The 144,179-nt window shown below is 40.7% G+C and overlaps 2 protein-coding genes and 1 non-coding gene across 3 annotated transcripts; 2 read left to right on the forward strand and 1 right to left on the reverse strand.

Moving 5' to 3' along the window:
• The first annotated feature begins 11,678 nt into the window (after positions 1–11,678).
• Positions 11,679–81,859, forward strand: ghrhrb (growth hormone releasing hormone receptor b). Its single transcript, XM_085375356.1, has 13 exons — positions 11,679–11,780; positions 26,806–26,914; positions 57,247–57,357; positions 62,038–62,138; positions 65,194–65,291; positions 65,417–65,549; positions 72,447–72,600; positions 72,733–72,793; positions 74,307–74,376; positions 79,460–79,551; positions 79,667–79,796; positions 79,899–79,940; positions 81,653–81,859. The coding sequence occupies exons 1-13, from the start codon at positions 11,679–11,681 to the stop codon at positions 81,857–81,859; spliced, it is 1,410 nt and encodes a 469-aa protein (XP_085231482.1).
• LOC146614741 (5S ribosomal RNA) lies at positions 32,832–32,950 on the forward strand. The gene has a single exon (XR_014907030.1). It is a non-coding gene; the product is annotated as a 5S ribosomal RNA (ribosomal RNA).
• Positions 81,860–90,464: 8,605 nt separating the features above from the next.
• adcyap1r1b (adenylate cyclase activating polypeptide 1b (pituitary) receptor type I) lies at positions 90,465–104,128 on the reverse strand. The gene is made up of 13 exons (XM_085376687.1): positions 104,072–104,128; positions 98,703–98,799; positions 95,767–95,880; positions 95,552–95,655; positions 95,354–95,451; positions 94,456–94,588; positions 94,184–94,337; positions 94,042–94,102; positions 93,886–93,955; positions 93,711–93,802; positions 92,636–92,765; positions 91,893–91,934; positions 90,465–90,857 (listed from the first exon to the last, which is right to left on the reverse strand). Exons 1-13 carry the CDS (start codon positions 104,126–104,128, stop codon positions 90,465–90,467), a joined length of 1,545 nt encoding a protein of 514 aa, XP_085232813.1.
• Positions 104,129–144,179: the final 40,051 nt, after the last annotated feature.

The raw sequence follows: 144,179 nt of genomic DNA on the forward strand, positions 1-144,179 counted from the left end.
ACAGTAATCCTGCACATAGATAGGAATGTAGGGAGAACTTTAGCTGAGTAAACCTGCTTTTTGCTCAGGAAGTGGACCTAAAGCCATAATGAGCCCAGATCAGAGATTGTGAACCTTTTCCACTAAGTCCCCTGCACGCACAAGAAGAACATGCAAACTCTACATATAACACACAGTAACATAGGGACAGATGGACTTCTTCATGTCTTTTATTTATGAAACACCCCAAACAATCAGTTAAAGAGCAGGACAGTGGACAACTTAACACTAACAACCCATATCAAATGTTTCCTATAGTTGTTTGTAGGACTGATGTATTTATTGTTATTAGATGTATTCATGTCAAAGTTTTTAAAGGTTCCCTTAATCCTATCCCTCATACCATGCAGCATCTGAACTAATTTAATGTCAAAACTCTGACATTCACAAAACTTATTTTTTGGCTATTAGTTTACTTGTGTGCTTGGGTGCAATTGCATTACTCATCTTAGTTTCAGATCAAGAGCAGCAGCCCCGATATTTCATTTCTAAAATTTCTTGATATAATTTTTAATTTGTAAATGCAAGGCTTCCATTCTATGCCTCCCCTGTCTACCACATGTGCATCCATGTGTGTTTTCCCCAGCTATCTTTCTCTCACCCGTCTGTGTCCCTGGCTCTCTCACCCTCCCTATCTCCTCAGTCTTTTTGTCCCCATGTCTGTTCTTACCCCAGTCCCAGTGTCAAGCCCATATGTCTTAGTCTGCATTTTTCCTGTGTTATTTTGGCAGTCTCTCCTCCTGTGTTTAGTTTTGCTTCACCTGTGTTATTATGTCAATTCATTCCAGCTGTGTTCTCCATGTGTTCCCACTTCCCTCGTCATCTCTCTGTATATATTGTGTCAGTGTCCCTTTGTTTTTTGTCAGGTAGTCTGTTCACCATGCACCATGTTCCTGTTATCATGTTCTGTGTTCTCTGTGTTTAGTGTATAATTTGGTTTAGTTTAGCTTCTCCCAGTTTAGTTATAGTTTAGCTCCCTCCCATTTTTTTCTTTACTGTTCATTGCAGCCTAAGTAAAACACCATCCCTTTTGGTTTCACGCCTCGTTTTGTATCTGCATTTGGGTCCACACCCTGCACCAGCCTTCCAGCCCTGACAGACACTTAAGAAAAAAAGAAAAGTTTGAATTTCATTGTTTAAAATTATGTTTAAAAACAAACAAAATGTGCAAATCTTTTAAGACAGAACTCTCACTTGAGTGCCCTAAATTTTCACATTTCCATTCATATTTCTTAAGGCCAACAACCCTTGTCTTCAGTGTTAGTAAATGGATGGATTTTTACATATTTTCTCTTTTTTCATTTTTGTTCTGTCCTTTTTCTTCTCTTCTTTTTTTTTTTTTTTTTGTTTTACCTGCACTTCAGTTTTTGTGATTCATTGTGACTGCTGACCTCAGTCTAATGAAAAACAAGAAAACAGAGTTTTCATTCTGAAGGGTTACTCTCAGTCAGTGGGGACAGCTGCTGTTGTTGCTGTCGGTCCTTGTGAAAATAATGCTGATCATGTTTCTTTTTAATGATGTTTTTGTTGTGAGAGCAGTTCCAATGTGGTTAGGGTTAGGGCTTTGAGAAGAGGTACTGATACTGGAGAGTGCTGCAGTTCTTATCAGTGATACACAAAAGTATTAAGCTTTTCATTGTTACTGAGACAAGTGATCCTGACCAAATCAAAATAATACGTTTTTTTCAGTTTGCTGTCTTAAACAGATTTGTAGCCAGTTAAAAAAATAGTGGGTATGTTACTACACCACATTAAGGGTCACAGCTGGTACCTTTTTAATCTGATGCTTGGATTGACTGTGAGATGTTGTGATTGAGACCACAGTGTGAGTCACTACACCCTCAGGTGTTGCTGCTCAGGCAGAAAAACGCTAAAACATTGATTTTATCTTCTCATTCACTGGCAGCTGCAGAAGCTGATTGAGACAGACTGTAGTGGTGATTATGACTGAGGCCAGGGGATCTCGCTGTACCAGTTAATGTGGCTAGAACACATTAGTTTAAAATGAAACTACATGCAGCAGCTGTGTGAGTGCACTGACGCTAATGTGTTGGCAGAGAGTTTTATTGGAGCTTTAATACTCATGAACTTCTGTGACATGTTGTTAATTCATCTGTAACATGATAGGTACACAACTCATATTAACACAGTGAGATTTGTTAATGCTAACACACACAACTTTAGCCAAGGAAATAGTTGTAATACAATATATCAGAAATACACTCACTGGCCACTTCATTAGGCAAAAGTTCAAGTGCTTGTTAACCATCTCTATGGTTTACATAGAATGATCTGAAAAAGATAAGTTATTCATTGAGCTGCAGTTCTCTGAGCAAAAATGGTTTGTTGCTGTTGCCATCTTATGCCAGAGGTCACAGGAGAATGATAAGTAAGTCAGTAACAAGCTAAGTCAAATGTGTGTGTGTGTGTGTGTGTGTGTGTGTGTGTGTGTGTGTGTGTGTGTGTGTGTGTGCGTGCGTACATACAAAAATTCAAGCATAAAAAGGCACTCAACTCAAGGCATGAACCAGTGTTGTGTCACATAAAACGTGAAAGGGAAAGGCATTGAATAGCCTGCCCAAGATTAGTGAAACAGAGCGGCATCATCTTGACAGAGAATGGAACAAAAAAGTAAGACAAGATCTTAAGGAGAGCTTTGGAATGTCCTTAAAGTAGTCTGGCGAACTATTCCTGACTACTTAAAGGAATTACAAGAAATCTTGCCTAAGAGAGTACCGACTGTGAAGAATAAAAGTGGTCCTGCTAAATAATGACTTTCAAGCAGTAATAAAGAAAATCAGTTTTTGCACTATATATTGTATTAACATGTATGCTTCTACATGTTTGAATAAATTGCTCCCCTCTTTTCCCATTTTCCTATCGAATTATAAAAATATGAAGGGCATCTCAAATCGTTTACACAGTGCTGTTTAAAGTAGCAGAAAATGGTCACTTTTTAGCCTTCAGTTCAATTTCTAGTGACAAACAGCACACAAAACTAATAGAGAATAATGTGATTTTCAGATAAACCATTGCATTATTATTCCTCTGGTGTAAATGTGTTGCACCTCTCTTCCTGCAAATCAGCCTTGCAACCACTTTACCCTCTTTAACATCTTTAAATGTGTTTCTAGCTGGACACCTCTCTCAGCAGTACAATTAAATCCAGCCTTCAAATAGCTCTGTGAAATCATTTGTAAAACACTCCACATATCAGCTGAACATCTAAACCCCAACTCAATTGAACACAAATTTGGAGTGAGCACACTCCTCCACATTGACGGTACCTTGCTATGTTTGGGGCGAGCCTTACTCACATGTGTGCACACTCACACACGCACAATTGTTTAATGTGGGGGAAATGTCAGTAAATGTCAGTAGCTGTCTTTATTTTTGTCAGTATCTGTTCATTTACAACATATTTTTATTTGATATTAATAACAGTGCTTCAGAAATCGTTGAAAGCACTTTTAACTGATTAGGAGGCATCAGTGGAGTAAAACAGTAAAACATGAAGACAGGAATTAAATATCGGGCAACATAAGGATGAAAAGGCAAAAATTAGAGCAGTGCCTTCCAGCAAAGCCTGTCTGGTCTAACAGCAATAATAAAATAAATACTTTGTCTCCGTTTCAACCCTTAAATCACCTTATCGTGGCTCAAGAGTTGGGAGTTCGCCTTGTAATCGGAAGGTTGCCGGTTCGAGCCCCGGCTCGGACAGTCTCGGTCGTTGTGTCCTTGGGCAAGACACTTCACCCGTTGCCTACTGGTGGTGGTCAGAGGGCCCGGTGGCGCCAGTGTCCGGCAGCCTCGCCTCTGTCAGTGCGCCCCAGGGTGGCTGTGGCTACAATGTAGCTTGCCATCACCAGTGTGTGAATGGGTGGATGACTGGATATGTAAAGCGCTTTGGGGTCCTTAGGGACTAGTAAAAGCGCTATATAAATACAGGCCATTTACCATTTACCATTTACTTATCTTCATAAAACCTTCCCCCGCATATGGGTCGACATCATCCTGAGGTTTTTATTTTGAACTTTAGGAGGAAGTAAGTGTCACATATGGGCGACGATGAAGTCCTGAGGTGATGAGCGGATACGTGACACATCTGAATGAGCTAGTCCCATCAGTTTCCGTTCAGGGTTCACAGCCTTGTAGTGTCTCTTTGAGCTGCATGCCCCCATGCAGCTGCAAACAGCATGTGTCTAGCAATGAAAACACACACTGTACACAGGAAGGTTGTTTGAAAGTCACCACCAGTACACAAAGGAACAAATCTGGACAAACAGAAAAGAGGTCAGCCCTAAGCTAAAGGTTAAAGAACATTTTTTTGTACACACCAAATGAACTGCTGAAATCTGGCAGTAATATAGGCACTAACCTTCTGGGTGGGATTCACACACAGTTCAGATCCTAGCTAACATTCATTAGTAATCCAAAATGTAATTATGGTAGTTTTTGTCACATGAATGTTGTTTTTCACATACTGTTGATATAGCTATTACTTTGTACAGTGCAAGCCAACTGGGATTCTACTCAACAGGCAGACTGAGAAAACAGAAAATGACTCATCTGTACTTCAGGATGAGTGCATTAGAAAGATGTGTGTGCACACGTGTGTATGTGTTTGAGCTTCATATATGTGCTTCTTATGTACACAGAGTCCCTGGTGGTTTAGTGTTAAAAAAATGAACTTTGTGTGTTTTACAGAGATGAACTGGGACATCATATGTAAAACATGACTGAAACTATATGTACAAGAACACCTTATTGATTTGCATTCATAATGACTCTGGGGGTCATCGAGGCTCCGTGTTCTGCTTGTCTCGGCATCTACAAGAGGACACATGTATAACCACAGGGAATTTCGTGAAATTTTAGAAATTTGGTGGCAGACACTTTTGGGTTGCGAAGAGAATAAAATGGGTTGTGGCTAATGTTTTTTGTGGCAAAATATAACAAATGGGAATGACATTGAAGACAGCCACAAGTACTTGGGAATGACAGCAACATCAGGAAGAGGGAACACGAGAAGCTGGAGAAATACCAAGGGCTCAGAGAAGAGCTCAAGAAGATGTGGAGGGTGAAGGCAACATTAGTCCCAGTGGTAATTGGAGCACTAGATGCAGTGACCCCCAAGCTAGGCGATTGGTTCCAGCAGATCCGAGGAACAACATCCCAGATCCCTGTTCAGAAGAGCGCAGTCCTAGGAACAGCAAAGATACTGCACAGGACCCTCAAGCTCCCAGGCCTCTGGTAGAGGACCCGAGCTTGAAGGATACACTGCCCATATGGGTGAGAGGGGAAGTTGTTTTGAGATATTACATATATAATATAATATAATATAATATTATAATAAACAGGATTGTATCAAATATATATATTAGTAAACTCTTCACAGTCTATGTATGAATATTGATGCTTGTGCATTAAAGAAAGATTTTTGGTCCCATGGCTTCCAAAAGTCTTGACTTTATCAGTAATTTTAGATCTGAAGATCCTCATTCCAAAATCAAGCCTACTTGATGTTCTCTTGTCAATGTTTCTGTAGCAGTTTGGGTTTTACGGTTTTATGTGTAGTTGCTAGCCCTATGTGCACCTGCGGCTCCTTTCTTATCAGGGCTTGGGATCACCCACGGCAGAGTTTTGTTCACAGATACCCAGGTATTTTTATTTTATTTTAAGATTAGTTCATTCATAAAGTCACATTTTCAGTAGCCAGAAGCTGCAGTGGTTATTATTGTACAAGTATTGTGTCTAATGAAGCTCCCCATAACAATGATTAAGGGTAAGTGATCTAATCATTAAAATAATGACAAAAGGTTGATGCCAGGTAGCATCATAACAAGGAGTCATTGTGTTTTTGCCTATGAGCACCAAAAGCTAGAGCTAGAGTGTAATTAGAGAGGTGGCGTCCAAAATGTTCATTTGAAGTACTTTTGATACAGTTAGAATGTCTGTTATGTTTCTTTGAAATTAACTGTTTTGCTAGTTGAAATTGCTTACTTGTGAGTTCTGGTCAGATTTTTGTCTTGACAATGCATCAAAGACATAGCACACATCTACTAAAAACAGTACAAAATCACATTACCTTGAGCTTTGTTCTGGCTCCATGATATAACTCATTGAATGTACACTTAACAATTGTTCTCCTACTGTACTGTAAACTCATATGTACAGCCTAATCCCTGTATAAGAACCCTCAGGCACTCTTCTCCTTGTCACAGGTGCCGCAGACAGCAGCACCTGTGAGAAGGTGGTCTGGTGACAAAGCCAAAAGCACCGTCTGTCACCCGCCGACCTATATGCAAGGTGCCTCCAACGCACACACTCGCGCACATACAAACACACAGACACGGCGCTGCTGTCAACCTGCACTGTTTAACTTTACTAGAATTGTTTATATAAAGTTTCCAGAGCAGCAAAACATTTTTGAAAAGGCACTCTTACTGTGCTCCTGGAACACAGCATGTATAGACACTGCCGGGAACGTCAAATCTATCATAAACCACTTCCTGTTATAAGTAAATGTACAGTGTACATGAGAAACAGATACTATCTGTTGTATTATATTATTTTTTCACAAGCATTTCATGTGACTGCTCAAAAGTAAACAAAAAGCACTGAATATAACCTGACAGTTAAAACAAGGCTTTTAGCTTTGCTAATCTGGTCTTTGCAGCAGCCTTAGGCTTATGGGTATGGCTGTAGTGGCACGGTACTGTGTATACCTACAGAGAAGACACAGAGAAGAGACATTTGTGGATTGATTTTTGTGTCAGGTGACCCTGAATCTTTTATTAGTTATGCTGCAATAATCCTAGCCTGCTAGGGGCTTCCCAGGATACCCGTGTTTCTTCTTCACTCACTTTTTTTCACTCATTATTTGGTCTTTTCCACTAGTCCCTACTCAGCTTGACTCAATGTGACTCAACTCTGTGAGTGTAGGGTCATTATAGCAATGTGACCGAAAGTCCCGAGGCTTCATTTGTATGTGACTTGAACACTACAACAATGGTGGACACCGAAACGATGGTGTAACTGCTGCATGGTGTTTTGCTTTTTGTCAGACTCTGGGATCATGGTGTCAGTTTTTATGTAGCCATTTCCCTTGTTGCTGGGTTTGACAGTGACAGTGATTGACAATGGTTTTTATTTTCGTCAAGCAGTCTGTCTCATGACTCATCAAGTAATGCCACTGATTAGCCAATCAGTAGAATGCAATCTGTTGTTGCCCAATTTTCAGATCACTTAGATCACTGGAACCCTGGCTGAGTAGGCACTAAAAAAGTAGCTGGTATCAGGTACTACCACCTAATTGAAAACCCGAAAAACAGAGACCCGCGTAGGTACTAGTGGAAAAGGGCTATGTGTGTTTATGCCACACTGCATTTAATCATATTGATTAAACTGCTTGAGCTTCCATTCAGTCATTGCTTTGAATACACAATGACGGTCCACATGAGAAGTCGACAAGTCCACATTAACATGCTGTGGGAGCAATATGCGCACTTATTTGCTTTCAAACTGTATTTTGAAAATTTGTCATGAAAATTCACTTTCAATTTTTCAGTTTTTAGCTTTGGAATTGCAAGAATATTCTGATAAAAATTAATAAGACAAGTTTATTTCTCCCATATTTCGTAACTGATTTTGTCAGGGTCCTGGTTGTTTGACACAGGGTTTTTAGTTTTGTTCTGGAGTTGTGTTATGCTACCAACTGGATTCATTGTGCAGTGATGAAGGACAACATAAGACTCAATTACAACATGTAGAAACCAAAATACAATTTAAAAATAAATATATAAAATACAAATAGTGTCTCAGTCAAGAGAGATTCAGTCCTCCTTGATTCTCTGAGTGTCCATCCCAGTGAGTTAAACACCATTCTTCCAATGATGTTGGAGACAACAATCTAACCAGTCCCTTTTATATTTTTGTTTTAGCTGTGAGATCTAGATTCTGAAGGCTACTATATATGATTTGCATTATGTTTGCACTTATCAAACCACTGAGTTGCCTCATGTGCTCTCCACATCAATGCAGACCAGTGCCTGTTCTTTTTACATCACTGAACTCTCAAATGTGCATTCATCTTTGCAAAGAAGGCTTTGTGCACTGGAACTCTGTTAAAATCTCCTTTCAGTTGACATTCTGAATCAACGAAGAACAAGTTGTTTTTCTCTTTTTCTTTCATTGACTTATTCACACATTTATCAAAAGCCATTTAGACTGTGGTAGTTCAATAAAAAGTCACTAAGAAACCTGCAGAAAAGGATCACATTACCCTGCTCCTTAAGACATCGCCCAGTCTACTCACATCTCTCAGAATGAATTTTAGCACTCTTTGATTTGCATATAGAGTTTTAAACAACTTAAAACAAAACAAAACAGTGAGACTCTTATTTTTTGCTGCTGTCAGATCACTGAAGTCCTTCAGAGCTTTTGTTTTCTGTTTCTGTTCCACTGGAGTTCCAGGAAGGTGGGTTTCATTTTTAAGCCCTTAAACAATCGGAAAACAGGCCTTAAAGCAAAACAAAACAACACCCAAATTAAATAAAAGGCAACATTCATTTAGGTAATGACTGCAGGTAAATGACTGTAATCGGTCTGCGCTGCTGGTTAACTTGATTCCAAAAGAGGCCACACCTCTTATGGCTGTCATGGCTGACAAAAACTTTGGCCCAGTCATTTTTTCATTTAGTAATGCAGGTCTATATGACAGATATTATAATTTACTGTAAAAAGGTCTGCCTTGACTCTGTATATAACTCAGGAGTTGTGATGTATTCTGCGTGGGTGCCAACATGTTGTGATTTATGACAGTCAAAATAAAGATGGACATGCAAAAGGTAATCAGGAGGAAAACAACAAAAAATTAACAAAATTGTTGTTCCACATAAATGCTTCATATTTAAACATTTCAAGATCTGCAGTCACAGGGGGAAAGAAAGCAAAGTACTTCCATAGGAAGTGATCGGATGAAGAAGATGGAGATGGATAAGACAAGTCAAGAAACAAGGCAACAACATTACCAGACAAGTCCTAACATAGAACCTGAAAGAAAGGAGTAAAATAGAAAGGCCAAAGAATGCATGGTGAAGATGCCCCCAAAAGGGATACCGAGCAACTGTGATACACCTTGCATGAGACCGAATGGCTCAAGACAGAGGCTTTGGGAGGGCCCTTGTTTACAGCCGGTACCCCAGGAGGCATAAATAAATAAGCTTCTCACCATTTTCTCAAAAACCTGTTGAGCAATCAAACCTGAGTCTACTGCAGGAAAAAGTACCAGCACTATGGAAGACAAAGAAAGCCACCTCTTCTGGCCTTAATGACTTCAGACCAGTTGCTTTGAAGTCACATGTCATGAAGGTGCTGGGGAGACTGTTTATTGCTTGACCTAGCTCGCAAATGAAGTCTTCAGTTTGCCTGCCAGTCTCTTGTGGGGGTAGGTGATACTGTTATATACCTGTTGCAGCATGCTCACTCTTCACCTGGTATTGGTGGCATTGTGAGAATCACATTCTTCTATTTCTTTTTCCAAGATCCTAAACAGATTTTTGTATTATACCTTAATGCAGGTGTTGTTATGTACTAGTAGACTGTACATTTTTTCTCTTTATCATGCTGCTGTACCACATTTTTGCTTGTGGGATCAATAAAGATTCTAGCTATCTAGCTATCTATGAATTATACAACTAACAATGCAAGCTGGACAGGAAGCCAGGACTAAGAAACTAGGAAACTACAGGGAAAAAAATCAGAAATTAGAAACAAAAAGGAAAAAAAAAAACTCAGGATATAGGAACACACAGTATATAGGTATGAAGGAAAACACATCAAAGGACAAAGGGAGACTGAGACACATACATACAGGTAACAAGGGAAGAGGAAACAGGTGGGAGCTCAGCTGACACTAACCGCAGGGGCGAGACAATGGTAGTTAAACTGAAAACAGTGCACACAGTATGAGGGACTATTAAAATAATACAGAAAACTGAGACAGAGACTGAGCCATACAAACTTGATATAGACAAAAAAGAAAACAGACATGACTGACAGAGGAAACAGAAAACACATGACTGAATGAGAAAGTATGGTGAACTTAACAGATGAGAACAGGAGGACTAGACAAGGGAAATGGGAGACAGACAAGTATGGATGAGATTAAGACATCAGGGAACACAGAAGAGAACAAATCAGGGAAGATGAGACAGAGGGACAAATGACAACAGAAAATAACAGAAGCCAGACCCATGGCTGAACTTGAGGGAAATAGAAACACAGACTAAACATCAAAAGGTAAACACACACAAGACTGACTACACACATGAGACTACAGGACAAAACAGATGAGACAAGGACAGATACGGAAACATAAGGGAAGCAAGAATACAAGGGGACATAAGGAATAAACTGAAACCAGGAACAGACTGAATAAGAAACTAGATCTCTGCAAAATAATGAAACCGATAAATTAAAAAAAAAAGACGAAAAAAACTATCCAAACACTGATACATGCAAACATTTTTTGCATCTCATACTCTGCAAAGACACTTTGTATATATTCTGTTTTACTTAATATTTAATATTGTACTGTAATTTTTTGTCTTCAGGTCTGTATTTCAGATGGAATCCAGACATGATCACCGTTCCATTTCACAAGCTAAAGCAAAAAACCAAAACACAAACAAAATAAAAGCAGTGAGATTTTGGCAGTCTGTAACAGTTTGATATGCACAGAAGCACTTTTGCAGGCAGACTGGAGCATCCAGGGCTGGAACCCCCATCAGTCCAGTTAGAAAACAACCTGCTGTACTTCTAGAGGCACGGTTGTATACAGTGCTTCCCCGTTTGATTGAAATATGTTAGAACATTCTATGTTCTAACATGGATAAAATATGGGTTTATGAGATTTACAGATCATTGTATTGCGTTTTTATTTACATTCCACACAGCCTGAACTACCTTTTTGGAATGGGGATTGTAAAGTGATACGCACAATACTCAAAAAGCAACTATGATTCAGTAATATTATGGATATGATTCTGTAGAACTTTTATTTTGGGTATTTGGAGTACAATTTGATGCAAAACCTTTGTACTATTTGGGTATTTAAACAGAACCATAATTTAAATCTTAACAACTCTAAATACATGTTTATCCCTTCCTAAAACAGGTATTCAGTGCAAAATGAGGTTTAAACTTTTGTGCATACATTTTTCAGGAGCTACATCTGCATGGCAGTACGGAGCCTGAAAGTTATCCTGTGTTATCCGTTTATGCAATTAGAGTACAAACCTCGAACCTATAAACACACCGTTTTCCCTGCTCGTGAAGACTCCACTCGCTGTTTTCCCTCTTGTCAGCGCGCATCTGCGTCTGTGTGTTCTGCTCCATTTCAGGGAGGAGCGCAAACTGTTTGGCTCTGTCCAGCACCGGCTCCTCTCTGCGTGTAAATGCGCACTGTCTCACTCACCGGACACTGGAGAGAGACCGGGCGGCATTAATACCGGCGAACTGTCAGCCGGCTGCTCAGTTCATTGGGTGTTGACAGTCGTGGAAATTTAAGGAGGAAATAGTTTGTTGTAATCTGTTTTTTTCTACTTTTCTACATGCACTTTGCAAAGCGAGCATAGATGTCATCGCAGAGCATGCTTATCACTGGAAGCTCACGATTGAAATGGACGGACGCATTTCTTTACTTGGGTCTGTTCATGCAGTCGGCGGTTTGGGAAACGGTGAGTCCAAACGCACAGCTTAACCTCATCTGTCTTATCACAAGGAGAGTTGGAACATGAAGTAATGTGTCTGTGTGGGTGATTTTAACACGATTTCAGTCACATTGTTTTTATACTGACATGACTTAAAAGATTTGAAAATTATTTTTCAATCAAATAAGATCAATTCTTTTACTTTTTTTTAATTAACTTTTACTTTTATTCACTTTGTACATTTATGAATTATTTCATTGTAGTAGTGGGACTGTACATTGGGTTTATCATGAGTGTAGCCTTTGTTTGAGCATTGAGGAAAGGGAATTAGGGATCTTTGCCCCTTTAAATTAGAAGTTACAGACTAACAGACATTTTGTGTGTGTAAAGCTTAGAATACAAATACAATATGAACAATAAAAAACCCCAAAAACGATAGTAACTGTACAATCTATATTTGTGACATTTTAAGATTCTCTTGTTCAGCTTCAGTCTGGGAGTTTAAAAGAAACATAACACATTTTAGTCTTATTATTATAGGCAGGCAGGATTGATAAGGTTTGCTGCCTAATGGTTTTTATTATTAGCAATTAGCCATTAGTCACTACCTCAATGAAAACAGATGGCTGATATATCTATTGAGTAAGTGCTAATAGTTAAATAGTTAAATGCTGTTGAAATGGGAGCTTTACTTGCTACACCATCATATACGTTACTCTCCCCAAATGTTACCTGAGCAGATTCCTCCATATTTTGTTGTAAACAAATTCATTTTACATTAGATGGACTTTTGTGCAAATGGTGAGTTATACATGACGCTGGCATTTTTGTAAAGAGCTAAACTAAACATCTAAATTGTAAAATATATATATATTTTTAAATCAAACTGCACTGTATACATTTGCATCAATATTCTAACATCAAACATTTATTTTGTCATAAATAGAAAAGCATGTTTTAAACAATTTTATAAATTAAAGTGTTATAATAATTTTCTGCTTCCAACGTAATCATGATCTTATGTGAAAATCACTAATATTTGCATGAGTATTTCTAAAAATTTAAGGTGGAAACATCGCATCCATCATAATCACAGAATGTGTAGATTAGGAGTTGTTTTCTGATATTGACCTGCTGCGTTCATGTTTGTCTGGCACATCTGATTCGAACTAGGATGATAATTACTTGCTAGATGACTAATTTGTCTCCAGTGGTGACAAATCGCCACGGATCATGTGACTTAAGAACCAATACATGCATGCATTGCATGTCTGTCTGACTTTTGTTTTTCTGCTTTGATTTTTCTTTCCTTTATAACGAAAAAGTAGAATTTGAGATGTACCTCAGCCATCAAGAGGAGGACTGGATTTCAAAGAACAAACTCGTATAGCTCAAATAAATATTGAATAAATAGTATCTCCTGTGACTCCATTAACCCTCATTGCTCACTTGAGTCTTCTCTGCTTTTGGCTTCAAAAATTTTTTTCAGTAATGAGAACGTAGAAATATTTTCTCCCTTTTCCCCCATTTCTACTATGCATGTGGGGTTTGAAATTCAAATGGCGTAAACAATTTAGTGTGAAGCACATTTCTTTTGCATTTTGTCCTTATATGAATTTTGATTCAAAACCATTGTGGAGTTTCTTCTTTTGGTGCTATGGAGTGATTTGTGTCTTTTCCCTGATCCCGAATGCTCATAATAATCCTGTGTTGCCTCTTCATTTATTAGCTCTTTGCTCCAGATGAAAAGATCAGATTGTCATGGACTCAAGATGCCTTTAACCCCTTTTTCCTTATAGATGGCAGCAGATCAGTATCTTTTGTGAGTTACTGATCAGCTGGAAAACTTTATTCAACAGAAAATGACTGCCTTTTATTACTTTATTGCTGATGTTTTCAGTGTAAGGTACAGTAACAGTCTTTACTTAAAACCCTGGGTTTTTCATATTTCTCTTTCAAAATCACTGCCATCCATATCTGACTCAAAGGCTTTTGTCGAAAAACATTTGACCACATGGAAACACTTGATCTTGATTTAGTCTGCAAACATGAGATGGCGCCTGCATCCGATTGAGATTATATAGCTAGTCGAGCGCCTTCCAGACCTGCACATTCGTAAGTGCAGTCACAAGAATGTATTCTGTGTCTCCCAGTACAATCTCAAGTGTGTGGAGGAAATATCGGAAAACTGGTCATAACACTAGGGGAGCTGGACAGGGCTGTAGAAGGGCATCAGTCAAGCAGCAGAATTGTACCAGGAAAAACAGGAGGAGCATTGCCACTTGCACTGACCTACAAAAACTCCAGTAGGCTACGTGTGCATGTTTCTGACCAGACAGAAACAGTCTCAGAGAGGTTGCCATGAGGTCCTGAGGTGGCATGTCTTTGAAGGACATAAACCTCCATAGGCTAGCCAATAAATACTCTAAATGCTGTTAGGTATGGAGATATAATGCTCAGACCCATTGTCAGAACTTGTACTGTTGCAGCTGTTCCTGGATTCCAAACACTGTCTATACACATTACTGAGCCATATGATGCAATTAAAAAATGAAAAGAAAAATTAATAACATAAAATCCAGAGAAAATTGTAACTTGTACATTAGCAAGTTGAGTGCACTCAAGCACAAGTCTAAATGGTTTTAGCATCATGCAAGGTGTTACCATGAACCATAACCAGTACATATGCACCAGGCAATAGCTTTTAGGTGAAGAGGTGTTCTGGTGTAAGTCCAATATTGATTCTTCTGTCATCCAGCAAGTCTGTCTCTATAACAGATGAAAATTTTAGCCAGAGATTTTTATGAGAATGCTGACTGAACCAAAATGGGAATAATGTGGACTAAAAAGTAAATCATAAAGATATCCCAGTGCAGAATAAGGTAATTGTTCCTAGTTTGTTTGATAATAGGAGGCACACATACAGTACAGTACAGTGTAGTACAGCTTTGAAATGTTAGTTTTTGATCTCCATGAAGTTGTTTTTCAGTACTACATTCCCATTTTGAGTGCATGTGCACACCAGTGAGGCCACAGACATCCCTACTAATGGCTTTACACGGTTCCTCTGATCTACAAGCACTACATAACAAGGAAGGGAGTTATACAACTACAGCTGTCTTCTTCTTCCCTGTTGTGGGTGAAAACATGAACGTAAATAATGAAGGTTTAAAATTACCAAGAAAATTCAACACTGCATTTAACTGATGGAGAAGAAAGCTGCTATATTAGAATGATATGTATCAGCCAAGTTCATAAAGGTGGGTTCAATAAATTCTTAGGTTATTTAATATAAAAAGTAGTGCTGTCAGCGTTAATCTAGTTAAAATGACATTAACGCCATAACCGCATTAACGCGGAAAATCTCCGTTAACGAGTTAGCATGGATCGCCCCGTGCTTGGGGCTGCACGGCGTTAACGAGCTAACTGCACTAACGCATTGATGCTGTGCAGCCCCATGCATGGGCCAATCTGCACTAACTCGCTAACAGAGATTTGCCGCATTAATGCGGTTATGGCGTTAATGTCATTTTAATGAGATTAACGCTGACAACACAAAAAAAAAGTATAATGTGTTCATAAATATGCATAGATTACTGTGTAATTATGTCTGTTATATCAAGAAATTGATGCACTCTGACAAACTTATTGTCAATCCATTGAAAAAACATAGGAGCAGGTTTTTGGTTTGTGGAAGCCTCCATATTTAATATTTACAGTGGTCAGGAAGGACATTTTTCTTCAGATGAATTCTGCATTTTTTGGATGTGGCTAGAGACAGGCCACATACAAACACTAAAGACCAAGGAGGGGAGAAGTGGTGTTTGCATGCCATGGAGGGAGATTTCAATTCATTTTTTTTCTATTTGAAAAATACAAATAGAACTACCTTTAATATCCTAATAGCAGGTCTTGAGTAACAAGTTATAGATTGTAACGTTCCTATCGCCTGCAGAAGCCTCTCCCATTAGACATCAAATAACCTGTTACCCTCTGTCTGCAGCCCAAGGCAAGCTCTACCTTAAAAAACAAGCTGTAAAATGCTAAAATCAATTCTAAAGGCCACATGTAACCAGTGCAGAGAAGCCAACATGAGGAAATGTGCCATCATCCTGTTAGTGCCCTTCTGATGGCTGCGTTTTTTTTTTTTGAAACCGAAGGCAGTCAATTGATTTTTGGGGGCAAATAATGAGTGACATTAACTCAGTTGCTGAAAAGACAGGAAGGACTTTTGTGCCTTGAAATGAAAAGATTGACTTCACAGTTGATTTTCAGCATACAGATGGTTCACTCTTTTATATCTTATAAGAAAGTCTGATTTTAGAGAAAGTATATAAATAAAGTATATAACGCCAGCAATTTAGATAATTTAAAAATGTAAAAAGTATAAAAATATTTTTTAAAATTTGATTTAATCCTTGCACTCCTCTGGAACCTACAGTAAGATAAACATGTGTCCTTTTCAAGTTTTTTTATTTGACCTTAACAACGGAGTAAAATATAACTCACATTAATCAAAATACCATCACAGAGGTAAGGAAGCACCTCGACTTTCTTTCATCAACTACAAGTGCATGGATAGAGCTGGAGTTCTTTAAGTATTTCCCAAAGCCTTAGATCACAATTTTAGCAAAAGGTTTCTATCAAAATATTACAGATCTTAAACAAACTACAAAGTGTTAAAGTGAAAATGACAAGGGCTGGTCTCTGGATCTATGGGTTAGCTTTAGATGAAGCTGGGTTTGCTGTTTCATTTACAGTCTTTGTGCTAACATGAGCAAATTAACTGCTGTACAGACATGAATATGAACCCTTAGTAATAAGGCAAACATGCATGTTTACCAACATGTGAGACATTTAACAAAGAGGACAGACAGACAGACTCAGGGACCAGTGTATGTTAAAAAAAAAGGAATGCTAACAAGTGGAACTGACTAAAAATTGGCTGGAGGTGCCTGCAATAACGACCTGTTTTAGACAGTGATTGGATTTAAATGACACCACAGCCGCATAAACTGCTGCCAGATAGGATGGAGAGTTACAATAATTAAAGTGCTGCTCAAATGGCACTCACGCTCTTCTCTCTGAGTGAGTCTATTATTCGGCATCTGTTAAAGGAGAGAAACCATCAGCAAGCTTGTGTTGCTCATATGAGCTATTCCAGGTTCACTGCGCATCACTACATTCGAAAGTGACACCCCGTGCTGCTCCATCAGACAGTATGTCATGTTACGATCTTGCTTGTATAAAAGAGGCTTGTTCTATAAGCCTACAGGGTAGATAAGAAAGCACTGTCTTGTGTCACAGTGAGGCTGTGCTGCCAGATCAAGTCTTCAGCCACGCGCACTCACGTGTTACTCCCGGACATTTGAACTATTAATGATGTAGGAGTTAACAGGCCACCCAGATGGAAAACGTTATGGGAATATTTAATATTTTCACTGTAAATTCTCCTCCCTCGTGTACAGTAATATGTTTAAAGGGCTGATAGAAACAGTACTTAAAATAGAAAATAGCTGGTGGAAAGATGGCCTTCTATGTTTATTAATGACGGAATATAACAAGAAGGTTTTTATACAAGGATTGTAGTCTGACATCTAAGGGAGCTCACGCCAGAGCACCAGTTTACTTTCAAGCATGTGTCCTGACACACGTTACCTTCAACCTGCACAATCGAGCAATTCTTATATACACAATCGTGTAAGCTTCTGTTGTTGACTGGTTTGTACTGTATATTTGTAAATGTGTAAACTGGTGCCATCAAAGGAATATGTCCCGTTGTAAATCATTAACTCACCAGTCATCATGCATTAGCTGAATTCTAGCAATTTCTGGGTAAAATAAAACTTTTTTTATGGCAAAAACAACAATTTATATAGCGCTTTTCAAGAACCTCAAAGCGCTGTACAATTCCACTATTCATTCACTCTCACATTCACACTGGTGGAGGCAAGCTACAGTTGTAGCCACAGCTGCCCTGGGGCAGACTGACAGAAGCGAGGCTGCCATATCGCGCCATCGGCCCCTCTGGCCATCACCAGTAGGCGGTAGGTGAACGACCAAGACTGTCCGAGCCGGGGCTCGAACCATTTACTTGTATTCATCGAGAACTATCATGTAACCAACCCAACCTATTGCCATCTGGTGGCCTTAAAATGTAGATTTTTAAACACTTGTAAAATAATAAGTAGGCTGGTTCTTCTTATAGTGCTTTTCTCTTTACACACTTGAAACACTTTATATAGCATATCTCATTCACACAAGTACTTTCCCCCCTACATCTTAGTATTTTCTATATGGTAAATGGACTAGTTCTTATATAGCATTGTTTTACTCCAACCCCTCAAAGCACTTACAGAACTATAAAGCATTTTCTATGCTTGGTTTCTCCTCTACATAAGTGCTTTTTATCAAACAATCATACTCTGATGGATGCATTCGAGAGCAGCTTGGCGTTAGTATCTTGCCCAAGGATTTTTGCTATGCAAACTAGAGAAAAAAAAGGAAAAAATTTAGGTCACTGGGTTGCTGTGAGAGCACTAGGTTAAATGTCACACTCCCCTGCAGTGTCACCATCTGATCTACAGGCAGGTGTTCCACTAGAGCTTCTTCACACAGTTTGAATCAAACACATCCGAAGAAATCAATTGCATGCCAAAAATAACAAACAAAACACACACACACACACACACACACACACACACACACACACACACACACACACACACACACACACACACACACACACACACACACATTCAAATAACAAACAAACAAACAAAAAAAAATTATTCACTTGATAGCAAAGTATGACACAAATTTAACCACAGGTTCCAGATGCTGTTGGAATCTACATTTTTGGCACATGTTACTATAATCTCAGATTTTTTTTAGATCTAAGCTTCTGACGTCCTCCTGTTCACATTCCTGAGAAGGCGTGAATATAAGTAAAAATAGAGAAGCCTTGACAGCAAATGTCAACGCTTTGAGAGGACGTCAAACACCCACATTTTTTGCTGTCATGGGTGCTCATTACAGTTCATCCCAGGGGTTCATTTCAAGACTCCAACCTCTGAATGCCTCATCCAAAATAAAAAAGGACTTCCGGCTCGTGGCGCTTCCACGAGCAGGCAGCGGCTGATAGCGCTTTGGCAAATTCAGTGTTTTTTTTAATGGTGTATTCTTTTTTGACCCCTCACACCCCTGACAGGACTTTTGTCCCTCTTCCCATCTGGCAGATGCTATCACAGCATCAGGGCCCGATAATCCAGACTGCGAGATAGCTTTTTCCCAAAAGCCATCAGAGTCCTGAACTCACTACCGGCTCAGCCACTCCCCCCCACCACACATATCCACACAAACCATTAACGGACTCTATTGCACTCCACATACCACTGCCTTTGTAAATACAGATGCTGCTCTATGGACAATCCTACACTTAGGAATATTGTTCATGTTGGTCACTTTATTTCACTCAAGGTCACTTTAAATCACTCATACTGTAAACTGTAACGCTGCCACGTTGGTCACTTTAAACCACTTCAAGGCTAGTGTAAATTTACAATTGTAAATTGTAAAGTTAGACTGTTATTGATCCTTTTTAGCTTAAAGTGTATATTTACTCCCCTTACCTTAGTCTTAAAGTGTATATTTATTTCTTACTCTTCCTATGGAACTGGAGCCTAGTCGTCTCGTCTCTCTATATCCTGTACTGTATATAGCAGCGATGACAATAAAGTTTCACTTTGACTTTGACTTTGAATAGTAGATTCTCTAAGCCGTCACAGGGAGAATGAAGTAAATATGTGCACTGGGAAGAAGAATGTTGAAACCATGTCAAAAGATAAATTGACACTTCATTTTGTCACCAAAATCTCAAAAAACAAAATCTGACTAAATCTGCTGGTGAGATATTCATTAAATCTTCTAGCTTGACCTCAGGGCTGGACTAGAGACCGGCCCACCAGGTATTCTAGGAAAAGCCATAAAGCCTTTGAATGAAAACAAACACTGTTGTGACAGTGGTGTACACAGTCTTGTTGGTATATGTATGATTTCTATACATTTTAGGTCATAATAAAAATTTGGTTGTAAGATTCAGATAATTATTTAATAACAGCTAGACATTTTAAATGAGAATAAGAAAGAAAAGTATTTCCTTGTGCCCACCTCTCCTTGTTAATGCCCTACCTGGCCCCATGGCAAAACTTTGCTAGACCCGCCCCCACACAGTTACCAGCTGTTAGCTACATAGAAAATGATATTGGTGTTATTTATCTCTCAGAAACAGTTCATAACTTCCCTTCAACTCATTCATGTCACCTAAAAGGTAAACGTGTTTCTCCATCACCTGTTCAGCTCTGATGATTCAGTAAGGACATCTCCTGGTTTCATCTTCATGTTTCCCTCTCACCACATATCGAAACCGATATCATGACCAGCAGGTTTACAGCTGTGGCTCCAGCAAACATCAGCTGATACTAGAAATTAATATTAAATAAATTCTAACAACAGCTGATCAAGCTTAAACGTGCTGCTGTTGTTTAGCATCCGCTGGTTTCCTCTTTTTGGCGCAAAGTGGGTGATAAACAAACAAGAGAGACAGGACTTGCGTCAGAAAAGCCGATCAGCTGATCATTGATCAGTTTCATGATTGAAGTAGCAACAGGAGAGGGAGGGGGAGAGAATGAGAGAAGAAGAGGCATCTGACAGCATAACGACAGAATAAATCCAGCTTTGTGTCTTTTTCCATCCTAGCTGTGTTCCTTCTCAGCTCAATATTAAACGCACAATATTTTCTCTGAATACCAGATGATTCCATTTTGTACGGGACGGTTGGCAACTCTACTAACTAACCTTATGACTAAAATAAAGTTCACTATCAGTAACATCATAGCACCCACCCAGCTGTATAGAAACTCCATCATGCTAGCTAGTACGCAGTGCGAGTTATTGTAACTGACTGTAAAAAGTCAGCACAACGAAAAAAAAAACTACACCTAAACTTGGTTTATATCTGACCCAGATAGACTGCAGGTCACAACTTCTTACCTGAAGTTCAGTTCACCTGACACTCGGACCGGCGGCCGCCTCGAGTCTCTCCTCCACCTGCCTCCCCTTTCCCTCATCCACCTGCTGGCCTCTGTGGAAGCTCCGCCATAGCCACCACCAAACAACTGAGTTATTTTTACACATCGGCCAGCATCTGGCCAATCCACCACCCTTCATTGTTTATACGTTTACAAAAAAAAAAAAAAATCATCGGCCCATAAAAACGAAAAATCAAAGCCAGCCCAGTTATGTTTGACCTCATGAAAAAGTCACACAATCAAGTATCAGTAGTTTTCCCTTAGGAACCTTGCCTCATCCAAAATAAAAAACATACAAATTAAAATGTATAAAAGTGAAAGCAATCCCTTCCTTCTCTTTCTATAATTTTTTTTGCCTTTTTTCCACCCATCCTTTGTGTCACTGCCATCTTGTATCTGCAGTTGGCTATTGTCACTGGAAGCATGCTTGGCTTGGATCCCATTGGAAACTGCAGCTTGTCTCCATTTCACCGGTGTGTCTATGTCCCATTAACAATGGCCTGAACTTATCAGGCTGAATGGCTAGCAGCCTTTTCTGGTTCCACTTGCACATTGAGGATAAACCTCTGGTCTTTGCATGTTCCACGTTAAATTTAGGCTGGCAGAGACAGGATTAACCATTGGGCCAATCACAAAAGGCCCTATAAATTAGGACTCAGTTTCCTGGAATCAGTCTGGACCAGGACATACCTCGTGGTGAGCCACACCTTTTGTCCAGGCTTGTAGGGAGGTGCAGGATTCCGACATTGGTCCGCCAGGTTTGTCTTCCAAAGATGGCGGCACCGGGAGAGATAGTGTTGAACTGAAGGAACTTCATGCTCACCATCGACTGCTGGAAAGAGCCGTGGTTGATAAGCCAGCTACGCTTCAAAAGAAGATAACCCAGTCGCCGAGGAGGTGAGGCTGTTGTGGACATACTCGACCCAGGCGAGTTGGGCGCTCATTGTGGTTGGAGTGGAGCAGCACAGTCCTGGGGTCTGGTTCTGAACAAAAACCTACTTGACCTCCCAAGAGATCGCCCTGATGGTGCAGGAGGCTGGAAGGATCAGAGAATCCTCTGGAGCTCCTTCTAAGGAGGAGAATTGCCAGGACAGAGCTTCGGGCTAGATGTTGTGTGACCTGGTGCTATAGGTGATTGTTTTTTACTCATTTCCATTTTTCCGAGTCCACCTGGCTTGCCAGGCGTTTAACCATTTAGGAGTTTGAAGGTAGGCAAAATTCTTGTAATCCGTCCAGACGATAAAGCCAGTGCTGGTACTCCTCCAAGGCGAGTTTGACTGCCAGGAGCAATCTGTCCCCTACATCATAGTTCCATTCTTTGGGGAAGAGATGATGAGAGAAGTAGGCACAAAGATGAAGCTTACCTTCATACTGTTGGACAGCTGCCACTCCCGAGTCCAAAGCCTCCACTTTTACAATAAACTGGTTAGAGACAGGTGAAGACAGGATAGGAGGTGAGGCAAAGCATTGCTCAACGTTACTGAAAATGGTTTGAGCAGCCTAGTCCCACTGAAAAGCACCTTAGAAGAATTTAGGTGTGTGAGAGGTGAAGCGATCTGGCTAAAGTTTCGGATGAAACAACAGTAGAAACTAATGAAGCCCAGAAAACACTGGAGCTGTTTCCAGTCAGAGGGTTCTGGCCAGTCCACCACCGCTTGGACCATGTCTGGGCCAGGTTTGAGGTTGCCCTGCTTAATGATACAGCCCAGGATAGACACTGTTGTCACATGCAATTCACATTTCTCCGTCTTGACAAATAATCTGTTACCATTCTCTCTCAGACCTATTTAAGGTATAAAGCTGCTATAAAGGATTCCTCAAAAAACTATGGTTTGCCATAAAACTGTACAACAGTTCTTTTTGTGACAAATACATACAATAATCACTATATAAGATGTCATAAACATTTCCGCATCAAACTGAATCCTTTGCATTATAATGCGCTATTTTTGATCAACTACTTTTGCTATTTTATTACTGTGCTATGTTTATTTAACAATGTTGTTTTTATATTGTATCATCAAGATGTTTTCTGGCAAAACAGAGACGAGCCTTTGTGTTCATTTTGCTTGGCAGTGGTTTTTGTCTTGTAACTGTGCGATGCAGGCCCTTCTAAACATTGACCTTAATTGAGGCATGTGAGGATGTGTTGTTCTGGGGTCTTTTGTGACCTCTTGGATGAGTCGTTGCTGCGCTCATGGGCTAATTTTGGTTGGCTGGGAAAGTTCGCAATTGTTCCACGTTTTTGCCATCTGTGGATAATGGCTCTCACTGTTGTTTCCTGGAGTCCCACAGCTTTAGAAACAGCTTTATAACCTGAGAAATCTCAGTTACTTTGTTCCTCATTTGTTCCTAAATTTCCTTGGATTGCTGCATGATATCTGGCTTTTGTGAATCTTACTCCACTTTGTCCGGCAGGTCCTATTCAAGTGGTTTCTTGAGAGCAGGTGTGGCAGTGATCCATCACATGGTGCTGTTACAGTGAGGAGAGACCTTGTCTTCTTCTTCCAGATTCCATCTGGACCAAAGGCCAACTATGTACCAAAGAGTCAAAGGAGCTTGCAAAGAAAAGCGTCTGGAGTTCTTTAAGTTGCTTGAAGACGTTTCACCTCTCATCCGAGAAGCTTCTTCAGTTCTAAGGTCAAATGGTGTACCAAAGAGACTGGGCATGGTATACTTGGCTCCTTTTAATGTTGAGAAGCAGAGGCTCTACTCTGAGCCACTCTCAGATGGCTGAACTTCTCACCCTATCTCTGAGGGAGATGTCAGCCACCCTTCGGAGGAAGGTCATTTCTGCCGCTTGTATCGTGATCATGTTTTTTTGATCCACAGTTCGTGACCATAGCTGAGGATAGCGACATAGATCGACCGGTAAATTGAGAATGTCACTTTTACACTCAGCTCTCTCTTGACCACAATGGACTGGAACAGCGTCCGCTTGACTGCTGCTGTGGCACCAATCCATCTGTCGATCTCCCGCTCCCTTCTGCTGTCACTTGCGAACAAGACAACTCTTCTACTGGGGACAGGAACTCATCCCTGACCTGGTATGAACACTCCTCCTGCTGAGGACCATGGCCTCAAATTTGGAGGTGATGATTCTCATTCCCACCACTTCATCCTCGGCTGCAAACCATTTCAGTGCGAGCTGGAAGCCATCACACAATGAAGCCAACAGAACCACATCATCTGCGAAAGGCAGAGCTGAGATTCTGAGACCAACCAAGTGAAAGCTTTCCACCACTTAGCTATGCCTAGAAATTTTGTCTTTTTACAAACAGAATTGGTGACAAACAACAACCCTGGCGAAGTTCATCACCCACTTGAAACGAGTCTGACTTATTGTTGACTATGCGGACCAAGTTCTTTCAATGGTTGTATAAGGATCAAATGGCCTGTAGCAATAGGCCAGACACCCCATAATCCCCAAGGACCTCCCACAGGACATTCAGAGGGACATGGTCAAATGCCTTCTCCAAGTCCACAAAACACATGTAGACTGGTTGGGCAAACTCCCATGCACCCTTAAGTATCCTCGAGCGAGTAAAGAGCTGGTCCAGTGTTCCATGACACAATGAAAACCGCGTTGTTCCTCCTGTATCAGAGGTTTGACTACCGGACCAACTCTCCTTTGCAGCAGCCTGTCATAGACTTTCCTGGGAAGGCTGAGAAGTATGATGCCCCTTCTTAAAGATGGGAACCACCACCCCGGTATGCCAATCCACAGGTACCGCCCCTGATACACGCAACTTGTAGAGCAGTGTCAACCAATGTTCCCTCTAATTTTTCATGTGTCTGAGCGAACACACAAACTCCCTGAGCGGTCCCTTGGACCACTGTGAGCGACATCAGACGTGTGCACTGTGGTCACGCCAGCATTGAATCCATCCAAGTTACATGGTTTATTAAAATAAGCAAATTACAGCATTTACATTTATGTTAGACTACTTTTAATTAACTGCTTTGGCACACTTACAATGAAAATTAAAAAAAAATCTTGTTCATGATCTGTGTAGTATGTTAACACTATTGGAAGTAAAAAATAACTTGAACTCCAATTTTGAAAACACAACTTTCTTTTTTTTCTTTTTTTATATAAAGCTCTGACTTGTATTATGAGTCTGTGGTCTGGGAGAGAGTCTGTAACTCTTTGTCTGCAAAATACAGTATATAATGACCAATGTTGGGCAATTAATTATATAGTTACTTCTTCAAAAAAGTAACTGAGTTATGCAAACAATGAAGTTTTTTGCAGCTGTTTACCTAAAAATGCAGCCAATGCAGTTTTTTAAATAAACATTTCAACAATCAGCTGTTCTGCATCAAATTTGATGCCACACAAATTATTTGTGCCACTCCAAAAAATAATTTCTGTCCACTATGAGATAAAGGAGAACAACAGCCTGATACCTGCAGGCCTGACAACAGGAGATGTATCACTCCTGTAACACCTGTAACATTCAGAAGTTGCCTCATTGTTCTGACACACACAACAAAACTATTGACTACACTACACACTAACTACACAAGATTTGCGCAAATCTCTCACATCTCAAAACACCGCCGTCACTCCTAAAACGTCCCCCTTTCTAAACAACTAAATGCCATGTTGCCATATCATTTTTTTGACTGGTCGACATGGTACATTGTTCCACCAATAGGAAAGGGTGGGGGTTTTTTTGTTTTTGTTTTTGACCACAGGCGTTTTCGAGCGTTTTCCTTATAAAATGTATTTACTGTTTCTTCCCGCAGTAAATATAAACAACGATAGTATTCAGAAAGAAAACCAAACATTGCAGATAATTTTATCATAAGTCTGGGTTTACGTGGCTTATCAACACAATAAAAACTAATAAAAACATTATTATTGGCTGGACTATGGGATAAGGTGGCATTGTTCTAATCCCATATGGGAGCAGCCAGTCACTTACTGACTAACAGTGCAAAACAGAATTGTTAAAGTATTAGTTTTAATTTCAATTCAGGTTAGATTTCTTTTTTGCGCGCAACACAGATTTTCTGTGCGCAGAGACCGTGCCAGCAGGGTTAGGGAACATTGGTGTCAACCAAGACAGCCCTGCAACATACAGAGCCTTCAGGAACTCAGGGTGAACCTCATCCACCCCAGGGGCCCTGCCACCAAGGAGTTGTTTAACTGCCTCAGTGACCTCACCCCCAGAGATAGACAGGTTGTCCCCCTCCTCCGAAGACCCTGAAGAAAACTGAAGAAAACCATGAATCATCATATGAACATTACCTGATTGAAGCAGTGCAAAGTTACAGAGGTTTTATTTGAGTCACAGCTAAGAGTTTTGCAATTTGTCATAATTTTAAAAAGTTTACATTTCTTCGGTACTGAGGCTTTCTTGTCTGTACGCAATGGTAGACTGGTGTGTAAAAAGCAAGTGAATAATGTAGAAAACAGAGATTTTTAAATGGGAAACTGTTCTTGAAGTACATTGAGAGGGGAAGAGAGCTGTGCAGGAAGTGCGATTTTGTGTTTGGTGGTTGTTGAAATAATTTGTGAGGTTTAAGCTGAGATTCTAGCGTTTCTGGCAAAATACAATATATATATATATATATATATATATATATATATATATATATATATATATATATATATATATATATATATATATATATATATATATATATATATATATATATATATCAAAGAATTGTTCTATGTGGTGAATATTACATTACAATGTGTCTTATTAAAGCCTTTAATAAAAATAAGTAATACTTTTGGGAGAGGCCAACAACAGGTTCCATATGATATTTCTTTAATATATGGTCAATAGTATAACAAAGTCCAAAACACAACCACTACTGAACTACTGATTAATAACATTATCTTTGCCATTATCATGTCATGTAAAAGAAAATTATGGTATTTCTGCACTTCTGTGTGTCTTTCTGTGTTACTGGACTGTGATGAAAGCTTTTTTTCTCGCCTTCAGACAGAGGCCATCCACCCAGATTGCGCTCTGGTTGTTCAGCACATGAAGGCTGAGGAAGAATGTTATCAGATCCTCAAGCAGGAGGAGAACAACCACTCTGCTAAGACAGGTCAGCCCGTGTTTTAATCTCACAATGGGAACAGATATTTTCATGGTAGAAAGCATTTCACACTGGGGACAAATATACAGTCTCAACGAGGTCTAACACTTACTATAGTGTTACATTAGAATGGTATTCTTTAGATTTCATATAAGGCAGATAAGCCATATGTTGTGATGCTTCCAAACTTTTCAGAAGAATAACCAAAACACCTTTTTAGTTATATTTTATAATACTGCTACATTTTCAAAATTTCACACGACACAGTATGCTCTAATGTTTTATAGAGTTACACCTAAACCATGAGCTGTTCCACACCTTCACATTTTTTTCTAGCCATTATTCTGGTATAGGTTGCGCTTGATTTCATCTGTCCAAAGAATGTTTTTTCTGAATTTTGGTGGATTTTTTTTGTTGTTGTTAGCATCCATAATTTCTATTCTTGAGGCTTGTCACTTGCATCTTGCAGTGAACCCTCTGCATTTACTTTCATGCTGTCTTCTCTCTATGGTAGACTTGGATATGGATGCCGACTTCCTTCAGAGTGGTCACTTGGTTGGCTGTTGTTAAGGGGTTTCTCTTCACCATGCAAATACTGTTGTCTTCTGTGGACTTCCAGGTCTTTCTTCATTGCTGAGTTGCTTTCTTTCATTCTCACAATTGACCAAATCAACTCCTTCTCTCCAAAACCAATGCCTTTTATCTGCTTAGTTGATTAAGATATAACAAAAGAACTGCCCACATCCATGCATAAAATTGCCTTTGAGTCAATCGTTCAATCACTTTTGGTTGACTTTTGGTTTTTAAAGAGGGTGTAACATGCACAGGTTAAGGAGCTGAAACTCCTAAACTTGTCACGGCTGGGGCAGCAGTCGTGTAGTGTATTGAGAAAAGGATCCAAAATGCAGGTACTGGCTGGGGTGCGAGTGAGTGTTTATTTACAGAAGTGACAAAGTGGCAAAAACAGGAAGAGCAGAGCGGGGAGCTAACAAACCTAAACTGGGGAAAACTAAAGAACTAACCTGAAACCAAACACTCACGGGAGGAGGAGAAAGATGGCAGAGAGCCGCAGAATGAACACCGGGTTACACAGAGTAATGCAGACTGACACGGAGTAACACAGACGACGCAACAGAGAGCACAGGAAAACACAGGGCTTCTATACACAGGGCGGTAATCAGGGAATGGGAAACAGGAGGGAGCCACAGCTGGGAGAAACTAGGCTAACGAGGGGAAAAGTAAAACTGAACACATTGACATCAGGCATGAACATGAACCTTCAAAGTAAAACAAGAAAAACGACTTTACTAAGACACGGACTAGACAGAGTGAGACAGACTTGACACGGAACTAAACCTGCAATAATAATAACCATAATCAAAACAGTATCACTAAATAATCAGAACATAAATCATAATCAGAAAAACACCAACACATAAGAAACAGAAAAAGCTGGGTCAAAATGACCCAGAACCATGACAAAACTTCCCTCAAATGAAAGTTGAGACACATTATGTCCATATATAACTATAACTGTACAACTATAATTGGATGTTTCAGTAAACAGGTAAAAAAACAAAAACAAAGCTTGTGTCAGTGACCAAATATATATGTGGCTAACTGTATGTAAACCATTTACAACAACAGCACTCTGAGCGCTCGACAGCCCCCCCACAATGTTTTTATTACCGTTTGCTGACGTCAGCCTGCTTTTATAACAACATGCTGATGTCTGACTTTTGACCAATGACTGTGAAGCATTACATACTAAAATGGTATTTTGTTATCTTTACCCACATGATTAAAGCAGAACTGGCTAAAATAATTGGCCAAAATCATTACATGAGAATTTTGAGCTTTTAAGCATTCACGCAGTGTGTATTTTTGTGATCATTCTAATGTCATAGAATTTTGTACTGAAAAAAATAAAAAGTGTGTTGTAGAGCTCTCTCCATGCCCTTTCATATGATACATTACTAAATATGGGTTCTTGGAGATTTTTTTCCAAGGTCAGCTTTGATCTTGGTAACCTACGATGAAGGTCAAGGTCAAATGCTTAGCCAACCTAGGTACTCATGTCCCCCAACACCTAGCATATTGTTGTAAAGTTTAAAGAAGACCCATAAAAAATTGTGGATAAGCTAAGGTTTTTGGTTTGACCTGATTGACCTTGAGCTGTTATTGGTATCTACCATTACACAAAATCTGAGCATGATATCTTAAAAACTGTGGACATTAAACTGCCAAAAAACAGGCAGCCAGACAAACAAACAAACTGAAAGGATTACATAGTCTTTCTTTTGGGGGGGAGAACAAACCGTCTCACCTCAAAACAAAATAAAAAAAAAATCATTGCCGTTTCCACCCCCTAAATAAAACAAGTGTAAACACAAAACAAGCATTACACTTGACAGTCCCTTTTCCTTGGTAGCACCTACATTTGGGGCCATCAGAAGCTAAATGGGCTCAAGTCATGTCACATAAAATTATAGCCATCCTGGGAACAATTTGAAATGTTCCATGATGTCACTGTTAAACATACATACTGATTTTACCGTACAGTAAAAATCCAAAGATGACAGAGATGTTGTTTTTTTAATCAAGCAATATTTAAAACATTGGTTCCTTTTACTGTTTATTTGATATCTAGGCCAACGTATATACTGTGCAGGACTGCATGTCCAGGAAAAACAAACAAACACACAAACAAAAACAACAACAACAACAACAACAACAAAACAGTCTAAAACATAACATATTTCAAGTGATTGTCCAGGCTTCAAAACTTAGAGTCTGAGGCTGGCAGAGGAGACGATGATAGTCTGAATGCCAACTGTGTGGCCAGCGGCGCAGATGGAGCAGTTACAGCGTCAAGGCTGGCGATGTCGAGGCTGGAGAGCTGAGCAATGGCTGCCATGATGATGAACTCAGAGATTGAAGCCTCCTTTCCAGGAGATGGCCAGCGGTGTGGGCAGCTGTAGCAGGTAGACAAAGGTGAAAAGTTTTGATGACAAAATCCTTCATCTTTATCAACTGATGTAGCAAATCCAATAACCAAGGAAGGCCAGAAACCAGTCTTTGTAGACTGTGATTAGCTGCCCCCTGGTATTCCTTACTGGGGCTTTTCAACCAATCATTGCACAACTTCTGCACTGTATAAATCCTGTCATAAATCATGAGGGGCTGAGAGCTGCTGGGTCCATAGTCGGCACGTTATTCTGTCATGCCGGCTGTGTAGCAGGAATCCAAGAACATTACATTACTCAAAAACAGCTGGAACTTTACAAAATAAACCAAAGCCTCGAACGAAAAAACTGACACAATGAATCTTATGTGGAAATATCAGTAGTGATATCATCAGACAGACGGAAACTAATTAAGTAATAATGTTATTTAATACTGAAGAACAACAGAAAAATAAGAGGGATCAAAAATTCATTAAATGGTAGAACTTCAGGTAATTAAGGCTAAAGGAGTGTTTTGTAGTTCACTTTTTAAATTGTAAATGTAAACTTACTTTAAGTTGGTATTATTATTATTATTATTAAAATATTACATTTTTTAAAATAATTATATGTTTATACATCAATCCAACAGAGCAAGAGAAGATTAATGGATTCATATCTGTGAGGGACACTGGTTTTATGACTGTTAAATAGATAAAACAGATCCGGCCTGTGTGTTAAATATCTAACTATTATTTATGATATGCTATTAAAAAAAAAACCTTAGCATTACCTTAAAAGCGTTGCTCTGTCAAAGCTGTTTTGAAATCTATAATTATATTTAAGGAATTATTTTTAAGCAATTATTTCAACTAAGCAAACACTTGCACACAAAGTTTTAGCACTGTACTATCAGGGGGAAAAAATTCAAAACAAGAAAATCGCACTTTCCTCAGCCTTGTCTTAATTTAATACAGTAAGAGATTACAAGTTCCTAATTTAATTTGAAGTCCTGTTATGAAGTATGTACGTCATTTTCATTTAATCTGATAACATCTACCAATAACAATCAATTATTTTCAAGTTAAGGAATTTTGTGTTAAAATCAAAACAAGAAAATTACTGCTATGCAGTGTGTATTTCGAAAAGAATAGTATAGGATACCAGTGGTCTGTGGTGTTATGGACTGAATACTGTGATATTTCCTATGTAAATTAAGAGAGAGAGAGAGAGAGATCTTATAGAGCATAGGCATCTACTTCTCAAGCATGTGGCTGAGCAGCTGTGGGATGAAAGTCTTGTCAAAATAAATCTGAAAGAACTTGGAAAAAAATGTAAATGATCATTTCTGATGTTGGTCTTTTCTGTGGAGCCTTTCCCACCCTAGGACTTTAGAAAATGCTGGAATTTCTTTCCGTTTAGGAAATGAGTACTGTTGATTTACGTAGTCCATGTTTGTCTTATAATGTCATGAAGCAACACACAGTGATTTGAGGTTAGTGGTTGTCTTCTGGTTTTTCTGGATTGCTGTTTCCTTATAGTGAGACAGATAGTTTCAAAGACAGTTGACATCTGGAAGGTCAAAGAGGGTGTCATCCTCAGTCATCCTCTGGCAGAGCATGTGTTCCAAATCAATCCTCCATGTGATGCTCGCAATGCTGAGTCAGAGATGGCTGTGTTGTTTCAAAGAGTTCAGAGTTACATGTTCTGCTTCCAATTGGGAAATTATAAGGATGATTTTGTAATGTCCTTAGAACTGTTTTCGCAGTCAAGTACTTTCCATATAGATACTAATTATAAAATATGGGCTTAAGTTACGTGAAATAAACTATCGTTTGCAATTACACAATTCACACTTTTAAGCACCAACTCTAGCATTTCGCCATAAAGCATAAAACATGGACATACTTTCTCAGTCAGAAAAATGAAGCCAATCCGAAAGTACCTTGTCTCTTTGCTGGTGATGTTATGGGGTCAGTCTCTTGTTTGGGGTCATACTAAATAAATAGTTCAGTTTGTTTTGTAAATCTTTTCAAAATGATGGATTGATTGTGGTATGAAACACTCGTTGGCCAACAATTTGTCAGCACAAGTTGTTAGCCAATGACCTGTGGCATCATGGTTGGAGCTGACACGCCTTGTTTTTTTTGCACCTAAGTTTGCAAAGGGCAGGAAAATCTCATCTCAAAGCTTCAAAATTAACATTCTGTGCCACCAACATGTTGTTTTTTATAATCCCACAAGTGACCAGACCTGTCAGTCTAAGCAGCCACAATTCTAATAGTAATAATCAAATACTGCAAAAGGGTGATTTAAAAATAAATAAATAAAAGTCACCAGCTTTACTATTGTTTGGAAGGATGATACCATTTGTTAAATTTTGTTTAGCTGAGCGTCCTTACCTAGAGCAAAAAGTTTAGATAGACCAAAAGGGTTGTATATTAATTGAAGCCCCATGCATACACAATATATTATTAGCATTATTATTATTGTTATAGGGAGGAATGACCAGGTGATGGAGAACAGCCGTGTGGGCTAGCTTTCCCTGACACCACACCCTGAACCCATTGCTCCACCCCTCCCCTGTAGCTGAGCCACAAACCACACCCAGCCACATTAATAATAATAATAATAATAATAATAATAATAATAATAATAATAATAATAATGCTTACAAGACAAAATGAAAAGAGAACAATTAAGAAAAAACAGTGAGATTAAAAACAGAGTCAAAGTTAAATATCAGAGGAGCTTCTATCCCCAAGCCATCATTCAGTAATGGCAGAGCTGAATGAAATGAGCAAGTGAATAAGGAGATTTGCTCTTTCATTTGAACCTTCACACACAGCTGGTCTAGCTGTCCAGTACAAACTGAGAACATGCTGCGGAGATAAAACAAGTGTAGCTTGTTTCACATTTGTTTTTCCTATATTAAATGTAATTACTAAAGACATGGTTTATACAATTTAACATATAAATAAGCTTACGGCCATACCACCCTGAGCACGCCTGACCTCGTCTGATCTCGGAAGCTAAGCAGGGCTGGGCTTGGTTAGTACTTGGATGGGAGACTGCCTGGGAATACCTGGTGCTGTAAGCCTCTCCTCCTTGAATCGCTACCTTATTGTGGTGGAGGGGTTTGTGTGTCCCAGGGATCCCAGGGGCTATGTTGTCTGGGGGCTTTTGCCCCCTGGTAGGGTCTCCCATGGCAAACTGGCCCTGGGTGAGGGACCAGACAAAGAGCGATTCATAAGACCCTTATGAAAAGGACACAGAGGGAACAGTTTACCCTGCCCGGGATAGGGTTACCGGGGCCCCGCCCTGGAGCCAGGCCCGGGGAGGGTGCCCGAGGGCGAGCGTCTGGTGGCCGGGCCTTAGTCCATGGGGCCCGGCCGGGCACAGCCCGAAGAGGAGACATGGGCCCATCCTCCCGCAGGAGGCGCCATAGGGGTCGGGTGCATTGTGTGCTGGGTGGCGGCCAGGAGCGGAGGCCCTGGCGGACTGACCCCCGCCTGCCAAGACTGGCAATAGGGACATGGAATGTCACCTCTCTGGTGGGGAAGGAGCCTGAGTTAGTGCGTGAGGTTGAGAGGTACCGGCTAGATATAGTCGGGCTCACCTCTACGCATGGCTTGGGCTCTGGAACCAGTCTCCTGGAGAGGGGCTGGACTCTGTCTCAGTCTGGAGTTGCCCCTGGTGAGAGGCGGCGGGCTGGGGTGGGTATTCTAATATCCCCTCGGCTTGCTGCCGGTACGTTGGGGTTTTTCCCGGTGGACGAGAGGGTTTGTTCCCTGCGCCTTAGGGTCGGGGAACGGGTCCTGACTGTCATCTGCGCTTATGCGCCGAGTGGCAGTTCAGAGTACCCAGCCTTCTTAGAGTCCCTGGGGGGGGGGGGGGGTGCTGGAGGGTGCTCCACCTGGAGACTCTGTTGTCCTGCTGGGTGACTTCAATGCTCACGTGGGTAACGACAGCGAGACCTGGAGGGGCGTGATTGGGAGGAACGGCCTCCCTGATCTGAACCCGAGCGGTGCTTTGTTATTGGACTTCTGTGCTAATCACAGTTTGGCCATAACGAACACCCTGTTCGAACATAAGAGTGTCCATAAGTGCACGTGGCACCAGGACGCTCTAGGCCGTAGGTCGATGATCGATTTTGTAATCGTATCAGCAGACCTGCGACCATATGTTCTGGACACTCGGGTAAAGAGAGGGGCTGAGCTGTCAACTGATCACCACCTGGTGGTGAGTTGGATCAGGTGGCGGGGGAGGACGCTGGACAGACTTGGTGCACCTAAACGCGTAGTGAGGGTGTGCTGGGAACGTCTAGCAGAGGCCCCAGTCCGCGAGATCTTCAACGCACACCTCCGGCAGAGCTTCAACAGCATTCCGAGGGAGACTGGGGACATTGAGTCCGAATGGACCATGTTCAGCGTCTCCATTGCCGAAGCTGCTGCATTGAGCTGTGGCCGCAAGGTGGTTGGTGCCTGCCGTGGTGGTAATGACCGAACCAAATGGTGGACACCAGAGGTGAAGGGAGCCACCAGGCTGAAGAAGGAGTCCTATCGGGCTTGGTTAGCCTGTGGGACTCCGGAGGCAGCCGACAGGTATCGACAGGCCAAGCAGAATGCGGCTCGGGCAGTGGCTGAAGCAAAAACTCGGGTGTGGGAGGAGTTCAGAGAGGCCATGGAAAAAGACTTTCGGACTGCCTCGAAGAGATTCTGGCAAACCGTCAGACGTCTCAGGAGGGGAAAGCGGTGCTCTACCTGCACTGTGTATAGTGCTGGCGGAGCGCTGCTGACGTCGACTGAGAAAATTGTCAGGCGGTGGAAGGAATACTTCGAGGACCTCCTCAATCTGACACGTCTTCCGAGGAGGAAGCAGAGTCTGGGGATGAGGGGAATGACCCGCCAATTTCCGGGGGCGAGGTCACTGAGGCAGTTAAACAACTCCTTGGTGGCAGAGCCCCTGGTGTTGATGAGGTCCGCCCCGAGTTCCTGAAGGCTCTGGACGTTGTAGGGCTGTCCTGGTTGACACGCCTCTGCAATGTTGCGTGGAGATCAGGGGCAGTACCTGTGGACTGGCAGACCGGGGTGGTGGTCCCCATCTTTAAGAAGGGGGACCGGAGGGTGTGTTCCAACTACAGGGGGATCACACTCCTCAGCCTTCCTGGGAAAGTCTATGCCAGGGTGCTGGAAAGGAGAGTTCGTCCGTTAGTCGAACCTCGGATACAGGAGGAACAATGCGGTTTTCGTCCTGGTCGCGGAACACTGGACCAGCTCTTTATCCTCTCCAGGATACTTGAGGGTGCATGGGAGTTTGCCCAACCAGTCTACATGTGTTTTGTGGACTTGGAGAAGGCATTCGACCGTGTCCCTCGGGGTGTCCTGTGGGAGGTGTTGCGGGAGTATGGGGTGTCTGGCCCATTGCTACCGGCCATTCGATCCCTATACAACCGTTGCAAGAGCTTGGTTCGCATTGCCGGCAATAAGTCGGACTCGTTCCCGGTAGGTGATGGGCTCCGCCAGGGCTGCCCTTTGTCTCCGGTTCTGTTCATAATTTTTATGGACAGGATTTCTAGGCGCAGCCAAGTGGCGGAGGGCTTTCGGTTTGGTGGCCTCAGAATCTCATCTCTGATTTTTGCAGATGATGTGGTTCTGTTGGCTTCATCGGGTGGGGGCCTCCAGCTCGCACTGGAATGGTTCGCAGCCGAGTGTGAAGCAGCGGGAATGAGGATCAGCACCTCCAAATCTGAGGCCATGGTTCTCAGCCGGAAAAGGGTGGAGTGCCCACTCCGGGTCGGGGATGAGTTCCGTCGTGGTGAAGAGGGAGCTGAGTGTAAAAGCGAAGCTCTCAATTTACCGGTCGATCTACGTCCCTACCCTCACCTATGGCCACGAGCTGTGGGTAGTGACTGAAAGAACGAGATCGCGGATACAAGCGGCAGAAATGAGCTTCCTCCAAAGGGTGGCTGGCCTCTCCCTTAGAGATAGGGTGAGAAGTTCGGCCATCCGGGAGGGGCTCAGAGTAGAGCAGCTGCTGCTCCACATCGAAAGGAGCCAGCTGAGGTGGTTCGGGCATCTGACAAGGATGCCCCCTGGGCGTCTCCTGGGTGAGGTGTTCCAGGCATGTCCCACCGGGAGGAGGCCCCGGGGCAGACCCAGGACACGCTGGAGAGATTATATCTCTCGGCTGGCCTGGGAACGCCTTGGTATTCCCCCGGATAAGGTGGAGGAGGTGGCTGGGGAGAGGGAGGTCTGGGCCTCTTTGCTTAGGCTGCTGCCCCCGCGACCCGGCCCCGGATAAAGCGGATGAAGATGGATGGATGGATGGAACATATAAATAAATACAGCAATTTACAGGATTCTTGTACAAGCCAGCACATGTGTTTAGATGACATCTAATCAGGTTATTAAGTGTCACCAGGCACTTCTTTCTGTGCTTCTCGTCCACAGGAAATGCATCATGAATGAACTGAAGTACATTATTGCCATTTTTATTATTTATATTACACTGGTTACATGTCAAATTTGCTCTGGACACGGTTTACTTTTATTTTTGTCTCACCAAAAGACAAGAATGTGATGATAAAAAAGCAATGTCCATAACTAAGCTCCTTAAAATTTATAGACCACTCCACCATTTCCTTCCCATCATATGAACTGTTATCAGATGATTATAGCGCATTAGGAGGTAGACCAAATTTTAAAAGGAGGCCGGGCTTGATAACAAATACTGAATCATCAATAGTGGGAGGTGAAGCTTACTTGTCACACTGTAGGCATGACTATGTTTACTGCGGCTGTTGAGCAGGGGAGAATGTGCTGGCGGGTGCACAGGTGGAACAGCGGAGTCCAGGTAAGTGAGATCAGAAGCAGGTGAGCAAGTGTTTGGCAGTGGCTCAATTCTTCTGGAGGGTGAAATGTAACTCTCAGGAATACTGGAGACCAACAAGGAAACTTAGATTTGTCAATCTAAGAAATGCATTATCTGAAGTCACTAGGAACAGGTCACGTTACCACAATAGCAGAGACAATGATCTAGCAAAGAACTGTTGCCACAGCTGATTCTGAAATATGGTGGCTCGATGAGAGAACCCAGAAGTCTGACAGAAATCAGAAATCTTGGAGAGGGAGAAAAAAACAAACCCCAGCATGTCCAAATCCTAACAAACATAAGAATAACAAATGATATTAGGAAAGAAACAAAACTGGAACATAAATCATTCTCGAAAACGAAAAGGCAGTGTGTAGACAAAGTGGAAAGAATCCCAAGAGTAGTGAGTCTGTAAGGAAGATATAAAATGTGAGGTATTAGCTGTTCTCATTCTGCACTTTGTTGTAAGGAGTTGGATCATCTTGAAGAAAGGATTATACCCAATTTGCAGATGAAATATAATTTGTAGAGTGCAGGAGAATTAAACATATTCAAAGAGCTGTGGATGGAATAGTTTAAATCTCTTCTTCTCTGCTAGGATTGCCATGTTGAAATGTAAACCTTAGGGCAGGGCTCTAGACTAACTTTTTGCCATGGGCGTACCGGTACGCCTAACTTTAAAAAGTTTGGCGTACCGGCACAAAAGTTAGGCGCACACAAATTTTATAATAATTTATATAATATAATGTGTTTTTCTGGATACACTGTGCTTTTTCAGCATTCAAAGATTGATGACACCGTGTCAGAGCACTGGCTATGAATTTCAGAAGGATCAGGCCTTAACATAACAGAAAAGTTAGCAATAGTTCTTTTCCTATTACAGCTACATCCACTTCTGTCGTGCCTAGGCTGCTCACTAGGGCTGTGTATCATCACTGATTTCTATAATCCATTCGATTCCGGTTTTCAAAGTCCCGATTCGATTCAACTTAGCCTCAGACAGTCAGAAATATTATAATTCTGATCATTTATCAGTACTGACTTCATCAGAATTGTGAACATCACGGCAGATGCCTTTGTGCGAAAGTAACTGAGAATAAAACACAGAAAAACATGAAGGAGATTTTCCTGGTCTGGCTTTTTATAGCAGATAACCTTAAAAATATTCTACAATGTTCTGCATATAAAGTTCAAATTTCTTCAGTATTGAACAACAGAAAAAATAGGCTTTCTTGTCCGAGGTCATTCAAGTGAAAAAAAGAAAAGAAAAAGACAGCAGCCGACAGCGCTGTAAACAACGGTAGACTGGTGGGTAATAAGCGAATGAATAATACAGAAAACGGAGATTGGAGACGGGAAACTGTTCTTGAAGTACAGAGAGAGATAGAGAGAGAGCTAGCTGTGCATGGAGTGTGATTTTAATAGTCGTGGAAGCAAAACAGCAAAACAGTTGGTCGCACAGGTGCAACCAAATATTTTTTTTTAGTCGCACCACTGAAAAATTTGGTCGCACTCTACAGCCCTGCCTTAGGGGCACTTTGGACAGAGTCGGTACTTCCACATCTGGTTTTCTTTCTACATGGTCAGAAAAGGGAGTTGGTTGTTTTTTTAGGCGAGATCACTCACAATACTAATTCACTTCAAAGCCTAAATGGAGAATATTAACTTTTTGAATTAGTTTATTGTCATTATACAGTTTTAATCATTCTCACAGGTTAGTCTAGCCCCAAAATGAATAGCTCTTTGGAGGCTATTGTTAAAGCCACTGAAGTAAATGTCTTAGTGATTTACCAAGTGCTCAGATCATTTAGTGGAGTGCTGTTGTTAATGTGTGTAGCCAGTGACTGTACTTAATGGTTAGTGTTACTCTCTGAGTATGCAATTCTGGCATTTATATATTTTCACTTAAACTTAATTTTATTTTATTTTTAATGGGGACCAGTGTACCACTATAACTCTGTATCAAGATGGTACCTTATACATTGTTGCAGAAAGACTTGCAGTGTTAAGCCTTTATTATACACTGTTGCAGACACAGATATGGACACCAAAAGACGTGACCACTAAGTAGTCATTTCTATTATATCTCACGCAAACAGAACATGTATTATGAAGGCATTATAGAATATGTGAAAACAGCCTTCAGACTTGATCACTTTCCTGAGTTTATGGGCTCAGTCACTCATTTTGGATCATAATGAGTAAAAAACGGAGTCTGATTGACCCTAGATTATCCAAGCCACATTGGCTAATGACTTGATTGACAAGCCAGTATGCATGTGGGTTTCACTATCAGACCCACTATCAGATCACACCTGACTTTAAAACACTAAGATGGTAATATCAAAGCCTCATAATGTTACTTCACAAAGCAGCTGTCGTAGCTACATCCATTGTCTAGATCAGAATCCACCCTTTAAAGTAAAACTTAAATAAACTAAAAGACGAACCGAGACTGAACTCTTACAAACAATGTGGCAGAGAGGCGAACACAGGAGGCACATGAAAAAGAAAAGCTCTTGGCAAAGCAACATAGGACAACAATAGAAATCATGGATCAATATTCAACAACCCAAAGGAAGAAGATTTAAGTTATAACATGTAGCGAGTTAATCTGACAGTAGAAAATACACACTGTGATGCTACATTAAACGTTTGATGTACAAATTTGGTTTAAATCAGGTGGGGAGTGCAAATAGCCAGCACATTGCAATATGAGTCATGAATTAGAGATTTAGAAACAATGCACTGTGTTACATTGTTGCAGGGGCTCCTAAATGAATAAATAAAGGATTTGTAATCATTAGAGTGACAATTTGGCCGTCAAGGTTAAAACAGGACATGTAAAGCACACCAAAACCATTTTCTGTTTCTTTCAGCTGTCCATTGGCAGAGAGATTTGGCAGCTGAAATTTTAAACTTTGTTTTGTTACCCCCCCCCCAAAAAAAAATGTTTTCCTCTAAAACTTCAGCTTAGGCTTGGTGTACAGTTTAAATTTGTTATATACTATTCATAAAATCTATATTAATACTACAGCAGTTAGCCTAAAGGGAGAAAAATCTACATGATCTGGTTCCTGATGTCTGTCTGCATAGCTTGATGTTTGGGCTATTCCTGCTTCTCTGTTCTGTCACTTCCACCTTTGCACAATCCTCTCATTCTCAATTTTCTTATAGCCAGTTATTACACTATTCAAACCGTTTTCTGTGGAACTCTCAGTTTTACATCTCTTCCTGGAGGTACAGAGCCTTACTCAAAGTCTCTGTGAGCCATCTGTTAAGTGTAATCATAACCACCAGTATTTAGACTCTGGAGCCCTGTCCTATTTCTTACCTTGATACACTTACACCATGCTACTCAGTTGCTTCAGACTGTAAACAGCCAAAATACTTCTATTGCATAAACTCTTGTACAATCACTAATGTTCCTTACTTTCACAGAGTTCTCCAAATAATTCTTTTTTTTTTTTTTAATTTTCCAGAAAATTTGAGTAGCTAAATCTAAAATACATTCATATGTCTTAGTAATAGTAGTATCCCCGATTGTCAGATTGACATTATTCATTGACATTTTAGTAAATTCATTATTAAATTATTAACAGTCAAAATAATCTGATTGTGTTAATATTGACACAAGGAAGCTACTGTTGGTTTACTGATGCGGAAAACTGTGGGTTTGCCAAGTGTAAAAATTATGAATTATAGTAGCTAAATTGTTTTTCATGCAATGAACCGCTATTGCAAATGAAAATGCTAGTGAAAACTGTTGGGAAATATAGGTACTTTCTTTACACATTAAATTTATGCAAACTCATTACATGAAGGTTTTATGCCTTAATCTGCATCACAATGCAATGATAATAAAGGGCAGATATTGTGGTACATGTATCAAAGGTCCCTTTTTTGTAATATCAGTAGTACTGTCACAGCAGCAGCAATGTACATGCTTTTTATTGAACCATGAAACACTGGACAGTTATAGCAGGGGGTAGTTGTAGCCAGATAGGAATAATCTCGAGATATTGTAAAGACAGTGTAAGGGGTATACAGGAAATATGTTTTAACTGACACTAAGTTAGTGTAATTTTCCTTCAGCTGTCGTCAGAAATGATGAAACCTTCGTCAGGCTAATCCAGACAGTTATTGTTTACTTGTATATGCTTTTTGAATTCTCATTGATCTTTTTTACCCTTATGTTTTGAGCCATAAGTGCCCATGAGAGCTTAAAGTGCATATTTATCAGTTAATTGTAGCAAACTTGGTTAGTAGGCTGTATCTATGAACTGTAAAACTGCAAAACACATAGTTCCACATCTGCTAATTAGTAACAGACTAAATAAAAGTTAGAAATTCACTCATAAAAATTGTAGGACAACCTTCTTGGATGGCCGATGCCAAATAGTAGGCCTTAATAATCACCACATACTTTCCTTAGAAATGCTCCAAAAGGCACAGACAGCCCAAACATAGTCAAGTGGTCAAGTTGAGTGACTTGAATTAGCAGAGGTGAAGCCTATCAGCTTCCCGCTGCAGCTTACTTTAGCCCTGGAGGGTGCCGCTTTACAAAAATCCCAATCCACAAATCTAAGAAAACACAGCAACAAAATTAAAATCTTTACCTCACCACCTTACTGTGTGTGTGTGTGTGTGTGTGTGTGTGTGTGTGTGTGTGTGTGTGTGTGTGTGTGTGTGTGTTTAACTAATCTCTGCAAATGTTCAACAAAATATTACGCTAAGGCTGTGGGTAACTTGTTAATCATGTGCACATCTCTTAGGATCTGTCTTTGTTTGTTTTGTTTTGTTTTATTATGTCAGCCCTGTATGAATGCATTATTATGATGAAGAAAAATCACATTGTTTGACAATGAAAAAAACTGTGACACAAACCTAGAAACCAGAGACTTTGTTTGCCTTGTTGCCATAGGGCCTATTATGCTGAAATGTGCAAAGGTGTGCATCAATAAGATGTTCATGCATGGTGAGCATAATGATGCTCTTTACATCAATCTGTCACACAGACCATTGATCCTACTAGAATTATGGAGTCTCTGATGGAAGTAATTACTGACAGCATGAAAAAACAAAGGTCTTTCTGCTATGGATACTTTCTGCTAATAGAACACAAATCGCAACTAATAATACTGAGTAAGAAGAACCAGCCATTCATCTGTTGTGTCATCCTGTAATGCTTTTATTGCTACATATGAAGGGTTCCATCCTGCCTATGGAGTGCAGTTACACACGCCAAGTTGAATAAAAGCACTGCATTCATTAGTACCAACCAGTCCTTAGTCTCTTTGTGGCAGTTCATTACTTGGAGGGTCATTAACGAATTTAGATTAACAACATGCTGTTTTCTTTCAAAATAGCATATGCTTAGTCTAAGTTAATGTGTTCATGGACAATAGTTGTGATGCAGAAGCCGGTGGGTGTGGTGGGGGTTATGGGGGTCCGATGTTTGCTTCATCACTGCTTTGGCAGCCAATCTTCCAGCACTAGCCAAGAGCTGTGTTTTATTATGAATGAGTGGCGGGGTGTCTTTTTGCATAGCTCTTTTAATTGACACAGGAGCAAGGAGCTTTGATGTATGAGACGTGGTGGTGGAGAGACTGAATCCTCATTACTGCTCTCTTTTAAACTCTGCCACCGTCTCCATGCCTCCCTCGCTTGGAGCAATGCAGACTGCAGGGAGAGCTCATCAGGCAAGTGAGGGGAACAGCAGAGACAGAGTGTGGGTAGAGAGGAGGGCTGAGGACGACACCAAATGAAATGCCTTTTCACTTTCCCATAGTGGGGAAATCCTGAATCCTGTAGTACCTGCAGAATCTCAATGTTCTAATGAAGGAACTTCTAAAACAAAGCTACAGGAGTAACAACAGGACATACAATATTTTACTGTATGGAATGGCACAAACGTGACACATAGGAACATTCATGTTACATACATTTTTTTTGTATGAGTATGCCTCATGATTCAATAGCTTACAGAGCCAACTTTAGCAGCAGTAACTTGAAGTCAAAGGAGTTTGCAAAGAAAAGCGTCTGGACTTCTTTAAGTTGCTTGAAGACGTTTCACCTCTTATCCGAGAAGTAACCTAGTTACTCCCACTAGGTTCTCATCCGAGAACCTAGTGGGAGTAACCCCCCACAGAGGGACAAAAGGACCCCCTGATGATCCTCTAATCGCCTGAGCCAAGGTGTGAAACTGGGTGTGGGTCCCAATCAGCCAGAGTTTCGGGTGTGTTCATTGTGAAACCTGGCCCCACCTTATCATGCGAATTCCTGAGGTCAGATGGCCCAGGATGTGAGTGGGCGTTAAGGCGTCTGGGAAGGGATCTCAAAACTGGATTATAGATGGCAGAGAGTTGGTGTCGTAAACCCCCGCCTCTGTTCAAAGATGGTCGCTCACAGTGGACATAGATGGCTTCTTTCACTCCTCTTTCAAACCATCTGTCCTCTCTGTCCAAAATGTGAACATTGGCATCCTCGAAAGAGTGTCCTTTATCCTTAAGATGCAGATGGACTGCTGAGTCTTGTCCTGTGGAGGTGGCTCTTCTGTGTTGTGCCATGCGCTTGTGAAGTGGCTGTTTGGTCTCTCCAATGTAGAGATCTGGGCATTCCTCGCTGCACTGTACAGCATACACCACATTGTTAAGTCTGTGTTTTGGCGTTTTGTCTTTCGGGTGAACCAGTTTTTGTCTGAGCGTGTTGCTGGGTCTGAAATACACTGGGATGTCGTGCTTGGAGAAAACTCTCCTGAGTTTTTCTGATACACCGGCTACATAGGGGATGACAATGTTGTTGCGTCTGTCCTTCTTATCCTCCCTCGCTGGTGTCTGGTCTTCTTTTCTGTGCCTCTTTGCTGACTTTAAGAACGCCCATTTAGGATAGCCGCACGTTTTGAGTGCTTCCTTTACATGTGTGTGTTCCTTCTTTTTCCCTTCAGGCTTAGAGGGAACATGTGTAAAAGCCTTCGTTGTATTTGAAATATGTAGTGGTGAGGCAGAGGTCTAACAGTGTGCAAATCTGATCGGGTGTGAAGTTGGTCCTGTCCTCCAAGGAGCTGTCTTCTTGTAGTCGTTTTCTGACAGTCTCCAGAAAACGGAGGCCGTGGAGACTGTCAGAAAACGACTACAAGAAGACAGCTCCTTGGAGGATCGGGTGTGACCAACTTCACACCTTGAAATGCACCGTGTAGAACGAAAGACCATCGTACCTATCATAAGTTTACCAGTCTCACAAATCGTCTTCATAAATACACATTAGTTAACCGTTTATTAATAGGACTTTTGAGCTCAACGGTAATTAATTAGCAGTGGAAATAATTTCTGGTACGCGTTACAGAAATGTAGCAGTGACAATAATACTGTATGCTGTAATGGTACTGGGCAATTAGTGATACAAAAAAACTGTTTTATCCTGTGAATAAAAGTATATGTTTTTGTCAATGTACCATAATAACAGAAGCGAAACGCAATATTGTGTCAGGACAATTCACTATTTATGCACAATAAACAAAGGAGCGACAATTTCTGTTCAGCGCCAGACTTGCTTGTAACCTATATCACCAATTATGTTATGAAAATGATGTGTTAACTACAACAGCAGACTGACCTTTGTGGAAATGCTTGGAGCAGACTAACCTGTGAGCTGGAGTGTTCTGGGACGTTATATTTGGTCTTTGAATGGCTGCAATCCAGGCCATCCGTCGCCTCTTTGTTACTTCGGAAACATGGCTCGAACAATTTCTCTTCAACGACGTAATCCGATAACAACCGATCTCTTTACCCGTCGGCTTCCCGTGGCTGTCATGTGACCGGCTATTGCAGTTAATAATACAACGGCTTCTTGACATTTTTGTGTTTCTTTTTATCGCTGTGTGACTGATTTCAATTAAAAGCCTAGTACCTCTTGCCACGAGTTCCCAGAATCCTTTGTGGTTCTACCCCTGAATGACATTTTCAATCTCTATATAATATGCATGTTAAATTTTATATTTGGGGTGAAATATCAAGTCTTTTCAAGTAAACCGGTTCAAGTCCAATTCAAGTCCCAGGTCATTGGTGTAAAAGTCTAAGTCAAGTCACAAGTCTTACAACATTTTTTCAAGTCAAGTCTAAAGTCATAAAATTAATGACTCGAGTCTGACTCGAGTCCAAGTCATGTGACTCGAGTCCACACCTCTGCGGACCAGTACCTCCTCTTTGACTCCCATCACCCTCTGGAACACAAACTTGGAGTAATTAGGACCCTACACCACCGGGCAGAACATGTTCCCTCTAAGCCTGAAGGGAAAAAGAAGGAACACACACATGTAAAGGAAGCACTCAAAACGTGCGGCTATCCTAAATGGGCGTTCTTAAAGTCAGCAAAGAGGCACAGAAAAGAAGACCAGACAACAGCGAGGGAGGATAAGAAGGACAGACGCAACAACATTGTCATCCCCTATGTAGCCGGTGTATCAGAAAAACTCAGGAGAGTTTTCTCCAAGCACGACATCCCAGTGTATTTCAGACCCAGCAACACGCTCAGACAAAAACTGGTTCACCCGAAAGACAAAACGCCAAAACACAGACTTAACAATGTGGTGTACAGTGCAGCGAGGAATGCCCAGATCTCTACATTGGAGAGACCAAACAGCCACTTCACAAGCGCATGGCACAACACAGAAGAGCCACCTCCACAGGACAAGACTCAGCAGTCCATCTGCATCTTAAGGATAAAGGACACTCTTTCGAGGATGCCAATGTTCACATTTTGGACAGAGAGGACAGATGGTTTGAAAGACGAGTGAAAGAAGCCATCTATGTCCACTGTGAGCGACCATCTTTGAACAGAGGCGGGGGTTTACGACACCAACTCTCTGCCATCTATAATCCAGTTTTGAGATCCCTTCCCAGACGCCTTAACGCCCACTCACATCCTGGGCCATCTGACCTCAGGAATTCGCATGATAAGGTGGGGCCAGGTTTCACAATGAACACACCCGAAACTCTGGCTGATTGGGACCCACACCCAGTTTCACACCTTGGCTCAGGCGATTAGAGGATCATCAGGGGGTCCTTTTGTCCCTCTGTGGGGGGTTTCTCCCACTAGGTTTATATCTGGGACTCTCCACCATTTGACCTTAGAACTGAAGAAGTTTCTCGGATGAGAGGTGAAACGTCTTCAAGCAACTTAAAGAAGTCCAGACGCTTTTCTTTGCAAGCTCCTTTGACTACGATGACCTGGATGACTGAGAACCTTCACAGACAGTAACTTGAAGTCATTTCTCTATGACTTTATGACCCCATCACATCATTTTTGGCGAATTTTGGCCCATTCTTCTTCAAAATGTTGCTTCATTGAGCATTTGTTTATACATAGTTGTATCTGGAGTTGACAGGTGCGCCGGTGTGTCCAAAGCAAATGACTCTTTTAAGATGATGTAACAGCAAGATGCAGCCTGTTTCACTGGGTCTCCATTTCTGTAAAGAAATTTAAATAATTGTACAAAAAACATCCGAGGTATTGGCTGCATTGTTATATAAATAGTTGTATGTAACTTTGTTGTGTTCAAAATTTGTGCATAAATTTAAAAAAATTAAAATATATATTTGCATTTCAAGTTTTGAAAATGATTTGTTAGACATGTTGGTTGGTTCGTCAGAGTAAAAGAAAAAAAAATCTAACCTTTTCATACTTTTATGGTTTTTGTGTGATTTCAGGTTAATTGTATTAACAAAGTATATCAAAATGTAAAAAACTAACTGTAAATTCTAGCCAAGTTTTAGCTGTCGGGTAGACAACCTCACACTCCATTATAGAATCATTTTCATACAGAGTTCACGGTTGATGACTTAAATGTGTCCAGGTCCTGTGGCTGCAAAACAAACCCAAAATTACATCTCCTCAACCAACATGTTTGCCAGTTTCTATGAGATGTTTGTGCAGATATGCTGTGTTTGGTTTTCACCAAATATGGCACTCTGCATAATGGTCAAACATGTCCACTTTGGTCTTGTCTTACCAACAAGCCGTACTTGATTAATCTTTTTCTAATTGTCCTCTCGTGAACTTAAATATTTAACATACTAACTGAGACCCGTAGAGTTTGAGCTGAAGCCACATTAGCAACTTTTATAAAGGTCATCACACTTGCTGTTGAGCAGTTACTCATGTGCGTTTAATTATCAGCACCTGGCTGCTGTTTTACACTCCTAACTCCTCTTGGAGCAATAACGGTGTGCTTAGTGTTTCCACGCACTGGTTCTGTACGTTGTGTTGTCTTCTGCTAAATAAATAATGACAGAGTGAAATGTGTCATGCTTTATTGTTCAGCTGAGATTGCATTTATCTCATTTTAAGACCTGGTAAGTATCACATTACTCTTTAAGATGCCCTGAAAAACAAAACCTTCACTGTAACACTCTAGGTTAGTCAAAGACTAATGTTCTCATGTTTAAAAAAATTGAATAATATGTGTAAAGTGAAATCATGAAGGCGTCCCAACTTAGATAAGCAGAAGAGAACGAATGGCTGGATGGGTTTAGGAATTATAGGCTTTTTATAAATGTTTATACTTATACATTTTCAGAGGCTCAAAATTATTGGAACACACACATGATTTGAAATATCATATTAAAAGATAAAATCGTTTTTAATAATTGGATAAAAATCCAAATTCAGTGACTGACTACATGAAACCTAGAACACATGGACATTACTAAATGCTGCATTTCCTCCTGTGAGATGTCTATCAAACCTTTATTTTCCCTTAAGTTGCTGCTTGTTTGTGGGTCTCTCTGCATTCAATTTTATATTTAATAACTACTTTTAATAAAAGCATGCTGGGCTAGGCTGAAGGAGGACTGACATTGCCATTGAAGAGTATGCTGTTATTTTGCTGTAGGGAATTTGCACCTTGTTGCAAACCTGTTTTTACATTCAGGATGGTGTCTCTTGATTTTACACTGTGAAACACCTGCCTCCTCAAGAACATTCTTGATTTACCTTTTGACCCTACTGGGAACATTTGCAGTGTTGTGGTGACCAGAGACTATGGATAGTGAATGACATTTGGCAGCTACAGGTGACACAAATTGGTGATAAAGTTTTCTCAACTTCCTGGCAAACAGCTTAAGCGATTACCAATGTCAGCATGGATTGAGATATTACTTGGTAGTAAATACGTTTTTGCCAAGGGCTACCAAGGCAACCAGGGCCCGGAAAGTCAACAAACAACCAGCTTTCAGTTTCAAACTAATGAAGATCAAGTGAATTACTTCCAGTTGTGAATGCAACTGTATGACTCGCAGGCTTTTTCTTTACTATGTAAATACATCTATCATCATGCACTTTTTTGATGCTGTTGGCATTTATTCTTTTTAAGAACACATCAGTTTTTGAGTTGACCAATCCAAATGTTTTTTCTTTCATGGATTTATGGTTCATGTTTTTCCTAATCTAATGATGGCTCCTCTCACTTGCACAGGCATCTCTTTTGAACTCGTATTTAAAATTACTAATGATGATGATGATGATGATGATGATGATGATGATAATAATAATAATGATAATAATAATAATAATAATAATAATAATAATAATAATAATACATTTTATTTGAGGGCGCCTTTCTAAAACCCAAGGTCACCTTACAAAGAGAAAACAACATCAATAAAACAGTAGATTAAAATAGATTCTAATAAATTAAAATACAGAAACCAGCAAAATACAACTACAAACAACAAATTTAAAAAAACAAACAAAAAAACCCCCACGATTTGACAGCAAGTTTTAAAGCGAGTAAGCCAGGTTAAACAAGTAGGTTTTGAGTTGTGACTTAAGTAAGGGAAGAGAATCCATTTCTTAAGGCTGAAGGAAGTGAGTTCCAGAGCCGAGGAGCAGAGCGACTGAAAGCTTACCATAGTGGTAAGGCAAGCAGAAGGAACAACAAGATGAGTGGCAGATGAAGATCTGAGAGAGCGGGAAACTGTGGTGATACGAAGCAGATCACAGAGATAAGGAGGGGCAAGGTTATGAATACACTTAAACATGAGAACTAAGATTTTATCTTAGTTTATCCTGGCTTTTATGGGCAACCAGTGAGGCTGTTGAAGAATTGGGGTAATATGGTCTCTTAAGAGAGTACGAGTTATGACCCGAGCTGCAGAATTCTGAAGAAGTTGAAGTTTATGGAGGGACTTATTAGGGAGACCAAATAACATACTTGCCAACCTTGAGACCTCAGAATTAGGGAGACATTCAAAAGGGCTGTTGGGGGGGAGTGGTATACATATACGTATATACACAATAAACTTGAATTTTGCAATGTTTACTTATCGGGTAAATAGGTTAAATGTCACCGTTATTATTGTCCGGCTGGAAACAGCAGAGGTGTCCAAATTCACAGGCTGTGTCCACCTGAGGACCCAGCCTTCGTGGTCTAAGTGGGCCGGGTCCTCCGAAGGCCGAGTAGGCCGGAAGTGAGCGACTGTGAAATTGGACGGTCTAGCCTTCAGAATTATGTCATGAGCTCTCTTGGTGGAGTGAAACTCTGCTGTCTGCTCCTTGCGATCTAAAGTATAACCTGACGCTGGCGTAAATTCTCAACCATCTTGGACTTCTGTTTAATCAGTTCTCTGTTTGACGTTTACTCAGCTGTGTGAAAACCCTGGAGCAACCCTCCCGAGGGATTAATAAAGTTTTATTTAATCTAATTTAATCTAATAACTTTAATCTCAGCCAAACTGATTTAGTCATGAACACATAAAACAATAACATGTTTAAGTTATTTAAGTGACTTATATATCATGTTTAACCTGAGTAGCGAAATATGGAACGCCAGGACTGCCATAATGAATTAATTAAATACACCATTAAATAATTAATTAAATGTGGCAATAATTAATTAAAATTGGAATTAATTAATTAAATAAATAGTTATGACACATGTAATTAATTAATTATTGACACATTTAATTAATTATTTATGTATTTCACATTTTAATTAATTATTGACACATTTAATTAATTAATTATTGACACATTTAATTAATTATTTATGTATTTCACATTTTAATTAATTATTGACACATTTCATTAATTATTGACACATTTAATTAATTATTTAATGATATATTTATTTATTTCATTTTGGCAGTCCTGACGCCTGGCTCTCATCATGAAATAATTTTATCTGTCAGCCTCACCCATCAAACTCAGGGGGCGGGGTTAACGCTGATCGAGTCAAAACCATTGCTTTGGCCTGGTGGCCATTGTTTCTAGCACACAACAACCAGCATGTGGAAGCTAACAGAACTGAGCTTTGAAAAACCCTGTTTGTGTGTTACCAAATACCGTTTTAATATTTTTTTAGCCGAGAATGTAGTGGTTTAATCTTCATGTGTCTGGTCGGTTTGTCAAGATACAGCCTCTTTGCAAAAGTGTTTCGATGATTTCGGAGATGTCTGCCCAGTCTCACGGCAAAGCGTGGGATAGACCCGCTCGCCTCGCAAGCAATCCCACCGACAAAGCGCAGGCCCTGGTACACAGCTGTAGTAACCCCCGCTGACTTCTTTTACTGAGGTTATATTTATCGATGTTTTATTTCCTGATGTTCTTATGTGTCCTACGTGTTTCAGTCGCCAATTCTGAATTATAACTAACATTAAAAACATGTTTAAGGAGGAGAGAGAGCAAATAAATCTGTTTAACATCTGATCTTTGGGTTTTTGTTCAGTAATCAGCGTGACCTGTGTATAAACACATAAAAGAGATAACGTTGGTGTTTCCGTCATGTAGTAACTGCTGGCTTTAACTGTACAAAGGTTGTTCGACACTATGAAACACATACAGACTTCATGATGTTCGGCTAATATTTTTATTGTGAATATTAATCATGCTGACCTCGCTCTGTACACCACGCAGCGAGGTCAGCATATCCACGATATCCTCAGCTCCATGAGTTAACACAAAGTTTCCCAGCTGACTATCTAACTGCCAACTATTCCAGAGACGTGAAAATATACAGCATAAAGAAAAGTGTAAGAGACTCAGCAGCAGATTAGAATAACAGTTATACATTTAATAAATCACCAAATGAATCCAAGAAACGAGCAAACCTGTTCCGACAATTTGAATTTGTATTCCCTCAGCTGCAGACTCGCTGCTGTTTAAATGTTTGAAAAGGAAGATTAGATATAAAAAACGTCAAACATAGACTCAGTCTGCCTTCACATTTGATATGAGGCCAGCACGTATAGTGGCCTCAGCAGGCTATTACTGAAATACACGTGCTATATCATAAACTATGATATAAACAGGGAGGTCCTATTGATGTGTGTTTATTCCTCCCTAAATATCGTCGGTGAAGTTCGCCATGCATGTCAGATTTTCCTGCGCATTTTTATACCTCTGCCAACAGAGAGAGAAAAAATCACATTCTAACAGACAGCTGGTGCTTAGAATACAGTTGAATAACTATTAAAAAACAGATGATATTTAGATGATAGTTCAGTCTAACACATGTGCCAGTGAACCATTAAACGTCTGTGAAACTATGCAGTTATGAAACGTAACTTTAACCTCAGCCAAACCGATTTGCTCAGTTGTAAATAAAACAGCGAAGTAAACGTGACCCGACAGACAGAACCTGAGTGAATGAAGTCCAGCGTTTAACCACTGAGAGCTAAAACTCAGCTGAGGTTTGAAAGCTGTGTGCCGGTGATTGGACATCAGCCGCTGATAAAGCTGTTCGCCTATAAAGTGCTCTGTAAGGAAACGAGCTCCAGCAGCTCTGTGCTCGGGGAAAACACTATATTTACTTATCTTGTGCAGAAAAATGCGCTGACATTGCGTTATATCGAGCACCGGCTGCCCAGTTAAACTGTGACTATCACCAGGTAACTAGGCGTGTTTCTTGAATTAGCAGCAGGTGTTAAACAGCTGACAGATGAGGAGGAGGATGCATGCAGGTAAACTGAGGGTCTGCTGAGCTGATCGCTGGTTTCGTGAGAAAAATGTCAGCTCGTTCTTTATGTTACAGAAGCACAGAGACACAAGACCAGGCGGAAAGAGACGATCGTTCGGTGAAAATGAGAATCTGCGAATGCAACATGTGGAACACGGAGAGTGGAATATGTAAACAAACCGGTTAACGTAACCCCCTCGGTGCACTCTGCATGCTAACTGTTAGCAGAGCTAGTGAAATCTCTGAAAACATCTGAGCACTTTTGCAAACATGTTCTATGTTGACAACCTGACCAGACATACGTCGCGACATTCGCGGCTAAAACACTGTTAAAAGTGTAGCTGGTGACAGAAAAACGGGGTATTTTAAAACTACACCACCACCATTGCTGCTTGTGATTTGATCTGCATTCTGGGATAACTGGCTGCCCCAAGTCTACACAAGCAATCGATTTTCTAGGATCGACCTGTTTTGACTTACTTTGCACGGCAACCAATCAAATGTTAGAGAAGCTGCATGGGCAGCGTTAACCCCGCCCCCTGAGTTTGATGGGTGAGGCTGACAGATAAAATTATTTCATGACGAGAGCCAGGCGTCAGGACTGCCAAAATGAAATAAATAAATATATCATTAAATAATTAATTAAATGTGTCAATAATTAATTAAATGTGTCAATAATTAATTAAAATGTGAAATACATAAATAATTAATTAAATGTGTCAATAATTAATTAATTACATGTGTCAATAATTAATTAAAATGTGAAATACATAAATAATTAATTAAATGTGTCAATAATTAATTAATTACATGTGTCATAACTATTTATTTAATTAATTAATGCCACATTTAATTAATTATTTAATGGTGTATTTAATTAATTCATTATGGCAGTCCTGGCGTTCCATAGCGAAAGACCGCGGGGGTTTGAAAACGATGTGCCGGGAGTTTGCTGTTTTCCCCGGCTCAGATATTTGAAGTTTACACAGCTACATTCTCGCCTGAAAATAAGTTTATTTTGTGACCCACAAAGAGTAATAAGAGTAATATTAAAACTAAGTAGCTGCACCAGTAGTAGCCATTGTTGGAAACTGGAATTGCCTGAGCCAATCTGGGATATGGTTTTTCAATTTTGTTGTCCGAGTGGAAAATCGGGAGAAATTCGGGAGAATGGTGGCTCCAGGAGATTTTCGGGAGGGGCACTGAAATTGTTCGTAGAGATTATGGTCGTTGAGGTATGAGTGAAGCTGGAAGGCAAAAACTTTCTCAAGGATTTTCGAAATAAAGGCGAGGTTTGATATAGGGTGGAGATTATCAAAGTTATTGGGATCTGAACCAGGCTTTTTGAGAATTGGAGCGACAGAAGCAGTTTTCAGGGGTGGAGGAATAATTCCAGTGTTAAGGGAAGCGTGGATAATACTATGAGAGGAGCCAATGAGGGAAGACAAGCTTTAACTAATACAGTGGGAAGAGGGTCGAGCTGACAAGTGGATGATTTTGATTTTTGAATAAGATTTAATACATCAGCTATGGAGGGAAGAGTAAAACTTGAAAATAACTGGGAGGAAGACAGTGAGGAAAACAAAGTCTACTTCACAGTTTGTTTTCGCTGCTCTTGCGGCGACCAGCAGGTTGTCTCTGTCTGTCAGTGTCAGTGTTTTAACTTATTTAATTTCATTCTTGAGTTATGTTTTTATTTTTTTGAGTATGAGGAAATCCTACAGCATCCGCTTGTGCTTTGTGGAACTTCTTTTAACGAAGATGGGGTTTTTATTTCGCATGTTTTTATTGGCAATCCTGACTGTTGTTTGGAGTCATTGCTACTGACAAACAGTTACATACTCACGGGAGTTTCTTCTGGATCTTCGGTGGAAAGGCCCGTCTCTGGACTCTTTTCACCCTCCAGTGTTTTCCAGCTCTGGATTATCTGGTAACCACAGGGGCACTCTTGTTTTTAACAGAGTCAAAGCAAGGAAGCGGGGTAAGAAGGGAGGCCTACGTCAGCGATTGAGGAAGAAAATACGATACACTTTACTCCTCACTGAGGAGTAAATTGGATGAACTGCATTTGAATGTCGCACATTTACGGGACTACAGAGATACATGTCTAATGGCATTCACAGGGATTCTGACCTTGATTCTTCTCTGGAATTAAAGGGTTTTGGGTTTCCCATACATCTGGATCGAGACCCCGGAGCCACCCAGAAATCTCAAGGAGGAGGGGTGTGTTTGTATATAAATCAGAAATGGTGTAAAAACGTTACTGTTCGTAAACAAGTGTGTCTGCCTGACATTGAGTTCCTCTCTGTGTCTTTGAGGCCGTTTTATCTGCCGAGGGAATTCCCACAGATTAACGTCACCGTCGTTTACATCCATTCTAAAGCGAATCCTAAGAATGCGACTGGCACCATCTCCAACGTCATCCACTCACTACAATCTCTCTCCTGAGGCCCCTAATATTGTTCTTGGGGACTTTAATCGCTGCAATGTGAAGAAAACACTGAGCAGTTTTTATCAGTATGTGAACTGTCCCACGCGCTTCAATAAGACTCTGGATCTATGTTACAGTTCCATAAAAGGTGCGACCAGAGTGGTCGGTGTTTACAGAATCATGTAGAGACATTAATGAACTCACTGACGTTGTCTGCAGCTATATCTCCTTTTGCAGAGACATGATTATCCCTTCAAAGGTTTTGCATTTTTCCCTAATAACAAACCATGGTCTTCAAAAGCCCTTATGAGGCTGATTCATGAAAGGAAAAAAGCTTTTATTGAAGGGAATATCTTGAAAGTAAGAGAAATTAGGAAGGAGATCAGATCAGAAATTAAAAAAGCCAAAATAAAATACAAGGGTAAGGTAGAGGCGGAGATGGGTAGCAATAACTTAAGGGTTGCCTGGGCAGGTATGAAACACATGACTGGTCACTGTTACAGTGACTGTAATAAGATAAGTCTCCCTGGTTTTAGTTCAGACTCTCAGTTAGCCAATGAGCTGAATAGATTTTATTTGAGATTCATTGATAATTATAATTTTAGGAATACACTTGATTTCTTAATAGAGAGCACCAGAGCCCCCCTCCCCCCGCTTTGTTCTTTGATGAAAGAAGGGTGGAAAATCTTTTTAAAATGAGTAAGACTAATAAAAGTCCAGGTCCTTAAGTATATGTGACCAGGTTCTTGGAACATGCACTGAGCAATTATGCAGTATTTTTTTATTACATCTTTCTTTTATCACTTCAGCAGCAGAAGGTTCCAGAGGTATGGGAAAAATCAATTATTTCTCCAGTTGCTAAGACCACAAAACCTACATCATTAAATGATTTTAGGCCTCCTAAAGTCCTTTGAAAAACTTGTCAGGAAGGAGATCCTGCAGCAAATAGAAAATCTTATAGACCCACTACAATTTGCATACAGGCCTCGTAGAGGTGTTGATGATGCAGTGGTCACTCTGTTGAATTTCCTTTATTGCCATCTCGATGGTGCTAAAGCTCATACTCGGCTTTTATTTATCGATTTTTCTTCAGCTTTTAATACTATCCAGCCACATCTTTTAGTTGATAAACTTCTTAACCAGTTTAAACTTGATTTAAACTGGTTGGTTGGATTTTAGACTTTTTAACTGACAGATCTCAGTGTGTGAACCGCTGTTTTTCCAAACAACTGAACTCTTCTACTGGCTCACCACAAGGTTGTTGTCTCTCTCCTCTACTGTATATTTTGTACACTAAAGACTGTCGCAGTACACAGGCCAACAGGCATTTCATTAAATATGCAGATGACACAGTCATTGTAAGCCTCCTTCATGGTGAAGAGGATTCCCATGGGCCTGTTGTGGATGAGTTTGTTTCGTGGTGTGATCAGTCCTTCTTAATGATCAACACCTTGAAAACCAAGGACATGGTTATTGACTTCAGGAAGACATCCCCACATCCTGCGCTAACAGTGGTAAATGGTGCAGCGATTGAACTGGTGGACAGTTATAAGTATTTGTGGGCTGTTCTTGATACGGCTCTGTCCTTTTAGTCACATCTTGCTTCTACAGTGAAAAAGGTTCAACAAAGACTGTACATTTTAAGGAGTTGAGAGGTTTTAATGTTTCATCTGAAATGATGACTCGTTTTTTATAAAAGTTTTATTGAATCTGTTTTAACCTTCTGTATCATTGCCTGGTATGGTAATATGTCCTTGAATAATAAGACCAGATTTAGCAACCTGGTTAAAGTGTCTGGTCAGATTTCAGGTCCAGCTTGTGAAATTTTCTAACAGGCAGGTGCTGAGGAAGGCAACCTCTGTCTTGTTCGTGTTCAGATCATCCTCTCTTTAATGATTTTCAACTGCTTCCTTCAGGTCGTCGTTGTAAAGTGCCTGCAGTGAAGACATAGATTGTCTTTTCTACCTACTGCTATTATCATGGTTAATAACACTAAACCATAAGTGTTGTTGCCATTGCACATTGCACTTTCTTTAATGATAAAATTTAGGTTGTTTTCTCAGGGCTTATATTGTTTTTTGTGTGTATGTGATGTGTTTGTTTGTTTTTTATATTTCTGTATGGACATACTGCAAATCAATTTCCCGTTAGGGACAATAAAGTTACTATTGACCACTGACATTGACCATTGACAGTTAGATGCTCCTACCGAGTTAAGTTGGCGGATATCAGCGATTTTATCAGTGAAAAAAGATATAAGAGAGTTGCAAAAGTCAGCAGAGTTCATATGAGAGGAGAATGAGTCCGGAGGTTTTGTAATTTTACTAAACAATGAAAAGAGACCTGGAGTTACCTTCACTAGAACTGATTAAACCAGAATAGTATGCAGATTTGGCTGAAGCAATGCAATCCTTATGCAACAAGATATGATTGTTATACATTTCTTGTATCGTAAGTCCGGTTTTCTTGAACAGACGTTCCAGTTGGCGTCCTTTAGCTTTGAGATGGCGCAGGTTAAGAGTAAACCATGGTGCTGAACGGGAAAATGAGACAGTTCGGTGTTTAAGTGGAGCAAATGTGTTAAGAAGGTTATGGAGGTTGACATTATAGTGAGAAACAAGTTCATCTGGGGATCAGGAGCTGTGAATAAATGGAAGGTCATAAATGGCAGATGAAAGATCAGCAGGGTTAATATTACTAATTAAAGTGAAATAAAAATTCAACAATCTGATCAACTTTATATGTTATATCTACTTATGTCTGCTCATAGATCAGGTCTTCCCTGCCCATGAAACTGCTTATTAGTCAATGGTCTAATAATTTTTGAGCACTTGAACACAGCTCGAAAATCTGTCATTTCTAATCTGTAACCTGTAATTCTTAAGCTTTTAATGCAAAGTTTTGGAATTAATGCTAAAAATCTGCACTTCAGTCACATTGCAATTGTTTGACTTGAAGCATTTGATGGTGTGCAGAGGCAGAACTACAAGAACTGTGTCTTTGTCCAGCAAGTATATTTTTGTTTTGATGATGGTCTGACCATATGTAATATTTCTGTTTACTCACCTGTGCTGTGAAAGTATTAGTGCTGCTAACTGAGACTCTATAATGTTTGGTAATTACTGTCTTTCCATGTTAGGCTGTCCAACAGTTTGGGACAACCTTCAGTGCTGGTATCATGCTGAGGTGGGACAGGTGGTCAATATCTCGTGCGCCTCTGGCATCTGGCAGCTGTTGCCTAATAACCAAGGTAAGTCCATTTCACCTCAAATTGAATGATTAGTTTTCTTTGGTTTAATTGGCTAATTTAAATAATTGCTACTGTACCAAAATTTGACATTTTGAGGATGCTTGGCTGTGTTTTTTTAATGCTCTAAAAACAATGTTCTTATGTTAGGGATCCTAACTTGATATAAACTGCAAGGAACTGCAGCAGAACCATCAGCGTTGGTTGAGGCAGGGCAACAAAGTGATTAATAATGCTGCCAACAGTCATGGCGATCTTTTTATCCTCCTGCTTCTGTCTGTATAGTGTTTTCCTCCTTGATGTTATCTGTGTGTGTGTGTGTGTGTGTGTGTGTGTGTGTGTGTGTGTGTGTGTGTGTGTGTGTGTGTGTGTGTGTGAGAGCCAACTCAACAAAAGAATGTTGTTGTTTTTTTTAGATGCCACTAAAAGGAAGATTTGAACCTAAAAACCATTTGCATTTGTCCATTTTCACTTCAGAGCTCAGCAACTGACTGTGGTATATTTAGAGATCTTTGAGCACCAATGTTTTGTTTTCACTGAGTGGTTTACAAAAACTACATTTTTCTAGACTGCACACTGTAGAGACTAGTGCTGTCCTGACTGTTTACACGACCCTCACCTTTTCCAGAACTCTGACTCATCCAGCTGGCTGGTTTAAAGAAAACATAATAGACTCTCTCCAGTCTCTCATAACAACAAATCACTGACAGATAGATACAGACACAACTAAGAATAAAAAAAACCCCATGCATTTCTGGATATCTGAAAGATAAACAATGACAAAGAAGATATCAGTATTTAGACATGAGATGTAAAAATAAGCCACTGAAACAAAATGTAATGTCTTTACTAAATGTCTTTTACAACCCTTGCCTAGACCTAGACACAACATAGGTGTGACTCCCCACTCCTGCTACTCCCAAGAAAATGGGACTGGACTCTCACACACATCACATCACCACACGCACTCTGGTTTTTCTTCATGCACACTTCCTATAATTAATATCTCTTTCTGCTATTTGCACATTTTTTACTGTAAATTTCTAAGTTAAATCTGTAAATTTTGTATAACCTATAAATTGCAAATACTGTAAAACCACTGTCATTTAATGGTCGGGCATTGCATTGCACAGCTACAAGCATTTCACCTCATGTCATACTGTGTATGGTTGTGTGTGTGACAAATAAAATTTGAATTTGAATTTGAAGCAACACACACTCAAAGCTGGTAAACAGCTGGCTCTTTACTGGGTACAGAGGAGAAAAGGGGAGTGGTGAGGTGAGTTGGAGGTTAAGAGGCCATCCGATAATCCCTGGAACTTCTCCAGTCTCCACCTGTCTCAACAGCTACCGCACACCACACACACACCTAGGAGGGAAACCTGCACACACCCACACACACTCTTATGGCAGGAACCATGGAAACAGACATGGGACATGATCATGGATCGTAACAATGTATAAACTTGCAGTTTACTTTGAAAACAGTGTACATTAGATAAGCAACTTTTCTAATGCACTCCCAGAAGCTTCTCCACATTGCTGTAAAATTCTTACAGAAGTGCAAAAGGAAGAAATCTTACAAGCAAGAGCAACTAAATTTGAATCACATTTTTTGTTATTTTACCTGTTTTCTTTTTTTCTTTTTTAGCAGAAGAATCTACTGTCTTCTGTGGAACCAGTTCCCAGTTTAGATTTAGGGGACAGAAATTTACAGGATTAGGTTTAAAATATGGTGACCCTGAACCCCCCGTAGTTACACTGCAACTGACCTAAACAACTGGGGATTTCCATGATGTACTGAGTGTGTCTTCTTCCCTCTCTGTGTTTATACACCACTTGGAATTTAATCATTATTAATAATCCTCTGGCTCTCTCCAATGTGTGTTGTCTCACTTCCTTCACCCACCAAGTGGTCACGGCAGATTCCTCCCTCCCTGAGACTGGTTCTGCTGAAGGTTTCTTCCTATTAAAAGGAGATTTTTCCTTTTCACTGTTACCAAGTGCTTGCTCACACGGGGTCGTCTGATTGCTGGAGCTTTCGCTCTGTTGTTGTAGGGTGTCCATACTATAAGAGTTGAGTTGTGCCTATATTGAATGTAATTAAAGGTATGAAACTTTCATATGAACTGATCAAATAGCTCTAAGATCACTGGCTGACTGAGTGCCTGCCCTTTTGTTGTGTCAGCTGTTTTGCTAAATTGTTGCTAAACAGAATAAGTAGTTGCAGCAGAGAACATGCACAGTACGTGAGAGGCTGTGTGTAGAAAAGATTTACTTGACTAATTTCCAGTCTTGAATAAAACACTGCTTAAATGAAAAAAAGAAAAAGGAAAAAATGCAGAGTGAAAGTGTATACTTTGCGTGGAGGGATCAGGAGGCGGAGGTAGCTGCTGATGACCTCATAACTCAGTGTTAGTGGGTTCTCGGACCCCACTGGATTTCCTCCTCCACAGACAGTACCGATAAGTCCAGCTCTGTAACTGTGCAGGTGATCCAGGCTTTTCAGTGGGAGAATATAATGAATTGGAAAATCAAAGAGTTCACTGTATAAGCCTTCCTTCAGGAATGAGTTGGCGCTGCTCGATAGGAATAGCATTGTGAGCTCTAATGCCCTCCCTGGAGCCTTGGCCTTCAACCTCCATTCACATCCTGCCATTTGCCGCGGCTGCAGGCCTGCAGGCTCTACATGCCACTTTATACTGAGGCTAATACAGCTGGATAACGCTAAATCCACCCACGACTCAAACCCACACTCTCCTCGCTTAAGCGTCGGACAGGCATTTTCAAATAGTGAAACAGATTTTTTTTTTTTAAGTGTAAACTTTGTATCCTCCTCTCACAAACACAAACTTGCACCATATACCTGGTGACCTTGTGTGCATCATTTATTCCATAAGGGTCACTGTGGCTGAGCTCCACTATTCTAACTCCAGGCAATGGTGGGAGAACATTGCTTTGAATTCAGCTAATTCAAATCCAGCATTTGCACCCTTCACCTGCATCATCTCCATTAATACTTACAGTTATCTAATAAAAACGTTTCTAATATTATGTTTTTGTTGTAACCTTGGATTCACAGGCAGCAAGTGACAGTTTATAGAAATCAACTAAAATGTTGCTCGCTGTGCAGACTTATGGACTTATTTTTATGCCCTAAAATGACAAAATCATTAAAATACAGCTTACAAGTACAATTTTATGTTTAAAGCTTGTGTAAAGTGTAAACAAAGCAGCCAAAGTAGCCTAGGCCCATTGCAATGTATTGAAGGGAGGATTTAGGGTCACTTTAGGGCCACTTCCAACCCTAACTATATGCTTATCAAAAGCATATAGTTAGGGTTGGAAGCAATGTGCCCTCTAAGCTGCGCGCGTGCGCAATTGCGCACTGCTGGAATGGTCTCTGCACACAGAAAATCTGTGTTGTGCACAAAGAAATCTAACCTGAACTGAAATTAAAATAAATACGTTAACAATTCTGTTTTGCAGTGTTATTCAGTGAGTGACTGGCTGCTCCTGTATGGGATTAGAACGATGCCACCTTATCCCATAGTCCAGCCAATGATGCGATTCACATTCTTATATACGCACCTAATCAATGTCGTTGACAGGTTATGACAGCGTCCTTATGTGCCGGTACCACTGTAATTTGATTATTTTAATAAACCATGTAACTTGGATGGATTCGATGCTGGCGTGACCACAGTGCACACGTCTGCTGTTGCTCACAGTGGTTCAAGGGACCGCTCAGGGAGTTTGTGTGTTCGCTCAGACACATGAAAAATTAGAGGGAACATTGGTTGGAAGTGGAAGTAATCTTGAAAGTAGTCTCACTAATCCAAACTGGGAGCTGGTTCCACAGAAGAGGTGAAAGCTGATGGCTCTGCTCCCATTCTACTTTAAATATCCTAGGAACCACAAGTAAGCCTGCAGTCTGAGGACGAAGTGCTCTATTGGAGTGATATCAGGCCATTTCCTATGGCCTGATCTAAGCGCTGTATTAAATTATTACAATCAACAGTATCAAACACAACACTGAGATGACAATCACAGAGATGACTCCACTGTTGGGGCCATAAGATCATTTGTAACAATAACCTTTTTGCCTTTTTGTTCACATGGACTTTTTGTGTACATGGACAATTGTTTAAATAAATAAACAAATAAAAAGAAATTTTAAATGAATTTCCTAATGCATATTTTATTGCACAATTCATTATTGAAGCACAACATTCTTCATTTGCATGCATGTGGCACTTCTGGTCCTCCATACTGGACACAGGAATGCAGACTTGAAACAGAGAACACAGAAGGGCACGGAAAAAAAAACCTTGGGGAATAAGTGATAAGTTGAACTTCAAAAAGAAAACATAATCTGGATATAACATCACAGAAAACTAAAAAAATAGAAACTATAGCTAGAATATGTAAATAAAGAACAGACTATGCAGAAAATATAACAATGAGCAAAACTAAAATACTAAACTCAGTCATTTTTTCATTTGTTACGCCACTTAGGACTGACATGTGAATGACTGAAAAAATAAGAAAAGACCCTACTTAAAAGGGCTGAATGAGACTTTTGTCTGTACATAACAAGCAAATTTGAAACACCACAGTTTGGTGGTATTTCCCTTGGCAGAAACCGCTGAGTTTCATGTATTTTTGTTGTTGTTGTTTTAGGTTATATCTATAGGAACTGCACTGAGAAAGGATGGTCGGACTTCTACCCATCCTATGAAGAGGCCTGTAAGATTCCAGAGGATGAAGAAATCGAACCAGAGGTAAACATTGCTCATTCTCACTTAGAGATCCAAGACTATTTGCTGGATTTTTTTTTCTACTGATATTAAAAGAATTCATTGTGATAAAAATATTAAAGTTTTTTTTAATGATCTCAGCACCCTGCACATTTTTCAGCTACAGCCTTGCAGAAGACCATCTGGGTCGGTATATATTGTGATTTATTTACTATGTTTTGTTTATTTTCATTTTATTTTAGTTTGCTATGTTGATTCCAGAGGTGGCAAAAGTGCAGATATTCTTTACTTGTGTACAGATACTATAAAAATACTATGGTAAACGTTTAAGTACCGAATCAACTTTTTTTACTCAAGTGAGAATGAAGTGGTGCAAGCTCTGAAATGTACTCAGAGAAATAAAGTTAAAAGTAGCTCCTTGAAAAATAATTCTACCAGATATTTTTGTACAAAGGGTAACTGAACTAAATGCTAATTCTAAAGAATGTGGTCAGATTGAATCTGTTATATAAGACACAAGCAGTAAAAAAAGAATAAAAAAAGAAATATTTTCTGTTGCCTACATTGTAAAGGGTGACTTTGCTTCCACATATAAACAGAAAAATACAGTAAGGAGTTCAAGTGGGATTCAGCAGCTGGGTGAACCCTAAGACTACTTGTAGTAGCTCAGTGTGGGGACACGAATCACAACTCACAATATTTTCTAATGTGAGCTTCAGTAAATTGTCTTTGTGTACAGGTTGTGATCAGGTGACCTGCTGTGCTTTTTGGATTTACAAAGCCTAATTTAACAAGATATCAGCAGATGTTTCTAGCTAACCTGTTTACCCTGCACAAAACTACTGATAATTTTCATTTAGCATTTGAGTAACATAAATTTAATATACTTAGTTTGTTTTGCTGGACATTTCACAATATGAAACAATCCAAACACATATGTATATCTAATATGTAATTAAAAATGATGGCACTACATGTCAAATCTGCAGTTTATCAAGTATAATTGAGCGGTCCTTATCTATAAAAAAAATAAATAAGGGAGTCTCCAGAATTTTTTCATAGGGGTCGCCATCTTGGGGCAGCTAAAAAATATTGAGGTGGCATAACCAAAAACATAATTTCCATTTTTATTATGCTATTGTCAAATATAGTTTACTTGAAAAGTTTGGCAAAAAGGAGAAAGATAAAATAATAATTTGTCTAGTTAATTTCCTGCTATTAAAGGTGATACCACTGAAAATATGTACATATGAAAACCAGGTACTTGATTTTGAAATCCATAATACGTTTTAACTGACTGATCAATTGACTAGAAGTCCCAACCAACACTTTAATATTTCTCAGCAGAGCTGAGCAGAAGCAGCCTGAAGCGTCACGGTCAGCGGGAGCTGACTGTGTGCGGAGTAAGTAAACATCATTACAAAATAAAGCAAGGCGAATAGGGGCAAGTAAACTAAACTAAACTGTGAAGGACTGACTATAACAAACATGACATGAAAATAATTCTGAACATTATAAAGCAAAATAATTATACATGCAAGGAACTATGACGAGAAAACATGAACTGAGGAGAATCATGAAAATGCGTTAACCTGATGTGAGCTGGAGAGAAGGAAAACAGACGACCTGACACTGAACAAAGGAAGACAGGACTTAAATACACACAGGAGGTGATTGTGGAAGTGGAAACACATGGGGAAACAGCTGACTCAAATGAACATAATGACACCACAGGGGAAGAGTAAAACTAAACACATGGAACAAAGAAACATAAGACTTTTAAAATAAATCAGGAAACATTGAAGGATGTAAACATGACAACACAAGCTTGACAATATGGAACACACAGACATAAAACACATGACACAAAAACCAAGGACACAGATGATAGTAATTGCTGAACTGAAACTCAACTAGACCCTAAATAAGAATAACACAAGAACTTATAATCACAAACTTAACATAAGAACTCAAAAATACAGAGCGAACTGAAAATGTTGGGTCACAGACCCAGCCCCTGACATAAAGCTTCACTCTCCCAGAATGAAGTTAACTTGTTCAGGAAAGACAAATCAGTCCAAATCAAATTAGATCATGTAAGAGTGTGAAGTGTTTCCGGTCTCTATTTTGGGGGCTGGCCAGTGCAAACAATCCGGGTGATAACTGTGTGGAATCCTGTGAAACATGCTTTTTACGTTTTCTTCACAGGACTGCAAGAACAAGCATGTTTTGAATGTGATTCCTAATTAATCAAGTAGCCATGGATAACTGGAGAGGTGAAATATATTAATGCAGTTGCTGGTATTCTGGTCATCAGTGTTAATAATGAAACTGCTCCACCTATTTCTAAACAGATTTCTCCAGGGTTGGATTACAGTAAATTTGGTTCAGGTCGCATCAAATATAGTAGCTGCATTATTCAATGAACAACTCATAAAGACAAACATAATAAAACAGCAGATGGGTCATTATCTCGTCACATTATTGAACACTTGAAGGTTGTGAATGAGCGTTAGGTTAATACTTGCTGGTGTCTGTTTAGGATAATAGTTTGCCATTTCTGGACTGTGCTGTGCACACTGGGGAGAATGGAAAAGTCAGCATTTAAGTTTACCCCAAGCCCACACACACAGACCAGTATCTACTCTTTGACTCCCACCACCCTCTGGAGCACAGACATGGAGTAATCAGCACACTACAACACTGGGCAGAAAGCATTCCCACTAAGCCAGAAGGGAAATAAAAAGAACACATACATGTAAAGAAAGCTCTCAAAACACGTGGTTATCCCAAATGGGCTTTCATCAAGTCAGCAAAGATGGGTAGGAAAGAAGGTAAGGCACAAATTAGGGAGAAACAGGATGAAAAACGGAAAAGGTCACTCTTTCGAGGACGCCAATGTTCACATTTTGGACAGAGAAGGCAGATGATTTGAAAGAGGAGTGAAATAAGCCATCTATGTCCACTGTGAACAACTTGTTGAACAAATGCGGTGGCTTACAACACCAGCTGTCTGCCACCTACAGTGCAGTTTTGAGATCCCTTCCCTTAACCCCCACTCACTTCTCTGTTTTTTCAGACAACGTATTTCTCCAACTTCAAACAGGTGTACACTGCTGGCTACGCTACCTCCCTCATCTCTCTTATATCAGCTATTTTTGTCTTCACTGTCTTCAGGTAATGCTGGAGGTCTCATTGAAAAATATTAGACTCTTTTAGACTAAATGACTCTGAAATAAAATAGTATATGAACATTTATCCAAACAGATTAATTGAAGGTTCTTTTTTCTTCTACTCTTTAGGAAATTTCACTGCACCAGGAACTACATCCACATGAACTTGTTCTTCTCATTCATCCTGAGAGCGAGTGCTGTCTTTATCAAAGACGCTATCCTTTTTTCTGATGAAAACATGGACCACTGCTTTATGTCTACAGTGAGTATGTCATCTTCCATGCCCATCAAAGGCACTATATTTACTTAAGAAAACTGGCAGTAGGATTAAGGATAGTATGGTTATCTAAAAATAAACTAAAATTCAGCGTGACAAAACTATTTTACTTAAGTGAAAAACACATTAAAAACTAGGTTACAGAAAAAAACCCTCACTGAAATTATATTATGTGGTTACAAAATGAGCTAAAGTGGGAGATTGACTTAGTTTTTAGGGTTTGGAGGCATTGATGCATGTTGTTAATGATATAGATATTCCATTCTCATTAAACATATAGCTCATAGACTCCAGTTCCCCCACGACAGAGATAGATGGGGGGATATGTGGATGTGTCTATGTGTCAGTGTGTCAGCTGTTTTCAAAAGGTCTCATTTGTATTGAAGCATCAATACAGAACATTGTAAGATTGACCATTTAAAATACTTATTTTAAATATTTTAAATAGTAAAACTAATACAGAAACTTAAAAACTAAAAAAAAATGTTTACATTTTTTTAATTATAAACTAGCTGAAACATAGCTTAACTAAAAGTAAAACCTGAAGATTGGGGTCATTACTCAAAACAAGTAATGCACTACAGCTTACACTTCACTTTTTAAAAGATTTTGTTTCTTTTGCTTATCTAGTGAAGGGTTACAAGGGTGCTCTCAAACTATGACTCTGTCCTGTCATAGTTTGAGAGGGAGGTACAACAGGCAGGTATGCAGACATCCATTCTGGGTTACATTCACCAGTCACCAGTTAGATGAGAAAACTGCAGTCCCCAGAGAGAATCCACAGAGGCACAAGGAGAAATATGCAGTCTCCACATAAAAGCGCACCACCTTGCTGGCCTTCACAGGGAAGGTTACTCCTTGTGGAAAATAATAAATTACACAACTTATTATATTTTTTATTTTGTTACTTGGCAACAGTGCCTGTGTAAATAGCAAACTAACAATAAAAATATGATATGTACACATATCATCCACTATTTCGGGACTGACCTCACTGACTGCTCTTTATGGTCCCCCTCTGATCCACTCTTGCAATAAGGAAGAACTAATGAGCATAATATCACTCCTCAGTTTTTAGAGTGCTTGGTCCCTTTTGTACTTCTGCAGCATGAATTAAACTCAATAAAAAATATAGCTTGGAACATTTTTTTCTATCCACCCAAGATGCAGATAATTAAATGATACTTAATTGTCAGTGTGGTACTTCAATTCAATTCAATTTTATATATATAGCACCAAATTACAACAACAGTCACCTCAAGGTGCTTTATATTATAAGGTATACCCTGCAGCAATACATAGAGAGAAACCCAACAATCATATGACCCCCTATGAGCAAGAGGGGCAGCTATCTGCTGCGACCAGTTGGTGTCAGAGAAGGAAGACAGAATAACAGACATGCTGTGGAAGAGAGCCAGAGATTAATAGTAAGTATGATTCAATGCAGAGAGGTCTATTAACACATAGTGAGTGAGAAAGGTGACTGAAGAAGAAATACTCAATGCATCACAGGAGTCCCCCAGCAGCCTAGAACTATTGCAGCATAACTAAGGGAGGATTCAGGGTCACCTGATCCAGCCCTAACTATGTGCATAATCAAAAAGGAAAGTTTTAAACCTGATCTTAAAAGCAGAGATTGTGTCTGTCTCCCGAATCCAACCTGGAAGCTGGTTCCACAGAAGAGGGGCCTGAAAACTGAAGGCTCTCCCTCCCATTCTACCTTTAAATACTCTAGGAAATTCTGGGTTTCTTGGACAAGTGCTCCAATTTCTACTTAAGAATATAGTTGGGGGGGAAAAGCAGTGGTCCTTTCAAAATAGCCCTTTATTTTGCCAGCACCACAATTACAATGACTTCCAAAATGTGCAACACAAGAAGTATCCATGTTTTAAAGCTATAATCAGAACTTGTCAAGTAATCTTGGAAAAAGTAACTAAACTTGGTCAATTATTTCTTCAGACTTTACATGTCAAACCTTCTCAGAAGAAACAAGACATGTTGGCAATTTAACAATGTATTAAACAAACAGGGGTCTCAGTAGCATGTGGAAGAACAATACACAGAATCAGCCTGGCACCACATCTTCATGCTGGCCACAATCTGGACACACTAAAGCAGTGGGATGGTATCGCATTCTTCAATCAGCACTTGTCACAGGTCAGCCAAATAAACAGGCTTTCCAGTGGTATGAGATTTATACCCGTTGCAACAATAAAGAAATAATAAACCAAATGCAAATTTCCTTACTTTGCATGCTGCTAATAATCCAATTTAATAGTTTTTTAATTTAATCTAACTGCACAGGTTAGATTATTGTTTCTATCCAGCCATATTCTTTTTACAATTACTAGGTAAATCTGTTGCAGGAAAAAAGGGAGATAAAATATCCATGTTTCAACTGCAAGGTTTCTTTAAACTGTAGCAATGAGTTTGGTTAGCTGTGTTTGGTTTTCTTGATATCGTCTCTGATGAGGTTAATAACTTAATATAAGAGCAGCAAGGAGCAAGACTGAAATGCTGGGAATGGCTGAGCAAAGAGCCGGTGAGAGCATAAATGTGTTTCCCTTTGTGTTTTTCTCCTGATGAGGCTGTCTGGAGTGCTGGTAAGTGTGCCTCTTGTGTCGGTATGAGGGACCAGCACCAGAACATCAGCATGACTCGTAGAAAGGCTTTGAGGCACAATGAATAGGTAATATGAAGGGAAAAAAAGCCTACTCATGACATCAACAAAAACACGGTTTAAAGAAAAATACAGTGGGCAAGGCTAGATATGGATAAGAAGATGGTTCTAGAACAGGATTCACAGTGAAATCTATCAATCAGTAATACATTATGTATTAATTACGAACTGTCCAGATGTATCAAATATCATGTACAAAAGGTTAGCAGCTAACTAGTGAATAAAATAGAAGAAAATTACAGAAACAGGCAATGGAGAGCAAAACTAGAGCTAAAACACCTTGAATAGTTGGCATCCCTTCTGGTGGGAACTATCTAACTGAGGGTTACTCTTCAAAAACGTACAGGGAATTAGGCAACAGATTGCTAACAAGTCTAATTTAATATGCTATATGCATATAACATGCTTTTTAGCTTTCATAGTGTGAAGTAGGAAGTGGGCTCACCCAAGTATCCCAAAATTTTGTCCAACACCCGAAAGGTGACAATGACAGAGTAGCGAAAACTACAAGTAATGTTTGAAATACAGTGGGGCAAAAAAGTATTTAGTCAGCCACTGATTGTGCAAGTTCCCCCACTTAAAATGATGACAGAGGTCAGTAATTTGCACCAGAGGTACACTTCAACTGTGAGAGACAGAATGTGAAAAAAAAATCCATGAATTCACATGGTAGGATTTGTAAAGAATTTATTCATAAATTAGGGTGGAAAATAAGTATTTGGTCACCTCAAACAAGGAAAATCTCTGGCTCTCACAGACCTGTAACGTCTTCTGTAAGAAGGTTTTCTGTCCCCCACTCGTTACCTGTATGAATGGCACCTGTTTGAACTCATCATCTGTATAAAAGACACCTGTCCACAGCCTCAAATAGTCAGACTCCAAACTCCGCCATGGCCAAGACCAAAGAGCTTTCGAAGGACACCAGGAAAAGTATTGTAGACCTGCACCAGACTGGGAAGAGTGAATCTACAATAGGCAAGCAGCTTGGTGTGAAAAAATCAACTGTGGGAGCAATCATCAGAAAATGGAAGACATACAAGACCACTGATAATCTGCCTCGATCTGGGGCTCCACGCAAGATCTCATCCCGTGGGGTCAAAATGATCATGAGAACGGTGAGCAAAGATCCCAGAACCACACGGGGGGACCTGGTGAATGACCTGCAGAGAGCTGGGACCAAAGTAACAAAGGTCACCATCAGTAACACACTACAACGGCAGGGAATCAAATCCCACAGTGCCAGATGTGTTCCGCTGCTGAAGCCAGTGCATGTCCAGGCCCGTCTGAAGTTTGCCAGAGAGCACATGGATGATACAGCAGAGGATTGGGAGAATGTCATGTGGTCAGATGAAACCAAAGTAGAACTTTTTGGTATAAACTCAACTCGTTGTGTTTGGAGGAAGAAGAATACTGAGTTGCATCCCAAGAACACCATACCTACTGTGAAGCATGGGGGTGGAAACATCATGCTATGGGGCTGTTTTTCTGCCAAGGGGACAGGACGACTGATCCGTGTTAAGGACAGAATGAATGGGGCCATGTATCGTGAGATTTTGAGCCAAAACCTCCTTCCATCAGTGAGAACTTTGAAGATGAAACGAGGCTGGGTCTTCCAACATGACAATGATCCAAAACACACCGCCCGGGCAACAAAGGAGTGGCTCCGTAAGAAGCATTTGAAAGTCCTGGAGTGGCCTAGCCAGTCTCCAGACCTCAACCCCATAGAAAATCTGTGGCGGGAGTTGAAAGTCCGTGTTGCTCGGCGACAGCCCCAAAACATCACTGCTCTCGAGAAGATCTGCATGGAGGAATGGGCCAAAATACCAGCTACTGTGTGTGCAAACCTGGTAAAGATCTATAGTAAACGTTTGACCTCTGTTATTGCCAACAAAGGTTATGTTACAAAGTATTGAGTTGTATTTTTGTTATTGACCAAATACTTATTTTCCACCCTGATTTACGAATAAATTCTTTACAAATCCTACCATGTGAATTCATGGATTTTTTTTTCACATTCTGTCTCTCACGGTTGAAGTGTACCTCTGGTGCAAATTACTGACCTCTGTCATCATTTTAAGTGGGGGAACTTGCACAATCGGTGGCTGACTAAATACTTTTTTGCCCCACTGTATTACTGTTTCTGTTGCACAAATTAATCTTTTAAGATGTTTATAGGCAAGAAGGTAGATGTGTAAACTTCAAATATCTGTTCGATTTATCAAGACATGGTGTAAAAGTGCTCCAGTGTTTTCAGATAAGTCCCTTCCTGCTGGTCTAACAGCTAACTTGCTCCACCAGCTGTCAACTGACCAGAAGGTCAAGGCTCACTATACCCAACGAGAACGCTTATTTCAGGGACATCGTTTTAAGAACCCTCTGTGGCTTTCACCAATCAGTGGAAGTGAAAAGAAAGAAATAATTCACAAAGCTTCATAACCAGATTATTTAACAAATTTTAAGGATTACATAAGCACATAGGCTTTATGGAGTGTGATTTCTGCAACACTCAAAAGCCAACAACTCTGTGATGCATTGAGTGTTTCATCCCAGATGCCATGCTCCCCAAACACCATTTTGGCTGCCAGCTGTTTCAGAGTTCTGACATTTAGCGCACAGCAACAGAAAAAGACAAGAATATCAAAATTATTCTGAGATATAGACAGTGTACCAGTTTTGCTGGAGTTAAGGGAATCTAAATCCAATAACGTTTAGTTAAACAGTAACAGGCTTGAATATTATTTACAAGCAAAATAAATATCCCAAAGTCCTCATCTTAAGACTCAAGTATAAAATAAAGTTAATTTAATAAGTCCCTTAAGACAAAGGCAATTTATTGGTAATATAATTTATAAACTTCAATTAGCCATTAAAAGCCCGTTTCCATTTTGGAATAGCAAAAGAGCATTTACAAGAGAGTGACACGATGAATGAATTAAAATCTGTGGGAGAATTCGTCAACACCAAAAATGATGGTAGAAGTAGAACTTCGAGGTCAAAGTCAGCATGCTTTTTAAGTCGGTTCTTTTAGATTTGACAAAAGATTTTATGCATGCAGTGTGTTTTAGTGACCATTCAAATTCAATCAGATATACCAGGGCTGCCCAATCCCAGTCCTCGAGAGCTACTATCCTGCAGCTTTTAGATGCATCCCTACTCCACCACAGCTGAATCAAATTGTTTGATCTCTTCAGCATGCCATCATGTTTGGCAAAGGCCTGATAACAAGCCATTCATTTGATTCGGGTGTGTGGGAACAAGGATGCATCTAAAAGCTGCAGGACGGTAGCTCTCGAGGACCGGGATTGGGCACCCCTGAGATATACCATCTTAAAATGAGCAACATGACAATACATAATGTAGATGCTGCAGGTGGATTCAGATTCAGGTGAATAGTCTTTTGTGATTAGTTAATGAAACTGAAATCCCAGCTACATATGGGGGTCCCCGCTATGATGTCACTCACTTGTTGCTAAAGTCCTGTTGTTTATATATTAATGACAGTTGATGATTTATCCTTCTTTTTGATTCAAGTGGTAGCTCTGGAATGCAGCTCCATTGCTATCTCCTCTTCTTTGTAAACAACCTGCAGATTTATACAATACTCTGGCATTGCTCCCCTTCCTCAATCAGGAGGTCTAATCCCTGTTGCTCATTCATCTGCTTGTTAATAAGGAAGTTAAACCGGTCTACTACTTGAGTCCTCTCACTCTTTTAATGGCACATGTTATACTTAGTAGGACTCAGAAATTAGTGACTGACACCATAAAGCCACCAGGAAAGTGTTTACTGAAGAAGCTAAAGGCCATTATCTTCTATACATCTTGACTTCTTTTTGCAACCGCCACCTACTGTTTATTAAAGAGGTGCAGGTTTAAGGTGAAATATGACCGTCTTGTTTGACTACCATTATAATAAACTATATTTGAACCATTCCAGAAATATTATAGTGTTAGTAAGAGGAGGATGAGACTGATCATTAATTATAATGAGTATAAATAAATACAATGCAAAACCCATGACTTCAAGCACATGTGAAGGGAAATGGATGTTTCCCTGTAACACTAAAGTCTTATGTTTTTTATAATTCTGAACATCACTGTGGCTCATAAATTGATGTTTTTTATTGTTGCTGTCCCTGTAGATAAATGAGCCCTTCAGATGAATCTGATGTTCACGAATCTTTTTGTTTTTTTGTCCCACAGACATCCTGTAAATCAGCCGTGGCCTTCTTCCAGTTCAGTATCCTGGCTAACTACTTCTGGCTCCTGGTGGAGGGCATGTACCTGCAGACACTGCTCACTCTCACATTTGTCTTCCAGAAGAAATACTTCTGGTGGTACATACTTATTGGCTGGGGTGGGTACCTCACTTGTCATCATCCCTGTCTATCATATGTCCCTGTTTCCTTTCATTTGATTTCCTGTTTTTCCTCTTGCTCCACTTTAGTTCTTTTCCTAATGATCAGGTCACTCTGTTTGTGCCTCTCAGGTCTCCCGACAGTAATCATAACAGCTTGGATTCTAACTCGAAACTTCTACGACAACAGGGGGTGAGCAACGGCTGCAGGAAATCAAGACAATATCAAATTAGAGAAAATTTAAATAACAAAAATGATAGTAACACATACTCACTCAAATAACTTTAGACTAAACATAAAATGTTAACAAAAATAACATATTTTGTGATCTAGTCTTTGTGGCAAAAAAAAGGCTTTTTGATAATATATTCATTTGTACAGTAATTCACACCCACAGTGCTGTACAAAACTCTCGAGGATGACTCATTTCTTTATTTTTTGCAATGAAAGCAGGAAATAGTTGGAGAAAGTTATTGGAACATGTTTGAATACAAGTGAAAACACAGTATACAAGGAAAAATTAACAAGTTTGTACAATTCTAATGAACTTGAAAGTGAATATTTGCTATGACTTTGTTCTTTAGCATTGAAACCTCTTTGGCAAGTCTTCTTGTAATTTTTTTTGACTTCAGGATTAGTTTTCCGGGCTTCTTTGAGAACACTCCAAAGTTCTTCTTCGGAAATTGACTGCTTTTGCATTCTCTGTCACCTAAATTAGAGCGTCCACCATGTTTTACAAATGACTGTAGATACTCCCCTGACCTCCTCTTTATGGAAATATGATGATTCATCACTACACTAATATTGACAGTTTCAGTGCAGTCCTTGTGCCATTGTGCATACCTATCTTTTCTCCTGGTTCTGTTCCTTAAGAATGGCTACCAACATTCAACTGAGACCATTTCTGGTGAATCTTCAGTTAACAGCAGATGGCTCAACTGAAGGGGCTGATGCTTTTCTCACATCCTGTGTCAGGCTAGTAACAAATTATCTAAAGGGGAAGCTTATCTAAGGTTTAATTCAATTCAGTTTTATTTATATAGCACCAAGTCACAACACCAGTTGACTAAATGTACTTTATATTGCAAGGTAAAAACCCTACAACGATACAGAGAAAACCCAACAATCAGATGACACAAGCAAACACTTTGTGACAGTAGGAAGGAAAAACTCCCTCCTAACATTATTGAATCTCTGCTAAAACCAGGCTCAGGGAGGGAGAGCCATCTGCAGCAATAGGTTGGGTTGAGGAGGTTAAAACGGGACAAAAGACACACTGTGGATAGTGTAAAAAAGCAAATAGGGTGTCTGTCTCTCCATTTGTAATATAACATTGATTTTTGCAAAGTTGTCTGTTATATGTAAACACAACACTAGTTCTTCCCATAAATTATGTGTATTTTTATACCTGTATGATTCATGTTAGTAGGAAGTGGCTTAACAAACAAAAAAAAATATTTTGAAGATGGCCAGGACTGCAGTCAATACCACCTTCACAAATGACATTATTATAAGAAAATCTGGTTCCTTGGAAGCAAACTATGAAGAAATGTGGAGTGGCTCAAGATATTTGCACAGTACTAAAAATGTATTAGCTTATTACTATTGGTTTTAAGCTTAATATATATTGTTGATTGTTCAAAGATACTATAAACAGCCTTGTAAGCCAGTGGTAACACACATTTCTGCCTGTTGTGTGTCTCAGGTGCTGGGATGACACAGATGTGGCCTTTATCTGGTGGATCATAAAAGCTCCAATAACGGCATCACTACTGGTGAGTACAGTAAAAGTGGGAGCCATTGCTGGATTATCAGAGTCCTCAATCTTGGCACAGTCCTGCATTTTGACTCTGTGGCTGCTATTGCAGACACTTATCTTGTCTTCACACTAGGAGCGACAATAACAAGTCAGGGAGAGTTGAGTCATATTCTACCTGGTCAATGCACAGAAGGTCAACAGAAATGACTAAATCAGAATCTCTCTGGTTTTCCTGCTATTGTGTTATGTTTGTTTCATTAAGACTATTATTACAGCTCTCATATCCCTCCTGACTCTAGAATTTATTATATTATATGTTCATATTATAACTTTTTCTCTCTGCAGTGTTATAAAGTGCCTTTACACTGTGGTACTTGTTTCAGTTTATTGCATCATATGTTGGTGTGTGTATATGTGTGTTTACAGTGGGGGTACAAATTCTCAATTCTTACTCATATAATTTGCCCTTGACTTGCCACTGAAGGGAATCACGTCTAGATCCCAAACCTCTCCTTGCACATGCGCAGTCACTAAAATCTTACTTGATTATTTTTCGACTTCTTTAAGGGCATCTGCTCGTGCAGTGGCTTTTTTGGTCTCTCTTTTACCGTTTCCAGCATTGCTATTTTTAGATCGCTCCATGAAAGTCAAATTCAAACCACTCATACATGTATTTTGCAATTTTACCAATGACCTTAAACTCAGTAAGTGTCAACTTCCTCACAAAAATGGATTTTGGCCATCATAATTGGTGATAAACAGTAAATCTTGATCCAGAAACCAAACAGTTGTCAATGAAAGACTCTACAGCAGGGGTCCCCAATTCCAGTCCACGAGGGCCGGTATCCCTGCAGGTTTTAGGTGTGTCCTTGATCCATCACAGCTGATTTAAATGGCTAAATGACCTCCTCAACATGTCTTGAAGTTCTCCAGAGGCCTGGTAATGAACTAATCATGTGATTCAGGTGTGTTGACCCAGGGTTAGATCTAAAACCTGCAGGGACACCGGTCCTCGTGGACTGGGATTGGGGACCCCTGCTCTACAGTGTCCAAAGGTGGTGCATCTGGGATATTCAGCAGAAATGTTTCATTATTTGGTTGCTCTTGTGTGAATGGGAAACAGCTGGAGCTGAGACTGGTGAGTGGCAGCTTGGTGTCTGCAGTGGGGCTGGCTGTCTGGAGCAGCAGTTGAGGGTATGTAAGGGATGAGACTGAATTGAACTCTGGTGAATAAGGCCGGATGGGATTAATTGACTACAATTGTCTTTCCATCTGGGTCATGGAGATACACATGCTTGAAACTGTTCGAGACTGCAGCATTTTAGGACAGCTGGAAATGATTCCTACTAGCTGACAAACCCACTGAGAGAGGCTTGTCCATAGATTTTTAAACTGGGGAGGAAATCCTAAAGATCCTCATATCTCCCCAGAGATCTTCTGGGTCCATGTTTAGTGCCAATGTTTTGTCATAAATTTCAACGTTTTTGACTAAAATGCAGACATATGAAGACAGGCAAACAAGCCTTTACTTTAGCTGAGAAGCAAAAAATTCACTGGGAGAATAAACAAAATCCAGAACTGGCAAGAAATATGCAGGAGAGAATAACAGACACTGACAGAAAGGACCAATAAGAAGACAGCGCTATGTATACACAGAAGGACAATCAGGGAAAGGGGATACAGCTGGGAAAAACAGGTGCAGACAATCAAGACAACCAGACAGCAGGGAATGTAACAGTAAATGCAAACCACTACAGACAAGTACAGCTACCAAAATAAAACAGGAAGAGAGAATGATAGCTAAATGAGGAAATCCTGACACATGAATGAACTAAATCTAGGGGCATTTATATGAGTGTAAAACAGAATAACTTGAACTAAACACTTAAAACAGAAAATACTAAGGAATAATACATCCATGTAGAGACGGGTGGATGAAGCGCTGTGAAACTTTGAGGCTTCTTCCTGATTGTACTGAAAAAACAGGCAAAGCTTCAAAGTCTCAAAGGCAGATACTACTAGTATCTGTCTACATCTAGTGCTCATGTGCAATTATAACAGCCACAAATTTCCAAATGATTCACACAATTCAGTGATTCCAGTTCCAAAACAAAAGAGATAAATTAAATCTTAAGAATCAGAATACTTTATTAATCCATAGGGAAATTGTGTGGGTTACAGTTGCTCCAAGACAGTAACAGTAACAGACTAAACTATTTAAACAATACAATATGTTACAGATTTTGCAAATTTAAGAAATAGCACCAATATATAAAAATCACTCAATTATAAATATCAAGGATTAACAGGGGTGGTTATAAATAGATATCAAGAATATTGACAAGAATATTACAGAGTAGAAAAGAGCATATGCAAAAAGGGTGTAACTATTGCTGTGTTTACAGTGTATTCGATGGAGGAGTTCTGCAGGGAGACGGCCAGGAATGATTTCCTGTGTCGTTCAGCAGCATCTTCCTTCTAAGAATTATTGACCACACATGAAAGTGCTACAACATTTTGAAATGTCAAGTTGCTAATAAAATGTTTAACACTGGAACCACGATGGAGTCATTTGAACCCGTAGGAATTAATGCAACACCACTTTTCCAGGATGCTGGGTTGACTAGCAAAACTTACTGTTCAGAGACATTTTGACATAAAGACTCACAAGATTTTTTTTTAAATATATATATATAAGAGGTTGTAATTAGATAAAAGATTAATAATTAGGCTACTGCAGGCCTGAATGGGTAGTACAAAAACATGATTTCCTGCATTTAACTGTTGTAAATTACTTATTTATTACTTATCAAACCCGTCAAACATCCTCTCATGAATGATATCGAGTCATTTTGAGGTGAAAGAGCATTCCTCTCACAGGGTAGAAGCTGCAATCAATTTAGGCAAAGTCAGTTTTTTAATATTCTTTGTTTATCCAGGTATAATTCAATTCAATTCAATAAAACTTTATTGATCCTGAAGGTTGACCCCGAAGGAAATTGGGTTAAGGCTGCCAATCTTTGCCAGCGCCGACTTACCCTTCTGACCATACATACATTACACAAACATCACATGGGGAAGACAGGTCAGAGAGGTATAACAATGGAAAATGCACCACATGAGGAAAGATAAGCAGAAAAAAAATAACTCCCCTCAGACTGAGCTCCAATAGGGAGATCAGTTTGAGAACAGAAAAAAACACCTCTGCACATAGCACATGAAAAAAACTCTAAATACGCCAAAGAAACACATGACAAGCAACAGGGGTGGGTAAAAGGTGAGAGACAGCCGACTTAGACAGTACATCCGGGCCTGCACCCTTTGCGCTGGTCTCCATGATCCACCATCAGCATCGGAAGGGAATAAGCGTCGAAGGCGTTTGGAAAGGGAGGGGGGATGAGTGTGTGCATATCAGTGTATATGTATGTGTGTGTGTGTGTGTCCAGAGTTCAGCTGAGACAGTGTCCTTCGCCCTGCCAGGCTAAGTAAACAGTCTTTCAGCCAACCCAGGTGGCCTTGCATGGAATGGGAAGGAACAGTCTAAACACAGTCGTTATCAGGGTGTTTTTTGTTCGGCTCCAGCCTTGCAACTGCAGCTGGCGCAGAGAGGGTATCCACATGAAGTGATGGTGCTTTTTACTTTAGTGCGAACAACTCATATGAATTTCAAAGCTGTTCTAACAGTCCAACACTGGTCTCTCAATCTCCTGTTGGAGAGCCTTGAGCTTTCTATGATGTTATCCAAACTTACGTTCCGTGATGTTGTCATTCTTTTTGCTCAAAGAGCAGGTTCTGAGAACTCACGACCGCAGTGCACTTCCCCAAGATGTGATCGAATTTGCGCTCAAAGGTGTTATTCGAGCTAGTCCCTCAAGATGTAATCCAGTAAATGCTTAATGGAATTAAAAATGTCTTTTTCAAAAGAAATCTGTCCTCAAAGGCAGCAGAAATTACAATAATTATGCCACTGTGAAGTGGCTTAAAGGGACTAGATTGATTATAATGTAGCTCGCACAATAGGTAAAAGGCAGAGTTATGAAGATGCTGGTAAAACAGGTATTTTTTTTACAGGCTAACCCCTTGATAACTTCTGCTGGCTACAGGCATAATAAACATATCAAAGTTTTTAGACATAACAAAGTAAGTATGAGTTGTTAAAACCAATAATCAATCAATAATTGATCTTTTTTAAAATTCAAAAAGAAATTAGATGGAAATAGTCAGGATGATCCCACCTGGCAAATCTAGTGTTTAATGTGTCGTCCTGTTATCAGGCTACTTAAAACATCATTTAACCCTTGTGTGGTGTTCGTATTTTTGTTACTCAGCCAGTGTTCATGGGTCTGGTGGACCCGCTAGAGTTTTGGCTTTCCAAATTAACACTATCAAACAATTTTAAGTTAAATTACTCAACAGATGTTTACTTCATCCCAATTACAAGACATATGAACAGCAAACATGGTTAATTTTTTCCCTTTACCTTTGTTAGATCACATTTATGAATTAATGTGCTTCTCGTTTTTCTTTTATATAAAATGTTATAAATAAATCAGTTATAATCAAGTGGAGTGAGTGGAAAGACACAACACATTTACACGTGAAAAAATAATTAATTGTTTAATTTTTCTTTTGAAAAAACTGAACACGGGTCTCACAGACCCAAACACCATACAAGGGTTAAATTGTTATGACAGGTTTGTACTGTGAAGTAAGATGATAAGTATTTCAACATCAGTGTTTTGGAGGTATGATTGAAGGTTTTTGGCAACTTTTAATGCCACAAAAGATCTGTTGCAACACTACAAAGCAGGGAAGGTACACCAAACATTTTGCATTTCCCTAAAACAAATGAAACAATGTTAAAGAGTTGAACCCATCACCTCACTTCCAGTGTTCCACTGTGACGTATGAAGCCTCAAGCATTATCTGTCATATGGTCACAGAGGTTTGATTCAAGCCTCAACACAGTGTTTTGGACCAGTCTGCTTCAACAGAGTGAAACAAGCTTCAGCCTAAGAGCCAAATGTTCCATCTCTAGTTAAATGTTAACAATATTCTGACAGATTACTAATTTGGTGCTTCCCACTTGTTTCATGTAGGTGAACTTCATGATCTTCATCAACGTAATCCGTATTCTGGTCCAGAAGCTTAGGTCTCCTGGTGTTGGTGGCAATGATACCAGTCACTTCAAGTGAGACAGAATAAATGCTGCTGCGTGTGAATGCATAAACAACAAATATAAAGTCACAAGGGATTGTGAATCTGCATGTGTAGAATGTGTCTGTGTTTTGCATGTGTGTGTGCAGGAGGCTGGCGAAGTCCACGCTGCTGCTCATCCCACTGTTCGGGATGCATTACATGGTGTTTGCCTTCCTGCCAGAAAACACAGGGACAGAGGCACGCATCTTCATAGAGCTCGGTGTGGGTTCCTTCCAGGTAGAACCGAAAATACACATCAACATATAAAGGTAAAAAAGAATAAATATGTGTCATGAAAGCATAAGTAATACTTTTGAATACTATTTCTCTACTCTCAAGGGCTTTGTGGTGGCACTGCTCTACTGTTTCTTGAATGGTGAGGTAAGTAAAGTAAATACTAAACAACATTAGGAGATGTAATGCCTCGACTATTTCATAGTCATATATAGTCTGACTGTAGATTTTTCTTTCATTTAAAAGGTTCATAAAACTGCACAGATGATGCAAATCAAAGATAAAATACACAAAACAGTGCTGCAGTACGGCAACCTTAATTAAATGTAATAATAATAATAATGGATTGGATTTATATAGCGCTTTTCTAGGCACCCAAAATATCACTATTCATTCACTCTCACATTCATACACTGGTGGAGGCAGCTACAGTTGTAGCCACAGCTGCCCTGGGGCAGACTGACAGAAGCGAGGCTGCCATATCGTGCCATCGGCCCCTCTGGCCAACACCAGTAGGCAAGTAGGGTAAAGTGTCTTGCCCAAGGACACAACGACCAGGACAGAGAGCCCAGGGATCGAACCGGCGACCTTCCGGTTACAGATGCGATTCCCAACCCCCTGTGCCACGGTCGTAGAAAGTTTATTAAAGATTCAGTATTCTGAAGTAGGGTTGGTGGAATCAATATCAAGTCAATCCTGAAGGAATCTAGCTTTTAGTGGAATTACCAGCACAATCTCTCTATGTGCTCCATTTTTTGCTTCTTTTTGCCCTTCCCCCCGACAGCCTGTCGCAGTCAATAACTACCACCCCCCAAACCTAGTTCTGCCAGAGTTCAATAAACAAAGATCACTTGGATCACTTGGAAGAATTGAACATTATCATGTTCAATTCTTCCAATCCTATTGAGATAAAGAGATGAATGTATTTGGCCAACAGACTCCGGTGGCCCATCATGGCAGTGACAGGATTTAGGACAGGACCCCTGGGAATCTAGACGCTGGTGGTGGTGAAAATGAAGGTTGATCCTTTAAACTATGCAACATGGAGGCTGATTGGTCCAAAGAAGGCAGGCAAGAAGATGATTGGAGTAGAGTAATGATAACAGTACTGAGTTTGAGTTAGTTAAATTTACCCTTTTAAATTTTTCATATTTATTTCCTATCTTATTCATAGCCTTTTCCTTTTTTTTTTCTTTAGGTCACGAGCAGTTGTCTAAGCATTTCACTGCATATCGTACTGTGTATGACTGTGTACGTGACAAATAAAATTTGAATTTGAATTTGAATTTGACAGTGTAGAAAAGCAGGGATGTAAAGAACAGAAAAGCAGCCTTACATCAGCGAAAGCAGGAGGAAGACTGATTACAGATTGTTGAATGCACAAGCTTAATTTCTTCCTTTCCAAGTGCCACTCAAGGGATTCTCTGCTGTATTACATAAAATGTCACTATATTACAATTACTGTAACTGTTGTGTTGTATAAATAAAACTGAAGGGAATTGAATAAACTAATAAGATGTCAGGAACCTCACAATCTATAGGCACCTGAACAATGAGAACTATTTAGAGATGCCATTTAATCATCGTGCTTAGAAAAGCACTAATCAGATTAAAGCACCTGAGTAGCAACAAGAAAGACTTGTAGTGTTTTGAAATAATTACTTTTTGTTTTACTATCTCTTACTAGATGAGGCATATTTAACAAAATGTGCATACTGGAAAGGCTAAAATTGGTTTAGTTTAGTTCTCTTTTATATGGTAGAGAAAAAAACACTTGGAAAGCTTCATGCAGGTACATTGTGTATTTCCTGCTTCTAAAAACAGTTATTTGGAATGTATGTTTTCCATCTTGATTTCAGGTGCAGGCTGAGCTCAAGAAGAGGTTTTGGAAGTGGCAGACTCAGAGTTACCTGAGCTACAGTAAACGACGGCGCACCCTGTTCACTGAAAGCAGCACAATCACTCAGATATCTGTCCTGGACAAATCTAGCCCAAAAGATAAGCCAGGCTCTGAGACACACGCCCTCACCAATACCGTCACACACAGCAACGTCTCGGCTGTGTGAAAAACAGCCGACAGCACGTAGTTGTCCTTTTCTACACCTGCCTGGTTAGCAGAGACTAAATCACAGAGCCTGATTGTTGAACGTTTAAGGTACCTCCTAATTTGTATGCTACATTTTTTTTTAGAAGTGTGGGACTTGTAGGCTTACCGTACACTAAGTCTAATTTGAGTTCAGCTCATTAATTCATAACATCCTATACATCATTTCACATTAAACCTTTCTCCATGATGACACTAGATATCATGTTGGCAGAACAAGAGGTCATTTGTTTTTTGTTTTTTTCAGATTTTGTTTTTATGCTCCGGGGCCCCTCCTCCACATCTTACTCACAACCACCAAATTTTTTTCTTGCCTTGTTTATCACAAAACCATGTCTTGAACTGCTCAGTTTTGTGGGTGACTGTTTTAGTATTTAGCTTTCATTCTCATTATTTTCTTCCAACCTGCTCTTAAAAGGAAATGGGCAAAAATAAATAAATACATATGTATTCATTGTTGTCTCAAGCAGGCACCAGACAGACAGTTTTAAATGTATAATTACAGGCGAATCAATTTTAAACCTTTCTAAAATTCTGAAAATTGTATCACTCCTTTTTGCTTAGTTGTTAGTGGTTGTCCAGTATTGATAAATCTATTTATTGATTAGAAAACATGAATTAAACTGATCCTGTTACGCTCATTTCTAGCTCCATAATTTTATATTTGGAGAATACTAGAATAGCTTTGCATGACAGTTCAAAACAATCCTTATTGTTTTATACTGGGCTTTAGTGCTGTCCATCCACTGTTTGAAACAAGCTCCTTCCTCCTTTTATCTGATTGGTTCTCCCCTAACAGCAGATGATCATATTTGGGAGATCTCCTCTCACTTATGTTGTAGATTACTTCTGCAGCCAGTGACCTCGTTGTGACCATTCAACACTGTAACAGTTTAGTATATGAAAAAAAGGAAAAGCAGAATAAAATAAAATAAAATAAAACAGATATACAGAGCATACGTAGTTTTTAAAACAGGTTAGTGAGAGACAGAAAAGAAGATGAAAACAGGGTAAGGATGAAACGACCATGTACTTTTTACTAAATATTCTTCTGTTTGCTAATTCTAAGGTGAGCACAGCTCATGAATGAGTTTTCTTTCTCAGTCTCCAGACTTTACCAAAGCCCTGTACATACAATAGTTAGTTTTTAAATCACTGCTGAAGTAAACAATAACACATGTTAATTAGACTAGATAGTTATAAACTATATATAAATGCTGGACATAGCTTTGGGGTATAAAAGTGATGCCAGTGCAAAAGTGCCTTACATTTGGGATTTTTCACGGCCAGTAGGGGGCAACTCCTCTGGTTGCAAAAAGTCTTGAGAGAATGACGCTTAATTCAATTCAATTCAATTCAGTTTTATTTATCACCTAAGGTGGTTAATATATTTTAATGTAGACTTTACAATAATAAATAAATTAGCTCCCTCTTGGGGCACTTTATGCACTGACTCGGTAGTTTCAGCTCACAATGATTAAAATATAAAGTTAATTTTGTTCAAGTTTGTCATTGTCAGCGTCAGAAAAAAGACTTATTCTGGAAGCGGCTTGTCAGTCACTGGTATCCTTGATTTCATTTCTGAGCTAAGTCGTCAGTGAAACATCAAGATGGCAACAGTAAAATTGCTCAACTTGAAGCTTAATAGGACTTCAGTAACCAGTGGGTGTTGTTGTGGTGGCTGTGTACATGTCTTATATACAGTCTCTGGTGATGACAGATTAAGTAAGAGACACAAAGGATTTCTGTATTGAAGTACAGCCTGAAATTATTTTAAAAAGTGATTTTATTTATTATGTTTAAATACAATAAGCCAGCATGCAACTACCGAACACTGCTGTTCCCCAATGTTCCCTAATGTTCCCATCACAATCGTACAAGGATACATAAATTCAAATTTTATTAAGACTTAAAACACTGGCCACTTTCTCAGAAGACATTAGGCAGCTGTTCAGATTTTTCATTTTGATTTAAACTATCCAACAATAATCATCACATTGAAATTTAGATGCAACTTAGTAACCAGACTAGCAAGCTAACACTGATAGTAGCTGATTACAGAGCTCTGGCTAATGTTAGTCTTTTTTCTTGGCAGTAAAAAACACTTGCTCCCTCAGCAGCTTCACGTTCCCAATTTAGTCATAGCCAGTTATATTTGCTGTTACACATGACATGCGGTGCTGCTTGTAAAAATGAAAACTCTGGGGAAATGTTCACAAAAGACACTACTCTAGTTGCAGACACTTTTGACACCTCTAGACCTGAGGCTAGTTTTTCATGTACTAAATACAAATAAAGAGTTCCTTGCCCACAGATCAGAAGAGGACCTAAACATGTGTTCCCTAAAAATTCATGGAAGCAGATTTTGTAGGGGTACAATTTCTCAGTCTCAAAATTATTAAAAAAAAATAATTTTTTGAATATAAAATAGATCCTCAATCAGATGATTTTTTGTTGTTTTTTGGTTTTTTTGGTACCTTCAACTTAAATTATGTCTGTGATTAAACGGGATGTAAAAGAAAAGTCTAAAAGGTCCCACATACATGTTCACTGTGGCATTTAAGAGCTCTAGTGAACAGTGATTAATGGCATGTTGAATGTTGGGTATTGTATTGTAATCAAGTTTCAGAGAGACAGGCCGATACACATTACACATTGCACAGTGCACTTGTGCACATCTGGAGCACTACACTGTAAAATCTATTTATTGTGAAATTATTGTTTTAATGTCTCTGTGTGAATGTAAATAGACTTCAAATAGAGTTTACATATATTTTATGATCTTGCAGTTCGACTTACAGATTTGTACAACCACCACATTAAATGACCTTCTTATCATAGTAAATAAAAGATAGTTAAAATGTTTAAAATTCCCAAGTTGATGTTTATTCAGTTATATTCAGTTTTGTTTATACAGCACCAAAGCACAACCGACGCCTCAAGGCGCTTTATATTGTAAGGTAGACCCTACAATTATACATACAGTGTACATTCAGCATTTTTTGTATCATACTGTACATACATGTAACTTACTTTTATTCTTATATACTGTAATATTACAAAATGTTGAAAATGAAAAAGAAGTGTTTGTGTACATGTTCCTATTTATTAGCATAGGTTCAGATAAGTCTAGTTACTAATTACTAAGCTAATGCTAATGCCAACACTGATCCAGAACCTCTTTCCTCTAATAAAGAATTTTGATTGATAGGCTGCTTTTACCATGTTAACTGAGTACTGATGTGGTATCACTCTGTCTTTTGACACAATAGGAATTACGCATGTATGTAGACTGCATACTGCATACACAGATATGTACATGTGTATACATTTCAAGTGTTGTCCATGAAAGACATATAACCTTAATCAGCTACTTACCAGGATAGTGCCTTTTCTCATGCGGTATAGCTCGATGTTTCCCAGCAGTTCAGCTGGACTGTAGGTTTGCATCCAAACTCTGTGTAATCCAGTAAGACTGTGATACTGTACCACATGCTTTTGGCTTTTGCTGAGCTATGTGATAAATGTGTTGCTCTGTTGAAAATTGTATAATTAGGAAGTTAATTTTTATTGTAATGAGGGGAAAAAAGCTATGTATGTTGTGTGGACCTTGCAGTTTAGATTGTTTTCATTTACATTGTAGGAATTGGACAATGCCCCCCCCATTTTACTTATAAGTGTGATGTGAATGTTTCTCATGCAGGTTCCAGTTTACTACATGTGTGCAAGTTTCTGCTTTGGTCTTTGCTTCTACAGGGAGGAGATACATAAGCATACGGCTGGCTTTTAATCAAGCATAGCATTAGTTCACAAAGTGAAGCTCTGCCGCAGGCCCAGTAGATCAGCTGGACTGAGTGTCAGCTCACATCAGCTGATGGCTCAGCTGATATTCGTTTACACGTCCAACTGATAATGAAGAGCAAATTATTTCAACTGTACTTCATTTTTTTTTTTTTAAATAGCACCTATTAACCACAATACTCATCTCAGGGGACTATTGTAGTATATCTTATACTTGCTTGCTGCTTAATGTCGTGTAACAAACAGAGTCATACTACTAAATATAAACATGTAGTAAATGTGCAGAAAGAAATATTATTCTTTTGATGACAATGGACCTCCCTGAAATATTATTAAGTATAATTTTGGTGGTGTCTTTGGCCCTAAATACTAATCCTACAGGAAATGTTGGGTAATGTATAAAAAACTCCATAAAAGAGGGCTGGTGCCACCCTCTGACCCCTCTGGATGTTGCCCTGATTAAATCCTAGAGTGCTCAGTTGTTATATGAACAGCAGTCTTTTAAAAAATAATAATAGTATTTCAAAGATTTACATCTTTGAAATACAAAACAGCATTAACAAACAACATTGAAACAACAAGTTAAAAACATTTATTGTTGATATTTACATGATGTACAAAAAAACCCTTCTAATGTGCACCCCCCCCCCAAAAAAAAGAGAGATCAAATAAAAAGGAGCTGATGAGCAGACAGGAGCAGACTCATAGCAGAGATCTTGAAGTTAATTTTACATTCAGCAATCTGAATCTATGATGAGCCCCATAGCAATCAGTACAATAAAACAATTGAAGAGACAGCATATGTCAAAAAAGAAATTCATTAGAAATCAACTTTGTTGTCATGCTATACAAAAAAAACAACCCAGCAGTTTTTATGGCACTGTACCTTTCCTCATGTTTGTGAACATTAACATTCAAAGGAAAAGTATTTAATGGGTCATGATGGGACTTAAACTACAATCTGATAAAGCATTCACAGTTGAAACCCAATATCTGTGTTCTAGCTTATTAATTGCTTCACCCACTCGTCGGAGGGATTTAAAACAAGGACACAGCTCAGATTCCCTTAATGGCATGGAAGCACGACCCTCCCCTGTGATTACGTCTGCTGGTCAAATGAGATCAAAACGTTTTAAAGCGCATGCATCAGCCGATTAGAGTACAGAGGCATTACAGGAGGCTTTATACTTTTAGCAAACACAATCACCATTTACTAAAAATAAAAATATGAAAACAATCACAGCGCAGTTTTTGAATGACAGCTATTTACTTTGAACCACAAAAACTTTTTGCAAGGTACACTAGCAGCTTGTTTCTGTCTTGCACATTTACACTGCAGTTTATTTAGTCACAAAGGTTGATTACACACCTTTCAAACACTTTAACTAACTACTTCATTGTCAAAAACAACAGGTTCCTATAGTAACAGCAACATCTTTGTTTGACATCAACATAGTACTGGCAATATAAGGCTCTAACTTTAATTTTAACATTAAAGGAAATCATAAATATATGGTTTAAAACTGGACTGGTGAGATTGTCAAAATGTTTGTGATGAGCTCAACTGAAGACCCCAAGTGAACCAGAGCAGAGGTGGTGATTGACCAGCCCTTTCCCTGTATGACCCCCCTATGGCTGCTGTTGCATCTGCACTGGTATTGTTTTAGCTCAGACTAAATGCATACATAGCAGATTAGCAGGACAACACAGTTTCTGGTCAGCCCTTCTTTTCTCTCTTTGCTTTTGACTCATCTGAACTCCCAGAAAATGTGAATATTTGCAGGTCCAAAGACGCCTTAAGTTTAGGGGGGAAAATGACACTCTTACAGTTACAAATAGTATCTATGTGAATTTATTGGCTACATTTTAATATCATGTAGAGAATTTCTATGTTTATTAAGAGAACCACTGCCTGTAGTTGTAACCTCTTAACATTAACAAGACTACGCATGAATATATATAACCTAGATGTCTACTTTTTTTTAGTCATACTTTCAAATGAGCCAAAGCATTTAACCTAAACATACATTTGTTTAGGACAATGTTATCTTTACTTTAAAATATCTGTTTAAGTGATTTTAGTCCAAGTCCAAGTTATTATTATTTTTAACTTTTGGGGTTTAATATAAGGCATCTTCTTACCTGTAAATCACCAGAATGATATTTATGGTGTAAATTCAAACAGCCGATATGGAAAACAGCTCAAACTATGATAACATGCTGAACTGAGGAGATGTGGTTTTCTTTTGTTATCGGTCATAAATAATGTGTGACATACTTAGCAAAAATGCATTATGCTAATCAAAGAATTTAATCAGTTTTTGAGTTTTAAAGGTCGTGTCTGTCTTTCATATTTAATAGATAAGAGTTTATCTCCTGTAATGAAGAAAACTGTCTTATTTTTTGCAAATCCCCCAACAACAAATCAAAAAGAAAAATCATTAACCCCTTTCTTTACTGGCTCATGAGAACTTTTTCTCATATTTCTGCCATTAAGCAAAAAAAAAAAAAAAAACAGAAAAAAAAACAACAACTCCAAAACGGCCCACTAAATTAACCATTTATTAGTGTGTAGACGTGATGTTGTGCTGCACTGTACAATGGCCGCTATATTTAGAAGCCATTATACTGTAGCACTGCTTTACTGACAACACTAACTGGTCATGTTCTCTGTGTCTCCTTAAACATGCTTTAAGGACTTTGAAGGCCTCCGGGGTTAAAATTAGTGTGAAGCATTGTAAAAGCACTTTGTAAAACCCTTTACTTTGCAGTTTAGTTTTTCAAAAAGAAAAGACAAATCTCCTTTTATTTGAACTCATCAACAGAAGTCAAAATACTTATTTTGTGCTTAAAGGCACTTTAGGAGACACAAAGTAGAGTCAAACATGGGGTTTTAGAGGATAGCTGAGTCAGACCAAAAGGAAAAATCTGCAGTGACATCAGTTGCAATGCAAACTTGAGCATCGCAAACAGATACGGCCGTGCAAATACTCACTGAAGAGCCGATTCATTTGTCTTTGGAATGAGAAAATTACCATCTTGGTATAAGTAACATCCATCTCAGCGTACTTGTCTTTAAGCAGAATGAGCACATACAGCATCAGTAACAAAGAGCTGTTCCAAGCGAGGAGAAAACCTCATTAATCAAAATAATTCAAACAGATTTTTCAAATGGTCCTCTGTAAGGAGAAAAATACAAAGGTTTTAGCCCGAAAAAGAAGTGCTGTGATGTTTCTCATGGTCTATATCTCCACTTAGACCATTATAGTTTTATACAGTTTCCTCGTGCAATAGGCTGTGGAGGAGATACATGTAGTACATTAGCTCCACAGCAGCCTGATAAACACTAATAACCCTAAGAAAAAGAAAAAACAACATCCAAAAAACACTGAATTCTCACAAACAACCCACGTGGACAATAAATGCAGTTTCATGCAAGCAACTGAACTCATGACATTTCAGTCGTGTGCTCATTTTCATTGACATTTTCTGTACTATCGGCTGTTAAAACTACAGACCTGCTGACTACATCAGTGTCCTCTTCTTAGACTTTCTAGAGATTAAAAAAAAGGCCTGTTTGTGGTCGCATTTGCAAACCTTAGCACTGTGGACACATCTGAAGATCAACATGATACATATTTTTAACTTTAATGGCATATTACACAGAAATATGTCCATATAATAATCTAGTAAATACTGATTGGTGAAAATTTTCTGTGACAGAAGTTGTCTTCAACTACCTTTATATTGTTTTAAATCTGTCACAGCTGAGGCTGCGAATGATAATACTAAGCTTACACACAGTCACTGTTTGTGCATCGCGGGTGCTGCAGTCATTGATAGAAAAAAAGAGGATGGCTTTTTCAGTGTTTTATATGCACCGAAACAGAGGAGACAAAGAGGGATTGTTTTGAATGCGAGTATGATGCCAATGAAACTGGCCAGGTTTGCTTTAGAGTCCCTGATTCAGTCATTAACACTGATAAAGAGGCTGAAAAAGAGAAACTTTCCTCCATGTTCAGGGTATTAAATATACAGCTTCTTTTAAAAGATTACTCCTGGTGTTTAGGGTTAGGGACCCACACCAGAATAAACTGGAGTAGCAGCAGCACTTATCCTTAATTTACATGCTCAGATTGGGGCAGGCTTCACTTCCATGTGACACAAATTATTATTAATATTTATTTATTTTATTATTTTTTCAACCTCATCTTTCACACATCTCCACAGTGTGTAACACAATCGTTTTGTTAAAAAATCCAAAGTCCCAGTTGAGATAAGCGTCGGACACGGAGGACAACAGTTTGTACAAGCTAATAGGAAACTAATCTTCATATTTAAATCCAGCGGCGTGTCCCAGTAAAATATTTACATCAGAGTCACCAGTGTTTACTTTCTTCAGTTAAATCACTTTCCATGGCACAGGCGCTAGGAGATTAATTAAGGAATTAAGTGTAAAGTCATCTAAAATGTATCTTGAGAAAAGTGTGAAACCTGAAGACCAAAGTGTCCTCAGACAGACTGGAATGATCAGTGTGATGGGATACATACTGTATTGTAGAGCTATTTGGTCCCTCTGTGTTGCAAAGCAAATACTGCAACACCAGACAATTCTGAACACCAATACAATATATACAGAGAGAGCCGGCACACATGCCTTTTTAGTGGGGTTCCAGAACGGGAGAGTGAACCTACAGGCTGCACCTGAATGTGTCATTCAATTCACCTGTCATGACCTGTTTGGTCATATTTCATTGGATGTGGACTCAGACAAGTGGCTGTTCTGGGTCGCTGGAGGTGAGTTGGGTTTCCATCATGATTTCATCGGGGTACGGGTTGGGGTAGGGATTGAGGAACGGGTTGGTGAGGCTGGTCATTGGGAGGATTGTAGGTTTGGTGGCATCAGGTCCGGAGGCGGCAGTGTCGTCATCAGACTTGGCGTCCCCGAGAGCGCTGCTCAGGTGGCTGGAGTCTCGGCCTGCAGGCTGGACATGCGGATCTGCGAGCTGCTCTTGCTGAGGATGGACAGCTGCGTCCCCCCGTTCACCCCACTGCTCGCCAACGAAGGATGCCGGTGCTTCAGGTCCACAGCAAAGTACCTGTTCACCGTCCAGCTGCGCCATTTCCTCTTGATCTCCGATTGCACCTTGAGGGATATACTTCACAAGGTCATTATTAATGGACCTCGCTGGAAAGAGACAAGCTCAGTGCCTTCAGGCTCTACATTTCTGAGTGGACTGTAAACAGTCATTTTCTTGTACCAGAAAATGCAGTCTCATGGTTTTACATCTACACACAGTTAAATTAGTCATGCATTCTATTCTAAGAAAGTGCTGAGCTCCAAAAAAAAGTTTCTACTAAAGGGATGAAAATGCGAATGTGCCAGACTCCCTTTACCCCTCGTATTTTTTACAACCTGTTAAACTGAAGAAAGTGTATGTAAGACACACAACATCTTTAAAATTATAAGGGCACGCTGAGACAATGTTTTCTGCTGAGGTCAGTGCTCACTTTCACAATTCATAGCTAGGGAAAAGTCTCTTCATGAACTAATTAATAATGATAAAGTTACAATTAAAAAATATTGTTCAGTACAACATTTTTCTACACTGGGTCATAGTGTTGCTGCCACATTAGCTGTTACACTGTGTTGCTACATTATGTTGTAGACTTCATCTATTTATTCTCCTCTAACACACAGTGTTTACCTGCTGTTGGTTTACCATTATGTCATGTCATTTATTTATCAAACTTTATTATTACTGTCCTTTTTTATTTAATACTTTTTAAAATTTATATGTTCCTTTTTTTTATCCTTTATTTATGTAGTTTTCAGAACTGCAAAGTGTTTGTGTAAGAGCATTTTGATTGGCATCAAACTCTAGACAGACCATGGTGTGCTGCAGAAAGGTGACATAATTCATTTAAAAAAATAAGAATATTAATAGTAAAAATGTTTTGACTGTAAATGATATTTTTTTCACTTCAAATTGAATTCTTTAAATATTGACTTAATTAGGAAATATCTGGTGGAGACCCCAAAAATAAAGTGCATTTCTGTTCAATGCAGAGATTCATAACTCAAACCTCAGATCTCATGTATAAAAATTTGGATTGAGAGATTATGTGCTGTTATAAAGTACTTTAATAACACCAATGTGTTGTGGTGATAGCTTGCTATAAAAAAGACTTACCTCTCCATTCAGGAAGCAGTAGAGGACGGCCACCACAAAGCCCTGAAGAAACACAGAAAGTCAGAGCATGAGACAAAGAGACTAACTCATCTAAAGTGAACACGATGCAGTCAAGAATCCTTCTGCTTGACTTTAACCATTAATGTGGCAGTTTCAGCTCAGGATGGATGGCTGAATATGCAGGGTGAATAAGTCACGCTGCAAGATGCTGCCTTCTAGTGGAGGTTTATAAATGTTGCTAGCAAAAATTATGTTCTAAATTTTGACTTTGGATTTGAAAATAAATGTAAAAAAATGTTTAGACCTACTTTGCTCATTTCCAGCTCCAGATTTTAATTCTTTGACACTACTAGATCAGAATTTTGTAACTTAAGACTTCAAATTATTAATTATTATTAATTATCTTACTGGGCCTTGAAGCATCCCCTCAGTTCACCCTCTGTGTGAAACAAGTTGTTTTAGCTTCCTTCTCACTTTCTTTAAGTCAAATTTATTCTGACTGGCTGCCACCCATAAAGAAAAAGTTTGAATAGGGGGTGGGCAGAGGTTCTGTGCTAATATTAAGGATGTTGTCTCCCTATAAATACAGATCATAAACAACAACAACAACAGCTATAAAAACAGATCAAAGAGTAGAAAGAAACTGATGCACTGCCACAATATAGACTGAAAGTTTTTTTCTGAAAATAGTTCACACAGGCATTATCCTTGCCTACATTAGGCTATGCAGGAGAAATAATTACCTGGAAGGATCCGAGCCCAAGCTCAAATACCAGACGTTCCCTCTTGCTGACATTCTCAGGAGAGAAGGCGAACACAGTGTAGTGGATCCCGAACAGAGGAATCAGCAGCAGAGTGGAGCGTGCCAACCTCCTGTAAAGCAAACGCATGAAACACACTCATCATCATCACCATCACAATGAGAGAGCTGTTCTACCAATGTGTCAGTCCTCATACACAGAAGACTAAATTTACAGTAGGGCATATATGCATGAGGATAAATATACCATTTCAAGGTTTCAAGGTTTTAAATTCAGTCAGTAACATATCTGTAACTTATATATCTATAACTAAACACTTTCCCCCACAATCAGATCAGCGTGAGCTCTGAAAAAGCTGGCAAATCAGAACTTTAACTTGGAGAATAAATAATAGGGTTCCAGGAATCATGGAGCTTAACCCAAGCTCCCACAAGGCTCCAGCTTCCTCCCACAGTGCAAAGGCATGCATGTTACATTGACTGTAGGCATGAATGTGAGTGTGAATGGTGATAGCCCTGTGATAGACTGCTCAAAGCTCCAGTGCCCCTGAAATGTAAGGATGGACAGCTGGACTACATAGTCATCCATATGTATTCAGATCTATCCACAAATGGGTCTGTGACACTGGGGTTACTATTGTATATAGTGAGGTGACTAAATGTAGTCAAGTAAAAAGTGAAATATGTTCTACAAAAATGGAAAGACAAAGTTAAAGTTTTAAGATGCAGAAATACTGAATTTGTCTCCAAAATACCTCAATTTTTTAAAAGTAAATGCTAATAATAATGTGCTAATAATGTGTTTTCATTAACAGTGAAGCAAACTGCATGACAATTCCAAAACTTATAGATAGGGAGAAACGCTCTCCTTATTGGGTAAAAAGTACTTGTTGTTAATTAATTACACAATGAAACACTTGTTATGTTTTAGCACTGATCACAAAATGGTATAAAATTATGTTAAATACACAAATAAGATATTAAACACATTCAAAACAAAATGCATTTACATCTTAACTCATCTAATAAGAAACTTTATGTTAATGTCAAGTACTTACAGGTAAATACTGGATTCATTTCCACCAATATCTGGAGATTGTAACTTCTGAACCAGGATGATGATGATGCCAATGAACAGCACAAAGTTAACCTGTAGAATAAACCAGTTGTATAAAAGTAATACAAATATACTTGACAAAAGAAAGACTGTGTTTTTGCATCCTGGCTTCTCACCATAATTGAAGCCAGCACAGGTCCTTTTATCACCCACCAGATGGCAGCATGGTCATTCATGTCCCAGCAGCTAAGAGTGCATATGATAAAATGAAATGTTCAGCACATATGCAACAAAAACATGAGACTCTACTTACAGTGTTATTCATAACTCACCCTATATCATCAAAGTGCAGCCTCAGCACTGCCCAGATGGTCACACACACCGTCGGGGTCCCTGAAACCAACATCACCAAGTAAACAACATGACATTTGGAAATATGAATACAACGATAGCATGGCATGTAAGACATCTCACCCCAGCCTATTATGATGTACCAATAGAAGTATCTTTTCTCAGGGAAGAAGGTCTCCACTAGTAACGTGAAGAGATACAGACCCTCGATGAAGAGCCAGAAGTAGTTAGAAAGAACACAGTAGTGGAAGAATATCATCACCGCTCGACACTCCAGCTTCAAGAAAAGACAGATAAAAGCAACGTGCAAGAGAGTGTCAGCAAAGGTGCCACAAACCATCACCAGCATGAGTACAGCCTGCTTTACTGGCACATGTGCAGCTTGTTTTACTCACAGTGTGTATGAAGCAGTGCTCGCTGTCCTCTTTTGCATACAACACGCCGTCTTTGATGAAGACAGAAATAGCTCTTAAGATGAATGACACAAAGAGGTTCATGTGGATGAAGTTCCTGGTACAGTGCAGCTTCCTGTGTGAAGGAATAAATGTGAACACTCTGGATAAAAATTGATTATTTTGTAACTAATATTTTCTTTTCCCTGATAAACACACACAAGTGCTGTTCTGCAAAACACTGATTCACTGTTAACACATAGACAGGATACCAGTGTTAGAAGCATAAGTACTACTACTTCTGCCACATTAATTAGTGTCCATAGCCACTTGAGGCTGGCTCCAAAAGCATATCAGTCTCCAGAGACTTCCATAGGAAAATGTCCAAAAGGTAATACCAGTAATATGACCAATTTGGGTTTTTCTAAATCTGAAGTTAGGGGCGTGGCCATTTTGACTGTGAACCACTGAACTGGACCTCTCTGCTGTATTTGGAAACATTTTAATGGCATTATCTGATAATTAATATGGACTGCTAAGCAGAACAGACTACTCAAATAGTTTGTGCTTCAGTGTTGGTGAGTGAAATTTCAGTGTTTATTGTAGTGCGATAATAAAGACCTATTGGCAGGTATCTGCGTGTTTAACCTGTGGAGTTTATGGATGCCGTATCTTTTATATACAGTCAAGTCTGTCAGATCCTCACACTAACAATTTGTACCAACTTCATAAACTGAGCATCCACAGGCTGACTCATAAATGGCACAGAAAGATTCCATTACAAAGACGAGGTCCTTAGTACTCTTTACTTCACCTGTCAGTGGTTTTGATCTTGTAGCAGATGCATTTCATCTGGTTTAAAGTCAGTCTTATCTCCTATAAGACGTACAGTATTTCTCACCTGAACCTGCACAGGATGACCATGGCTGTGGTTAGAGAGACCAGAGAGGTGCTGTAGCCCACAGTGTACAGAGCTTTCACTGACACGTAATACATGTCCTACAATGGTGATAGAGACACAGAGCATTTCATGTAGAAAATGTCAAATACAACTGTGCATTAGACACAGTTGCAGATGCTGAGGTGCTGTTTAACTCACAGGGTGGGTGCTGTTTCCTTCCTCGTACAGGCAGGCATCAAGATAGTGGGGAAAGGGCTCCGACCAACCAAACTGAGTGCAATTGCGGCTAACCTTTCCCAATTCTGCAGACACAGAGCCCTTTACTTACTTACAGTAAACACGCCAAACACACCAATGTAATTCTACAGCAGTAGAGCTGTCTGAAATATAAAGATAAATGTATAGAAACAGACCGTAGTCTTCTTCACTCATAAACTGAGAGAAGAGTTCAGGACAGTTGACCTCAACCACCTCCCCGAGCCTGGCAGGCTGCCAACATGTCAGATTGTCCCAAAACCACGGGCAATCTGGGGACACGACGGGGAGAAAAGCTCAGTGCTCAAGTCCAAAAAGCCATATGTTCATTTCATATCACTGCTACTATATCAAATTACATTTTGACCAGGTACCTTTTCTTTGTTTCCATCTAATTGGTCTTTGGACTAAATAAATCAATTATCAGACTACTACATGATGATAGTAGTAAAAAATAGTCTTTGCTGTTGCATCTTTTTCTACAACACTTTTATACAGGGATCGGTTTGCATCAGAAATCAAGGAGCAAGTCTCATAGATTTGTAACCTTTTAATTTGTTATTCTGTTTGAGTGTATTTACATGTCACTCTAAATTAGACACAGTTTTAAAGGATAACTGGAAAACAACTGGATATTTTAGCTTTAACTATAACTAATAATTTGTTGTGTAGTTACATTGGTGAGGTATGCCCTAATTTGATGATGTGGTGTGTTTGATGTCAAACATTCCAACGAAAAACACTAAAAAGCTGTGTTGAAAAGCTACCAAATAATTTGTCCCTTTTTTTTCTTCTGTGTCATAAAATATGATAGTGACAAGCCATCTTTTAGATTTATTGTGGGATTCTGCTGCCATTTTGTCCAGCATATATATATATATATATATATATATATATATATATATATATATATATATATATATATATATACTGTTCCATGATTTGTCCCATTGCAATTAGGGAAGTTCTACAAAAACAGACTTATTTCAATTAAACTCTCGATTTAAACCCCGCAAAATGTGCTTTTTAAAAAAGGTATTCACAAACTAATGAAGCTCAGTGAGTAAATGTTAAGTAATTGGTCCCCATGTGTTCCACTGCCCCCTCAAAGTGAACAGTGGGCAGTGAACCAACATAAAGAACGGTTCTTTAAACAGAGCAACTGCACAACAACACCCTGGCTTGAATTATAATCAATCAATCAACTCAGCCATTCAACTTCTGCTCCAGATGCTCTCCTTTTAGTGTTAATTTAGTGTTGCATTTTGAATGTCTAAAGCTCACTTAAAACAGACCTTGAGTTAGAAATGGAGAGATGCCTGCAGAAAGCATGTAAAGTGGTACATCAGGTTTAAATTCTGTTTTTAGGACATTGTTGTTAGTGGTTGTTGTGACTGTTTTTTGCAAATAGTACAATGGGCTCTATATTCCATGCTTATATTATCATTAAAGTTTTAATATTAGCACTGGTCTGAAGTTCTGTGGTACTGGTTACATAGTTTGCTTTTGTGTTTTGAAGCCAATTTCATGATGACAACAGCTTCTAGCTCATCTCAGTTCAGTGCAATTGCCATTTCTTTGTGTGTTTCAATTGCCCGAGTGATTTTCTTCTGTGCTGCCCCTCCCTTAGGCCAGTTCTGCCAGAGGTTTCTTCTTCATGGGTGTAACATGTTCCAAAGTAATCTGTTATTTTAATCAGTGAAATACTTGAAATACTGAATTATTTCTATGATTTCTAGTGCCATCACATGCAGCTAATGAAATGAAACATCATCTGGGTAGTGTAGGAAGGGTTGAAAAAATTTATATGGACTAAGTCTACCTAAAGACCAGTTGAATTAACATTTGCTAGAAGGCAGTAGGTTAACAGTCCAGGAATGTCAAAAACATCTTCCTGCCCTAGATTTAACAATACATTCTGCAGACTAGTAGACAGACAGCACAGACCATTAGGAAATGGGGGGTGAATCAGGATCTAACAACGTAGTCTAAGCACTGCTTTAATCAGTGAGCTTTCCTGTCAGAGATTATTAAACCTGCAGTTGTAAAAAATTGGTGCACATATACGTTAATGATATGGTTATATATGTGTGTCTGTTAAACCGACTCTTTGTATTTGACAGTGAATTTGTCCCAAAAAGTGAACATGTTTTGTTTCTCAAATTCAACTACTGCTGAAATGTTTGTAATATGCCAAGAAACCATGATATTACAATTTAAAATCTATACACGCAAACACCAAAAACAACTGCTAGACTCCCACAACCCACATGAAAAAGATATATATAAATCTTATAAAGTTTGTCTTGTGTGAAACTTGTATGAAAAGCATACAAGAGTGAAAACAGATACAAGAACCCTTGAAAAATTATATAAATTAAACTTGTATGTTTTGGATACTTACTAAAACAACATATGAAAGTAATGAGAAAGTGGCCACTTTAATGAGTGAATCATATAAGTTTTTACTATTTCTTTTCCATATGGGAATGGTTGCACAATAGTTGGAAAGTATTTAAGTAGCTAATGTTAGTTTACTCTGTAAGATTATCTAAATTCTAGCACCACAAAAAAGTTTTTAACAACACATAACAAATGTTTTTTTATTAAAGGTCTGTGGAGACAAAATAAAAGGCAAGGCTGGATATATATGACAAAGGGTTGTTGAATATGGAACAGTTTGCCGTTAGTTTCTGACAGTGAGAGTTAAGTCAGAAACTAAGGTCACAAAGGAGAACTGACACAAGTTGCCCATAGTTTTAATATTCCCTTCATTCATCATCTAATCAGCCAGAGAGACAGCTGTCACTCACCGATCAACTTTCATTTTCAGAATCATCATCACAAGACACTAACAACTAAAGCACGTGCCCTTGCTCCAAAAATACAGTCTTCCTGTGGCCTCATTAGTTATCCGATGCTTCAAATCAAGCACAGAGGCTATGAACTGTGAGGTTCGTTTTTTAAAAAACATTTTCCAAGGATCAGGTGAGTCATCTACAGTTTGTGGAGTTATCACCAGCTCATTAGCACGAAGAATCCAAAGATGCTTCTGTTTTAATACAAGTTTATCATGAAGGCAACAAAGACTCACCAAATTCTTGATTGTTGGAATCCAAGGCCATCATTTCCATGCATTTCTCCTGCTCCATCTTGATCACACAGTTAGAGGGGACCTGTTGGCTTGAAATCTAGAAGACAATACACACCCACACAGGGACACACACACATACAGAGAGTGTGTGTGTGAGTGAGAGAGAGAGAGTCAAGCAGCTAAAGAGCACATAGAAAAGATTCAAAGGCAAAGTGCTTGGTTGCTTCATTAGCCACTCATGTGCTTCAATCTACTGTGGGAGAGGTCTAAGTCCTGGGATCTGTCTGAAATCCCAACCAATTAAACTAATCATTTCAGAGCTGCTGGCTCTCTCTCCATTCTAACTGACCCACAGGACGACATTATTCCAATGAAAACAAGTCAGGAAAGATGAGCCTTTTTCACACCACACGTTGCCAAGCTTTAGTCCCATCTGTTCTGAACCACAGACATGAAGTTTATAATTGTGCTCTCCAGACATCCAGACACGGATGACTGCATGGCTACGACTGCAGACATGGAGGTTATGACCAGGGGCACATCATTTACAGCCCCTATGGTGAGGATCAAGGTATGAACATGTCTCTGTGCTGGCGTCAGTCCAGGAGACTCCACGTGTTAGCTTCAAGAGGAATATTAATCTGCTGAATAACATGGATAAGCTTCAAACATCTGGCATACACTGAGTGCAGTTTGTTAATAAATATTTATTATTTGATGTAATGATTTAACATAAATATTATTTTTTTAAAATGTTGTAGCTTAATTTACCAGGTAGCATAATTGGTTTGAAATAATTTTCAGTTTCATGTATCTTAAACCTTTCCTTTATACAGCTTGTCCATTGTTTGATTGCATCCTTTTCAGGCCATCATGTCTATAGAGCAAAGCTGAAGCTGGTGTTCTTTAATCAGAAGGAACAAACTGTCACTTGTCAGTAGGACGATTCTGAAAACAAACTGTAAGCCTATTAAAAATACAATTCTTTGACCTTGACTGAAAATGAAGATGGGGATTTCTCAGATATATACACAGGTGTACATGGATGTAATAATTAGAGCTAACTTGCATTTGAATGTTCATGAGTCACTGGTTTGCAGGTATTCAGACATCAGGACAGAGGCAAGTAAACACTGTTTAAGCTTTCAAATGGTAAATGATGACTTGAAAGAAGAGTGTTGGTGATTTGCAGTATGTGAATATTAATGAAACCAAGTTAAATAAGGAGAGATCACTTGGAAGAACCCAACATGATTTATTGAGATAGAGATAGATAGAAATGAATTTATTTGGCAATTAGACTCCGATGACCCATCATGGCAGTATGGAATCCCAGCAGTGATAGGATTTAGGACAGTACTCCGTGGAGTCTAGAGATTGGTGGTGAAGATGAAGACTGAGGTTTGGATGGAGCTCTGACTGAGGTGTCTGTGAGGTGGAGATGGGAAGGAGGTGGGTTGCACGAATGACAGCCTGAAAGGGAGAACGACGGAGAGCACAAATTTAAACCATGTAAAGTGGAGGCTGACAGGCTCGAAGAAGGCTTGCAAGAAGATGACTGGACTAGAGTAATGACGTCAATGTTGAGACTGACAGTGTGGGAAAGCAGTAGACATGTACACAGAAAAGCAGGGACAGAAGGCAGATGAGTGATTAAAGATCTTCCTCATTGAACTTAAGCATATGCTTCATTTTTGATGATGTAAGTACTAATAGTGCACTGCATGTACACCCACAAAATTTTCAGACCTTATCTTGTAATTATGAGATGATGTACAATGGACTAATGAGCCAATAAATATAATTATCCCAGTAATTTGGATAATCAGGCTTTGTGATTTATAGATTCGGTCAAAAATCATTTACTATATAGATAGATTTGCAAACTAAAGTACATTTCAAGTAAAGGAAATTGAAACCACTTGGTTAAAATGTCAAGAACATCCACTCATGTGTTTCAATTAGTGTCTGTTTAACTCAGATTAAAGTTGCTGAAAATTACATCCATTAATCAAAAGAAGAGATCTATTCTAGTAAAACAAATGGAAACACTTGTATTGGGCATTTTGGCTACAGATACATTTCAGCTGTTGCTAAATATAGCAAACCTTTGTGTATTGATAAATCACACAATTGGATAACAATTGTTGATTCTCTGTGTTTTAGATTTAGCATCTAACTAAAATATGATGTTTTTATTTTCATTCATGTAGACATTAAACTGACTGCATTGGCTTGCAGTAGGGACGTGATTGAAATGTGGGCTGTGAATTTTATTAAACTCTGAGGTGTAGAAAAACATCCACCCTGACGAGTTCCACATTCTGCTTTTAGATTTTAGATTTTAGACTTTGGGACTGCTCTCTAAGTGCATATGAGACTAAGTCATAGGAAGCAGAGGTATTAAAATGATAAGTGGCTTGAGAGGCAAAGACATACAGTGTATTCGGCTTCCTCTGTTTATGTCTCTGCTCTGTAACCTCCTGTGGTTATATCATATCTGTCTGCCCTTGGTCACACTGCATCAGATCAGCATCAAATATTAGTATGTTGCTTGTCTGACTAAACTTGATCGTGGGTTTTTATTCTTATTTCAGTAGATTGTTATGTGAATCTTACAACAGCTCAGAATGAAGTTGAACTAGTTTACAGGTTTTTCCCATCAAAAAACTAAATAATTGGGGGGGGGGGGGAAAGGGATAAATAGGGATTTGTTTTAAATCCCTATTTTACAGATTACTTATTTTATTTATTTTAAATTAACCAAAGAGATTTTTATTCTTTATTAAATAATTATTAAATATTATTTATTTATTAAACACACCTAAATACCTCCCTCACATTTTCTCAGTTTAGACATTTTTCATACGTTTTCTGTGTGCTATTGTGAATAAAATATGGGTTTATAAGTTTTGCAAATTCATTTTATTCAGTTTTTATTTTCACTTTACACGGAATTGCAACTTTTTGGGAATTGGGGTTGTCATCCAGGGAGTGTCTCCATTCTTTTACCAGCTCCAGCAGAAAAACACGTTGACAAGGAGAGATTTCTTTGAAGGTCAGACACTTTCTAAAGACTCATCTTAATAATTCTGAAACAAGAGCTAGCTTATAATTTAAACCTGTGTTTGAGAGACTGCATTTTAAAAAGGCATGTAATATTATTAATGATGTTAATAATGATAATAATTTATTAATGATGCATTAAGAACAGAGACAATTAAACATGAATTGTCTCAGGAAGGATTGTGAATGAATTGTGAGTTGGGAATGGATTTGTATTGTGTTAATGCTAGGCGCTGTCTGTATTCTTCTCTGGCGGAAAAAGGACATGTCAACCTTTAAATCCTGTATTTGTATTCCATATGTCCTTAGTGCCAGATGAAGGGTTTTGAACAGACTTGGCAACCATTGCTCTGTCTTCTGTTATACAGAACAAGATGCTAAATACATTTCCTCGTTTTTGGTTAGCACTGGTTTGTGTGGGTATATGCAGCATCGTTCACTGACTGACTTGTACAACTGAAGCACTATATTCAATCTAAAAGTTTTCACTTGCATTGTACATGTTTCTTAATAAAATATTTGAAACAGACTGATATTAAACTGAGCTTAGCAGTAGCTATCATTACAAAACATACACACTAGCAAAACAATCAAGTCATAAGACAACGGTTACTGAAGATTGCAAATGTATGATTTAGAATTAAAGGAAAGGGGACCATAAATAAAGTTGGTATATCTGGCAAGAGAGTTATTACAGTTATGATAGTTTTAACAGACAAATTGAAATATATATTATTTAAAAGCATATATATGTTAGCAAAACAACATTGGCCAGTACATTATTATATAATTCTAACAGTACCAATAACATAACACTGGTTTATGTTTACAAAGTTGCAAAGTTTAGTTTGAAAGAACTTCAAATAACTTTAAACACATACTTGGTAATTTTGTAACAATTGTAAATTATTTTGGATATCCACACAAGGTAGTAGCTTTATCATGATACAGGATACAAGGCCTGTTGAGTCTGTGTTTTGTCCCATCATCCTCCCCTCACCACCAACTAGTTCTGGCAAATGACTGGCCCTCCATGACCCCGGTCCTGTTAAAAGTGTGTTTTTCCTTCCCACTGTTGCCAAGTGCTCACATATACCCAGTGCTGGGAAGGTTACTTTTAAAATGTATTCCAGTACAGATTACAGAATACATGCCCCAAAATGTATTTTGTAACGTGTTGTCAATGAGAGTAACATATTCTGAATACTTTGGATTACTTAATATATTACCATGCTTTTTACAACTACATGAATGTACTATTGCTGTGTGATTTATTGCTTTTACTGAAGGTTATTCGTCATAGCAATGCCAACTAGATTTTTAAATCTTAATATAAAATGAGTAACAGGGTGGACATTAGGTGAGGCTGCACTTTTTTCAGTGATCTCGTATAGAAAACTATTCCGCTCCTATATAAAACAGGTCCGCAGCTCCGAACCGTAAAGGTGTAAAACCGTAAAGGGACCTCTGGCTAATACGTCAGGTTCTGTGTCGGGCTCGTAGCCAAAAACTAGCTTTACTTTGTTGTCTGGGTCAACTTTGCTAGTGAGAGACAGAGAGAGGCGTTGAAAGGCTCCAACGGAACTTATTGTTTCAGAGGAAAACACGAACACAGTGTACAGTTGAGTCTTAAAAGCTTTCTTACAGCTGGGCTCGTCAGGCACTGTTTTTGGCTGCAGTGGTTATTATTATATTTACATGCTTCCAGCTCCCGTTTCTGCCCCGTGACAGCTTGTACTTTTCCACTCTCCTTTTTCTCCCTCCTTCGCTCACAGACACATAACAGGTATAGCAGTCCATTCTCCCTGCAGCACGGACTACTAGCACGACTAAAGACTGTAAGCTCTCCATTTATTTCCCTTCCTTCAAACACCTTTGAATTCAAACACCATTCATTTTGTGTGTATGTGGGTATGAGTGATTACATACATAGTGACGATTTGTAAATATTAACTACTGTCTTCTGTGTCCCTTGACAGGAGAGGCCATTCTTTCCTCACACAGTTAACAGGCTGGAATAATGCTGAACAATCCATGAATAAATGATGAGGATACATCTTTATCCATTATTCCTGTCACATGCTGATCAATGAATTATTGAATGCAGATACTCCATATGGTTATTCTAAGTAAATTAGTGTACAAGTGTGTGAAAATCAATCTAATATGCAAACACTGCTGAAGTGAATCTCCACCTGCTGCAAACAGAATGTTTCAGAAGCACTTTGACATGAACAGTTATCCTTGCTGCACACGTTTTCATAAACCCATTTATAAGACATGAGTAAAGAAATAACACTTACCGAGGGCATAAGGAAGAGTAGGGTGAGGGTCAGTGAATTGATCTTTGCACCAGACATTTTTTTTACTTCTTAGGAGTTTCCTCTACAAAAAAAGATCCAGCACTAAACGTGATGGGATGTCACCTCACCTTGGGATCTGAAAATCACAAGTGTGGAAAAGTATGAAACAGCATGTCTACATTACATCTCATTAGTAGTTATAGACAGACACTTAGCATAGTTTTATATGATTGCTTTCAATAGAACATTGCTTTGATGAGTGGTAGAAAGACCTTTCTAAAACCTCTGAATAAAACTGAGATCTGCTAACTGTAAAGACCACACCCTAAGACATCATTTTCACCGACATGAAAAAAGCCACTGACCTCATGCCTCGAGGCACTGTCCACTGGTAGAGAGAATTAGCATGAGAACAGAAAAAAACTGACAAATGGACCTAATCCATAGCAGCAAAAGACCCCACACAAAGTAAAAGACCCAAAGGATACCCTTAATGCAGGAGTCAAGGGTTTAGGTTTTTACTTTAAAATAAATCCTCGATATCTGGACTTGTTTTAGTGTTAAGGTCCATTATGGCCTGTATTTGTATAGCGCTTTACTAGTCCCTAAGGACCCCAAAGCGCTTTACACAACCAGTCATCCACCCATTCACACACACACTGGTGATGGCAAGCTACATTGTAGCCACAGCCACCCTGGGGCGCACTGACAGAGGCGAGGCTGCCGAACACTGGCGCCACCGGGCCCTCTGACCCTCTGACCATTATGTTTTACAACCATTATGTTTTTACAAAGGCAGTATTGCATGTGCACAATGCACTGTGAGTCGAGGAACTAAAGTGATTTCACTTCACTGCACATTTCTAATGTGTATGCCAAGAATAAAGGAAATATAGCGTTTATGGCTGTGATTTTTTGTTTGTTGAAAGGAAACAAGACAAGTGATAGTAAGGTGTTCCCCATTTCACTAATTTGTGCCTCCTCATATCCTCTATCCTCTGATGAATTTATCCCTGGATTGAATGGTAATTTGAATTGAAGACGGCTTGTCAGATAATGCATGTATGAAGGATTACAGTGAATCCAGAAAGTATTCACAGTAGTTCACTTGTTCAGCGTCCATGTAACCTGAGCCCTATTTCAATGTGGATTAAATTAATTTTTCATCTCAAAGTTCTACACACAAATTGAGATTCTTGCAAATTTCTTGGAAGAATTTCTTGCAAATTTAGCAAAACAAAACAAAAAATTCCCTTCCCGGGCAGTCAATCCTTCAAGCTCGGGTCCTCTACCAGAGGCCTGGGAGCTTGAGGGTCCTGCGCAGTATCTTAGCTGTTCCTAGGACTGCGCTCTTCTGGACAGAGATCTCCGATGTTGTTCCCGGGATCTGCTGGAGCCACTCACCTAGCTTGGGAGTCACCGCACCTAGTGCTCCGATTACCACGGGGACCACTGTTACCTTCACCCTCCACATCTTCTCCAGCTCTTCGCTCAGCCCTTGGTATTTCTCAAGTTCCTTGTGTTCTTTCTTCCTGATGTTGCTGTCATTCGGAACCGCTAGATCTATCGCTACAGCCGTCCTCGTCTGTTTGTCTACCACCACTATGTCCAGTTGGTTAGCCACCACCATTTTGTCCGTCTGTATCTGGAAGTCCCACAGGATCTTAGCTCGGTCATTCTCCCATTTTGACCTCAGGATTTCCAGGCCATACTTGGCACAGATGTTTCAGTACACTATGCCGGCCACTTGGTTATGGTGTTCCATGTATGCCTTGCCTGCTAGCATCTTTCACCCTGCTGTTATGTGCTGGATGGTCTCAGGAGCATCTTTACACAGCCTGCACCTGGCGTCTTGCCTGGTGTGATAGACCCCAGCCTCTATGGATCTTGTGCTCAGAGCTTGTTCCTGTGCTGCCATGATGAGTGCCTCTGTGCTGTCTTTCAGTCCAGCTGTCCATCCACTGATAGGATTTCTGGATATCAGCCACCTCCTCTATCTGCCGGTCGTACATACCATGCAGGGGCCTGTCCATCCATGATGGTGCCTCTTCTAGCTCCTCTTTCTTGGGTTTCTGCTGCCTGAGGTATTCACTGAGTCCGTTAGGGCCATCTTCCTGATTTATTCATGGATGTTCGCTACCTCATCCTGGACCGTGGTGCTGACGGCCACCAGTCCCCGGCCTCCTTCCTTCCACTTAGCATGCAGCCTCAGAGAGCTGGACTTGGGGTGAAACCCTCCATGCATGGTCAGGAGCTTTCTTGTCTTGATGTCAGCAGCTTCTATCTCCTCCTTTGGCCAGCCTATTACCCCAGCAGGGTACCTGATAATGGGCAGGGCCAAAGTGTTTATAGCCCAGATCTTGTTCTTGCCATTCAGCTGACTCCTCAGGACTTGCCTGGTACTTGGTGGTTGCACCTTTCCTACCTGCCTCTTCATTGTTCCCATTTGCCTGTGGGATCCCATGGTACTTGTAACCAATGTTCCCTCTAATTTTTCATGTGTCTGAGCGAAAACACAAACTCCCTGAGCGGTCTCTTGAACCACTGTGAGCAACAGCAGACGTGTGCACGCCAGCATCGAATCTATCCAAGTTACATGGTTTATTAAAATAAGCAAATTACAGCATTTACATTTATGTTAGACTACTTTTAATTAACTGCTTTAGCACATTTACAATGAAAATTAAAAACAAATCTTGTTCAGGACCTGTGTAGTATGTTAACACTATTGGAAGTAAAAAATAACTTGAACTGCAATTTTGAAAACACAACTTTCTTGTTTTTTTTTCTTTTTTCTTTTATAGAGTTCTGACTTGTATTATGAGTCTGTGGTCTGGCAGAGAGTCCTGTAACTCTTTGTCTGCAAAATACAGTATATAATGACCAATGTTGGGTAATTAATTATATAGTCACTTCTTCAATAAAGTAAGTGAGTTTTGCAAACAACAAAGTTTTTTTCAGCTATTTACCTAAAAATGCAGCCAAGGCGGTTTTTTAAATAAACATTTCAAACTATTTACAGAACATTCAGCTGCTCTGCATCATCTGATGCCACACAAATTATTTGTGCCACTCCAAAAAAAAAATTTCTGTCCACTATGAGATAAAGAAGAACAACAGCCTGATACCTGCAGGCCTGACAACAGGAGATGTATCACTCCTGTAACACCTGTAACATTCAGCAGTCGCCTCATTGTTCTGACACACACAACAAAACTATTGACTACACTACACACTAACTACACAAGATTTGCGCTAAACATCGCAAATCTCTCACATCTCAAAACACCGCCGTCACTCCTAAAACTTCCCTCTTTCCTAAACAACTAAATGCCATGTTGCCATATCATTTTTTGATTGGTCCACATGGTACATTTTTCCACCAATAGGAAAGGCTGGGGGAGTTGGGAGGGGGGCTGTTTTTGCTCACAGGCGGAGAGGGCTTTTGAGCGTTTTCCTTATAAAACGCCGTTTTTACTGTTTCTTCCCACAGTAAATATAAACAATGATAGGAAAAAAACCAAGCATTGCATATATTTTTTTTATCATAACTCCAGTTTTACGTGGCCTATTAAAAACTGGTATAAAGTCCACACTCTCTTTATTTAGGCCTCCAACTTTCCCTCATCCAACGCCTGCAACTAGTCCAGAATGCCGCAGCACGCCTTTTAAGCGGCACTAGAAGACATGACCATATCACACCCACCCTCGCCAACCTTCATTGGCTCCCCGTATGTTTTTTAAAATCCTTTTATACACTTTTACAATTTTAAATAACCAGGCACCCAGCTACTTAATCGACCTCCTTGACCTATACATCCCCACGAGAGCACTCAGATCCTCTAACCAGGGGCTCTTAATGCAACCAATGTCTTGACGGAAGAGTAGGGGGATCGTGCTTTTGCTTTTACCGCACCAAAACTCTGGAACAGCTTGCCGATTGATGTCCGTGCGTCGGAATCCATCCAATCCTTTAAATCACGTTTTAAAACCCACCTGTTTAAGCTTGCCTTCCTAACAACTTAGTTTTTAACTTTTCCCCGGTCCATGCTTGTTTCCACGTCACCATCTTAAAACTGTATTTTCTTTTGCTGATAACTGTATTTTCCTGCTCCTTTACTGCTGTAACCCCACAAATGCGCCTTGTCTGTGAAGCACTTTGATGTACCTGGGTCTTTTAAATGTGCTATAGAAATAAAATTGAAACTGAAACTGAAACTTTTTTCATCAACTGTCCTGCTCACATCTCCAATGGTTGTACACGTTGTCATTAATGTGGCTTCACTCCACATCAGCCACGCCACTTTGCTAGCTAAAACACCGGTGCCGGCACATAAGAACGCTGTCATAACCTGTCAACGACGTTGATTAGGTGCGTATATAAGAATGTGAATCGCATCACTGAGGCGGTTAAGGCCTATGCAGAACAGCAGTGGGGTCAGAGCATCTCCTTGGTAGATTCCACACTTGATGGTGATTTGTGCTATGAGCTTGAAGTTGGCCTCTAGTGTTTTATGGCACATCCCCATTGAGTTCCTGATTAAGGCTCTTAGGGTCCTGTTGATCTTGTATAGTTCTAGGCATTCCAGGATCCAGGTGTGGGGCATTGAGTCATAGGCCTTCTTGTAATCAATCCAGGGATTGCACAGGTTGGTCAGCCTAGTCTTGCAATCTCATTAGTTACTTATGATGATAAAAATCTTTTGCCCATCACAGTTTGTGTGTGTGTGCAATATTAAAAAGGTAAATCTTGTAACATTACACCATGTTCTGAATTTGTAAAAAGTAATGTCACTTATATTTGAGCAGCAGTAGTTGGGGAAGGAATTATTATTGCAGTCGTGCCACATGTCGTATTAAACCGGCATTTTAAAATGAGACTGCAAGGCGAGGGTGCTTCACATAGTTCCTATTGCCTGGACTCCTCCCTACTCATGTCTCTTGAGAGTAAGATATAAGTCAGAAAGATGAGAACTGAAGATGTGGGGAATGAGAAAGGGGGTATGTTTTTACAGCTTTATTGTTGTTAAGAATGCCCAAAAGACCCATGGCTGTGTCACTGCGTTCTCAGACAAAGCTCTCAGATAAATTCTCTCAGTTGGTGAAGAGTCGTTTTCATCAAACAGACCATTTCTTCTCTTAGAAAAAATAAAGTATCATTCAGTAAATTTTCTTCCTTACCTTACACTGAGGATCAATTTGAAAATGTTGAACATAACACGCTTATCTTGCTGTAGGGACAAAACCTGCTTGAACCACATGATATCTTTAGTCTCACTGCATTGCAACACAAAGAGCAATAGCGCTCTAAATATTTTGATATATATATATATATTTTCAATTTGAAAATAATTATCTCTACAGTACGTCAAATGTTGTTAATGTGGGATTTAAATTGCCGACTCAGGTTTTCACTCATCCATATTCAGCACAGTTTTGTCAGTCAGTTCTATTTTCAGATTTATTATCATAGAGAAGAACTCTTGTATCGTGAATGCTGTGCAGAAGAGACTCAGTCTGCCAGCACAGCTTAAGTGATGGACGTTTTCATTCCAAGTACTGGAGACCAAGCAAGAGACATTACAGTGGACTGTACGGTAGGCCTTCATTAAAGACATAGTTTAAAAATCTTGAATCTGCAACTCACAAGCAGAACATTAATTATTAACACAAATAACGCAATGTTTTGAGAAAAAAACACCGAACATCCTTTCATCTGTGCTGAAGGAGAGAACATAAATATGTTCAGAATATTTGTTTTGAGTTCATAGGGAAATGCAGTTTGAAAACCAAGAAAAGAATATTATTTCCCCTACAGCATCAGTTGTGAACCATTACAAAGTCACTATCTTGCTATCAAATGACTGAGTATTCAAACTGTACATGAACCAGCAGGTCAGGTTGTGTCTGTGTAAAGAGCTCTTGTGTATGCATGTGTGAGCCCTCATGGATGCACCGTGACGCAGCAGGCTTAGAGGGCTTGCATGAACAAAGCCAAGTATCAGGACTGGGCCTGGGGCATCATCCCACAGGGAGAACTTGGCAGCTTGGCATTCCTACTCTACCAAAGCCCTGCCAGCACAAGCTCCTCCTTCTGCTGTTGTCAAGAGCAACCGCTGAGAGAGCTGCTGAGTTTGGATCTAAAGTGGACCACGTGGCCCTGGGACCTCTTTCTGCTCCTTCTTGAGCTCCACTGTAAATAGTGCCCCTTAAGTTTTCTAATGTGCTTCTATTTATCTCTTAGACAATAAACACCAAAAAACGTAGTAGAAACAGCAGAATCATTAAAGCCTAAAATCAGTCGGTTTTCAAGTCCTGCTGTTAGACCACAGCCACACAAACACTACCTTCACTTGCAGTTTAAAGTAAGAAGGACACACACACATCAGACAAGACTCAACATGAATGGGAGTTGCTTCATTGCCAAAGCCACCTCAATCACTTCTAATGCTCTTCCTTAGAAAAGCTTTCATGGTAAGTGCTAAAGCACAATCTCCCATGAATTCATTTATTTTACACAACACCATGCATCACAGCATTGATGATATATTACCAAGGTGTAGAGAAAAAAACAAAAAAAAACAAAAACAAAAACCTAACACTTCAGTTTCATTTCCATGACACTGGATTGTTTAGGAAAGCACCTACAATCTTTCTTTTTTTAAAGAACGCTTTCCTTTACGGTCCCATCAGTTTAGAAAAACTTAGATAAAGTAACTCAAGCTCAGCTGAAATTCATTATACTAGAGACTTGATAGGTCTGTCTCTCAGACTGCATACAGTCTGAACACACCTTGTGAACATATTGTATGTCCATGAAACCAGAAACTAAAACTCAGTGGGAAAAAGCCAACATTTACAGCATCTCAAATATCCTCCTATCTCCATGTGTGTGGCTATTTAGGGAGATTTTGTAAACAGCAAACGCACTGCACATTAAAAATGTTTGTGATTTGATACATAACATTGAACCTAAATCATGCTTCAGTTTCAGTGAATGAGAGATAGAGTAAATATTTAGATTGCTGCCAGTGTAACCATACTCCAGTACTCCAACTAGGCACCCGGAACTGTCAACACCTCCCACTCTGAACTGCCTGAGGCCAGCTCCATCAAGTGCAGTTGATACGCTCGTCTTGGTCTTTCTTTTCAGTTGATTTGAAATTAAACACCAGGAAAGCAGTGTTTTATCACGTCTGCTGATTTATTAGTTGCGGTTTCATGGATGAGTTTTTGCTTTATTCATGTACGCATGGAAATTGTCTAAGTGTGGCAACAACAGGTCCCACTCTGTGCAGCAAAGGTTTTCCTCCACAATCAGGAGTATAGACATGAGCGCTGGTACACCATCAGCATGTTGTGTTTCCGACGCTGCTTCGAACCACTGACATCATAAACCGTAGTTTAAGAAATGAAACTGATTATTATTATTATTATTATTATCATTATTATTATTATTGAGATATGCAGGAAATTCTGGTGCCATCTTGACTTACAAGACTCCAGATATGACCTACATTTCACCTCAGTACTGGAACAACGGTGGGCGTGTTCCCTATTAAAGCCTTCTGTCAGCAGCATCTCTGGTCTATATTTTTTGTTTATTTGTTTTAAGTCAGACTGTCCTATCAATCACAAAGGACATCAAACACACTCAGGAACTTGCTTCCACACTTGCTACTCCAACGTTTCTTACACTTGGACTTGTATTAAGTCACATCCTAGTACAGGGAGTGCAGAATTATTAGGCAAATGAGTATTTTGTCCACATCATCCTCTTCATGCATGTTGTCTTACTCCAAGCTGTATAGGCTCGAAAGCCTACTACCAATTAAGCATATTAGGTGATGTGCATCTCTGTAATGAGAAGGGGTGTGGTCTAATGACATCAACACCCTATATCAGGTGTGCATAATTATTAGGCAACGTCCTTTCCTTTGGCAAAATGGGTCAAAAGAAGGACTTGACAGGCTCAGAAAAGTCAAAAATAGTGAGATATCTTGTAGAGGGATGCAGCAGTCTCAAAATTGCAAAGCTTCTGAAGTGTGATCATTGAACAATCAAGCGTTTCATTCAAAATAGTCAACAGGGTCGCAAGAAGCGTGTGGAAAAACCAAGGCGCAAAATAACTGCCCATGAACTGAGAAAAGTCAAGCGTGCAGCTGCCAAGATGCCACTTGCCACCAGTTTGGCCATATTTCAGAGCTGCAACATCACTGGAGTGCCCAAAAGCACAAGGTGTGCAGTACTCAGAGACATGGCCAAGGTAAGAAAGGCTGAAAGACGACCACCACTGAACAAGACACACAAGCTGAAACGTCAAGACTGGGCCAAGAAATATCTCAAGACTGATTTTTCTAAGGTTTTATGGACTGATGAAATGAGAGTGAGTCTTGATGGGCCAGATGGATGGGCCCGTGGCTGGATTGGTAAAGGGCAGAGAGCTCCAGTCCGACTCAGACGCCAGCAAGGTGGAGGTGGAGTACTGGTTTCGGCTGGTATCATCAAAGATGAGCTTGTGGGGCCTTTTTGGGTTGAGGATGGAGTCAAGCTCAACTCCCAGTCCTACTGCCAGTTTCTGGAAGACACCTTCTTCAAGCAGTGGTACAGGAAGAAGTCTGCATCCTTCAAGAAAAACATGATTTTCATGCAGGACAATGCTCCATCACACGCGTCCAAGTACTCCACAGCGTGGCTGGCAAGAAAGGGTATAAAAGAAGAAAAACTAATGACATGGCCACCTTGTTCACCTGATCTGAACCCCATTGAGAACCTGTGGTCCATCATCAAATGTGAGATTTACAAGGAGGGCAAACAGTACACCTCTCTGAACAGTGTCTGGGAGGCTGTGGTTGCTGCTGCACGCAATGTTGATGGTGAACAGATCAAAACACTGACAGAATCCATGGATGGCAGGCTTTTGAGTGTCCTTGCAAAGAAAGGTGGCTATATTGGTCGCTGATTTGTTTTTGTTTTGTTTTTGAATGTCAGAAATGTATATTTGTGAATGTGGAGATGTTATATTGGTTTCACTGGTAAAAATAAATAATTGAAATGGGTATATATTTGTTTTTTGTTAAGTTGCCTAATAATTATGCACAGTAATAGTCACCTGCACACACAGATATCCCCCTAAAATAGCTAAAACTAAAAACAAACTAAAAACTACTTCCAAAAACATTCAGCTTTGATATTAATGAGTTTTTTGGGTTCATTGAGAACATGGTTGTTGTTCAATAATAAAATTATTCCTCAAAAAAACAACTTGCCTAATAATTCTGCACTCCCTGTATAATTGTAGATATGTTGATTTATTTGTGGCTTGCATAAATGAGCTCAACAGTATAAAAACATAAATACAAATATAAAAATAGCAAAAATGATTTCTGCATATTGAGTTCCTCATTTATTCCTTTATGAATGGTTAAAATCCTATTTAAGCACAGAGTTGTTGCAGCACCTCCTTGCCTCATACAGCAACAACTCCATTCATTTAGATAACCCCCACCCCCTCTTTCCCACAAATAGAGTGACCCATAGAGGAACAGACCTACAGTTTCTCAGTACAAACATGATCATGCGTGGGAGGAAGGAGTGTTTTTGCTTCTTCCCATCAGAGAGCAATGACTGTACTGTTGAACAGAATCAACCCGTAGTTCAAAAATGGTTAATGGCAACATTTCTGCTTGAATATGTCTAAAATAAATGCTGACAAGTTAGTCTGTAATAATGGTGTTAATAATGGAGACACAAATTTCACAAATCTCCAGGCCAGAAAAGAATAGCCAGACTTCTTCAAAATGATAGAAAGGCAACATTTGACACAGATGGGCTACAGCAATAGAAGTCCATACCGGGTTTCCCCTTCCATTACCTAAAAGCAAAATACATGGGTTGACTAAAACTGGACAATAAAAGATTGGAAACATCTTCCCTTGCATAAAATACATGAAATCATGGATCCATCCTGCCTAATAATGTGGGGTATTTTTTCTAGGGACGTTTTGGGCTCCTTAGTACAAACTGAGTACTACCCAAGTACTGTTGATGACTATTTCCATCCCTTTATGACCACAGTGTACTCATCTCCTGGTCAGTACACTGCCATAGTCATATACTGTAGTTACATATGTACTGTGTTTGTATATATGTAACTGTGAGTATATATGATCAATCAACATGGCTGTGGCCAACCACACATTTCCAATCTACAAAAACACCTAAAGACCATCTGGAACCATTTTCAATGGTGTGGTCAATAATCACAAATACATAAGTAGCGTAGTTGGAAAGGACAGCTATAAGTTCATGACAGAATGTTTATAATGTTTCACCTAAAAGTTACAAAGTGATTCACAGAAACAAAATTAATTAAAAACTTTGAATAAGAGCAAAGGAAAACAGAAATCTGAAAAGCAGTGGAAGCAGACAGCATTAATATTCATTCTTGAACTCTTGGATCTAAATGTTTGCAAGATGATTACTGGAAAACATTTTAACTGTGTGATTAACGATCAAATTAATTTGATTTACAATATTTCCACACAGTGCAACTGTGGTAGCAACTGAAGCAGAAAGCCAGGGGCAAAGGAGCAAAGGAGCAATAGCTGCGATTAATGAAGGGAGACATACTGCTGTCCAATACCCAACAGAAGAAACAAGAATTGAAAGCAGTAATTCATTGTGAAGTTATCTATAGAAACTCTCCTGATAGAAATTTGTGCACATTCTTCCTGTGCATCCAAACATCACATGAAAGATAACACTGGGGAACTCAGGAAATTGTGGGCAGTGGCCAGCAGGGAGTCTAGAGAGGGCACAATCTCACACGATCACATAGCCAATTGACTATATCTATTAGCACTATCAATCTCTATATAGCACCAAACTGTGATCAACTCACAAACATTTGTTTAAATAATAACCAAACTGGTCCTACTTAAAAACAAACATATTGTTACCCATGAACACACATAAAATGAGAATGCATGAGTGTGTGTGGGTGTTTGCCTGTAAGCTCAGCAGCTGCTCAGAATTCTCCTCCCCAAGCTGTAATCAGTGTCCTAATGAGTCTCAGCGGCTTTCATGTTGAACAGTGTCAGCCTGGATGTGTGTAATGTTTGATGCTTCGTTTAAAGAGCACATACCTAATTAAAAAAAGCACACACTTATGCACACAGAGGCACAGTCACTCTCTAAACTAAACATACACACAATGTGGAGACTGCGGTCTGTACTTTGAATAAACATTCGTGTAAAGTTTCACCCAAGAGACTGAGAATAAGCAAAGAAGGGATGGAGAAAGTAAGAGGGGAGCAGGCTGGCGAAAAAGAGCTGCATTATGAATATGTGGGTGCTGAGAAAAACTATTCACTCGGGAGAAGAGGAATTGGTTCGCTCCGGCATAAGGAAAAGGAGAAGCAAGGATATCCTAATGATCACTCACCTGTAACACTGCTGCGGTGCCGAGAGACACTTTCTCAGTGATGAGATGTATCATTAGAAGGAAAAGAGACAGGGAGGAAAAAGCAGGATTGCAAAAAGCGTGAGCCTCCTTTGATTTTAGTTAGAGCAGTCTAGCCCCCCAGGATGTGTTCTGGTCAAGCTTGACAGCTGTTGTAGCCGGGAGAAGAGGCATGCACTGGCTTATCCCCCTCTACTCACTGAGAGAACCTCAAACCAAAACTATTCTTCTCTTTCTATCTCTAATCAAGGAGGTGCTTACTCCTCTTTTCAGAAAAATGAAATGTTCTTTTTGTGCTTCAAGATTAATTATCTCATGTGTTAATCCACCACCGGACTGTCTAATTCCCACTGAATATCTCACTAAGTCACTCAAGTCTCTGGCTCTATATTTAGCCCAAGGAATTATGGGAGGAATTAATATACGCAGACATGACTTAGTCTTCATTATTTTGGAGATAGAGAGAGAGGTTCACGCATTACAGAGAGAGGGATGGAGAGTGGGAGACAAAGAAGAAAAGACAGTATGAAAACTGGCCTGGTTTCTCGCTCCTATTATGTCCCATTTTTCCCACAATTCTGTTGGGAATTATGCAGTCACAAGGCCTCGGCAATGGCTTTTTAAAGCGCAAAAGAAAGTAACAGTTTAAATAACATTAAAACATCCTCAAAATGCACCACAGCTAAGAGTCATTAAACAGCCAGATTCTCTGTGAGTGTCACAGACTGTATTGCCAATTTTCATGGCTACAAAAACCTGGCTGTAGGCAGGTGTGTTTTAGGAGCCAGTACATTACATTACTTTCAAATTACAATATTGTGAACACAATGAGACAGAGAGAAAGCTATTTACCTTGCATTTGATTGGTTCCTGTGTGGCATAATTCATAACAGGCATAATATTATGACAGAATGCCTAATATTGAAGTTGATTTCTGCCAAAACAACCCTGAAGGAGAGCTGTGGTTATCTGGCATCAAGATGTTAGCAACACATCCTTTAAACCTTGTAATTTGCAAGATGGGGCCTCTATGAATTGGACTTGTTTGTCCAGCACATCCCACAGATGCTTGGTTGGATTGAGATCGACTGGATTGAAGATCAGGTCAATAAATCCAACAATTTGTTCCTCAAATCACTCATGAATGATTTTTGCTATGGTAGGAGCATTATCCTGTTGAAAGAGGCCACAGCCATCAGGGAATACTGTTTCCATGAAAGGCCGTAATGGTCTACAGCTATGCTGAGGTAGGTGGTGCATGTCAAAGTAACATCCACAAGGTATATACAAGGTTTTTCAGGAGAAAACCTTGGTTCGCAGCAGATGGCCGTCCCTCCTGAGCCTGGTTCTGCTGGTCATTTCTTGTTGTTAAAAGGAAGTTTTTGTCACAGCATTTTCTGTTTCTTATGTTTTGGTGTTTTTCTGTATTATGATTTATGTCTGATTCTTTAGCTATCCTGTTTTGATGAGTATTATAAATCAATGTTTCAGTTTGGTTCTGGTCATGAGTTTAGTTTGATGTTAATTCTTCTTTAAGTCTCTGTCGTCCCTGGGTTCCATGTGTTATATTCTTTCAGACTGCCTCTCAGCAGTAGCGGTTTTTGATACGGGCGACACAGGCGGTTGCCTGGGGCGGCATCGTGGTGGGAGGCGACATCACGGGCATCGGCTAAAAATAAATAAATAAAAAAATAGCTCATTCTCATGCTGCCCCGACGTCATGCCAGCGCATAGTAGGAATGTCATAGGCACCGATCGGTTTTCTATCGCCCATTTGCTGGGAGTAGGGGCGCCCTCCGTTTGCGAGGTGCGCCTGCTGCTTGCGGCACAGGGAGGAGAGGGCGGGGCGACGGGGGATTCTCTGGCTGGCTAGAGCGGCATCTAATAACCAACTTGCAAAAGAAAAGAAAAAAGAAAAAGAAAAATCATGCAGACTTATAATTTGCACCGATGTTTTTTCGAAATTCTATATGCGAAAAGTGAGCGCGAGAGCCCTCGGTGCGCCTGCTCGCTGCTGGAGTCAAAGTAAACTTTATTGTCATCTCCGCTACATACAGTCCAGAGAGACGAGACACAAGGCTCCAGTTACAGCAGTGCAAGTAAACAAACAATAAATATAAGAAGAGTAAGAAAATAAATATACACTTTAGGACTCGGGGTAAAGGGATCAATTTAAAATTTATAATTTACAGTTTGATGATTTAAAGTCTCACACACAGTCTGCCCCCCCTCCACTTTCGTGGAGGGGGGCCGGCTGCTTCCAAATAGAGCACATTTCATTCATAATGATGTAAATCCAAGCCCATTATGTATTCATGATTTGAATCCTGGGTTGTGTGAAATCCCAGAAATAAACCCTACACAAAGTGAATCTGTGAGCTAAGGTGTAGGTCTATTAGGTTATGTAAAACGAGCAAAAGATGCAGGTAAGCAGATGTGTCATTGGATAATGGCAGGTCATCCTGAAACAATCAGAATCAGAATAATTTATTAATCCCTAAGGAAGTTATGCGGGTTACAGTTGCTCCAAGGAGAAATGGTAAAAAATAGTAACAGTAACAGACTAAACTCCAAACAATACATTATGTTACAGATTTTAATATTAATTAGTCAATTGTTGATTTGTCCTGTTCTCATTGTATGACGAATTATCATGGCTGTTTGGTAGCCGTTTGCATACAATGCACACTCTCTCTCTCTTCATATGTGTGTGTGTGGTGGGGGGGAGTGTTCGCCCAGGGCGCCAAACAGGCTAGGACCGCCACTGCCTCTCAGTGTCAAGTCTGCGTCTTTGTGATTTGTTTTGTGTTTTGTGTTTTATTTTGATAGTCCCAGTCTGATGTCAGTGTGTTCTGTTTTACTTCTCCCCTGTCTGGTTAGTCTAATTTCTCCCAGCTGTGTCTCCCTCCTGTTTCCCATTCCCTGGTTACTCCCCAGTGTATATAAGCCCTGTGTTTTCCTTTGCTCTCTGTCGTGTCGTTAATGTCTGCTCACCCTCAGGTTTTGCTGTGTGTTCCAGTACCTGTTTTGCCTGCCTGTTAGTTTATTTTCCCTCAGTATAGTTAGTCTTCTGTTCAGTCTGCAACCCGCAATAAAGCTGTTTATTTTGAGTTCAACTTTTCCTCAGTGAGTCATGCATTCTGGGTCCTTCCTCCCTGCCTGCCTGCACACAGCCATGACAGTTTTTCCTTCCCACTGTCGCCAAAGTCCTTGTAGGGCTATATGATTGTTGGGGTTCTCTCTGTTCTCTTTTATTATTTTAGGGTCTTTTCCTCTTAAATTCTCAAAGCACCTTGGAGCAACTGTTGTGGATATTTGGCACTATATTAAAAAAACTGAATTGAATTGAACTGAAGCATCACACTGCCTCCACTGGCCATAGTGCATCCTAGTGCCAGGTTTTCAACAGAAGAACAACCTCTCTGCCATCACAAAGATGGCAGAGAGGGTGTGTGCTGGCCTAGTGGCGCAGGTCACTTTCTTCCATTGCTCCGTGGAACAGTTCTGACAGTCAGGCCCATTGTTGGTGCTTTTGGCAGTGGACAAGGGTCACCATGGGCTCCTTTACTGGTCTGCAGCCATGCAGCCCCACACGTAACAAACTGGTAAGTACTGTATATTCTGACAGCTTTCTATCAGAACCAGCATTAATTTTTTAAGCAATTTGAGCTACAGTAGCTCGTCTGTTGAATCAGACCACATGGCCCTGCCTTCATTACCCATGTGGATCAATGAGCCTTGGCCACCCACGAGCCTGATGCTGGTCAAAGACTGTTCACCAGTCAAAAGATCGTAGTGATATTTGCACCTCTAGCAACTTGCATTTCCTGGTATGGGTCTGTTCACTGTACACACCGCCTCACGATTCCACATCCATACTGGGAATGCTGGAGACATGGAGTGGAGCAGCAAAAGCCCAGCTCAGAGTAAACAGTGACACCAGATACAATATTTAGCCCTTTAAAGCCAAGTGTATCATATTTAATACATGTGTGTTGTGAGTTTTTGAGACTTCTACATCATAAGTGTGACTTTTTTTACCCTCAAAAATGATATAAATTGCATGACACATTGTAATGACTAAATTGCAAACACAGAAAAATTTAAAATCATATATGTAGATTAAAATTTATATATCTACATTGTCTAAAGGTTCAACAAACACTGTATTATCAAAAAATTAAAGATTTCTGGCAGTTATTTCATTGGTTCCGGTTTTAAAAGGTTAGGCACAGAAAGAGAGATGGGGTGGTGAGTTGCAGATTTGCAGCAACTGGGGACATACAGCTAACGCCTTATGTGAAACAGACAATTGGATGTGTAAAACAAAATCAGCTGATCTCCTGTAATAGTGGCTGAGCTTTGCGGCCTGCCTGGAATAATGCTATGCTCAACATATTGTATTGAAATAGTAACATTACTTCAGTGTCATTTACAGTTACAGGTTCCTGGAGCATTAACAAACTTGAATTGAATTGAACTGCAAAGCACATGTGTCGTTTTGGGGAGCTGGAAAGATCACCTCCCAATATTTAGAGCAACCCCTGCATACCAAAAATAAAAACACAAAAGAATCTCATTGAATACAGCCACTACATTTTTTGTGATGACTGTAACTGCAGTTATATAACCATGGATGAGCCAGAAGGAAGTGGGATAAGGACAAATGTCTAAATACCAACTAAGCAGTGAATGTACACGTGAAAACACACCGCATATGCAAACACTGGAGGCTGTACATATCTCAATGTACAATACTCAATACCTGCTGTTATTAACACACAACCACTGCACTATAAAACATTTTTTCTGCTGCTGTAACAATGTGAATTTCCCAACTTTTGGACTAATAAAGTTTATTTTATCTTGGAAAGTTGTAGATTTCTGTTTTTGGAGTTTATAGCCCAAGTGTTGTGGCTAGAGATGTACATGAGTCCTAAGAATGATCAAAAAAATCCCCCAAAATAGTAACCACAGTCAAAACTGAGAGGTTTATAAGTTAATTGATTAAGACATTCAGGCACATTCAGGCAGGTCACTTCCCCAAACAAATCAGCCTGATATTAGACAGAAGTGCCAATTTGTTACGCTCATGTCTAAAACCAGGCAAACACAAAAGAGGACAGAAAGGTAAATCAGGCTTTTATGTATCTGTATTCTGCAGGGAGAACATCCAATGAGGGAAATTAACAATTAATATTTAAAAGTGATCAAGAATGCCAGGAAACCTCACTGTATAATATTTTTCTTCCTGTGATTAATTATTTTGATAGAGTGTATATACATACCACTGTCTTTACTGAGTCTAGTGTCAGTTGTGCCCTTGCATTCCTTATGATTTGGTGGGTTGGCCATCACTGACAACACATAGAAAACAAAAAGACGATAGTGGATAAACTTTCAGTGTGCCTTTCTCTGTCACAGTTCCAGTTATCAGCTACACTCCTTTAAACAGTTACACCAAGGGTTTTGACAGGTCTAGGTAAAACACTATTTTCTTACTTTGCACCTTGGACTTGAAATAACTTGCAAAACTTTTAATATGATGTTTCTAACAACTGGTGAATTTAGCATATAGGCATAAATAAAATGATAAGGACCCCAGTGAAGGAGACTTACATGTTTTTTAAAGGCAGTTTTTTTTTAGTGGTGGACATTCGTATACATCATGATCTAGATCTTGAAATTTACATTACATTTTAAAATATTTTGTGTATGTATGGCTGCTACCATAACCAGGTCTTCATTGTGAAAGGCCTTTAATTTCAACAGCATATCCTGGTTACATTTTTTTTTTTAAATTATTTTCTTTTAGATAAATTAAACCACAATGCAGAAAAGATAAGTCTCCAATACTCGAAATTTATTGGGGAGAATTGCCAGAACCCTTACTCAATGTGTCCCCTAAATGCAGACCCCCAAGCCTCCCCCATTCTTCATAATCTGTTTAAAGTGACATCAACAATTACCGTCCAGAATGATATGTACTAATATGAAGAACTCTGCTGGCAGCTCCATATTTGGTCAAATTTATAAAGTTCAAATGTAAAATTTTGTGGATTTTGTGTGCATTAAATGATGCACATCACATCCAGAAAACTCCTATTTGATCGGATGGTGTAGCCATTAAAATGTGCTCTCTTTGCCATTCAGTTCAACCATCGTATACCATTAATTGCAGACATGGATGTGGCAAGTATTTCAAAACTAACATTACTTTTTATTGTGTTCACCCTTTTGCATGGGAACTGGATCGCCTCAATACAACTATAAATGACACTCGCTCATGCATGACACTGGGTGTGTTACAAGGCTGCCTTGCTGAGACTGGGCCTGATGCCTAATATCTTCTCCTTCTCCGGCCTGACTTTTTCTTCTCTTTCCTCTGCTGATCAGGCCAGTCAACACAACAAGGCTAATTGGGTCATTTAAATGTCAGCATCACTGAGATCTAAAGGACAGAAAAGCTCTCTGGTCCTACTTGTGCTGTTACACTCTAAATGTCTCCTCACTTTCCTGCACGAGGTATTATGGGAATGTTTGTTACTCTTAGGTCAAGCAAATCTAAACAGGATTCTGTGGTTTCTCTGATATGCTGAGCTGTATGTGACCTGTAAATTTAAACAAATTAGAACTGCATACACACTTTTTCTTTGGGATGAACCAACTCAGATATTTAAACAGTTCTCACGCATGTTCAGATAGAAAAACAGAGCATTACTTATCGCATTTGTGGCGAGTCTTATGAATGATGCTGCAGCTGAGCATTCCGAGATGTAAATAAATAACTCAACAGCATTTTATAATGTCATCGGAACAGAGGGACGCAGACTTGCATGCACACATATTTCCCCCCATCATTAAGAAACACAAGTTCTGAGAGAAAACACATCTTCTGCCATCATTCAGACACAACAGACGTGTAGATGTAGGCGGCTGGGACTGAATAGCTTTTTCAGTGTAGCTTTAACCCTCCCAAACCAGCCAGGCAAAGAAAGAAGAGAAGCCGCAATTGTTATTCAGCGACAGCAGGCTGCATTACAAGGTCACACACAGCATTTACTCAAAGGCCTGGATTTCAGACAGACAGAAACACACACACATGTGCATATGCATGTGTGTGTGTATATATATATATATATATATATATATATATATATATATATATATATATATATATATATATATATATATATATATATTTGTATGTGTGTGTGCCAAATTATGGAATAGATGATAATATTAATCTTATCTTTGAGTAATTGAACTGAATACTCTAATAACAGAGGAAGGACTGGATAACTCTTTTATCCATAAAAGAGCTCATGCATATTATTCTGATTTTAAATATATATAAATATATTCTGATTTTAAGAATTACTTAATCAGAATATATTAAAGACTCCTCATGTTCACAGACGAATATATAGACAATGCGCTATTTTGTACATAGGTGCTTTTCTGCTCCAATATCCTGTCTTTCTGTTTTCTCATATTCATTGCTTAGTGATGGTCCTTCTCCTTTGCAGTGTGCAAACTGCGCGCTGCCGGCAGCCACTGATAGGAAGCAACCTCCTCACTGAGATCATCCGACACATGCCGCAAGATCCCGGCACGCTCACTTCCATTCTCCTCCCTTTACATGCAGGTTTAACCACTTAAAATGTGATTCGTGAATTCCCCCCGCAAATCTTACCATTTTATCAATTTGCTCCAAATAGAACTCCTGCGCCGCGGCCCCTTCGCGCACACCACAGGAGACAAATCAAGCCTGGCGGAGCTGTAAAGATACAAGATTCCCCGGTGGCTCCAGGCGATGCAACTTCCAGCCGGTATGCAGTTTGGGTTTGTTGCAGAATTACCGCTTGGAAGAATGCGGTAATTTTGCTTTTGCGGCAGAGATTAAGGAATGAAACGAGGTTTCCCGTGCCGTGCGTGGAGATTGTTCGGTTGTTAAGTGCTGATATGTCGCTTGGCCCAAGGACTGCTGCCTGCTCGTCTCGTCTTCCACATAAGAATGTGCCGCGCATTTCAACTAGTCCACTCGCTATCAACCCCCCCTTCCCTCTCTCTCTCACTCTCTCTCTCTCTCTCCCTCTCTCTTATCCATGCACAAACACTCTCACACATGCGCGCAAGGAAGCTGAAATCCAATTCTACATGATGGATGTGAATAAACGGGGTGTGTTAAATTATCTAGTCTCATCTGATTCTACACAGAGACACAGAGATGTGGTGGAACATGAAGAAAGTGTGTGTGTGTGTGTGTGTGTGTGTGTGTGTGTGTGTGTGTTATTCCTGAGGCATCAGAACGGATCAAAGAGCTCAAACAAAAGAGATCAGAACCCCGGACAGCGACCGTGACCATTTCAATATAAATGTATCAAAGTGTGATGCAGGTGAGCAGCTGTGCTAATAAAGTCCATTTACAAATCTGCACGTTATAAAATGTCTGCAGGAAATTATCTTGGAAAGTCTATCCTCTTAATTTTTTGAGAAATCGTCATAAAATCTGTAAGATGATTTTAGACACTGTGTGTTAGTACACTATGTGTTTAAAGCTGCTCAAGACATTTTATATTATATGTAACTGGCTGCCTTTCCTGCAACAGGCTAATTATGCCTCCCATTCCAAGATTATAAGGTGTGTTTACTGGGAGGAGGTGGTGTGGCATTACGATAGTCATTTGATGAACACTGGCAAAGACAATGGCAGTAGCTTTTAATGGCTTCTCCCATTTTTTGTGTGTTTCTCAGTTTGCCTTATCAGCTTTTTCTTGGCACCTCTTTCAGTTTGATTCCTGTTTTAATTGAAGACCTGTTCTTCATATAATTTTCTCTGTTTTTATTTCCCTCTTTTGTTCTTTTCCCACCCTCGTCAGTGTCTGACTGGCATTCTCTGTGCCTTATTACCCTGTTAATCCTCTCTGATACTGATTGTGCACTGCACACTCTGTGAAGGTGATTTACCTGTTTTGCATTTTATTTAGATACAACTCCACACATATAGATGAGTATGCTGTGGTTATTTCGGAAGGACCACCTCAATTATAAACAGAATAAACATGTCTTTTTTGTATGTTTGTTGACCTTTCCCACATTAGGTTATGTATTGGCTGTGTGAGCTGGTAATTCTGAACCCAAAAGGACAGAAGGCAGGAGTCGAACTCAAAATGAGCATTTAATGCTGATAGTCCAAAATGTTACAGCAAACATGGAACTGAGTAAGTGAATCAAAAACACAAAGAAAAGCCACGAGATACAGATTTGTTGGGGACGTCAGAGTGGGAAGATATAAGGCTGGGGTTCACAAAGACATAAAGGACGAAGGAAAAATAAACAGAGAGAGACAGACTATATACACTCTCATTATAACAAGGAGAGATAGGCTCGAAAAATGAGACATAATGAGACGGAGGAAGCAAATTCCACACAAGACACACACCTCTGAGGCCTCAGTGTATAAAGAATGGTTGCTGCAACAGATGATGATTGCAAAACCTCCTCTCTTAAGCCAAAATTTAAAGAGGATCTTTCTGTTTTGTTTTGTTTTTTAATTTATTGGTTGCAGGGTGTGGTTTTGCCTTAGCTAAAGGGGAGGGGTGGAACAGAGGAACAGGGGGCATTGCTAGGAGACAAAGGAAGGCACAGCTTCCAGCTATTGTCTAATTACTTCTATTCATGTAGTAGTGCACCAGAACTGAGGTGTGCAACATCCACTTGGACTGGCAGCCAGGGAAGCTGCAACAACGGATAACACTGAGTGAACTGTGCATTGTCTAAAAAAATCATTAAAGATAGTGTGTAATGTAATAAATAAAAGTATAACAAAAGTGTTGTGTCTGACTGTCTGTGTTAGGGAACCCACAGTGACACAGAAATACTGCACTGGTGCCCAACACTACCAAACAGCAGAAAAAAATATTGGACTCACAGCCTATAACAGCCATTGCAAGCACTGACACAGATGGTGGCAGAGCTGTCCACAATGCACCAGAAACAGATGACTGGAAGCAGCTGGAGGCACGGTACTGCAGGCCTAGGTCAAGCAGCACATCCAGGAAGTGGAAAACCTTGGACCTTGGTATACGCCCACCACTCTGCTTCACCTTGTTACCTTAATCAAGAAGCTGGAGATAGGTGATATACATTCTTGGAGAATGGCAAGGCATGGCTGGCCATCTCTGCTCTAATCCATCTCAAAGTTGTTCTGTTGGCTTGAGGTCAGGACTCTGTGCAGGCCAGTCAAGTTCTTCCACACCAAACTCACTTACCCAGGTCTTTATGGGCCTTGCTTTGTCCACTGGTGGGCAGTCATGTTGGAAAAGGAAGACCCCTCCCCAAACTTTTCACATACAGTTGGAAGCATGAAATCGTCCAAAATGTTTTGGTACAGTGAAAAATTACATTTCTTTTACTGAAACTAAGAAACTACGATCTAAATGTTGGAGAGCTGTGAGCTTCTACGAGATGTTATCAATTTTGCGTTCAAAGAGCATAGTCTGAGTACTCACGACTGCTGTGAGCTTCTCCAAGATGTTATCTGTGCTGCATTAGATGAGCACATTTTGAGTATGCACTGTTCTTTTGCTAATCTCAAGGCTACAGGAAGTTTGGAGGTATCTGGCAATGAACTCTGCAGAAAGTTCTTGACCTCTGTGTACTATGCACCTGAGCATTGCTGACCCTGCTCTGTGATTATAGGTGGCCTACCACTTCATGTGTCGTGGTCTGGGTGGTTTTCCACAGCATCAGCTCCTCCCCACTGGGTGGAGTCTTTGTTGTTCCTCACCTGATGGCAATCGGACCAGCAGTATTTATGACCGGCGCACTCAACTGGTCTTCGCCAGATTATCTGCCAACTTTAGTCAGTTCTCGGCCTCACGTCCGTTCCTTGGTGACTAATCGTGTGTATTAACCGTATCTCTGTTTTTTTCGTCAGCCTCTGAAAACCACCTACCAAGCTCTCCTGGATACCAGTTTGCTGCCACCGGTAATCCCTCTCCGTTTTGGAGCTGCCATTTTCTCCTGCCTGCCTCCCTGCCTTGCATGCAGCACCCACCTGGACCTCTCCTGCCTCCCCCCTCCACGCAACCCCCACCTGCAAGCTTGTAAGACAGCTCAGTGTACTATTTTTTAGATTCACTCGCAACCCTCTGTGGGATTCCCCTGACTGCTCTGTCCTCTGTTTCAGTGCCCGGGCCCGCCACAGTTTTCCCTGCCCAGTACCTGCACCCAGTTATCCCTGCCATCTAGTTTTCACCACAGTATTTTTCTCTCGCCTCAGACATCTAGTTTATGTTCATTGATTCTAGTCTGCACTTTCTGTTAGCCTCTGAGCATTGTAAAAATAAAGTCTCTTTTCGTTACACCTCACCCCTGGCCTCCGGTTTTGAATCTGCGCTTGAGTCCATCCCATGTCCACGGGCCACTGCGCCTGACAGTATAATCTGGCCAGTATATGGACTCAGCGGATCAAATCCGGACTGCCGTCTCGAAACAGGGCGCCATTCTTGGTACTCACGAGGACGCGCTCCAGTTTCTCCTGGCGAAGGTTAACTCACTCACTGACGAGCAAGAGAAGATGCAATCCGCGGTTCAGAACCTTCAGTCAGCCACTGCCCCTGAACCCGAACCCATTCCCAGTACGTCGGCACCGGTACCCGCGCCGCCGCCGCCGCCGCCTCAGCCCGCTGCGGATTCTGAGCCTCTGCAGACGCCGATGTTCCGCGATGCCGCCTCCCCGGAGCCGGAACCCTTTTCTGGCGGCCGGGGGGGATGCAGCGGTTTCCTCCTTCAGTGCGAGCTAGCGTTCGGTCGCTCACCCCGCTCGTTTGTTTCTGATACTGTGCGGATTTCTTATTTAGTCAGGAAACTGCGCGATCGCGCCCTTACATGGGCAGAGGCTTATCTAGCTAGACATCCGTTACCGACTTGTCATTATGATGACTTTTTGAGAGAGTTTAAGAAAACTTTCGCTCACCCGACCTCTGAATGCAGTTCGGCGCGGAGGCTGTTGCATCTTCGCCAGGGACGGCGGAGCATTGCGGACTTCCTAATCGATTTCCGCATCGCCGCCGCCGAGGCGGGCTGGTCTGATCGGGCTCTGCATGGGGTGTATTTGCACTCTCTCAACGATGAGATGAAGGACCACCTGGCCTCCCGGGATGAGCCCGCTACTTTTGAGGAGTTGGTTTCCCTCACACTTCGCATTGACAGCAGGTTGCGGGAGAGAGAGTGGGAGAGGGACTACAGTTCCCGTCGGTCCTTGCGGCGGTCATCTCCGGTCGCTTCTCCCCCGCCACCGCTTCCGGTTCAGCCGTCCACTCCCATTGCTGGCACGGGGGTGGTGAACCGGAACCGGAACCCATGCAGATCAGGCGTTACCAGCTGACAGTGGAGGAGAGAGAGAGGCGCCGCCGTTCACGTTCTTGCTTTTATTGTGGCTCCGGTGAGCATTTGATTTCTTCCTGCCCTAAGAAGGGAAAAGAGACCGCCCGCCGGTAGGTCCGGGGATATGGGTGGGCGGTACCAGGGTTAACGCCAAGCCCCGATTTTTGCTTTCTGTGACACTCTTACTCGGTCAGGGAGCCCACGTCTCATCAGCGCTGGTTGATTCAGGGGCCGAGCAGAGTTTGATCGACAGGGGATTTGCTGAACAGCTTCAGATCCCTCTTTTTGAGTTAACTCCGTCTATTCCAGTTAGGGCATTAAACGATCAGGTCTTTTCTTACATTACTCATCGCACTGCACCGGTTACCTTGATCACTTCCGGCAACCACAGAGAAACACTGATCTTTTACACCTCACAATCCCCTGACACGCCCATAATTTTAGGTTTCCCATGGCTAAGACATCATAATCCTCACCTGGATTGGGTGGGACAGAGGGTCGTGAGTTGGAGCCCATATTGTCATGCCAACTGTCTCGTCTCAGCTGCCCCACCTGGGGCCACTGAGCCCTCTAGCAAGGAGAACTGCACCCCTGACCTCTCTGCGGTTCCCCCCGAATATCATGACATATCAGAAGTTTTTAACAAAGACAAGGCACTGTCCCTACCACCCCATCGCCCTTACGATTGTGCCATTACCTTGTTTTCCGGCTCCACGTTACCTTCCAGCCGTCTCTACAACTTGTCACGCCCTGAACGGGCTGCCATGGAAAAATACATCGGAGACTCACTGGCGGCTGGACTCATCAGACCATCGACTTCCCCCGTGGGTGCTGGCTTCTTCTTCGTGGGTAAGAAGGATGGCACACTCCGTCCATGCATCGACTTTCGGCCCCTTAATGACATCACAGTTAAAAACAAATACCCATTACCACTCATCAGCTCCGCTTTTGAGCCCCTCCATGGGGCCACCATTTTTACCAAACTGGATCTCAGGAACGCATATCACCTAGTCAGAATCAGGGAGGGGGATGAGTGGAAGACTGCGTTTAACACACACTTAGGACATTTCGAGTATTTAGTCATGCCATTTGGCCTCACTAATGCACCTGCAGTTTTCCAAACCCTAGTGAATGATGTCCTTAGGGATTTTCTGGATCGTTTTGTCTTCGTTTACCTCGATGACATCCTGATTTTTTCCAAGGACCTCAAGGAACACAGAATCCATGTCCGGGCCGTACTCCAGCGGTTGTTGGAGAACAAATTATATGTCAAAGCCGAGAAATGCGAATTCCATGCACCATCTGTGTCATTCCTGGGTTACATTCTTGCAGGGGGGCAGGTGAAGACAGATCCGGCTAAAGTGAAGGCAGTAGCGGAGTGGCCACTACCTACCTCACGAAAACACTTACAAGGGTTTTTGGGCTTCGCGAACTTCTACCGCCGCTTCATCAGGAATTACAGTCAAGTAGCCGCTCCCCTAACTCGTCTAACTTCCTCTAAGCTTCCTTACCATTGGAGTCCAGAGGCCGACGCCGCCTTCTCCCGGTTGAAAGAACTGTTTACCTCTGCGCCGGTCTTAATCCATCCCGATCATAGTAAACCTTTTGTCGTGGAAGTAGACGCGTCAGGCGTTGGGGTCGGGGCGGTGTTGTCCCAGCGTTCAGGTTCATCTGCTAAGCTTCAGCCCTGCGCCTTTTTCTCCCGCCGCCTCTCACCTGCGGAGAGGAATTATGACGTTGGAGACAGGGAGTTGCTTGCTGTAAAGCTAGCGCTGGAGGAATGGCGGCATTTACTTGAGGGAGCAGAGCATCCATTCACTATTTGGACTGACCATAAGAACTTAACCTATTTACGCACAGCCAAAAGGCTCAACTCGCGCCAAGCTCGATGGTCCCTATTCTTTACTCGATTTAACTTTTCCATCTCTTACCGACCAGGCACCCGCAACACCAAGCCGGATGCTCTGTCCCGCCAGTTCGACCCTGTGTGTGACCCGTCTGATGCACCCACCATCTTGCCGGCAGGAGTCAGGATCGGTTCTGTCGCCTGGGACGTGGAGGAGGACATCCGCCGTGCGCTGGAGACTGAGCCAGACCCCGGCACGGGCCCTCCGAACCGACGCTATGTCCCCACCGTGGCTCGCCCTAAGGTGATCGATTGGGTCCACAAGGGCAAATTTTCTTGCCATCCGGGTGGGGGGAGAACAGGCTCACTCCTTAAAAGCTATTTCTGGTGGGAGACTATTGATAAAGACGTCAAAGAATATGTAGCTGCCTGTCCTGTCTGCGCACGTAACAAATCGAGCTCACTACGCCCAGCTGGACTTTTACGACCCCTCACTATACCTCATCGCCCCTGGTCTCACATTGCGTTGGATTTTGTCACTGGCCTTCCCGTCTCCTCAGGTAAAACCACGATTCTCACTGTGGTGGATAGATTCTCCAAAGCTGCACACTTCATTGCCCTAAACAAACTCCCCACTGCAACGGAGACAGCCAAGATTATGACTGAGCAGGTCTTCAGACTCCACGGCATACCTTGCGAGATCGTGTCAGATAGGGGCCCTCAGTTCATTTCGCGAGTGTGGAGGTCGTTCTGCACTGCTCTCGGGGCTAAACCCTGCTTGAGCTCAGGATTTCATCCACAGACGAATGGGCAGGCCGAACGGCTCAACCAGGAACTGGAGGCCACCCTCCGTTGTGTCGCTGCCTCCAACCCCGCCTCATGGTCCTCGTTGCTGCCGTGGGCAGAATACGCTCACAATTCGCTTACGTCTTCTGCTACTGGCCTCTCGCCTTTCGAGGCCTCCATAGGTTACCAGCCGCCTCTCTTCCCCGACCAGGAGGCCGACCTTGAGGTTCCCTCGGTCCAACACCATCTCCGACGTTGTCAGCGGGCATGGAGGTTGACCCGTCGGTCGTTGTGCCGGTCCGTTGCTCGCCAGTGCCTGTACGCGGACCGTCGCCGCAGGGCAGCCCCTGCCTACTCCCCTGGGCGGAAAGTGTGGTTGTCTGCTAAGGACGTTCCCCTCAAGGTGGCATCCCGTAAGCTGGCCCCGCGTTTCATTGGACCCTTCGAGGTGGAGCGGGTCCTCAGCCCTTCTGCGCTGCGGTTGAAGCTGCCTTCCTCGCTGCGCATTCACCCGACCTTCCACGTCTCCCAGGTCAAGCCGGTGGTCGTGAGTCCGTTGTGCCCTCCTTCCGCTCCCCCTCCTCCCGCCCGGCTCGTGGATGGGCATCCTGCCTTCGCGGTCCGGCGCATTCTGGACGTCCGTCGGCGGGGACGGGTCCGGCAGTTCTTGGTGGACTGGGAGGGTTATGGGCCTGAGGAGCGGTCCTGGGTGTCTCGTTCCTTGATTTTGGATCCTGCTTTGCTTTCTGCTTTTTACGGGGCTCGACGCGGGCCGCGGGTGGCTCGGTCGCCGGGGGTCGACCCTTGATGGGGGGGTAGTGTCGTGGTCTGGGTGGTTTTCCACAGCATCAGCTCCTCCCCACTGGGTGGAGTCTTTGTTGTTCCTCACCTGATGGCAATCGGACCAGCAGTATTTATGACCGGCGCACTCAACTGGTCTTCGCCAGATTATCTGCCAACTTTAGTCAGTTCTCGGCCTCACGTCCGTTCCTTGGTGACTAATCGTGTGTATTAACCGTATCTCAGTTTTTTTCATCAGCCTCTGAAAACCACCTACCAAGCTCTCCTGGATACCAGTTTGCTGCCACCGGTAATCCCTCTCCGTTTTGGAGCTGCCATTTTCTCCTGCCTGCCTCCCTGCCTTGCATGCAGCACCCACCTGGACCTCTCCTGCCTCCCCCCTCCACGCAACCCCCACCTGCAAGCTTGTAAGACAGCTCAGTGTACTATTTTTTAGATTCACTCGCAACCCTCTGTGGGATTCCCCTGACTGCTCTGTCCTCTGTTTCAGTGCCCGGGCCCGCCACAGTTTTCCCTGCCCAGTACCTGCACCCAGTTATCCCTGCCATCTAGTTTTCACCACAGTATTTTTCTCTCGCCTCAGACATCTAGTTTATGTTCATTGATTCTAGTCTGCACTTTCTGTTAGCCTCTGAGCATTGTAAAAATAAAGTCTCTTTTCGTTACACCTCACCCCTGGCCTCCGGTTTTGAATCTGCGCTTGAGTCCATCCCATGTCCACGGGCCACTGCGCCTGACATCATGGCTGCTTTTCTGTCGTTCCCAATTGCTTCCACTTTGTTACTGTAACACAATTGTGTTACAGACATAATACAACACACACACACACACACACACATATACACACAAGCAGAGCCGGTGTTTGCAGGGAAGTGATGGATTATTTTCAGTGTGATTACACAACAAAAATTGTTCTCCTCCATCTCAGCTCTTCCTCTGTCCCCAGTCCTGGCGTAACTGAAATAGGCAGAGCATGATTAGGGAATTGGTCCCAGCTGCTCTGCCAGACACTGCCCTCTGAACTTATTTCACCACCCCTCCCTCTGTAGCGGACCCACAGACCGCACTCCTCCACAGATATAATAACACTAACAGTTGACTGTGGAATATTTTGTAGTGAGGAAATTTCACGACTGTACTTGCTGCACAGATGGCACATTTTCTTTTTCTTCAACCAGTCTTTGACACTTATGTTTGAATGGGTGAGCAAATCCATAGAATTGAGGCTGTGATTAGCTCCTGCCTTGCACACCCTTTAAGGCAGGCCTTTGCAATATTCAACATCAAAAGAGACATTTTCTGCCAAACACATTGGTATTCTCTTTCTGGCCAGACACACGGGAGCTTCTGCAATAATTTTGTTCGTATTTAACAAAATAAAAATGCAGACATAAGTGTACACATTAGTTTTTGACTGCTAGTGAAAACTAACAAAAAAAGTATATATGTATGGTTAACTCTAATTCTAACCTGTGGCTCGTAAGCTGCATGCAGCAAAAGAACCAGATGAGCCTTGTAAGCAGTAGGTTGCCTTTGCTATAAGGGATGGACTGACCTCAGTTTAATAAGTTTGTGGAACAGTGTGGGGATCAGTCTCATGATCACACTCTATGCTTTGCTTTTAACCATGTGACGGTCAAATGTTGTACCTTGCCACAGCACAAACATTCCTCTATTTGGCAATGATTAGAGACAGACTTAATTATTGAAAAAAATCAAAAAGCTAGAAGCCTGACGCTGACTACATTTGCACATCACAATCAATATCCAATCCATTTTGCAAAACACAGTTATGTACGCCTTTGGGAATCCAGTTTCCTTACTAATGACATTTGGAGGTAGAAGGGGGAGTGTGAAATGAATAGACCCTACGTAGCCTCTGGTGACAGTTTTGTGGTGTTTATTGCCACAATATTTTTTCCTTTTTCCTGACATTAGGAATTCTTTTCAGCTGCTTCTCCAGTCCACACTCAGCTCCTCTCTCAAGCCCCAGCATCACTGAAAAGGGAGAGTCTGATTACTGAGTGGCAGCAGCTGCCCTGCCAGCCACCCTGGCACTGCCCCTCAAGCCCACTTCACCACCCCTCCACTGTAGCAGAGCCAGAGACCCCACCTCCACCACAGTGAGCCTTTAGAAGAGTGTCTCTAAAAGTATATTTGTTCAAGTTTACTGGCTTGCCCAGTGCAGTTGTTGTAAAACTCTGCTCATCTGCCAAAAAATGGAAAAACAAGCAGAAATGTCAGTCCACTGGAAAAAGAAAGAGTCCAAACCCAAATCCAGTTCAAGAGAGAAATAAAAAATATATGTATAACCTGGAATCACGCACTGTTAGCATGGCTTATTGGTTTCACTGGTGCAATGAACTCACCAAAGATCTCCTCAGTATTCTCTGTTCTTGTGTTGGAAAGAAAAAGGTGCGAGAGCTGCTGCAGAGTTATAAAATTATGATGGGAGTTATTTTATCAATTTGTACTATCAGAAAAATGGCAGAGCAAGGTCACTAGTTGACGTGGAGCACATTTTTGTGCTACTTTTTCCTTGAGGAGAAATGTGATACTTGCACCTGACATGTTGCTTCCTACTTCGTTCCATGTCTCGTTTTCATCTAACCCTCATGCTGATAATCAGTGGATTTCATTCTGCTCCTGTTCTCCATTCTGCTGCCATCCAGGCCTCCCACACAGTGTGTAGTGGTGGTGACTCAGGCACCCCAAGTCTGCCTTCATCTTCCAGCCTGAGCTGCAAGGAGAAGAATCTAACCTTGCTTTTTATTTTTTATTTTTTTAACCGTTATTTACACTTAAATTACTATGTACCATTAAAACCCCTCTCTCTCTCACACACACACAGGCTGGGACTGGCTGCTCTCAGGCAATCGAAATCGGGATTTGAGTGTTTCTCTTGACGCAATGACATCATCACTAATTGATCCTCTTTTGAGTTCTGAAAGGGGAATAATATGCTGGTGTATGGGGTTGCCATGGAAACTGGGCCACTTCATTGCAAGGGGATGTGGAGTGCTGCTGGATGTTGGGGGTAAGTCAGGATGCTGGGGTGGGAAAAATTTGGTAGCGGCTATTTCAATATGTGTAAACAGAAAGGTGGTTGTGAGTTTCCAAAGAGGAATGAAATAGTTTAGAGCAAGAGGAATGCAGCATTGTACAGTATAAAGAACTGATAAAACTCCATCACTGCAGTGTGATGTAATATAAAGAGGAGAAGGGAAGAGCTGGTTTGCTCAGAGAAACAAATCTACTTATACTCATGCTGGTGATAAAATTATGGAGACAGAGCTAGTGAGATTTGGATCAATCACAAGGCTTCCTTCAGCTGGAAGCTACTGAATTGACCTCATACCTTTCTGCAAACCCAAAGGTCACACACATCCACAAGAAGAACAAACACCCCATGTACCCATTTATTGACCTCTCTAAATTAAAAGAGCCACTATTACATCAGTAAATCAGTGCACAGTGTCACGGATCAGCCTTTTCCTTTACTTTTGGGGATGGTTGTCTCAGTGGTCAGAATGGTTTGTTTTGAGCCATAAACCAACAGCCAGCCCAAGGAAGTATGGCTTCCATGTGTCTTCTAACAAACTTATCTTGCAAAGATCATACCCCTGGCAATCCAGGCGTATGCATTTGTCATAAGTGACTTGTAAGTGAGGTACAGGGTTTCTAGATCAAGATTAGAAACTTGAAAATGGAGACCTCAGAAACTTTCCATAACTGTATTATCGAGCAAGCATCAAGACTTAAAACAGAGACCAAGTCAGAGTAATGTTGATAATATTGTATTCTTTAAGCATCGTATGGTTTCTCTGATCTGAAAAAAAGAAATAGTTGTTGTTGTTTTTTTATTACATTTTTCTTTGTGAAACCTCATTGATAACTACAGGGCCAACCTACCCCACACCTTGTGACAATGAGGGGTTGGCTGAAACAAAGGGCCAGAGTGTCTTGATGGCTAATTACCTTTTGTTACAAGTGTGACAAGTGGCAAATTCCCTTATTCTATGTATTGATCACATATTTTAATAATATCACTTTAGTAATAGTAAAATCACTTTCTCACGTAGTTATGTGCATGTAGAATAGCATCACAAATTTTGTCCTTATCTTGGGAAGGGGGTATTTGGGACATAATTCTTGACTGGTGTGTAGGGATGGGAATCAAGAACCAGTTCTTGTAGAAAACAGTTCCCACTAGTTCAATTCTTTGGTTTTGTTAGTCTGCTTGCTTATCGGTTCCACTTATTAATTCCACTTGCACTAGCACCACAATCAGCAGATTTCAGTTCAGATGTCAGAGGAGGAAAATAGTGGCACAGTCTATAGAGTGGATATGGAAATTACTTCTTTTTATTACACAAAAGGATGAGAGCAGAATGGCAAGAAGCAAACTGTATCCAGGACAGAAACAACTGCATTGTGTTGCTAACACAACAACAGTCAACTTTGTAGAATCTTGGGTGGAATTTTGTACCTTTTCATGTTTCTAAAGCAGAATCGTTGAGGTGAACACTTTGAAGCCTCTTTTGGCTGGTTGTCAACTTTGCTTTGTATTGATAAGTAAAGCCTAAAATAAAGCTATTATTTTTTGATATGTGGTATTATGAGACAATGCATTTCCGGTCAAAGTATGTAACAAGTAGGGATGGGTACCGGTGTCCGGTGCCATGATGGCACCGGTTCTGACATAAACGGTAGTAACCAGACCGAAAAGCAGCGCACATTTCGGTGCTTTATTTCGGTGCTTTTTTTTCCTGAGCTGTGATACACTTCTAGCCAATCATTTTACGTTTCCGAGGATAGTAGGCGGGTCCAGGTACGTACGTTCTTTTATGCAGAGCTACAGATTAAAAATGCCCAAGGCAAAGCGGTCAAAAGTCTGGCTGTACTTCACAGCAAAATATGCAAACTCAGCAGCCTGCAACAAGTGCTTTAAGCTGATACTGTGATACTGTCAAAGGAAGTAACACCTCGAATCCGATGAAACACCTGGCGACGCATAGCGTTTTTTTTTTTTTTAAAGCTGAGAAATGCGCCGTATTGGATGGCAGCAGCAGCCGTTCTTCTCTGCGTGAGTAGCTTAATGTTGTTCGTGTGTAATTTACGTTGAGTAGGCTAACCACGTTATTACATTAATGCATGTAAGGTGAACTAGCAAACATCAAGCATGTAGCTATGACAAACATCATCATAGCTACATGCGGCTGCCTTATTGTTTGATGGCAGATGCTCCCTTCACCCTGGCCAAAAAGGCTAAAATGACCAAAGAAAAAGTGGAAAACAGCTAAACATGAGAGGTTTTTGGACAAAGTTTGTATTTTTTCCATTGTTTAAGCACTGCTTCCAGCTAAGAGTGATACCATATATGCCCCATAGCTGTCATGGTCCTGGGCCATGTGGGCCCAGTATTCTTAGTTTTCATGTATTTTTGTATTTTGTTCTTTATTTAGGCCATGCTTCCTGGGTTGATCTGTTACGTTGTTCCTTATGTGTTTTCCCGTTGTGACTCTCACCCCCTGTGTGCCCCTCTGTGTATCTGAGCCCTCGTCTCTCCTTATGTTTTATTCCATGTTTCCCCAGCCCGTTATGTCTGTGTTTTCCCCGTGCTCTCTCTCCTCCTGTCTGAACCTCTGTGCACTTCCTGTTTACTTTGTGACTCTCACGCCTGTACATGTCATGTTCAGTTCACCCCGCCCTGTCTCGTTATGATTATCAGCGTCACCTGTGTTCCCCGTGTGTTCAAACTTTCCTCGTTTACCCTCTGTGTATTTCTGTCTGCGTCTCCCTCTGTTCGGCGTCGCGTTCTCCCTCATGCCGTGTGTGGTTCTCCCCGTGTCTTCCGGTATATGTTACTTTAGCTTTTCCCAGTTTAGTGTAGTTTTGCATTGCTTTTGTATCATCGTTATTGTTTATCACCTGTCAGCAATAAAGCTGCATTTTGAGTTTATCCCCCGTGTCTGTGAGTTTGCAATTTGGGTCCTCATCCTGCCTGCCACACGGCCGAATCATGACAGAAGAACGCGACCACGATATGGACCCAGCAATTCACAACCCCTCCGCTGACCTCCGGGAGGATCTGATTTATACAGTGGAGTATCACTGTCAGGAGTGGGTGGTGCTGCCCGAGGGTGAGTACCGGGAGACCGTAGCCGTCCGCCTACAGCGGATGGTGTCCGGACTCCCGTGGCTATTCGGCGCGCTCCACCCCCACATCCAGGACTTCCTCGTCTCCACTGTAGGCGTCCTCCCGGAGCGGTCGCTCCTGTACGAAGAGCCGGAGGATGTTCAGCCCGGCCCGCTGACGGATTCGCGGCCCGGCTCGTCTCCTCCCCCTTCCCGGAGAAAACGGCGTTCACGTCGTCGCCGTTCCCGAGCAGCGGAGCAGTTTTCACCCCTGGGAGAGAGTGACCGTGTGTCACACTCTCAGCCCGAGCCTTCGGATCCCGGACTTCTTAACCCGTGCACAACTGTGAGTGGCTCTGTTTTTTTAACACCGGACTCGGATAATTCTGTCCCCTTTTGTTTGGACTCCGGAGACACTGTACAGCGACGCACCACCCCACAGCCGGACACTCGGACTTCCAATTCACCTGCTGTGGTGAGTGAGGACTCTGTGTCTTTTCCAGACATAGTGACTGTTCGCTCAGGGGCTGTGTTTTGTGTGGCGGATGTCGACGCGAGCTGCTTATCGCCGGTGCAGCCACCAGCAGCCCAGTTAGCCGCCCCGCAGACACACTCAGCTCAGTTAGCTCCCCCGCAGCTACTCCCGGCTCAGTTAGCTCCCCCGCAGCTACTCCCGGCTCAGTTAGCTCCCTCGCAGCCACCCTCAGTTCAGTTAGCTCCCTCGCAGCCACCCTCAGTTCAGTTAGCTCCCTCGCAGCCACCCTCAGCTCAGTCTCCAGTGTCCCCCTCAGCTCAGTCTCCAGTGTCCCCCTCAGCTCAGTCTCCAGTGTCCCCCTCAGTTCAGTCTCCAGTGTCCCCCTCAGTTCAGTCTCCAGTGCCGCCTGTAGCGCAGGCCCCAGTAGCTCCAGTGCCGCCTGTAGCGCAGGCCCCAGTAGCTCCTGTAGCCCAGTCCCCGATAGCAGTATGGTCCGCTGGTCAGCTTAACATTCAGCCAGGGGTCCCAAATCTCCCTGGCTCTGCATCAGCTCCTGCTGGGAGCCCGGATGAGCTCATCCAGGACTCCGCGGCTCCCACGCCGCCATCTACCTCATCCGCTGGAGGGTCCGAGGGGCCCGTTCAGCCTCCTGTCTCCGCTGGAGGGTCCGAGGGGCCCGTTCAGCCACCAGCTGCTCCACCGGCAGCCTCGTCCACGTTCGCTGCAGCTCTAGCGTCTTCATCTTCACCTGGCCCGGCTTCATCTTCGCCTGGCCCGGCTTCAGCCTCGTCTGGTCCGGCCTCATCAGAGTCTTCAGCCTCGTCTGGTCCGGCCTCATCAGAGTCTTCAGCCTCGTCTGGTCCTGTGTCCACCGGGCCTCAGCCAGTGCGCCTGACACTGATGCGCCGCCGCTGCCTTCCGCGCGGCCGGCCCCCTGAACTGCTCCGTCGTCTCCTTCGTCGCCGCCGCTGCCTTCCGCGCGGCCGGCCCCTTGAACTGCTCCGTCGTCTCCTTCGTCGCCGCCGCTGCCTTCCGCGCGGCCGGCCCCCTGAACTGCTCCGTCGTCTCCTTCGTCGCCGCCGCTGCCTTCCGCGCGGCCGGCCTCCTGAACTGCTCCGTCGTCTCCCTCGCCGCCGCCGCTGCCTTCCGCTGCCTTCCGCGCGGCCGGCCTCCTGAACTGCTCCGTCGTCTCCCTCGCCGCTGCCGCTGCCTTCCGCGCGGCCGGCCTCCTGAACTGCTCCGTCGTCTCCTTCGTCGCCGCCGCCATTGCCTTCCGCACGGCCGCACCACCTGTGCCACCCGCCTGGTCGGCCCCCCGACCGTGTGACCCGTGAACTCTTGTGCCTGTGGGCTCTGGGTCGGCCCCCTGAACCTTATTTGGACTACGGTCATGTGCTCCTGTGTTTTCTGTTGTTTGTTTTGTTTCCCGTTCTGGTCCCTCCGTCCTGGTCCCCCGCCTCCCGCCCTGGGTGGGTTGTTTTCTGTTTTAGTTTTGTTTCTCGGGTTTGGGCTGTCGGGAGCCAGCCCTTTAGGGGGGGGTGATGTCATGGTCCTGGGCCATGTGGGCCCAGTATTCTTAGTTTTCATGTATTTTTGTATTTTGTTCTTTATTTAGGCCATGCTTCCTGGGTTGATCTGTTACGTTGTTCCTTATGTGTTTTCCCGTTGTGACTCTCACCCCCTGTGTGCCCCTCTGTGTATCTGAGCCCTCGTCTCTCCTTATGTTTTATTCCATGTTTCCCCAGCCCGTTATGTCTGTGTTTTCCCCGTGCTCTCTCTCCTCCTGTCTGAACCTCTGTGCACTTCCTGTTTACTTTGTGACTCTCACGCCTGTACATGTCATGTTCAGTTCACCCCGCCCTGTCTCGTTATGATTATCAGCGTCACCTGTGTTCCCCGTGTGTTCAAACTTTCCTCGTTTACCCTCTGTGTATTTCTGTCTGCGTCTCCCTCTGTTCGGCGTCGCGTTCTCCCTCATGCCGTGTGTGGTTCTCCCCGTGTCTTCCGGTATATGTTACTTTAGCTTTTCCCAGTTTAGTGTAGTTTTGCATTGCTTTTGTATCATCGTTATTGTTTATCACCTGTCAGCAATAAAGCTGCATTTTGAGTTTATCCCCCGTGTCTGTGAGTTTGCAATTTGGGTCCTCATCCTGCCTGCCACACGGCCGAATCATGACAATAGCTGCAGAAAAGGCTAACATTGTTATCTTTTTACAAAAAACCAGCTGAATATGAGAGGTTTTTGGACCAATTTTGTGTTCTCCATTCTTTAAGCACCGGTTCGAGCACCGTTTGAGCACCGGCACCGTTTCAAAAGTACCGATTTGGCACCGGTATCGGATAAAACCTAAACGATACCCATCCCTAGTAACAAGTAATGTAGCAAGTAATGTAACAAATTACTTTCTCTGGTGAATAATTAAGTAGCTTACTGTATTTTAAGAAAAGTAACGAGTAATGTGTAATTTCTTTTTTTGAGTAATTCACCAACCCCAACAGTGGTTGCCACAGTTTGTTGCAGGGCCAGTGTTTTATGAATTCATGTCTTAGAGAATAGGTTAATATTCTTTTTACCTATTCATTTCTACATCCTGCAGTGTTGATGTCTGATCTGGAATGTTGCAATTATAGAGAGAGCAGAAGAATAAATGCTGGCTGAGACATCTGCTTGTAAATGCTCGAGAATATAAATATATTGCATCTCCCGCTCCACCAGCATATCCCCCTCATCATGCTGTAGCAATAACAGCGATTGAAATCACCATAGCAACAGAGTTTCTGCCTGAAAGGGAGTCTGACGAGAAGCTCTAAGAAGAAGGAGAGAGAAATGGAACAAAAATAGAGCGTTATAATCCACCGTTATTTATGAAGGTCTGGGAAGAAATATCTCCAACATGTCCGTTTCCCACGCTGAAAAGATCAGAGGCATTTAAGGCCAGGCAGCTTTCAGCAAAATTCCTTCAGTGTCCTCGCCTGTCTCTCTGTCTCTGTTTGCTATGCTTTCATTCTCACGCTAATAAATGTATAAAATAATTATTTGACCAAGATCCTAAAGTTACTATAATATGATCCTGTGAAGAAAGGTATTTTATTACATTGGGTATATTCATTCTAGACATAATGCTTTCTTGATATCCAATCCTTTAAATAACAATGTGAATAAAAGACCTACATAAGTGAGTGCCTCTGGAGAGAGTCATTCCAGAGCAGTGTTTCCAAAACTGTTTTCTGTTGTGCCCTGTTTTTGGAAAATGGCCAGGAACCGACATTCTTACATATTTTTTTAACTAAACAATTTAGATTTCCGACCAAAAGATAACTTATCCTCTTAAGTAAAACTGGTAATCTCTGCGTACTTCATACATTTCTCCGATTGCCTCTGTTGTTTGTCTATAACTATTATTATTATTAGTAGTAGTAGTAGTAGTCGTAGTAGTAGTAGTAGTAGTAGTAGTAGTATGTGTTCATTTTATGGCCTTCTCCCAAAAGAATTGATGCATCTCTTTAATTGTTTCCATATGGGCCATGAGAAAGCAAAATATTTGATCATTCTTCCACGTACTTCCACTTAAACTCTTAAATAGAAATGGATACAAGTGTAGGAAACAGTTAATGTAACATTGGCTTGCTATATAAAAAAGAAAACTTATACCATTAATGATGCATCATTATCATTATCACTTTTTTTTTCAAATTCTTTAGTATATTAGTAGGCCAATTATCATTAACATCATCGCTCACATGCAATATTTTCTAAAGGCATGATGCACATACTGCTATTTGTTTAGTGTGATATATGCTTAGTTTGACTTGTGATTACAAGAGCACGCATTGTTGATGCTAATACTGAGAAAAGCTTTAACTGCATCCATGCAGTTCTCTCACTGTTCTGAACCACTGATGACTTGTGATTGTTTAAGATGTCTTAAACTTTAAAGTCAATTTTATAGCCTCACAGCCACACTATTTGCAACATGCAGAAACGTGACCCAAAATAAACTTTCCACAATTTCAGTTACAGTGGTCCCTCGTTAATCAAGGGAGTTATGTTCTAAAAATAACTCACGATAGGTAAAAGCGAAGTAGCCAGCTTTATTTTTTACAATTATTATAGCTGTTTTAAGGCTGTAAAACCCCTCACTACACACTTTATACACTTTTCTCAGACAGGTATGAACATTTTCACACCTTTATCTCTTGTTTAAATACCCTCAAGCCTTCATAGAAAAAAATAAGTCCAGTATTATAGAATGAAACCAAAGATCAAACCCTGTTTTCAGGTCCAGAACATGAGAATAGAGCAGCTGCCAGAGAATTAAACATTAATGGATCAATGGTATGGAAGTAGAAGAAGCAAGAAGAATGAGTTGAGTAAAGTTTGACATATCTGACTGTTTTGTTTCACTTAATGAGCCTTGTAATCTGAAAAATACAGTAACTTCTACTTTCCTTTAGCATGTCCAGAAGTCCAACTTTTTGTGCAATGTTTAGCATCTTCCTCTGCCTTTTTGTTGCTACTGCAGGTGTCTTTGACGGTGCAAAACGTTTTGTCGACCTTGTTGTGTTTGTTGGGGAGAAAACTTACAAACATACAGTACAGCACTGCAGAGTCACACTGCTAGCGATCGAAGATTTATGTAAATTTGACAAAATGAACGCATTCTGTGCTGGACAGGAGATACGACAAGGAGGAGATTGATTGACAATGGTCTACAGCCAACCAGGATGCAGAACACAATGCGCTGTAAAAAACAAACAAACAAACAAAAAGCATGCAAAATTGCACAAAAAAAATCCACGAAACAGCGAGGCAACGAAAGGTGAACCATGTTATAGCGAAGGATCACTGTATTACCAATGAGAGTGGTAAAGGTAGGGTTATCAAGACAACCAGAAACTTTCAACAACACATCGGTCAGCTAGTTAGTCTGGACACATGATATTTGGTTCCGAAGTTTAACCACTGCACAGGGTGATGTTGTTCATTAGTCATTTTTGGACAGTTGAAGAGTGATCAGCAGACATCTCCAAGATGGAGCAGGCTTCTAGTTTGGATATCGTATAGATGTCCAGAATTGGTGCTGGACCAACAGATAAATATAGACATGATCTATCCAAGGTCCAGTGTTTAGTTGGGAGAAACCTTAAAAAATAAATAAATAAATAATACATTTTATTTAAAAGTGCACAAGATAAAATGAACAATACGATCACAGTGAATATGCAGACTTAAATGTTTTGAGTTGAGATTTAAACTGGGTGAGCCAGTGAAAGCCAGTGAAATTCCTGAAGGAGAGGGGTGATGTGCTGGTGGAGGGGTTACTGATAATAATGCGAGCAGCAGAGTTTTGAACCAGTTGAAGCTTACGGAGGTCATTTTTGGAGGTCATTTTTGAGGGAGACCATGCAAGAGAGAAGCACAATAGTCAATGTGAGCGGTACCGAGCCTACGAACAAGAATTGATGCAGACTGGGTGGAAAAAGAAGGATGTTGTTGCATAGATGGAAATAGGCAGAATGGGTGAGATCATTGATGTGAGATTTATAGAACAGTAAGCTGTCTAGGATGACACCAAGGCTAACAGACAGGTATTTTTAAAGGAAAAATGATATGCAGTATTGCTACAACATTGGACAGAAGTGAAAATAAAAATAAATTAATAGATGAATTCCTACCACATTTTGGTGGGATAGTGAAGTTGAACTACCTCATAGCTTCCTGTAGAAGTGTAGTTAAGCAAATATAAATACATTAGCACATGGAAAATGGGAGTTGAATTGTTCAGAATAAAAACACATAGGGTCGATGATTAGCAGAGATAAATGCTATCATGTGTCAGAAAGAAGACACCAAAAATGGAAACCAAAACCTGAGCCAAGAGAAGGTTTGAGATGACAATTTTCAACAAAATTTTCAGTTCAAATCTATTTTGTTTATGTAGCACCAAATCACACACACAGTTGTCTCAAATCACTTTATATTTTAAGCTAAAGACCCTACAATAACACTGAGAAAATCCCAACAATCAGATAAGCTCCTATGAGCAAGCACTTGGCAACAGTGGGAAGGAAAAACACTCTTTTAACTGGAAGACACATCCAGTAGAACCAGGCTCAGGGAGGGGCGGCCATCTACTGCATTGGATTTTGGGTGAGGGGAGGGAGACAGGACAAAAGACACACTGTGGAAGAGAGTCAGAGATTA

The sequence above is a fragment of the Diplotaxodon limnothrissa genome, linkage group LG17 (assembly GCF_057381915.1).
Source record: "Diplotaxodon limnothrissa isolate DT_005_m linkage group LG17, D_limnothrissa_male_GT1.1, whole genome shotgun sequence".
Lineage (NCBI taxonomy): Eukaryota > Metazoa > Chordata > Actinopteri > Cichliformes > Cichlidae > Diplotaxodon > Diplotaxodon limnothrissa.

Bases quoted from the DNA above. Each gene is read 5' to 3' on its own strand.
- adcyap1r1b (XM_085376687.1), bottom strand. From the start codon at position 104,128: ATGTCTGGTGCAAAGATCAATTCACTGACCCTCACCCTACTCTTCCTT. The intron at 95,656-95,766 runs GTCTGTTTCTAT...CTGTGTCTGCAG, and splicing joins TATGAGTGAAGAAGACTACG to AATTGGGAAAGGTTAGCCGC. The intron at 94,103-94,183 runs GTGAGATGTCTT...TGTTGGTTTCAG, and splicing joins GTACATCATAATAGGCTGGG to GGACCCCGACGGTGTGTGTG.
- ghrhrb (XM_085375356.1), top strand. From the start codon at position 11,679: ATGTCATCGCAGAGCATGCTTATCACTGGAAGCTCACGATTGAAATGG. The intron at 57,358-62,037 runs GTAAGTCCATTT...TTGTTGTTTTAG, and splicing joins GCTGTTGCCTAATAACCAAG to GTTATATCTATAGGAACTGC. The intron at 72,601-72,732 runs GTGGGTACCTCA...TGTGCCTCTCAG, and splicing joins GTACATACTTATTGGCTGGG to GTCTCCCGACAGTAATCATA.